The sequence below is a fragment of the Dipteris shenzhenensis genome, chromosome 13 (genome assembly GCF_047967505.1).
Source record: "Dipteris shenzhenensis isolate YYH24624 ecotype China chromosome 13, Dip_SZ_1.0, whole genome shotgun sequence".
In the NCBI taxonomy this organism is placed as follows: domain Eukaryota; kingdom Viridiplantae; phylum Streptophyta; class Polypodiopsida; order Gleicheniales; family Dipteridaceae; genus Dipteris; species Dipteris shenzhenensis.
The window spans coordinates 47,706,880-47,843,980 of NC_141608.1; the positions used below are offsets into that span (position 1 = coordinate 47,706,880).

Below are 137,101 nucleotides of genomic sequence, written 5' to 3' on the forward strand. Positions count from 1 at the left end.
ACACAGCAGATCAAGAAAACACGAAGTGTATCTAACAGGCAGAGAACCATTAACGTTTGGGAACTGGTAACACTTTCAGAGATACAAATAAAGCACCACAAAACATTGGTATCGTCCCTTTTTATCAGATTGGTATGCGACATTTAGCTGTAGGTGCGGGACAGATCTCAGATTTGAGAGAACCTTAATGCAACAACTATTTTGAAAAAGAAGATGAGAGGGAAGAACTCAAGGAGCTGCTACAACCGGTGACTAATCATCCATGGATACCATCACAAAGAAGGCCACTAGGTCTATAAAGAGAACTTGAGCTGCTACAACCGGTGACTAATCATCCATGGATACCATCACAAAGAAGGCCACTAGGTCTATAAAGAGAACTTGGAGAAGGAGCCACCGTGGCTCTGATACCACATGTTGAGGATAGAAGACTAAGAAGCTGGTCATGCGAGAGGCGTCCACCGTGTCCAACTGGTTGGCTGCTTGAGCCCCTCCTCTTGCCAGCAGAAAAACCAAGTTTTCCCTCCAAATCAACCCAAATTCAAATTGTTAGTTTGCCACTCCCCCCTTCGAGTGAACAGGCTCTAAGGACGATCAAAGATGAACATCATGACGAGGGAAGAGATTCAGATTTCATTAGAAGATGCCTCCTTAAATAGCCAAAGTACATCATCTCTTCATCCACAAAGGCACATATGTCACCATCTAGTTGATGCAATCCATAACCTCCAACCATATATTTTCTCTTGTATAGCACTTTTCAACCCCTCTCTAGTCCATCATCATGTGCTCTTCATTTTCTCAATACTTTGACACTCACATAGTGTCCATTGAGACAACTTCCTTGATCTTTCCAAAACATTGAATACATCCTCTGCCCTCAACCATCCCATCCTCTTAGTGTGTAGACCTGGCAGTCGACCTTCTTTTCTCTTACATAGCTACTTCATAACTATTACAGTGTCACATAGCGATGCATTAGTTTAGACACATGGTAGACACCTTGTAAATCCTAAGGCACCACAAAGGACGACACGTGACATTAGACTATCATGTCAAAACTATCCTCATCCATAGGGACATGTGGCACACCACATCATACTACCTAAGCACTATGCCAAGTCAACAATCCACATCAACACTCATACATGGTAAATCTACCACATCATCTCAATTGCAACCTCAATAGTGCCACATGGCACACATGCCATGTCATCTCATGGTAGTCAATTGCTTCTCTCTCTCTCTCTCTCTCTCTATATATATATATATATATATTATATTGGGAAGTGGTGGGAGAGAAGATAAATTTTTTTCCCCCAAAAATGAGGGTTTATATTAATATGTCAATTGTGTATATACATCTGTCTCTAGTAGCTTTTAGCAAGAACACCTTCTCAGAGGAAGAAAACTACTGTCATACAAAAATCCTCTGGTCATCAAAAAACGGAAAGACATGGCCAGGAACAGTAGGAACGGGTGAAGAAGGAACAACAGTGGCACGAGTAAGAACCGGATCACCCAGAAATTATCAACACAGTAGGCAGTAGAAGAAACATCAACAACATAAGTAAGATAACTCCGGATCACCCATAATTTTATCCACAGAAGCAGGTATTGCAAGAACGGTAGCATCAGGAACCGGACAAACAAGAACAAGTTCTTTGCCTTAGAATGGTTCATCTTTAACTATAGGAGCGGGGATACTAGGAGTTGGAGGAGAAGCAAAAGGATTGTGCAGATGCTCCATGAATTCTTTTGCACAAACAATGATTCGCGATGGACTTTATAAGATACATTGGATGGGTCCGCTCGTGAAACAGACCTCTTGAAGGGGCTGGTGTAAGGGGGAGTAATCAATTGTGTGGCCACAGGTGCCAAGAGATGGTGGACGGCGGCTAGGCCCATAGAGGATATATGTACTGAAGAAGGGGGAACCGGGAGAGGTGCAAGCGGATCCAGAGTGACAGTAGGGGCTGGGGTGTGACTGCTCCAGAATAATTCTTCTTTTTCTACTTCCACAAGTTCTGTCAGAGCCATAGCTTGATCAACAGAGTGGTTTCTTCATTTGCAAATCTCTCCTTAGCAATCCTGGAATTAGTAGTGGAGCCGACCGAGCTTTTTGTCATTAGCTCTTCATTCTTGTAGTCAAGCATAAGGATTCAAATAAACTTTTAGTATCCATTAGAACATTATTGAACACCTTATTACATCTTTGAATCCAGATTGACCAGAGAGCTATGGATCTGATGGCGTTCTAGTTCTAAGGGGCCCTCTTAGAAGAGTCCCCAAGCGAGTAGCTAAGGGGAAAGGGGAAAGGTCCCAGAGGTCTCTAGAGAAGACACAATTGAGAAAAGATGTGAAATGTCCTCCCACACTCTGTTGCACTAAGCCTTCCCATAGGGTCAGAATGGCCTCTAGAATGTGTTTGCCTTGAATGAAGCCTTTTTGTTCTTCCCTTATCCATTCTTTCCTTTTGAATTTGAGTCTGATAGCTAGCACTTTGACGAAAATTTTGTAGCTGGTATTGAGCATAGTAAGTGGTCTCCAATTCTTTAAAACTTCCTTGGTTCCACCTTTGGGGATAAGTTTGATCATGCCTGTGTTGATCCGTGGGTCAAGGAACCCCTTTGCTTTGAATTCCTGCCAGAGGGGAAGAAGACCAGGGCCAACTATGTCCCAAAAAAATTGGTAAAATTCAATTGGGAGACCATCTTCGCTAGGGGTTTTGCCTTTTGCCATAGAGGAGACTACGCCTTTCAATTCCTCAAGGGAGAGATCCTTGTCCAAGAAAATGGAGTCGAAATGTTGAACCATCCTCCTCCTAACCATCCTGAATTTTTCCCTCACTTTGCTTTTTTCTATAGTAAGGATCTCTGGGTCCCAAATTATTCTCTGAAAGTGCTCTACGATAATCTACCCTGTCTCTTTCGAATCATAAACTAGGCGGTCCTCATGTCAGAGAGTCTCAATCCATTCCTGAGCCTGTTTTTCCTAAGGTAGTAAAACATATCTTCATTGGTCCTATCGCCTTTTCTTGCCCGCCATTCTTTCGTGTAGATTTTGGATTGTGCTGCCTCAATGACAGCTTCTACTCTCAACTTGTCTCTGAAAGCTTTGAGCCTTTCTCAATGACAACTTCTACTCTCAACTTGTCTCTGAAAGCTTTGAGCCTTTCTTGACCCTGGGATGACTCATCCTCCTCTAGGTGCTTGATGTGTTCTTCAAGTCATTTGCGTCTATCAGATCTAGCAATATCTGCATGCTTTTTGATGGCTTTGAGAAAAATGCATGTTCTTTCTGTAGCCCTGATCCACTTTTTGGTAACACTGGCTGTGCCCTCAAAAGGTTTTTCCCAAATTTCGATTATCTTTTGTTGCACGTATGGTAAGCGAAAGAAGAATGGGTTAGCTTTGAACCAAGACTTTCTTCTCTTGCCCTGACTTTTATCCAAAGAAATCAGGATTGGTTTATGGTCAGAGAAGGGAAGAGAAACAAGGGCTTCGCTCTTGTAGCATAAAGCTGAATCTGCAATGTCTCTTGAGAAGTAAGCCCTATCTATCCTTGCTTTCATGTGGAGATGTCCAAATTGGTTGTTAGTCCAAGTGAAGGGCATGTCTGTAGAGATATCAATAAGCACAACAAAATCTTTGAGAGCATTCCAAGAAGACAATCCCCTGCCCCTTATAATGCTTCTTATTCTGTTCCATTTGTCTCACTGCAAGATTCTACCATGTTAAAGTCTCCTAGAAGAATAGTATTGTTTTGGAGGGCCTTGTCATCCCAAAGAAGAGCCCTTTCCCTTGCAAAGTTTGGGGCGTAGATCGAAAAAAATTGACAATTCAAATGAGGATGACAAAAGTCAACTCCTATCCTGAATGTTTCAAAAATGTGTAGAGGGCACGTGATTTCCTAAGTGAGATGAGCTGCTAGTGTCTCCTAGGTATTGTGGACCATTCACAATACTTAAGAGGATTAGAGAACTTGCTTACAAATTAGCCTTACTTGAGGGATGTAGAGTACATCCAGTTTTTCATGTTAGTAGGCTTAAAAGAAAATTAGGAGATAATGATAATCTCATTGGAAATGAAGTCCTAGTTGAACTAATTGAACCCGCATCTTTACCACATGAACCAAAAAGAATTTTAGATAGACAAGAAAAGAGAACATGACACACAATATGGCAAGAATGTCTGGTTAAGTGGAAAGATAGACCTGAAGAGAGTTCAACATGGGAAAGGGTAAGCAATATTCAAAGGAGGTTTCCCAATTTTGTTTTCGAGGATGTAAACCATTCTTAAGGGGAAGGGAATGTTATGTCAGCCGCAATCCAGGTATTGTCTAGTGTGGTTATGGTGAAGCGGGAAACAAGGGGGCTCGACAGTGCTTGCATCAATATGGAGTGCAATATTAAGGTCTAAAGGGCACTAAAGTTCTAAGGTTCTTTATGGACATGTGGCACTCAATTGGGCTCCAAGTGACAAGCATTGGGTTCAGGGGAGATTCTAGAGAGAGGCTCCAGAAAAGGAAGAAAAAGGAGGGAGCTCAGAGAGTTCACGTACATAGAAAGAGGAGAGCACTCTGGAATCATGGCTAGGTGGAAGAATCTTTGATGAGCCCTTTTTGTGGGGACGTTTCACATCCCCATGCCCTCAATGCACAAGGGCCCGAAAGGGAAGACCGTGTCGAAGTTGCCAAAAAGCACATATGCTGGTGTTGTTAGCGGAGGAGGCAGAATCCTTTTCAAGGCCCCAGCGATGCCGAAACAGTCAGCTTAGGAACATCTTACCTTATGATCCAAGAGAATATTTGACGATCTCGCATCCACCACAAGCGCAGAGCTAGCAAAGCTCTCTCCCTTCTCTGATCCAAATAGTACAAAGGATTCATAGCCTAGCAAAGGTAAGCTCCCGATAGTTAAGGTCCATAACGGGTTGTGTTACGAAACGACAAAGTGGCTTCGTTCATGTGATGTAGTAGGCTACATTCAGAGTCCCAGACCACCTGCACTATTCCTTGATGGATGGGCTCACAACTTTTGGTCCCGCAAAGGTCTAATAGTCATGACCATCCATTTTCTCAGAAATAGTTATATTGTTTTCATTTTTGAAAAGCTTGAGATGGCTACAGAAGTGGTCCAGAAAGGAACCTGGACGTTTAGGAATCAACCATTGTCAGTTCAGCTCTCAGAACCTTTTTTTAGTCCAGACTCTCCTCCGTCCAAAGGCGTTATCTGGATTGAGTTCCCTGACCTTTCGCTTTCTCTTTTTCCTCAAATTGAGATCGGTTGTTCTCCGCTGGGTCAATTCCTTGGAGTAGAATCAGAGGAGTTTATCAGCCCGAGTAGCAACTCCCAATCTTGTGTCCTGATGGACCTTGCCTCTGACCCTCCTAGTGCTATCCGTATCCTTGATGGAGATGGCTCTGAACTGATTCAAAAGTCTTCTTCAAAAACCTTCCTAATTCTTGCTTCCTCTGTGGCATGGGAGGCCACTTCATCAAAGATTTCTCTGCCAGAAATAATCGCACGAAGGAAAGACCAGAGTCCTTTTAACAGGAACCGCAAGAATCTAAGGAACTCATGGCCCCAACTAAACAACCTGATTTCGTCTCTTCCAAAGAACGTAATGGGGAACAAAGCAAAGAAACCTCCAAACCCATTGAGACCAGAGGAGGTGAAGTAGAAGGAAAAGGTAAAGAGATCACGATTGACATAGAAGAAAGGATGGATGATAGCTCGGGAGAAGAAGAAAATGTTGTTGCCACCCAAGATTTTGAGGTGCAACTGGAACAGATAGAACATGAAACAATTGATAAGGAAGTTCCTCCTTTTACAATTGTTAAAGGTAGAAAAGCTAACAGGGTGGGAAAAGCCAAGGCACAAGTTGAGGAGGTAAATGTCAGAGGAAGTGAGTTTAGCTCAATAGAAAGAGAGAAAAGAAGGATGTCGAGAGGTTTTGCATTATCTATGCAAAACAGCCCAGTCAGTTTTAAGAAGAAAAGAAATAAAAACACTTCCCAATGATGCAAGACAACTTCTCCTTCTTGAGTACTAATGTCCAGGGCTTAACAAATGACCTCAAACTTGCTATTTTTAAAAGGTGGCTAGGTTCAAAAAGCCTTAGACCGGATTTTATGGCCTTACAGGAGGTTAAAGTTTCAGGGGCTAAGCTTTGCTGGCAGCTCAGTCAGATAGATGACAAAAGACAGTGGTTCTGCACCATCCATGAAGAAGGGAGAGGTGGAGCATTCCTGGGTAGACTTTCTCATTTACTTCAAACTCCAACTTTCTACGATGGGGGTTTGCATAACTTTGTGCTCTATCTTGAGCTCTTCTTATGCTATCTTTAGCTAACTTAAGCATTTGATTCATATCTTCAAGAAAGTCTTTGGCCGCTTGAACCTTCTCTTTTTCAAGTCCCACTATCATTGGGGCTCTTGGTTGAAATCCATACATCATCATGAATGGACTAAAACCTTTAGCTGAATGTTTGGCATTGTTAAATGCAAATTCTAATATGGGCAGATACTCTTTCCAATTAGTTTGCCATTTACTTACATATGCTCAAAGCATATCCTCAATGATCTGATTGACCCTTTCAGTTTGACCATCACTCTGTGGATGATCCGCAGTGCTCATATTCAATGAAGTTTCTAACCTCTTAAACACATCCCTCCAAAAATGGCTGTTAAATTTGCTATCCCGGTCACTAACAATACCGGCTGGTAGCCCATATAGTCTATAGATACGCTCCACAAATAGCCTAGCTAATTCTAGAGTTTTAACATCTTCACTGACAGGAATAAAATGAGCCATCTTGGTCAACCAATCCACAATTACCCACACAAAGTTGTGCCCCCTCTGTGTCCTAGGTAACCCCACAATGAAATCCATGGAGATGCTTTCCCATTTGCTAGATGGAATCTCCAATGGGTGTAGGAGACCTCCTATCTTAAGGCATTCACCCTTATTGACCTGGCATTTTTTGCACTTCAATACATAATCTTGGACATCCTTATCTATTCCAGGTCAAAACAATTGTCTTTTCAAAAGCACATATGTCTTCTGAATTCCCGGGTGTCCAGCATTCGGACTATCATGACATTTAAAAAGGATTTGGCGTCCAATGTCATTATCATCCGGGACACACACTCTACCCTTGTAGAGTAGGTAGCCATCTTCAATATTATATTTTTTCCACTTGAGTCCTTTATCACCACCTGTGATGTGCCGCCATTTCCATGCGACTCCTCAGTGAAAGCCTCTCTATTAGTCGGATCCCTATTTTTAATTTCTTTCCATATTTCAGAGAAGTGAGGATCAAACTCACATTTAATCATTGTGAAATTGAGTAAAACTCAATTCATTAACAATTGGCATTCGACTAAGAGAGTTTGCTGCCACATTGAACTTCCCTGTCCTATATGTCAATTGTATATCAAACTCTTGCATTAACTCAGCCCATCTAGCTTTTCTACCTTTAAGCTCTGGCTTATTACAAGTCCACTTAATCCTCTCTTGATCAAAGACGATCTCAAATTTTGCACCATATAAATAGTGCCTCCACTTTTTGAAAGCATAGACTATAGCATATAGCTCCTTCTCATCGGCCGAGTAATTTTGTTTGGCACGATCTAATTTTTTGCTTTCAAAAGCCACTGGTCGACCTTTATGTATAAGTATTGCCCCAACAGCAAAATCACTGGCATTTGTCTCAACCACGAATGGTTCATTGGGACCCACTACTTTTAAGACAGGAGCTGCCGCTATAGCTACCTTTAATTTTTCAAAACTTCTCTTTTAAGGTTCATCCCATATGAAGGTGCTTCCCTTCCCCTTAAGCTGGTCCGTTATCGGAACAATAATCCTAGCGTAATCTTGGATGAATCTCCTATAGAATCCCATATCTGTAATTCTTCTAGATTTGTAGGATGTGGCCATTCCAATATGGCCCTTACTTTGTCAGGGTCCATACGAACCCCTTCTTGGGATATTATATATCCCGATTATTTCACTTCTTTTGCAAAGAATTCACATTTGGATTCTTTAGCAAAGAGTGAATTATCTCTAAGCAATTGAAATACTTTTCGCAAATGTTCCAAACGCTTTTTCCTAGTTTTACTATAAATAAGGATATCGTCTAGAAATACTACAGCAAATTTCCCCAGATATGGCCTTAAGACACTATTCATAAGTGTCGTGAAAGTTGTTAGAGCATCTGTTAATCCAAATGGCATTATTTTAAATTGATAATTTCCATACCTAGTACAAAATGATGTCTTAGCGACATCCTCTTCCCTAATTCGTACTTGGTGATATCCTGATCTTAAATTAATTTTAGTAAAGTATTTTTCCCCTTGTAATTGATCAAAGAGCTCATCAATGCGAGGCATAGGATACTTATTTTCTATGGTGATTTTATTTAATGCTCGGTAATCTATGCATAAACGCATAGTACCATCCTTTTTCTTTACCAGTAAAACTAGTGTAGACCAAGGTGAGCTACTTGTTTGGATTTGGCCCTTCCTAAAATATTTTGTTAATTGTCTTTCGACCTCACGTTCCTCCATTTGACTAAGCCTATACGAGGGTTTACAAACAGGGGTAGATCCAGGAATTAAATCTATTTAATGATCTACTTCTCTCTCAAGAGGTAAACCATCAGGTAAATCAAACAGAAAAACATCTTTAAATTCAAACATTAAATCATTGAAAGAAGATTTTTACTTTTTAACATTATCAAAAACATTACTTCTTTCCGATGCAGAAGACATAAAATCACCAATAAAAGTAAGTTCACAAAGATATACCTCGCATTCTTCTTGGTGCAGTAGTCGTTCCAATTCCATCGAACAAATAAGAGGAGAGTTAGGCACATCATGTTCTCCTTGAATCTGGAAGACTCTACCCTCTTTTTCAAACATAATGGAGTTATTAAGATAACTCCTTTGTAAGCGATCACCAAGACTATACAGCCATTCTCGACTAAGCACTACATCTGTTCGGTCGAGATGCATGATTTGGAAATCCAAGGCATCTTGATAACCTTGAATATCCACCTCTACACCATATATCATGGTGTCCCAAACTTTTTTATCACTGCCCTTCGCCAAAGAGACTACATATTTATGGGCACTGGGACTCTCAGGCAATTTTAATTTCTTAACTAACGAGTAGTTCAAGAAATTATGTGTTGCACTATCATCGACCACTCTTACTCTTTGCCCCTTAATTTTTCCATGCATCCTCATCAAATCATAAGGACCAAAGGTGGGTTGCCACATTGCTGATGATAGACAGCACATGTGGGTGCTATCCTCATGATAGACCTCTACCTCAGTGTACTTTTCAGTACCATTAAGTGGTAACACTTGCACCGCATGTACTTGTCTTTGTGGGGGTCTATTTGGGGCTTTAGCTCCCGCTGGTTTATTTTTAGGTAGTTCTAAGCACAATGGTCTTTGCCCAAACATTTGAAGCAAAGATTTTCTTGCCTGGCCCTTTCATAATCCTCTTTCTTCAAGAGAGGATAATTTTGTGTTTGAGGTTTCTTAGGTGGTGCCTGAAGAACCTCCTTCTTAAAGTGCCCCTTCCTTTTCAAATTGGGAAATTTATTGAACTTTAGAACAAAACCTGTTTGCTCTGAAGTTCCAACTTTGAATTCTCAAACTCATTCCAATACCTAGGAATTCTATCACTCTCCCTGAGGCTCATCCACCATTTATAGGCTTTATTTCCAAGGGAAAGACTTGCTTCCACGACTTGATTTTCAAGAGGTATATTCCTAAGTCGGTGGAAGTCTTGCCATTTTTGCAAGAACGTATTAATCGCATCTTTATTATGCTCCTTTTTTTCCCCATTGAAAATTGGAGGTTTTAAGTCCTTAAGGATGTTCGAGGTTTCTCTAAGTCGAGAGGTGGACCTCTAAACTTGATTAGGAGGAATTGGTGATTTTTCAATAATAGACACCGATTGAGAATCGGCTATCTTAGTTATAGCTTCAGCTAGGATTTTAAGTGTTTCACTGATAACTCCTAGCTATGTTTCTATATTTTGCGTTCGAGTTTCAAGTTTAGTGAATTCCGTACACGGAATTCCATAGTCACCGTAATCAATATCCTCCATTTCCACATTATCCTCTTGATTTTTAATTTGTACCTCCTCATGTGTTTCCTCTCCAACTATTGCTTTTCCCTTTCTAACCCTTTCCTCGGCCTCCCTAATTATATTATCCCTTTCTGGAGTTGTCATTTTGAAGACGTGTATTTTTCCAAAAATTATAAAGCATAACGCTTTATGTCAGAGAGAAAAAATGTAATGCCCACTTCCTTGATATTTGTTCGAGGCATTGGATTTATCTTCAAAGTGGATGTGTCCTCTCATGCTTTTAATTCTTGATCTCTCTCCCCGATCCCGCTCTTCTTTATACTCTTTACTTTAAACTTTTCGACCCGTCCTTCAATCTTCTCCTTCGAGTTTGGCGAGGCTGAGTTTGGAAAGAAGAATGGGATGAAAAGACTTTGAAGAGAGAGGGGGGAGCTTTAGACTTTAGAGAGAGGTAGAAATGCTCTGATGAGGTGGCTTTTTTTTCAAAGGTCTAGAGATCTTAGATAATGTGGCTTCCCTTTGTGTTTTGGTAGGTCGATGGCTTCTCCTCTGACGAATTGTGCAACGATTTGCAAGCTATCGATCTTTATCAAACGACTGTCCTCTGAGGCTCTGAGACTTAGTAGTAGGCCACTAGGCTGCGCCGTTCAGTAGAGCTGACACCCTGAGGCTTCCTGACAGTCATAGTCTCGCACGACCCTGGCACCCCGCAATAGAAACGATGCCTAGCCAAAAATATCTTGAGCTAGTACCATCATGCGCCGTAGACTATGGCAATCTTTGGCTCTGCTCGAATGCTTGAGTTTGGGATTCGTTCTCACACTTTGCCCTTTACAACAGCCTGTTATTGCCCGATGCCCAGCATATCTCAAAAGCATATTCAGCTCCCATGCTCCATGTGATCAAATAGTTGACGACCCATGCACCTACACTCTTTTAGGGGATTCAACCGCTATTGCATCCATTAACTGCTTGTGCAATCTAGAAACGGTCGAACGAAATGCCAATGTCGTGAAGCATTAATTCCATGCTGCCAGCCGCCCGCACTTGCATAATTATGTAAGCCTTGTAAGAGATTAGAGTAGCCTCAGACATTCAAACAAATATACGAGGTTCAAAGTACTACGAACTCAACATCAATTCACAACAAAAGCGAGCGCCCAACTATTCTGATTGTTATCAGTCCCTCCAGCTCTGATACCAATGAAACGTCCCCACAAAAAGGACTCATCAAAGATTCTTCCACCAAGCCATGATTCCAAAGTGCTCCTCTCTTTCTGTGTACGTGAACTCTCTGAGTTCCCTTCTTTTTCTTCCTTTTCTAGAGCCTCTCTCTAGAATCTCCCCTGAACCCAGTGCTTGCCACTTGGAGCCCAATTGAGTGCCACATGTCCATAAAGAACCTTAGAACCTTAGTGCCTTTTAAACCTTAATATTGCACTCCATATTGATGCAAGCTTCTTTTTTCCTTTTGCTTTAACCTATTAAGCATTAGAAGAGCAACAAGAGCTAGCCATTTTGAGTAAACATAACTAACTGAAAGTTTATTGATAGTAAATCATCCTCAACACTCTTTCAAGCTTGCATCAAGCATCCAATCACCAAAATTGTCCAAAACTGTAGTGTAAAAGCAAAAAAAAGTAGAGACCTCAATTCAAACACCCTGAAGCAAATTTGAGAGTGCTTTTGAAGCCAAAGTGAAGCTTATATACCAACCTAGGGCCACCAGCAAGAACAGGTGCAAAATGGTGCAATGTTACCTAGGGGAGCTTAAGCTAGCCCGATTGGTTTTTTTGTCAATTTCTCCTCATCCACTAGAGCATTGGTGCTCAAAATTCATCAACATCTTCCTCAAAGGATCACCCAACTGCTAGAGGGCTGGGCGAAATTTGTCTCCCAACAAGGAGAATTTGGATGAGGTCACCTAGCAAAGTAAGTGTCAGCATGGGCAACAGAGAGGATATTTCTCTAATTCCTCTAAGCCAGAGGTGTGTCCTATCAAGAAAAAACTACAATTAAAAGAGCTCAAAAAATTGTGCAAAAACGAGAGAACAAACTTAACCAAAAATCAAGATAGAAGAGGGAATAAATTATGAAGGAGAGATGTGAAGATGATGATGTGGCAACTAGAGTTCTGATGCCACATGTTGGAAAGTAGTGGGAGAGGAGACGCATCATGGCAAGAGTTGAGAACATAAGAAGAATTCAAAAGTGTGTTCTATTAATTGTGAGAAAGAAGCCTCTCATTTAGAGTGAGAGAGAGGATGGCCTACATCACATGCACCTCTCCTACATCAAAGGCAATCAACCCTACATCATAGGGACTTCCTAAATAATTAGCACAGCCTGAAGAGACGCCTTCTACCGCATCATCACTTGTGTCATGATCCTAGATAGCATTAAGTGTGCTTCACTACACACACACACACACACAAACATGTGAGTGCTACTAGATACGCACATGCACCTTAGAGAAAGCCCTTGATCACAAATGTCCCCACACACACACACACACACACACATCATTGTGTACATGCATGTGTGTTGAGAAACTCAACACAATAAGAAAATGCTCAAAGTTTTTTTTATCAATCCGTTTCTAATTTTACACAATAAGGCTAAAATTTTAACATAAAGATTATAATTTTACCAATGGCATTAGGAAAATTTATGTGCATTCATGCACATGCATGCACAAGAGCTCCATAATATCTCTATGCCTTATGTGCTCAAGGTCGACAATCAATGATCTTGGGTTGGGTTGTCAAGTGCTTGCTACCCTAAGCTAGTTACCTACATCCAGTAACTGAAGCCAAAGAAATCTCTCTCTCTCTCTCTCTCTCTCTCTCTCTCTCTCTCTCTCCCCCCCCCCCCTCTCTCTCTCTCTCTCTCTTGTAGACACACATTGAACTGGCAACATACACTTATGAAGAATTTTTATTTTTTTGCCGAAAAAACAGTGCTAATTATATTACTTCGAGAACAAAATACAAGAGGTCAGCTTATAGCTGACGGGCTGCGTTCACAAACCGGACGCAGCCCTAAAAGGTAGCAAAATAAATCATACTCTCACGGAGGAATATGCTGAGTGTGAATGAACAGCCATCGGGGTGGTGAGTAGTGCCACCGAAGGCCCTGCGTAGTCTGCTCGAAGAAGAGGCTCTGTGTGTCCCAAGCCTGGAGGAAGCGTCTCCGCTTCTCCTGCCCAGCCCGGGAGTCTCCCTGAATCTGGTCCCACTGGCCTCTGAGGGTATGAATAATCTCACTCCAAATCTCCGCCATGATCTGGGCAGTCGATAAGGAGGTGCCACCGAGGATCTGCGCGCAGCGCGAGGTCCAGATGTGCCATCCTGTAATGCTGCTGATAATCTCCCAGACTGGCTGCCTCTCCCGAACTCCTGTATCAGCCTCTGCTAGGTGCTGTGGGATACCCTCGAGCGGCCCCCACGTCCCCTGTGTGATAAGGAAGGTGGGGTCCTGCTCTGGCATGCCTCGAACAAGTGATGAAGACCAGGTGCAGTGCTGCACCAACAGAACGCGCCCCAAGTGATCACTCCTAACTCTGGTGCTGCGCGAGTAAGAAGCCCGAAGGTCCACCTCCACACTTCCTGGGCGCGCGTGCAGCTTCACAGGCAGTGTTTTGGTGACTCCTCATCCGCATGGCAAATCTGACAGCAACCGTCCTGGCCTATCTGCCTCAACCAGCTCCCCACTGGAAGACCTTTGTGGGCAAGAAGCCACAGGAAGTATGAGATCTTCCGCGGCCGCCAGCTCTCCCACAAGGCCTTCCAGAATGCCTGCAAAAAGAACCTGAAAATACCCTGTGCGTACCAGCTAGGTCGCTGGGTGGGGGGGCGGCTCTGCATCCTCCCTAGAACTCGCCTGCCCAGAGTCGTGCTGTAAGCGAAGAAGGAAGTCGGCCCCTGTCCTGTCACAATCTCTGGCCACCACCACTCTCCTGGGTCCCACTCAAGCTCTGACAAGGCCCGCCCCTCCCAGAGCCAAAGACGCCAAAGCTGCAACTGGTCCTGCTCGATACTAGGGTCGGTACGCCAGACCTTCCCCAGAAGGCCTACGACCCTAACCCTCTGCCACGGGAGTAGGGGGTCGATAAGCGCATCCTCTCTCCTGAGTCGTCCATCCCCTGAAACCGCGAAGAAGGCGATAGAGGAGTCATCCAAACGTCCTGCGACCACCAGTGGGATGCCACGGGGGGTGAACTGTCCCAGCCAACGGGTGTCTCCAGGCATGAGGACCTGAGGCTCAGGTGGAGCCAACCAAGCGGCTGGGATCGCTCCGTCAATCTCCGTGCGTCTCGCCTGGACTCCGCGTGCACCTCCAGCTGCGACTGCAAGATCAGTCATCTCCAGATGTCTGTACGTATCCCTCCAAACTCGAAGGGACCGGGCTGGCCCCCTCATCCAGCCGTCCCACCTGATATGTGATCTCTCCCCCAACTGAAGGTCCTCGGCGTCTCTGACCTGCCCATTCCAGACGAGCGGCTGGCGATCGATCTCCTCCTGACAGCTGGGCTGGGACTGAATGAGACTGAGACGGAGCCGCCTCCAAACCATGAGGAGGCTACGAACGAGTGGAGAACGGGGCTGAGTGAGCGGGGCAGAAGTGAAGATCCACCTGAGGGACGGTAGCCACTCTCCACCTCGGCGCGGGACACAAGAGCCTACTCCCTGCTGAAGTAACATCTTCCACGTCTGCCCCCCCGGGGTCAAACCGCGGATGACAAGCTTGCCTAACAAGGCCTGACTCTGAAGCTCTGGATCGATAACCCCCAGGCCACCCTCAGCCTGCGGAAGAATGATTGTCTGCCAAGCAACCCTGGCTCTGGTATCTCTAAGACCATCCTCCCCAGACCAAAGGAAGTTCCGAACCAACCTCCTGAGCTGTGCCACGCTGGATCTCGAGAAGCACCAGCAGGAAGCCACATACCAAGCCGTGGCTAGAAGGACCTGGTTAACTACCAGGGCACGACCTGCAAGAGACAGCTTAGCAGTGCTCCAGAAAGCCAGCTTCCGTCGGATGGAGTCTAGCACCGGGAGAAACTGCTGAGCTGGCGTGATGTCTAGGCCAACCTGGAAGCCAAGGTATCTAGCTGTCTGTCCCCGTGGAATCCATCTGAAACCCAGAAATCGCCCCCACTGAGAACACGCCCCAGGGTCTGTGAGAAAACCAACTGACTTATTCCAGTTGATTTTCGCACCAGCGGCCGAGCAGAAGACCTCCAAGGCCATCCGCACCCTCTCTAGCATCCTCTCATCGTCCTGGACATAAAGGGCTGTATCATCTGCGTACTCCGAGTCCAGAAGCTCCGTGTCCTCCCGAAGTGGAAGGCGAACCCCCCGGATCCCAGTAGACCTCGCCCGAAGGTAGTAAGTCATGGCCTCGGCGAAGAAAAGAAACAGATAAGGAGCAAGGGGGCAACCCTGACGCACTGATCTCTCCAAGCTAAAGCGCTCACCCATCCTGCCTCCAATGATGACCCTGCTAGACGCTGTCCTGTACAAAGCTGAGATACCCTGAATCCATCCTGCCGGGAAACCTAGCCGCTCCAAAGTCCCCTCCAAAAAGGACCAATCCACGCGATCGTAGGCCTTCTCAAAGTCGAGAAGTAGAATGGCAAGGTGTGATCCACTGTGCTGAGCCCACTCCGCCGCCTCTGAAAAGGTGAAGACATTATCCGCGATACTGCGATCCTGGACAAAGCCTGTCTGAGTGTCATGAATGAGGTCTGGGAGTAGAGGCCGAACTCTGGCACTGATCATCTTGGCGAGGATTTTGTAGGCGGTAGTAAGGAGAGTGATCGGACGCCACTGGCGGATCTCCTGTCTATCTCCTCCCTTCGGGATGAGGCAAATCAGTCTCGAAGAGAGGCTCTCTGGCATCAAACCGCTGCTGAAAATCCCCTGCAGAGCTGCAAGGAGGGGCTGATGGATCTGGTCCCAGAAGGAGGTGAAGAATGCTCGGGGAAGCTCATCCTCTCCTGGGCATTTCTGTCCGTCGATAGCCATCAAGGCCTCCAGCATCTCATCCGAGGTAAACGGCGCCAACAACATCGCCTGCATGCTAGGCTGGACCAGGGATGGAATGTGCCTCCACACCTCCTCACGGGCACGACTAGCACGAGGGGCAAGCGGCTCCTGCTGGAAGAGGGTCCTGTAGAAGTCAGTGGCCAACCCCAGGACCTCCCCCGAATCCGTAACGATGTGACCATCCGCTGTCCTGAGACTCCGAAGCTGATCACCTGCAGCTCTCTGGCCATGCGTCCTGAAGAACTCCCTGCACATCCGATCACCCTTCCGGGCCCAGAAGGAGAGAGAGGTGTGATAGGAAAACTCTGAGCGGCGCTGGAGTGTCCTCCAGGAGGGCTCTGGCTCGAAGGGCCTGGATCCGAAGCTCCTCCGAGCCCGGGGAAGCCTGTTGGAGTCGCTGAATGGAGGCGAGGTCCCTCCGAAGAGCTCTCTCTCTACTCCACCACTCCTGTCGAACCTGTAGGGCTGCTAGCTGGCAGATCTGGCTGGACTCCTGCAGAGCCTGCGCAACTGAGTCCACCAAATCCATGCACTCCCCCCAATATCTGTCCCAAAGACTGCAAATACTGCTACGCACGTCCTCCCTCGAGAAAATAGAATCGGGAATCGTGCATGACCGGGGGGGAAGGGTCTGGGCTGCCGAATCTAATGAAAGGAGTACCGGCGCATGGTCGAAAAGTGTCGTCCCTAGAACTATACCCGCCTGACCGCCTCTACTGATGGCCCAATCACTGACATAGAATCTATCAAGCCTCTCCAGGAGTCTGCCTCCTTCCCTGCGGAAGCCCCAAGAGAAGTCCAGGCTCCCGTGCCAACGTCGGAAGGACGGGTCTCTCCAACTGTCCCTACCTCCTGTCGCGAAGATGAAGGAGTCCCAAGCTGACTGCTCTGCCTGAGCCATACCTGTGAACCCCGGACCTCTGCCCTGCTGGTCCTCCAATGTCTCCAGATTGTTGAAGTCACCTCCAACAATCCAGGAATCCATGTCTAGAAGAATCCCTGTAAGTGTCCTCCAGAAAGTGGCTCTGCATCGGAGGTTTGTAGGAGCGTAAATGTTGAGTATTCCAATTTTGGATCCCTCCAAATCCAGGCCTACCCAAAGGGCTCGGCCTGGGATCAACGTGCCATGACCGAAAACTCCCTGGGCTAACTGCTCGCACACGGAGGTACAGACACCCCCACTCCTCCCCTGTGCGCCGATCGAGGGCTCCCAGTAAGTGTAGGAACGTCCAGGAAGAACCTTCCCGCAGCTACGGGAATGAGCCGCAGAGAGCTTGTGCTCCTTGAGCAGTACATCCAAACGACCAATCACTGCAGGCTGAAGTTCCTGTCGCAAAATGAGCTTCCTGGGACCACGGGTGCCAGAAGAGTGAAACCCGTTCACATTCCAGGATACGAGGTGTAGGCTCATGGCGAGGGATGGGGAGCTGCGAACAACTGTCTGCTCGCGGTCGAAGTCGATGAAGAATCAGGCATGTCGGAATGGAGGCGCTACCGCTTATGAGAAGGTTTGGAGGGGGAGACGGGATCGTCATGCCCGTCCTTCAACACCTTCAACAAAGGCGAGAGGCCTTTGGTGCCATGAACAAATGCTTTCTCGAGCCAGCTCGAGATCTCTGAAGTGGTCATCCCATAGAAGGTTCGGAGTTTCTGATGGGACCAAGCTCTGACATCCTGGGGGAGAGGCCATGACAGGGTAGGTCTGAGGATCACAATCAGTCGGAAGCGTTTGGCGGCGCAACGCCACCGCAGGCGCACATCGCCCTCGAACCACTGAGTCTCGAGAAGCTGCCCATCGGACGGGCCTATCCAGAAACAGACCTGGGCGTGTGTCTGCTCTCTGAGCGCCTCCCAAACCGAGTCGTCTATCCAGGTCTCGGTGCCATCGCTGAGGAACGTGAAGGCGAAGCTAGGGCCATCCCTAGGGGCCAAGGCGACAATCTTCCCATCCCGGAGCAGGAAGATGCTGATGTCGAGATACGCCGGGAAGGTCCCAAGGTCGACCACGTCCAAGTAGTCCCAAGAGCCAGATCTGTAAAAGTCTCGAGGAAGCGCTCTCTCCTGAGGCTGAGACCCATCAGAGTCTGCCACTGAGGGGCTAGCGGCCATGGAAGCCTGCTCCGATGGTGGTGTAGACTCCGGGTGTCCTGCCAACGGGGTGGGAGGGGGAGGACACTGAGGGGTAGGCGACTCGAGCTCCACGGAGGCGACTGGCGGAGCAAGTGGAGGAGACGGAGCAGGGGCTGCCCTCGGCTGGGGAGCCGAAGGTGCAGCTAACACTGTAGAGGAGTCGAGGGGAGCGGAGGGAGGGGGAGATGGGGACGCCTCTGGAGCTGGGGCTGAGAGGGAGGAGGAGGAGACTGAGGAGGAAGAGACGAGGACTGAGGCTGCGGGTCGGGCGAAGGGAGGAAAAACTGGGGAAGGGGCTGGGACTGAGTGGAAAGGGACGGGGGAGCGGGAGAGAGGGGGATCTGAGGCTGTGAAGGACGGGCTGCCGTCGACGAAGAAGCTCTCCCAGGTCCCTGGGACGACTGCCTGTCAGGTCTCTGGGGTGCTGCTGCCGGAAGGGTAACCTCTGCCTCCTTGCCTTTATCCGAGATCTTATTGTTCTTTCCTCTTTTCCTTCTAACCTCGGTCCAGCCACCCACTAACTCTGGACCGGGCTCCGCCTGCCTCGGCTCCTCCTGACGTGACTGTCCGGGGGGGGAGCGGGAGCGGAGGAGACGGGGACGGGAGGGATCGAGATGAGCTGACGAAGCGTGGACACGCAACCGCCAAGTGCCCAAAGCCGTGGCATCTCAAGCACTGACCTGGCTGTCCGGTGACTATCATGCTCTGGGTGATGCTGTCGGCATCTGTCACAATCTCGATCACTGCAGGGAGGGTCGCAGGATCTGCCACAGCCACTCGGACTCGGGGGGCTCCTGTCGTGGTCACCGCATCGGCGAAATTGTCGTGCATAACCCATCCAAAATGGGAGCCCAAGTCCCTGACAATCGACCGCAGCTCAGCAGCAAGCCCTGGAAAAACTAGTGTCACTGGGTGACGAGGTATACGGAACCGAATATCAAAATCTGCTGCGCTGAATCCACGGTACCACGGGACTATCATGATAATCTTTCCATCCACCGATATGGGAGAACCGGCAATCAGGTTGCTCGCAGCTTTCTCATTGGAGAGTTTGAGCCAGAAGATGCCCCTTCCCATAAGGGCCACCTCCTCAATATGGCCATCCTCTAGCAGGAGAGTGGACTGGAGCCAGTCCCTGATGGCTGCTCTGGAGGAAGAGTGTCAAATGACTACTGTAAACAGAGGTACGGGCAAAGTCAATGGCAACCTCCTGCACACGAGATGATTGTTGCTCTGTCAAGATAACGCGGTAGGCATCTGGAGAGGGAGGGTCCGACTGGGCCTCCGGATCCGGGCAGGGAGCCGCCATACCGCCAAGACTAACTGCAAGCTTCCGATGAAGAACAGGTTGCCACCCCAAAAGGGGAGACGAAGCAGGAGGGTGGCACTTGGGTGTGGAAGGGATGGTGGCGGAGGCGGAGGGTGGAGACGGGGTAGGGAAGTGAAGCAGAAGGACGGGCGAAGCGAAGTGGGTGAGCGGGGGGGAGTCGGGGCGAGGCGGGGTGAAGGGTACGGGACAGGCGGGTGGCGCGGGAGGACGAGGGGGAGCGGGGTTGGTGTGGCGAGGACGGAGGGGTGAAACGGAGGGCGGGGGAGCGGAGTGGAGGCGGGGGGGCGAAATGGGCGAGTGGAGCGGAAGGAAGCGGGGGGGAGCGGAATGGAGGCGAGGAGGGACGGAATGACGGAATGGCGGAGAGGCGGGTGAGGGCGCGGGGGATGGGGGGGAGTGGGATGGAAGGCGAGAGAGCGAGGGGGTCGGGTGGGGTGAGCGAGGCGAGTGAGCGAGGGGGCGGGTCGGGTGAGCGAGGGGGGCGGGTGAGCGAGGGCGGGCGGGGGAGCGAGGGCGGAGAGGCAGGGGGCGGGGGATGGGAGGCGGGCGAGCGAGGCGGGGGGATGGGAGGCGGGTGAGCGAGGCGGCGGGTGAGGGGAATAGCGAGCGAGAGGCGAGGGCGGAGAGACAGGGGGCGGGGGTGGTCGCGGCCGGGGAGGGAGGGGGCTAGGGAGTGGAGGTAGCTTAGCGATGGGGGAGAGGGAAGCTCGCAGGAGCTACACTTATGAAGAATAGAATTTAACATACATTTTTAACATATACATGTGTATCGTTCAATATCTAAATTGGGAGGTTACTTGGTAGGGAACGAAGAGCTTGATGAATTGAAAGAGAGATTTTTTTTAATCAATATCCTTTAGAAAATAGTCTATTTTATTCTCTTTAGCTTTCTAGCAAAGCTTTGATGCTCTAATGCAACAAATCATGAAAATTGACTTGGGGGATGGTTGATAGATTGTATAACACTTGGCTCAATTATGTCCTTTTATACTTTGATTTGAGGTACAATGATGCTCCGAATGAAATGTATTGCTGGAAAATTAATACATTTGGCCTTCATGTATTTCATGAAACCTAATGTATTAGAGGCTTATAACAAAGGCCCTTTAACAAGAACTTAAGGAAGCAGGGAACCTTGTAATATTAATCTCAATTAACGCAAAAGACTGCTTGAGGATAATCTGCTCTCGTTCCAATGCTTGAAAATTGATTGCTTAGAATGCATCATGAGGTAGCAACACCTCTCAATAGAATTGCAGCTAAGTGACTAAGGGATCATTTATTTTGATTGTAACCCAAGGAGTTCAATCGAGACAGCCTCTTTAATGGCATTGAAGTCAACATCTGTATATCTCCCCCTGTGCAACGAAAACAAATAAAAAATTCAGGTTATATGTCATTACTCAGTATGCAGAGCAGACATTTATTGGCATATGTGAGGAGAGACTACCAGAAGTGGTTCCTTGACCAGGTTGAAGACGGATAGGCAGGAGTTGAAAGCCCATGGAAAATTCTTGCAATAGCCCTGCTTGTAAAGCTTGTACCTGAATTGGTCTGCAAGAAAACCTGCAAACAGTAATAATACAAATGGCCCTCAGAAAATATAAGAAGAATCAACATAAATTACTAGTATTACCGACAAAGAAGCAGCTACAATAGAGGTGAAGTACCTTGATGTCTGCTTTTAAGAAGGGACTGCAATTGAGAATACCACATTAACAACAGTCAATTTCTTGCCATTCAAAATTATGATAGCGTAAGAACCAAATAGAAGGTTTAAACCTTGTGCACCACATTCCAGTATCACCTGCTAGGTTTCACAATGCTTGGTGGATTGCAAGGCAAACACATTCCTTCTGAGTGAAAGTAAAGTTCAATTCTCTTTTGCAAACAGCGTTGTCTTGTTGAAGTTGCGTTCTCCATTTTAGCCAATGATATAGCGGTTTCAAACATGTAGTCCAGTTTTTTAACCTGGCAGAACAGAAGTATTCAGAAAACTTTCCTCTCATGCTTGTGAAATGTGAGCAATACTTACAAAAAGGCTCCATTACCTAGGCGTTCATCAAACTGTATTCAATCAAACCTGGAACAGCAACTCTTCAATAACACCAACACCATTCTCAAACATATTAAATGAAAGTTTGACATCAGGAAGAGCTTCCAGTTAAGAAAAGCCAAATGGTGAGAATCACAAAATAGTCATGTAAGACGAGGAAATAATCTCCTTGTTTCTCCCACAACTGAATTGTTCAATTGGGACCACAGACGGGAAGTTGGTCTGGCTGTTTTCCCTGCGTTGCTTATATTTATACCTTTTTAAAGGAGTTTTACCAGTCTCCTGGAAACAAGAATAGAGACCTAAGGCTGCCTTTATGATCTCTCCTTGGAACGTGGATATCTTAGCATTGGACAATGCTTTTTTGCTATAGTGGAGACATGGAATCATGGAGGAAAAGGAGTATGCTGCATGGGTTTATCAAGCATCCCATCGAGTAGGTCCCTTGTCTATACCACTGAGTGGAGACATGGAATCATAAAAGGAGTATGCTACATGGGTTTATCAAGCATCCCATCTAATGGGTCCCTTGTCTATACCATTGAGACTGTCTCAAAGAACCTTCTGTTACTTCGGTCTAAAGACAGTTTATTCTCATTATGATCATCCCTTCGTCACCAGGATTTCTCTTTTTCCATTTGGAAAAAGATCTTGCAAAAATCTCTCCTGGTTGATGAATCCCAACGCTAGTAGCCAAAGCAATCTAAAGATATGTAAACCTCATAGGCCAAAGCAATCTATAGGTAGCTCAAAACCATGGATCAAAGAAACACTATAGAGAAATATGAAAATCAATGTAGAGAACAACTAGGACCAGCAAATAATGCTGATAGATACATCTGAAGAAGGAACTCTTGACTCCGAAGTCTACATGATAGATCAATACTACACTCGTTCTCAGTCCAAAATCTACAACGTCCTTGTGGCCTTGCTTAGCCACCACTCAGACTTGTTAAAATGAGTCAAGAACGTCGGGTTAAATTTAGCTTGAGCTAACAATTTGCACTCGAAAGCCAAAGTCCCCATATGGATATGTTTTTTCGGTGTTTCTTTGGAATACAACCCTTGCACTCTTAATACATCTCCACCACTTTGGTGTTCTCCTCTCGTTCCCATTCCCAAGGAATATATATCCTCTACAAAGGAAGCTAACCCTAATACTATTGCTTCATTCTTGGCCCGATACATAGTCTTAAAAACCTCCCATGCACGCTGCAAATTCTTGCATAAACCGGTGTGAGGAATGATGGATCTCTTGACTGACATAGAGATCATGGCTAGGGCCCGAGCATCACGTAAATGCCACCTCCTTTGCTGTAGGCTAGACTCGAGTGGCTATACATATAAGCCACTATACGGAGGTATAGCAACAACACAGGTTGCGTCAAAGCAAGTCGCGCACAATGCCAAGGTGGTTGCGGGCCGCAAGGACAAATAGAAGGGGTAGAAAGCGCACAGGTCGCAAGGAAGAAGTAGGAAACGGTGGCTCGCGAGAGGAGATTGGTTGTGCGATGGATGATTAGTGACGGCTACGAGCTCTGCCTGGTGAATAGAGGTTGCCAAGCTCATGGATTATGTTTTCTTTCGAGTCTAGAGGGGTCACAAGGACAATAGCTCCTCATACAATATTGAGATGACGACACACGGGCTGCAAAACAAAACAAAGAGCGGCACCTCTTGAGGAGGTCGTCATTCGATGCAACAAATAGAGTGATGGTGTATGATCTTTAGCAAGCAAGAAGAGGTTGCGGACCTCACAGAACGTGTTTCCTTCTGAATTCTTTGCACAATACTGAGACGATGGCACTTAGCTTGCGAGGCTTATACGTTGTACATGGTTGTTATTTGCAAGCAGATTTTGGGGCTTCTGTCAATTTCAATTATATTTCTCTGTAAAATTTCAGGCTTTCACCTAAAATATGCTTTTTGCAGGCAAACAAGTTGATATTTGCAAGAACCTGCAAAGAATCGGAGTCTTACATATTCTTTTGCAATCATTTTGGGACTAAAGCTAGGGTTGCAGCTTTCTGAGTCTGGTGTAGACATAGGGCAACTTTTGCATATATCTAGGTCAATGATTCCAATATAGATTATAAGCATTTCTAAATTTTTGTTTGCAAAATAATGGATCAACAAGGGGCACAAAAGAGCAAGTTGGATGGCACCAACTATTCCTTGTGGAGTCTTATGGTCATAAATATTTTGGTCACACTTTAGCTGGCGAAAAGAAATCGCGGTTATCACATGTCGTGTTTTCTTTGGAGCACGAACAAATGTGGTTGTATTAACAACTAGAAGCCACTTCGACCCTTACTTCATCCCATACCAGGCTAGTATTCGTTAAGCATTTATCCTTGAAAGGCAAATGCTTTGCTAGAGGACCTTCTTTTGAGGCAAGACTAGCTTGATCTAGTAGAGGAATACGGCTCTGATACCAAATCTTGGGAATGGGGATAAGAGGAGAACACCAAAATGTTGAGATGTATTAAGAATGCAAGAGTTGTATTCCAAAGAAAAACCAAAATGAGGAATATATCCGGAAAAAAACTTCCTAACTGAAGGGAAAAGTGCCCCAAGGATGTGTTCACACCTTACTACTCATACTATCACGAGGACGTGAATTTATGGGAATTTTTATTTGCGATTCCCGTACATATCCAAGGATTGTCCAAAGTGAAAAGAGGAATGGCTGATGCAGATAAGAGTGACCAAAAGGAAAAGGAATCGAAGACCATGGATAGTTTGATGCCAGATGTAATCAGTGAACATCTCCAAGGTGAAGCAACAGAGTTATGCAGGGCTTGGGGTAAAGATTCGGGATCAAACAACTCTCATCCTCTTTGATCCTGGCACGAAGGCCAATTTTATCTCTCCAGATATGGCAACCAGATTGGGTATCCATGCAAATAAGATGGGGCCGAGTTGTGAAGCTAGCATGGCAAATCCAAAGTTTAGCACTCTTGTCACTCCCATTATAGGGAAGCTTCGCTTACATATTCAGTCTTTGGTGGACAACAAAGACTTCTATATCATGCCTCTCTCCAGTTGTGATGTTTGCTGGGAATTCCATGGATGTAGTGATAGAAGACAAAAAGAGAAAAATTGCAGTTTCTCATAAAGGGAAGACACATGTAATTGATGCTAAATTGAAAGGGGAATCTATCCCAGTTGTAACGACTTCTGCCACTAATTACATAATAAAAGGTCATATTTCAGCGTACATGGTTTTTGCGAGGGAGGTTTCTCCAGTGAATGAAGAGTATATTGTTTCTCGTATGGATATGGGATTGATATTGTTCCTGGCAGTAGTCTGCCTAATAAACCACCCTACGGGTCAGTGTGGCGCACGGTGCAGCAAGAGGAGATAATGAGTCAGGTTAATGAACTTTTGAAAAAGGGGCTATTTCAGCCAAGTTCGTACCTTATTGTTCTCCAATCCTGTTAGTGCAGAAGAAGGATGGTTCCTGGCATAGGTGTTTGACTACCGCACCTTGAACAAGATCACTATTAAGAATCGCTTCCCAATACCCAGGATAGATGATATTCTAGATAGGTTGAAGGGGGAGCTGTATTATCCTGCATTGATTTAAAGAGTGGGTGCCACCAGGTTCGCATCTTCCCAAAAGATGTACATAAGACGGCGTTCAGCACTTCTTTTGGGTTGTATGAGTTCTTGGTCATGCCTTTCGGACTCACTAATGCTCCTGCGACATTTAATTGCATGATGGACAAGATCTTTCAAAATCACAGAGCCTTTGTTGGTACGTTCTTTGATGACATGATTGTGTTTTTGAAAGATGAAGGGGAGCGTCGGGAGCATCTAGCAATTGTATTTGCAGAGCTAAGGAAATAGAGGCTGTTTATTAACCCCAAGAAGAGTCAGTTTTTTATGCCTGAAATCCATTTTCTAAGGCATATTGTTTCCAAGGAAGGGGTCCGGATGGATCCGGCTAAAGTGGAAGCAATAAAGAGGTGACCACAACCGAAGAACTTGCATGAAGTTTGTAGTTTCTTAGGCTTGTGTTCATACTACCGCCGCTTTATCCGTCATTTTTCAAATATTACAGCTCCTATGCATGCATTGTCAAAGAAAGACAGAGAATTCCTATGGACAAAAGAGGTGAATGACTCTTTTGAGGAGCTGAAACAAAAGCTTGTAATAGATCCGGTGCTGATTTTCCTTGATTTGCGAAAATCTTTTCATATGCACGCGGATGCATGTGGTAAGAATGGTATTGGAGCTGTTTTGACAAAGGTGGGTCACCCTGTAGCCTATGAGAGTCGCATATTACAGCCAGCTGAAAAGCATTTACAAATTTAAGAGAAGGAGATGTTAGTTGTACTTCATGCCTTGACAACTTGGAAACATTATCTTTTGGGAGCTGATTTCACGGTACAGACGAATCATCAGTCTTTGCGTTACTTTCTGACGAAATCCAAGCTATCCGAGAAGCACATGAGGTGGGCAGACTTCTTGTGTTTCATTTTCAGAGTGTACATGTTGAAGGCAAGAAGAATGTGATTGCAAATGCCTTGTCTCGAAAGCTGCAAGTTTCAGTTGTGACAATTGCCTATCACAATGAGCTTGATGCCATGAAAGATCAGTACTCAAATGATGAGCGATTTGCTAGAATTTATGACAATCTTGTGAATGGGCAGAGACATGAGCATTATGTGCTCAAGGATAGTTATATGATGATGCATGGCAGGCTCTGTGTCACTAAGCGGTTGAGGTGAGTGAATGTCATGATCCACCATATGCAAGACATCGTGGTATTGATGCTACAGTTGAGGCAGTGGAGCATTTCTTTCATTGGCCTACACTGCGTCATGATTTTGAAGAGTATGTTTATACATGCATGATCTGCCAGAAGGTAAAGTATGATCGTCGGGAGACTCTTTAATTGTTACATCCTTTGCCCATCCCAAAAAGACCGTGGGAAAGCATAGCCATGGACTTCATTTTTTATTTGTACTACAGGACCCCTACAAGTAATGATGGAATATAGACAATCATTTATCGATTTAGCAAGCAAGCACATTTCATTCCTGTACGAAAGAAAATTGGGGCAGATCGTATGGCGAGCAAGTTTATGCATAATATTTTTAAATATCATTGCATGCCTAAGTCTATCGTGAGTGATAGAAACCCTTGCATGACCAGCTTGTTTTGGTGGGGACTTTTTGAGAATATGGACACTAGTCTTCAATTTTCTTATGCTTTTCATCCACAGACACATGGGCAATCGGAGGAGGCTAATTCCACAGCGTTGAATTTGCTTAAATGCTATGTTTCGGAGCACCAGTCACAGTGGGAGAAATTTTTATCGTTGGTTGAGTATGCATATAATAACACGGTACATTCTTCTACAGGTAAAGCTCCATTTGAGATGGCGTAAGGCAGCCGTAAGATTCCACCCATCTTGCAGACAAAAGATAAGATTTTTTAGGCTGATAAGTATGTGGAAAGCTTGGATATAGCTTATCAAAAGGTAAAGCAAGCACTTCAGCAGTCACAGGATAAACAAAAGAGGGCAGCAGACAAACACCGTCGTGAAGTTGATATTAAAGGTGATTATGTCTTGCTGGGTTTTCAAAAGGCAAGGCTGAAAAGTACACGGGGTCGTACTGGGCTTTTTCCTAAGTAGAGTCTGAGAGGATCAATGATGTAGCATTCTGGTTACAATTACCTAATCATTGGAGGATTCACAATGCTTTCCATGTGAGTCTTCTCAAGCCTTTTCAGGGAGATGTGCCTGAGAATATGCCCTGGGAGATGCAACCAAAGGTGGAAGAATTAGATGGAATTCTTGTACCTGAGCAAATTCTAGCACATAAGGAAAGGAAGGTAAAAGCTAAAGTTACCCGACGCTACTTGGTGAAATTTTTTAATTATTCATCATTGCATGCTAAGTGGTTGGAGGAGGAGGAACTGGCAAATACTCCTTAGGTGTTGCAACTTTACCTTGAGGCTTTCCAGTTGGAGCCAACTTTAGTTGGCACTTCTTTAGGTTCAACAGAGCGACAGGCGCCTGTAGCATTGCCTGATGCTCAAGGGGGGGTTAGCATCTCCACTCTCTCTATGCAAACACACTCGAGTATCTAGAGGTCGCTATACTAGTTGTTGACTGTATTTTTTCCGCAGAGCCTCTATGATTGGTGTACTAGTCACTTGATTATGATGCAACTGATGTGCAATGCTATATGTATTTGTTATCCATGGCTCTACAAATATGTGTACATTGTTGGTTGATCTATTGGCAGCATGGTTGGCTGTCCTTTCAAATTTGGTTGGTATGGTGGTTAGCTACCCTTTTAGACTTGGTTGATCTGTTGGCAGCATTGCTGGCTCTCCTTTCAGATTTGGCTTTTATTTTTGCTATTTTCTTTTTCTTTTCTGTTGTTTTTGTTTGCAAGCAATCGTGGACGTTTGCCTTCTTTCAAGAGGGGGGTTATGTCACAAGGACATGAATTTATGGGAATTTTGATTTGCGACTCCCGTAATTTGCATGTGACTCCCTTGGGCCTCTAGGGCACGGAAGTCTGGCCAAGTGTGCAAGACTTGGGGAATTAAAAAACCATGTCAAGATTAAAAGTTTGCAAGTGGCAAGGAATGAGGGCCGAACAAACTTCTACCTCTAGAGTCTAAGAGAAGAAAGAGCAGTTAGACAATTCTCAGTCAATATTTGACGAGAAAGTAACACCGAACAATGAACACTCCTTTTTCAAATCTTGGTACAAACTGTCCTTTCCCTATAAGAGCGGCAATATTAAGCTGAAAGCAAGCAATAATCAACACTCCAAGTCACACTAATGTCTGTTTTGCTCATGGGATAAGCAATCATGAAGCCCTACAAGTGCCCACAAACTCGGTAGGTTCACCCCCTAAGATACCCATGGCAAGAGATTCGGCCTAGAGGAGTGCCAAGGTCATCCAATATAAGATCAAGAGATTGGATTGGCAACAAACCTCATTGTGAATTCAAGGGGAAACTTGGGAAAGCCTTGTGCATATCCTGGACCAAGCTCCTAAAAGATTGGCAATGACTTATGAACCTGGTTGTACAATGATGTCAGTGAATTACTCACCAGGAGCCACAATGCCAAACGTCTCCTCTAGATTACAATTATGTTCCAAAAAGCATGCCCAAGGTGCAACTTGCATTAAACAACACCAATTCTTTAGATCTATCAAAGCTTAGCCCCGATAAATGAAGCTAAGGGTTGACAAAAAATGAACGATATTAGATCTCAAAAAGAGCGAATGTTGCTTGGCTTTTGATTTTGAAGCTTTTAAGCCCAAGAATTCATTTCAATTGGGTGACCTCACAATTTATAAGAGGTGTTTTCTTGGTCCATCTTACTGTGACGTAGAGACAAAAAGGATAGGAGATAAAGGACATCCTTGTTTTATCCCAATGGTGCTCCTTGCCTCCTCTGACAATCCTTGTGTAGTGCACCACAAATCAACAATATACTCTTTTTTGCCATGTCAATTTGTATATGATCGCTTTGAGGGGTGTGGTCCAATGTGGATCAATCTCATATGAAACATGCATGTCCAAGAATCCAAACAAGTGCTCTTTCTTAGTACTCAAAGGAGTTCTCCTAGGTCACATTGTCTCTACAAACGGCATGGCTACCGAACCCTCCAAGGTAGAGTTGATTTTCAATCTTCCCGTCCCACGCATACCAAGAGAAAGTCCAGCCCTTCTTAGGGCATGTCAGATATTATAGAAGGCTTATCCATTCCTATGCCAATGTCCCCATAGCACTCACAAAGGTCCTTTGCCAAGAGCAGTCATTCATTTGGATAGAGGAGCCCCTTCGGTGATTTCAAGGGACTTTTGGTAAGGACAACCATTCTTTGTCAACTCAATTGGGATGTTATATTTTAATGTTCATGTAGACGAGGCCCGGATTAGTATTCTAAATGTGTAGGCTCCCGCTTGCAGACATCATCGTTCCGCTTTCTGGCGGCGCCTCACAGATTGCCTACCAGAGGTGGACTCGTGGATTTTTTTAGGTGACTTCAACAACCTAGAGTTCATGGATGATAAGTGCCTCTTTCGCAGAGATGCCAACGAGGGAGAGGAGCACCTGGGAGCAGTTCATTTTTGCAATCAGCGGTAGGGATCCATTGTAGTGTTTTTTGTTGTCAAATCATAGGAATAGCTAGCTTGGATGATTGCTAAACTTTGTGTGGTGATTTTACCAGGCTTCCGGACAGTTGCAGTTCTCCTTTGGATAGCGGCATCCTAACGGGCTGTTGGAGCGCCTCACAAATTCTACATAGGGGATTGGGCTTTACTTCGAGGCGGCCCCACTAGCATTCTACATAGGGGATTGGGCTTTACTTCGAGGCGGCCCCACTGGCATTCTAGTAGGAACCACGATGTCGCACCACTCTCCCGCGATCCTGCATTTGGAATAACCCCGTCGAGGACTCCCCCAAAAGGGGATCCGTATTCCGGATCATCTCCTACAAGAGGTGGAGCTACAACAGGCAATAGTAGAGCTTTGGAGACAGACCTAGCGAGAGGTGGGCGGTTCGGGATCCCTCGGAGCATTCAAGAGCTCTAGTGACAGGCTCTTAGATGGAGAGCTACTCTTCAAGAGCATGAGAGAGCAATTTGTCGTGACCTGATATCTATAGAGCACTCAGGGAGCAGGACCCGAGTCCCAATGGCCCAGAGACCGCCTGGAGTGTGCACAACACGAGCTACATGACTTGGTGATTTGTAGAGCGGAACCACTCTTCCAAGGCCAGATGGGTTTAGCAGAGCGATAGGATGACCAGACAGTTCTTCCAGACCACAGGTCCACGGCCGACAAAGATCCAGCTACAGCGACTTAGGGACTCAGAGGGACATATGCACACTGACCCGCAGGAGATCCTCGAGATGCCCACGGATTTCAACGTCAACTCGCAGACTTCGCCCGCCACTCTTCTGGCTAGAGAGATGGTATGGGAGAAGCTTCCAGCAATGGTTTCGCAGAGCCTTGGCAGATTTTTGGAGGCTCCCTTCATTGATGAGGAGCTTTGGAAGGCCTTACAGGCTCCTCTAACCCACAAGTGCCTTGGAGAGGACAGCTTCACTCCGAGCTTCTTCCGATACTTCTAGGAGTATATCTCCACTCCTTTCAAGTTAGCCTGTCAGGAGATCTTCGACTCTAGATCCCTCCCACATTCCTTGAGCAGGGGCTGGATATGCCTCATTCCAAAGGGGGGAGATAGGTCAAATATTCGCCAGTGGAGACGATTCACTCTTCTTGACATGGCTTACAAGATCTTGGCCAAAGTCTTGGGCATGCATCTGAAACCCCATTTACCAGACATCATTCACGAGACGCAGACTGGTTTTGTCTAGGAGCATAGCATGATGCATCCTGGATAATATCTTCACTTTCTAGGAGGCAGTGGAGTGGTCCATGGTAGAGTCACAACCTTTAGCCATTCTTCTTCTTGATTTCGAGAAGGCATATGATAGGGCGGAATGGTCCTTCTTGGAGGATACGATGCAGAGACTTGGTTTCTCGAAGAGATGGATCAGAGGAGTTTCAGCTCTTTATGCTCCAACCAAGTGATAATTGGGGGTCACACAAGAGAGGATTTTCCTCTTTCCCAGTCAGTGAGAGGAGGTTGTCCTTTGCCCCCTATCTATTCCTCTTTGTAGCGGAGACCTTAGGTTATTTTCTACGCTCTCAGGCACTTGGCCTTTTGGGAATGAGGCTTCCAATCGAACAAGAGGAGGAGCTCCTAGACTCAAACTTTGGAGATGATACAGCTCTTTGTATGGACAGCTTAGCATCCAGTCTAGACAGGGTCAAAGGACCCCTTGTCCATTTGTTGCGAGGCTTCCGGAGCTCGCATAAATTGGACCAAATCTGTTGGCTTCTTCACAAGCCCAGAGGAGATCCAAGAAGTTCAAGATTGGGGAGCTGATTTTGCCTTTCGGTGGATCTCGAGAGGGGAGACGACGAGGTACTCGAGCTGCCAAGTCGGCATAGACATATCGGCACAGCGACAGTTCAGCCAAATCCTAGAGAGTGTTCGGCGTAAGCTATTGTACTGGAGCTCCGCCAAACTCTCGCTTGCAAGTCAAGCTTTAGTGGTTAACTGTCAAACTCTCGCTTAGTGGTTAACCATGTACTCCTTCCCACGGTCTGGTACATTGCCTCTTGTCCGTGTTTCCATTGGGGCTGCATGGGTAAGCTGCGGCACTTGGTGCGGAACTTCCTATAGTTAGGATCGGATGGAACGCGTAACACCAGAGCCAAGGTGACCATGCAGACTGATTTCTTGCCCTAGGTGCAAGGTAGATGCAGAGCAAAGCCCTCTTGGGCAAGCTAAAAGTGAGAGGCCTCACCCTAGAAGCGGAACCCTGGAAGCTCCTCCTCCAATGGGGGATTCTTGGGAACACCCCTCGCACAGGGGGCTAGTGGCAACACTCCTACAGGTGGATCTTCTCCTATGCTCCTTTGACAAGGAAGGGGTCTCCATTAATGAGGAGTCTTTATAAAGTGTGGCAAAGATTGGCACGAGGACTCATTCGAGCTAGGCCGTCATGTAGGGAGGAGTTTGAGAGACAGCCACTCATATGGCACCCGAGGTCAGAGATTCAGAGGGGTGCATACTTGGGCAGGGGACTCACATTTGATGGTCACAGTGGGACAGTGGACGAGCTAGAACCTTTGGGGCATGGAGACGGCTTGGTTGATAAGACTATGATGGGATTGATGTACCAAGGCCTGCCCAAGAGGCCCACTATCCTGACTCTCTGCCACTCTAGGTCCTCCAGGTCCGCCTCTGCCTCATCATCCATCTTTGGCTCTGCCTCAGTGAGCCTCCAGATCCCACCCTATAAAATCGAGACTGTCAAAAATCGAGAGACTCACGAAAGAAGGGTATCCTGAGCGGTACCCCTGTCCTTGATAACTGTCCAGACTTGCAGTGGGGGGTCAATGGACTCTGCAATCATCCCAACATGCATGTGGGATTGCCTTCTCAATCTCCACCATCTTGGTACCTGCTCCTCGGGGATGAGAGAGGGCCTATCTGCTGGCCTCCATCTCCCCTACCTGCATCTGTTCCAGCTTGGGGCCAATGGGGATGCCCCCACGAGCCATTAGCCAGAAGAAATAGGAGATCTCGCGCGGGCGCAAGCTCATCCAAAGGCGTGGCTAGAATCTCTTGGGAAATCTTGCTCTAGCAAATGGCGTTCTCTCGAGGGGGACCATGGTTTGCTGCCTCAAGCTGTAAGCGACGCCTGATACGAGTCGTGTAGGACAAGAAAGAGACCTCCACCCGGTCCGATTGCCCTATGTGGGCTGGCCAGAACCCCTCTCTTGGATCCCACTGAAGGTCACATAAGGGTCTCCATAGGTGCCCATGAGTATCCAGATGTTCGTCAGTCAGGGTATTCAGATGGACCGACTCTCCTCCTTTTAGAACAGCTTGGATGCGCCGGACCCCTTGGTCCCACGAGATGAGATCAATCATATCATATGATTAGATCTACTCTAGCTCTACATGCTATGGACTTTTTTTTTTGGGGGGCGGGGGAGATCCAGTTCTATCACAAACACTTTTTGAGAGTATCAAAGGATCGAGTAATCATCAAACCCCAATAGCTGGAGGACATAAGAGTATGGCATGATTTGAGGATTGTCATAAGATAGATGTGAATCTCATCCCATCAATTGAGGATTGAGATAGAGACAATTGCAAGCACACCTAGAGAGCATTGGATTTGTAGACTATGCAGGCTGGATGACAATTTTATGATGATAAATGACTACTATTCCAGGTGTAACAGTATCTTGTTAAGGATTGTCAGATTTCCCGCATGACTGAGCACTAGGTTACAAAGTCTGGAATGGGTGGGAAGACATTGATTTATAAGTTTTAGCTTCATAGAAAATCCTGTCATTTCCCTTTAGTCATGCACCTTTTAGGTCAAAGAAAGTTTCATGTGTGTAATACTCATTACAGAGTCAAACCAAGGCTCCACACAAGGTTACTATACTGGGTCGAAAAACTGCAGACACTCTCAACAAAAACTAAGGTCTAGCATAGCATGTCTGGAAATGTAAGCCTAACATACCTTCTGGTTAAATAGTTAAAAATTAAGGGGCACAAAAATTACCCTTTGATGATTGATGATGTACCTTAAGGTCTTCCAAAAGAGCAAAGCGTTGTGCAATTAAAGATGCCAGCGAGCTTAAGTCTTCTGGAAGTCTCAGAACGTGAAAGCAAAAGGCCAGATTCTTAAGAGTAAATGAAACTTCTCCTGCCACCTACACAAGTAACGACTCCAATAAATAGGCTGCAATTTTCATACATGTTACATGTATATCTATTTCCTTTTTTATAGCTTTTTTTTTAATGTACACATGCATCCATCCAGACATATATTTGTGTGTGTACACACCATGCTCTCTCTCTCTCTCTCTCTCTCTCTCTCTCTCTCTCTGACTGCACATCCATCCAAACGTAAGCCTGCACACACTGTGCATGCTTACATACACGGCTGCCGTGTGTGTATAAACGCATCGCATAACATGAGAAAGCACTACACACATCCTCCAGTAAGTTATTGGAATCAACACTCGTTACAGTGGATGTAAGCAAAAGCAGAATAGTATTTGATTTGGCAATACTTTACGAGTGAAACTTGCCCTTAAAATTTCAGAACAAACAGGTAACGGTCTCTTTTTCTGTACTCCATGCTGAAAGAGACGGCTTCGAGTGAATGGCTATATAGAAAAACCTGAAGTTCTTTGAGTTGATGTTGAAATTCTGACAGATTGACACCCATGAAACTTGCAACAGAGGGCAACTCGAAAATATACTTCCCATCCTTCTCTCGGCTCCTGCAAAGTTTTCAAAAGGCATTGATGTTCATTTTTGAAAGATAATCTGTTAGAATGGCGAATGGAAGAAATCAAAGTTGTAATCATGGAGGACATACCTTTTAAGAACTGCGTCTACTAAGAGGTTTTTCCTTGCCAAAAGAGCAGGGCAGCCCTGGAATGAAAAAGATAAAAGGAGTTTGCTCCACATAGAATTTAATCCTACAAATGCAATAATATTCACATACACAAACAGAAAAGAGACACTACTAACCTTGTGAAATTGCAGTGTACATGTAGTTTTGAGTTGTGAAAGAACAGTCACATAATGCACATCTCCAACCTCTAGATACGAGAGAGCCGTAGCCAGCACCTTGAGAGGATTTGCTTGATAAGAAACTCAAATTTAAACAGGGGCTTGCCCGCAACATTCATTGAGCTTGCAAGATCCACTGACTTAAAAGCCAATTCTAGCAGACAAACAACCTACAAATAAAACATCAATGACTAAATTTGTCCTTTTCTGGTCAGCAATTGAATCTAAAGTTGAATTTCCTTAAAACTAAAAAAGCAAATAAACATGGTCATATGAAGGCATTGAGCACATACTACCAGGTCTAAATTACCCATGAAGTTGAGATTTTGCAAATGGCTTTTTTGTTTGTTTTTCCCCCTTTCTGTGAAGTCGACTTCTATTAAGAATGAAAGAAACCAAGAAACAGCCAAGAGAAGAAACTCAAGACATCATACATAGCGTGAAAATCTGGTGTTTAAAGACCACTCACGGAACAAATGGAGAAACAGGACCGTGGCTGGAAATGCCACATCAAGCCTCTGATAGTCTTAAAAAAGAAAGGACAGCCTCTCCACTCTCTAAGAAAAACTGTCCTTCTGGTTGACAAACCCTGCATCCTAGACCAAATAGCCATGAGATTGTGTACAATATCTTCCCTATGCAAGCCAAGGTATGAGCTGCATAGTACATCTAGGTCTCCAAATGTGCCATGCAGCGATGCTCACTGCAATCTCCCAACACCAAACTCGCACTTTTTCCAATCTTTTTTTCTCCTTTCCACCTCGTTCACAACAGGCACTGTGTAACATTCGCCATACATCAAACTCATGAGCACGTTTAAGCAGCAGAAAGAAATTTTAAAGCCTTGACATCTCCTAGCTTTCAGCTTTCATCTTCAAATATCCCTTTGTAACTGATTGGATTCTACTTTCAATGATCTCATTATAAAATCTTGTCACCATGCATATGGCATTCATCCTCAAGCCTTCAAAGGATGATTCATACTCTCAAATATTATGACCCATCGATCAAAATTCTTGGAGGTTGCTAAATATACAATCACTTCATAAATGAGCACAAAATGAGTATTCGTCCTTCCAAGTGTTGAGCTGCAACACTATGAGAACTCGTTGCTTTGAGACTAGCTTTGTATGTATGAGCTTACTGGTTTAACTTGCCTACAAACCTCTTGTGCCACAATACGTATATGGATCCAAGCTTATCAACAACATAAATCTGAAGCAACTCGTAAGCTCTTGCTCCGGCAAGAGTTTCTAAGGACCATGCCCCACACAAGTGGTCAAGGGCAACGATTTGACTGTTCGATCTTCATCGAGGCCTCTCTCAGAGGGAAGGGGCCGCCACTAATGCAAAGCTTGGTGAGAGTGTGACGGCATCTCTCAAGCAGCCTCATATGAGCCAGCCCTTAGGGTAGAGATGATTTTAAGTGACAGCTCCTGATCTAGCACCTAGAACCAGAAGGGTCACATGCTAGGGCAGCACACGCCATAGGGATGGCATAATGGGACAGCGGTCCGGCGAGATCCTAGGGACATGGAGACAGCTCTCCCAACAGCCCAAGGAGCTGAGTGAGCTCGCTCAGCTGAAAGAGGCCAATATCAAGATTCAAAAATTTGAGAAGGCCATCTCAAAGGCTTCTCCAGCATGGAAGTAAATTGCTGCCAAGGAGAGAGACCCACATCAACTCGGCAGCCCAAGTATCTGACTGGAACACCCCTCCGAATCCAAGTAAAACCAAAATCAACGCCCCCAATCTGGAGTGTCGTCATCGCTTCTTCAGAAGCCATTGGATTTATTCCAACTGATATGTGTACATGCTGTAGAATAAAATAAATACAAGGCTGCCCTAAAAGAAGTGGGAGTTTGTGGAGTGGAATCCTAAAAACACAATGTCAACAGCGAGCTTATTGTCCAAGATCTCCTCATCCTGTCTTAGGGGAAGTCTCAGCCTAATAATGTCAACTTGAGATCTCAAAAAGATGCTCATTGCTTCAGCAACAAGCAAATATAGGGAAGGGCAAGAGGACATCCCTGTTGGATTGATCTACAAATCTGAAATGTCTCTCCCCTGTCCCCTCTCATAAGCACTTGGCTATGGGCTGATCTGTACAAAGAAGATATCCCTCTAGTCCAAGAATCTGAAAATCAAACCTTAGAAATACCAATCTACTCTATTGTAAGCTTTTTCAAATCCAAGAGTAGAATTACTAGTCTTTGGCCACTCTGCATAGCCCAAACCGAGGCAAATTGAAAAGAAATTATCAGAAATGCTTTGGCCATGCACAAAGCCCATTTGGATATCATGGATAAGATCAAGAAGAATGGACTGCAAACGCAAAAAGATAGCTTTGGCCAAGATCTTGTAAAAGATGCCCAAAAGAGTGATTGGCCTCCGTTGGGAAGTCAAATTTCTGTAACCCCCCCGTGGGATAAGATTATGAGACCCTCTATGAGTGAATCAAGCATAGCACCGGAGTTCCAAACACCCTGTAGGAGTGAGGTAACATGGTTCCCAACCATGTCCCAAAAACTAATGAAAACAGAGGGTGTCAACCCATCTAATCCCGGACACTTGTCCTTGCAAAGGACAAGAAGTAGGGCAGGCCAAAAATTAGTATCATGTATGACAAGCATCCACATGGCTGTCCTGAATATAAGCCTCACATAATGGAAAGTGGCAAGGACAAAAGTACGATTAGGAAATGAGGCCCAAAGCCACTAACTTTTTTAGATCCTTGGTATACCGCTCCTCTACTTCTCGAGCCTCGAATCTGATTGACCCTTGTGCCTTTAGAAGTTCCTCCAAATAAAGGAGATCTACTTTATTTAGTTGGAATGTCCATTCTTAAGGCTGGTGACATTCCCCTCAGCTTCTAAATTCAGTTACCCTCAACTGAAAAGCTTGTTAGTAACTTCATCTTTGATCTTTCTTTCTCAGCAAGTGCATGCCCTTTGTTTCTTGGCAAATCCTTGCCCTTGCCCTTGGCAAATGCATGCCCTTTTCTTTGGCGCCCTTTGTGACGTCTTGCTTTGTAGAGGACTGGGCAGCCACACGTCCCCTTTTTCTTTGGCCACTTGTGACCTTTTCTTGCTCCACAGAGCACTAGGCAGCCACAAGCCCCTCTTTTCTTTGGTTACTTGTGACCTTTCTTGCTTCTCTAAGCATTGAGCAATCACATAGCCCTCTTTTACTTTTGGCCACTCGTGACATTCCTACTTCTCAAAGCACTAAGCAGTCACATAGCCCTCTTTTACTTGCCATGGCTGAAGCTGCTATCTTCCAAGGGCTCTTATGTTCCACTCGGCTTCTTTAGTAGGAAGATTTTCCTTTTGCTTGTTCATAAGTTGTCATGCATGACAAAATGTTTTCCTAAAACACATCCAAGAAAACAATTATTCTTCCTTGCATTACCATAAAAGGGTTAGGTCTTCAAATAAACGTAAGGCAAACTTTATCAACATAAAAGACATACTTAACCTTAGATTTTTAAAATTTTGTTTCTTGGAATCTTGCTATGTCTTCTTCCCTTGTCAGATCTTCTATATTTCTTTCTTGAGATACCTCTCAAGTCTTCTTGAATCATCTCCATACAGATACTCTTTCAAGCAATGTTAATCTTATCTTGGAATTGCTTTGAGAAGAAGCAGTTCTGGAAAGAATTGCTGAATTAATCTCTCTTTCCATTAGATGTTCTCTATAAACTTTCTTTGTCCAAGGGTATATCACTGCGAGGTAACTTTGTAAGACTGTATCACTTTAAAAATATCTATCCATGAGAGGCCACAGGAGTTTTGATATATCCTATTAACAAGTCTCAATAAACGAACCGTAGAACGATAAAATCCTGATGAGAATTCTTGGCCATTGATGACCATATAAAGTACTTGTCATATACGTAGCTGGTATTGAGCATATCATACTCTAGAATAAACGGTATATCTGGCATGTTCCTCTAGATATACGCTTTTGCCATATTAGGAGACATGCGAATTTCACCTTGTGAAGTTTTCATCCATGTTGCCACCTACTGCTATTGCGATAATTCTTTCTATCTTGAGTGGTTTGTTGCCCTATCAGCTAGATTTAGATGCTCGTCTGGGAGGGACTGAAATGAAATCGTTTAGTCTTCACAAGTAGTTGTAGCTTGAAGGGAGAGATTTTGAACTACTTTCTAATCAGCCATCTCCTTTAGTGCTAGCCTTTGTCATGGCTGAGTCTGCACTTTGCCTCTGGAGTGCCAACAGAAACTCACTCAACTATGTGTAGGTGTGTGGATTTGTATGTGTGAGGACATATGTTTATACTATTGTCTACACCCACTATTGGGTGCTGAGATGATGTCGATGGCGATGTCATAGTAGCTAGTACCTGCTATGCGTGATGGAGCTTATGGTTTTCAACCTCATGAGTGACAATCATGAGATTGAAGGTACACTATGTTGTGTTTCCTAAGGGCTTTATTACTTTGAGAAAAACTGAATACAAAACTTGCTCTTAGAGCCAATACATGAATGAGCCTTTGTGGGCTTGGTCTTGCCTTTAAATAGTTGATGCACATGAAAATCTTGATAGTTCTCTATAAACTTGGCCCATGGCCTCACTAATAACTTGCTTTTTACAATCTTGGCTAAAAGCTAAAATAATAAACTTATAAAGCTAAATTTATCTTTAAAATCTTTCTAAGGTCTTAAAATAAAGACTGGGCCTAGTTTCCATGGCCCAAAGCCACTGACTTTTCTGGATCCTTGGTATATCACTCATGTACTTCTCGAGCCTTGAACCTTATTGACATTTGTGCCATTAGAACTTCCTCCAATTAAAGGATATCTTCTTTTTTTAGCTAGGATGGCCTTTTAGAAGGCTGGTGACATCATCGCTAGTAACAAGAGACATGGGATTCTTCAAAGGGAGATTGGCCTCATATAGGATTTAGCAGTCGTGCAAAGGGAAGAGCTAAATCAGCCTATAGATGCTTGGATTTAGAGTGCCTTGCTTATCAAGGGCTTATTAGTAGGTTCATTTGGATTAGAGAGCAGAGTGTCTTTCATGCACGAGAGTTATTTTGGACACGGATGGGAGGTAGAGTCAATAAACACTTCTTCTCTACTCTTGGTCCGAGATATGTAGAGAAAGTGTTTCTCAACATATTGGGTTTTACAGTCAGATCTTGATGTTGTCTTACATATAACTGCATATTTGTATGCATCCCTTCTTTTAGCAGATCCTGGCACGCTTGCCAGAGATGATGCCGGATACAGTGTTTGGTAGGGTATTCCAACATTGGTGAAACCAGATATGAGAACAACCCGAAAAACAAATGGTGGAAATTTTCTTTTTTTGGTTTTTCGGGTTGTTCGAAATTCCCATTGGCTGCTCCCAATGTTGGTAGAGAGTATTGATGATTTTGGGTCCCCTTCGATGACTTTTGGGCCATTCGATTTACTGCTCTCTGCACACTCCTAATCTCCTTCTTTCTTTTCACCTTCATCATCCCTTCCTAAATTTGGGGCCTCCAATTTAATGCTCGCTTTGCACATTTCACTTAGGGAGAGCCATGGAACCTAGGCCGAGTCTTTATTTTAAAGAGAGTGGTTAAAAGGTCTAAAGACCTTAGAACAGATTTTTAAGATAAATTTATAAGCTTATTATTATGGCTTTTAGCCAAGATTGTAAAAAGCAAGTTATTATTGAGGCCATGGGCTAGTTTATAGAAAACTAGAGTTAAAGCAAGCTTTTCATGTGTATCAAGCCTATTTAAAGGCAAGACCAAGCCCACAAAGGCTCATTCATGTATTGGCTCTCAGAGCAAGTTTTGTATTGTGTTTTGCCCAAAGTAATAAAGCCATTGGGAGGGGGGTCAGTTCTTGTTCCTAGCCCCTAATTGTGGTGTGTGAGAGAGGAATTGAGAGAGTTCTTCCAGTTTCCTTGCTATTTTTATGTGTTGATAAATTAGAGATGCCAAAATTTGTGACAGATGAAGTGATAAAGTTCACTAATACAAAGAGGGCTACTGCAGTATGTGAAGGAGATGAGTGAGGCATTTGTACAAATGGGTTTAACATTGTTATATGTTCATATATACATGGTCATCGATTTTCCTTACTGTCAAATCTACAATACACCCTCTGCAAGGCTCTCCTCTGCACACAAGCATCTAGGATCTTGATACTGATAGAGTGGCATCTCAATCTAGGCTCACAAATCATGAAACCATCGAAAGTGACCCGAGGTGGAAACCCCTAGTGAAATTCATACCGAGCCAGCTCTATCTAATGCCCAATCATCCACATAAAATCTATCAACCCGTGCAAGGATGGGCATTTGTCATCTCTTGTTCAACCATGAGAACAAGAGTGAATGAGACAGGCCTAGAAGGCCTCATCTATCCAAAGAAATTTACCCAACTTGTGTTTCTGTATTAAGAGAATGTCAATAGAACCCCTAGTAACACTTGAATGAAGTTGAGTACAAATCTCTTGCCTTTGACAGCGATGAGACACATCACCAAGGCCTTGAATATTTAAGCTAAAAATCCTCATCAGCGACACAAGTATGCTGAAAAAACTTACTCCACCTAGTGGCGGAAACACCTCCCTCCTATATAGAAGATCACCTAGAGTAATGGAGAGAGGGGAAAGCCAAGAACCCCCACACTTGTAAAAGAAGATCCTTTGACGATAGAAAACCCGAGAACCACATCACCAACAAAGGTAGAGGCCACAAACTCTACCTGTCCAAAATCAACCAGCGAAGAAAAAGAGTTCCTCTGAACCAAACTTGACACCTGAGTCCATAAAATCCCTGATCTGTAAAAGAGCTGCGGAGGAAAGAGCCACATCCTTCCCTCAATCGATGAAGATTGTCTAAAGGACTGATAGCTGCTCGGAGGGGAAACTAGTACACTAACCTTGACCAAATCTCGGTTAGGGGCATCACCCCAACCCCGCAACGTGAACTTGGTCAAGAGCATCACTAGCTACAATCAGAACCTTGATTTCACTGGCCCTAACCAGACTCCAGAGCAAGGTCCAAGTCATTCTGATGTTTTGAATAAAGTTCATGCTTCTTTTTCCTCATCCTTCTTCCATCTCCTCTCTCCTCACTCTAAAGCTTAGTGTACCCACATGAGAGTCATTTCTAGATCTGTTTTAAGGGTATTCTCTACTCCCCTGGGCGACCTCAATTTGCCATGTATCTTGGAAGCTACTTCTCTGCTGAAGGAGATCGTTGCCCTTTCCATAATTACAATCATCTTTTCAAGATCTATCTATTGATGTATTCAGATATTTTTTCCATTTAGTAGAATAAAAGTTATTGTTGTCTGAGTGGTCGGGTCTGTTGTTTGGAGCAGTTTTGAGAACCTTTCGTAAAACCATCATAACTTTCTGTTCCAAGCTCCGTTTTAAATGAAACTGATATCAGAATCTTCGTCTTTTCGAGATCTATGTTTCGTCCCAACCGTCCCATTCAGCCAAATCAGCCCTATCAATTCACGTCTTTCACATCAGTTCACATTGTGTTGAGTCAAAAGATGTTCTTCCAACAACGGCTCGCCCTTACTTTTGGGGCTGACCGATTAGCTCAAATCAATGCTTCCCCTCGGCCTTTCTTATTTCCAATGCTAGAGTACAACCTCACCTTTGACGTCTATATCTTTGTTTTGATCTGAGAAGATAGAGAGTGAGTGTCTCTTTAAGCTTTATCTAATGCCCAAATCTCTTCTCTCTTCTTCAATTTGTGGATTGAGACGTGACCAAAACCAAACCCCCAGTTTTGTGTCACACCACCACAACAATATAGTCATATCCACCTTGCGTCACAAGCAAACAACAATAAAATTCATAGTAATTCTCTCCCATCTGCCGAATGCTATCTCCAAGGGCTGCAAAAGGCCAAGTGGCTTTACCCACTCTACCTTACTCACTTAACACAAAAACACCGTGTCATATTCATGAATATGCTTTTTGCCAAAAGAAAGCTCGCTTCATGATCATATATCTTCTCGATACCTGGATGTCCCGCAAATAGGCTATCATGGCATTGTCAAATGACCCTCTACCTGAGATCATCTTGACTAGGTATAATTACTTTGCTATTATGTTTCATCGTACATCATCTATGGTATGTATTGCATAAGGAAAAGAAGGTTGTCGATGTGTTGTCAAGCATTATGCATAATATGAGTTTCAAATATTAGAGAGTGCTTTAATGACTTGAGATAAGGGAGACTCAAAAAGTGGACGAGTTGTCCAAAGTCTTGGGCCTAAGGCTATTGCGATTAAACCCGAGGTAATAAATGACCTAGCATCTAGAAAAGGCCAAACGAATCTTCATATTAAACTCTTGCATGAGCTCTTCTGTAATAGCTTGGCAATCCCTCAACTTAGGCTTTTTATAAAAATACTTCATAGTATCAAGGTCACATCCACGTAAAACTCTGAACCATTTAAATAATGCCTCCATGCTTTTAAAGCGTGAATAACAGCATACAACTCTTGTTTGTGAGTTGTTCAATTACACGGAGAGGGAGATTGCTTCTTGCTTTCAAAGGAGACTGGCCTTCCATATCGCTCCTACCGCAATGCCTCTTGCAACTAAGTTTTTGGAACCAACACTTATTAACACTGAATCTGAGGACATTTTTTTCTTTATAGAGTCAAAACTCTCATGTTGATTCTGTCCCCACACAAAAGGTACTTATCTCATGTTAGCTTAGTCAAAGGCAATACTATCTCGGAATATCCTTTAATATGCCTTCAATCAAAATGAACAAATCCAACATGGTCACATTCTAAGGATTGGCCATACTAACATCGTAGCTACCTTCTTTGTATCCATTTCAACCCTATCATGAGTAACAATGAGCTCCAAATACTCAAGTTTAACCATGCACAACATGGTTGTCTTTCAAGAAACAAATAAACTGCCTATTGAACACTTTAACTAAGTGTCCATGATGCTCAATGATACATTTGTTGTAAGTAAGAATATCGTCAATAAAGTGTACTACGACTTTCCAATATACGGGTGTAGTAAGTCATTCATCAGCATGACGAACATAGTTGGAGAATTGGAAGTCCAATCTCTACTCCTAAAAGTAATTTTATGCACATCCTCGGCTCTCATCTATATCTGATAATATCTATGTAGCTAAAGATTATGGCTCCATGTAATGCGTCTAGCAAATCATCAATCCGAGCCATCAGATACACATGCTTATTAGTGATATTATTCAATCCTCTGTAATCTAATACAAAGAGAAGTAAAAGGTGAGAAATTGGACTGAATCTATCTCAGCTTGAGGTATTCTTCCAGTTGTTTTCACACCCGAGCTTCTTCAACAAAGCTTAACCTATAGGGTGACCTATTACTAGGTTCCGTCCACGGGATAAGTTCAATCTTATGTTGAACGTTCCACTCTAGATGTAACCAAATAAGGCAACTCATCCTTTAAACAATTAGAAAACTCCTCTACGATCTGATTAGCAAACTTACCCATTTTCCATAAACAAAGAAAAACTGTACTTGAGGTAAATCCTTTTCGCGTCATAGCATGTACTACACATCGTTCACCTTGAACTGATAAATGTGCTTCTTTCAATCAATGGTTGGATTCTTCATAGAATGCCATGCCTTTCCCAAAGCTATATCTATGTGAGCAAGTGTGATCAATTCAAAGTTAAGCCTCTCTACAGAGTCCTAAATACAAAGTTCTAATTGGGTAACTCTTTGGTCCCATACTTAGTAGCACTTCCATCTGTCAATCTGATTGTATACACTCAGATGGGCTGGTTTTTAGTTTCAATCTCTTCACGAGCTTGGAGTTAATTACATTGTGTATTGATGTCGAATCAAACAACCCAAGACATCATGATTGACTACTTCTTAGATAAAACATTATTACTAGCTTAGCAACGGATACACACAATGACACCTGATACTAACCTCTAAGAAGATCCTACTAGCTAAATCTACATCTGATTGGCTCTAGGACTTCCCTTCATCTCCACATTGCATTCTGAGAATACCATCTAAGCCATCCGATGTTCCTTATTACATGAACAATCCTTCTACTAGTGATGTTGAACGCATCCAAAGCATAGGCTGAAGAAACATGGTGGAGAGGGAGATGGAGAGAGAGAGAGAGAGAGAGAGAGGATAGGCTGGGAGAGAGAAGATAATACTCAAATAGAAACATAATGAAAGTGAACAGAAATGAAAATGAGCAATAGACCAAAATGGAAAGACTCGCATTGATACAACTTGATGTAGACTCCTTGATGTGTGTAGATGTGACACACAAGTACAATCATATATAGGATAGGATACACACTAGAATACCAAAGTGTATAGGGATATCTCTCAATATGACACGTGACACTCACACAAAAGACTCTATTAGAACTCCTAGTATTACCACTAAAACACCCTCAATTTGACTTCATGTTCTAACATCCTCCCATGAAGGAAAGGTGAGGGATTACTAGAATGGAGCCAAGAATAGAACATGACAATGATGAACTACTAATCTGTGCATCCCATGTAACTCACAAGCTAAAGTCTGAGCGTGTTCAGAGGTTTGATCCAAGCACTCTCATGGCTTGATACTCAACATGACTCAGAGGCTCACGTCTCAGCATGGCTACATGACCAACTCATAAGTCTAAGAATACACCAACATCCTGGTACTCGGCCAGGCCTGATAAAGAGACCCTATCAAAGCCAATACATGGCTCCCACAATACATCCCCCTCCTGTCTCCAAAACAAGGTGACATCGAGCCACACACCATAGATAGCAAAACTTAATGCTTATTTGAATCATATGGAATCCCTCATTACCCGACTTGCTGCCTTGAAGGCCCCTGTTGGGAAAGATGATCAGGTGGCTGTCCTCCTTTCCAACATAAAGGATATTTCTCAGTTTCGTGATATCATACCAACACTTCGAGATTCACGAGATATGTCCTTTGATGGAATGGTTGCAATGCGTCTTGATCATGAACGAAGACACAAAGATGTCCATGAGGAGCAAGCATTATATTCCAAGGGTAGGAAGCCATCCAAAGCTTTCAAATATACATACTGTAGGAAGCTTGGCCATACAGAGAACCGTTGTTTTCATAAGCTTGCCAAACGACAAGCCAAGGAGCATGCTAACTTAGATGCAACTACCACTAGTAAAGAAGAAGAAGATGACGCTCTGATACACATGAAGGAACATGGTGGAGAGGAAGAGGGAGAGGGCAGGCTAGGGAGAGAGAAGATAATACTCAAATGGAAACATAATGAAAGTGAAAAGGAATGGAAATGAGCAATAGACCAAAATGGAAAGACTCACATTGATACGACTTGATGTAGACTCCTTGATGTGTGTAGATGTGACACACAAGTACAATCATATATAGGATAGGACACACTACAATACCAAAGTGTATATTGGATGTCTCCCAATATGACACGCGGCACTTACACATAAGACTCTACTAGAACTCCTAGTAGAACACACTAAAACACACTCAACTTGACTTCATATTCCAACATAGGCCTTCTCTCCTTCTAACATAGACCTTCTCTCCTTGATTCTTTTTATGTTTCAGGGGCTGCCATTGGAGTTACTTTCCTTTTCAATCCAAGGGTGTTCCTTGGTTTTGTAGGGTTCTTGGTTGGCTTCACTTGCTTGGCTTGGCCACTGGGCTGTGGGGCACCAAACTTTCTAATCAACTCCTCTTTTAAAACTCACTCTTGTTCGGGTATCCTACTGAGTCCCTATCTGTACAAACCCACTCTTCTTGCCTCTAGAATCTTCATAGTTCAAGGCTATATGTATTGCTTCCTCCAATGTATTCGAATACTTATCCTGAACTTCCATTTCACTCTAGTCATTTAGTCCAAAGATATAATCTTTAACTTGCACCAACTGAGGAAAAGGTTCGATATCTTATTAAACATTTTCCTAAACTTACCAGTGTACTCATCTACTGGCAAATTCCTATGACAAAGATACCTATACTCATCCCACGCTCGAGTCCCTGCTATTCCAACCAATCGTTTTGTGCTAGGCCCCACTACCATAAGACTGGCTGCTAACTCACATTATAATATACCAATCAAACACAAGAAAGTTGGTGAACCTTGTAAGCGTTATCTGTCACACGCAACATGAAGAGATTGATGAAGTGTTTTTCTTGGAGAAATTGGCAAGCTTGCTACTGCAAAGCGGAAAGATTTTGACTAGCAAATCAACGAATCTTTGTAGATCACCTCTCCAGGTGAGCTTGATTCTCATGGCAAAGGAGCAATGAAATCGCCAAACCCTCGCAACAATAAAGTACTGCACAGAGAAACATATTGCAAACATGAGATTAAACAAGTAGTGTGGCATCCACAACTTCATGAATATGCAGTAATTAATTGCTCCACTCAAGTCACACATGTCGCTCTTCCAGCCTGATTCTCTGCAAATGGCTGCAACACATTCTCACAAAAAATGCCTGCAACCCAGTGACCTCCTATCTATCGCTTCAATTAGCAACCAGCTACTAACCTTAAACACTCTGATACCAAATTGATACAATCAATCAAACCTTATAACTATTTGCAGTATTCCTAAAAAACTCACATGCAGTGGCACAACAATTTTCCTCCCAGCCATCCCTTGTAGCACAAACTACATGTACAATTGCAAGAACCCAAATCCCTAGATGAATCTAGATGACATGTCCAATAATTATGCCTTTCTTTCATGCACTCATTCATCCCATCTTGTGATACATTTAATCCATTTGCCCCTCAGCACATTTGCACGATTCCATGCACCAAGGTCCTTGGCCTTAGATCCATCTTGTCTATGGCAATCACCCTCATCGCATTAAAACCTTTTGACCCTATGCACAAAGCGCAACACGAATATATGAGGTCCTCTAAAGCTTAAAGCCGACTAACCCTTATCTTGAGTTGAGCATTACAGCAGCTTAAGCATGTGATGAGGGGATTGTCTAGGCAAGTGGAGGTTCCTTTGAAGAGGAGCACTAATCCCATAAGCCCTATTAAAAATTGTCTAGCAAATGCGGGGTTGAGCTGCTCTTTAGATGATGAAGACAAACTTAAGTAAGGTGATTGGGTTAGTTGAGCTTCTCAAGGTGATCCTTCCAAAAATGCCCTCTTAGGTATCCTAGATGACATGGTCAAGCTCAATTGGAAGGTGCCCATAAAGAAATTGACCTTGACCTCAAAAGCATTTGGCATGAAAGATGCTGACCATGAACTAAGCTCTACTTGCAAATTCTTGGAAGTAAAGGTGGTAGCCACAAGAATAGGCTGAGGTCTAGAAATAAAAGCTCAAAAACCTCATGTCCGAGGCTCTACGGTGGATCACTCTTGCATATATACAAGAAGCTCACTTATTCCATTTTCTCACCATCTTCTATGTGAATCTCACTGGCCACAGTGATGGAAGGTTCTTTTGATGTACTGCAAATAATTCTCTGAATCAGTAAAAAGGGAGCCCCTTATTCATAATCTAGGTGACATAGTTGTCTACAGAAAACATTGTATAAACCATTGGCATATATTCAGTTCCGACTTTGCCCATACGATGCCTTATGTCTCACGCACTAGGATTCTTTTGGATACAGAGTGTCACAAAAGAAAACATATCCACAGAGAAATTTCATCATCTGAACACAAACTGAGTTATACCTCCTCTTTTAGATCTAGATCTTTTGATGTGGACTCAACGGGCAGTGAGTCTATATGCCAAGGTCGGTTCTGGAAAGAGGACCCATTAAAAATTCTGGATAAGAAGTTCGTAATTGCATCAACATCAACATTGTCACTGCACAAAGCACACAGAAAATAATGCATAGTAGTTCTTAGTAATACTCCTCCTTGTACATAGCATAAGCCATTACAAAAATCAGAAACCGGATGTAAGGAGCACATTAAAAAACCTGTAAGCTAAGCCCCGAAGTTTCAGATAGTTTGAGTTGTCAAGGAGCATGTGACAATGAGCAGGATTATCATCCCGTCCAGCACGGCCTGTTTCCTGTATGATAAAACATAGCTTTACAAAATTTGACCCAAAACATCACCAAGAGGTAAATAAAACTTGGCTATATGGCACTCTTCACAAAGAGACAAAGGACATCACAGTTAATTCTCTTGAAATAAAAAACAGGCATACAAAATTTCAAACAAGTCCACAACACTGGACATTTCACTAGCTCTAAGTTTAGCTCCAATGTACCCAGCTAAGACTGTATTCCCCTCCATCTACATAGTGGAGACATTGAATTGAAGTATCCTTCATCAAGTTATTCATGAGTGATAGCTTTTAAAGTAGGCAGTATAAATGTAAGTAATTTAAGTGATGATTCCCAACCAGCTTATTCTTTGCTTTATCCTCTTATCATATTTGAAATGGTCTCTAACTAATTTTCCATCAAGTTTGATCAAGTCCTAGTATTGAATTTCATAATCTCGTATTTCAAGAACTCATCGCCTCACTTGGTGACACGCCATCAATATGGTTGTGTTTGTCTACTCCCCTTTCCCCCTTCCTCTCTTGCTCAACACACACTCTCCCTTTTTCCTTACGCACTGATATACGTGCTTTTCATGATGAAAATAGAAAAACTTTCCTTCTTCCCCAAGGTGAAAGAGATTATTTTCTTTATGGATAGAGAGTAATTCAAAAAGGGAGATGATGGATAAATGCCCCTCATTTTGTTAACGAATTTGGCGAGTTGACTTCAAATGCCAATCTCTTATGTTGCTGTGGCATGCTCTATAAACCAATTTTCAACTCCAAAATGCTTGTCCTTGCTCCCACTATTGAAGAGTCCAAGAGGTAGAAAATGAGAAAAAGTTTGGATGGTATGGCTTCAAGCCAATTTTACAGCACTCCTTTCACTTTTTTATGGGTGCGTTCACTTGCTACAAGCTTCCGAAAACTCACTGATTATGCTGTTTTAAAGCTATACATGAACTGTTGGGCGTTAATACCAATTTCACATCAACCTACAATGCATGCTTTGCTTGGATTCACCTCCCAACCATGGAGTCCCTTAGCTCTCTTCCTTTTCCTCAGCCTAATGAGCTCTACCTTTGCATTTCTTCCCTGAGACTCCTTTCCACGTTGACCTTTCTCTGGAACCCTGCCACCTAGCCCACTACTTGCCACTTCGCTTCCTAGTTTGGTGCAATGTATCATACATAAGATCTTGCCCTCCTTTTAGCCTTCCATTTGCACCACCTGACTACTGCCTAGACCTAATCGTGTCTCCATAGCCTAGCCCTCCATTTATGCAAACATTGTCAACCCTCACGGTCTTTACCATGGTCTTTATCCATGACCCGCGTGTTACATTTGACATAGCCATAAGTATCTACAAGAGAGGAAAGGTCTAGAAATCCAACCGTATCTATCAACAACAAGAAGGTTTGATCAGTAGGAACAGCCCCCAAGTCACTTCAAAGGTGGTTGTACAAGGCTTCAAAATATGAGCAAGGACATACACAAACGATTAGATCTAGTTAGTCCAAAACTAGATTTGAAGCAATAACATTCTGTATGGTAGTCTGCTACTAGTTTCACCATTGACAAAATGATAGGGAAATCAGCATTGAGGGAGGAACTATCCCTTATGTTCCTTATTATAAATTGGAAAATCTTAAGCCTATGAGCTGCTTGCAGATTTGACTATTTTGGCACATGGTGTGCAATTAGAAACCCACAACACACCCAAAGACAAAGCATTGGACAAGAGGTTCAAACCATTTAGAGCTACAAAGCCTAGTATATATAAACTCGATCAAGTATTGTGAGTACTACGACACTTGCAAACACTAAAAGATACATGATTTAGGGTTAGGCTTGGCATTGAAGATTTTCGCATTACCTGTACGTAGTGCTCCAAACTGTGAGGCAATCCATAGTGAATGACCTAACAACCATACAAAAACAATGACTGTCATTTCTATCATTATTGCAAAATATCAATTGCATCCACTTAGCAAATATTCAAATTCAACCAATGACCATAGATATACAACAAACTGATTATAATTGGATATTAAATTACTTGACCATGTTTGTTATTAATACACTGAAAATGGCACTCTAAAGTACCAAAAAATCCATCAATAATCTTGCTTAAAAGTTCCTCCTATTCAATTAATGTATGCACAACACTTTTCATATATACGAAATTAAAACCATAGGTTCCATCCAGCAATTGTGAGTGCAAAATAACAAGTTACTGATGCATGCCAATTTGTTGTAAAACTAGGATTGGTCATTCATATAACATAATTTAGCACCACATAACTTTGCAAAATCGAACCTTTATGATGAGTACTTATTGCTAATCAGCTCGATCTATGTCATGACAAGGCACAAAAAAAGAGATTGTAGTGAAGGAACCCAAAAATGAATCACACTTGCCATGCAAATCCATTGCAAGAGTATAATTTATGGTCCTTCACAAAAAAGGTGAGGGGTGAGGGAGTGTCTCCTATTTGCATCACCCTTAATATTTATACAAGAGCATAATTAGTGGTCCTTTTCAGAAAAGACGAGGGGTGAGGGACTCTCGCCTATTTGCACCACCCTTAATGTTTAAAGACCTTGCAGTGATTGCCCCTAGATTTAAGACCCATGCATGCTCAACCTTGTTATATGGCATGATTTACACCATACAAGACTTTTCCTTCTAATTCTTCGCCAATGTTATTGCTTCTGAAACACACAACTTGGTCATTAGCATGACTGCAACTTGGGTTGAGACCACCATTGCTAGTATAGCAACAATGGAAATATTGAGGTGAAAAGGGGATGAGGAGAAAGAGAACCATTGACATAAGGGGATTTAGAGGAGAGGGGAGAATCATTGCAAGAAGGGGAGCAAACAAGTACTAATGGGGAAAGAACCACCTTTGATGGCACCAAGGTGCCATTGAGGGGGATGCCCAAACAAATTAAAGTCTCTTAGACTCCCACAAGGTGAAGCAAGAAAGGTTCACTAGACAATTATAACTGTTGATAGGCAGATTTCGAGGACCCTGATTATGAGCTGCTAGTGATAGGAACTAGGTGGAACTAATACTATTACACATCTTAGGTCATGTTTTGCATGACCTAAGATGTATGCTGTTATACATCTTAGGTCATGTTTTGCATGCTAGGACTCGAAGTTTATTTGCGTGAAGATAGAAACTAAGTGTTGATTGTGGAACTAATGGTAGCGGCGGCGTGGTAAAGAGCATGCAATTAAAAAAAGCAATTGCATCTTCCCAAAAAAAGTTGCAGTCACTATTTTTGCGATAACTTTCGATCCGTAATTCGGTTTTAGGAGTTTCTATTATCGACGTGAAGTGAGAGCGAGATTTATGACTTTCTAGAAGAAGTCAAGGTTGAAATCAAAAGAAGAGAGGGTCAAAAACTCAGAATACGATAGGCGACTTGTTTGTTGAAAAAGGTGTAGAAAAGCTGATGTTTTTTAGGAGTAGAGGAAGTTTGTGTCTTGGAATTGAAAGAAGGGTGGTGCTCTTAGTTTGCGCCATACCGGAGTCCCCCTTGTGTATGAGAGCCTCTTTTGAGCGCTGTTCTTGTTTGCAAAAGCGAAAATTAAAAGTGTGGGTTATAGAGGTCATGGTTGCTAAAAGGTGTGCTGATGAAATATATGAGTTGCCGACTCTTTTCTAGTGTTTGGTGTATGTTTGTGTGTTAGAGGCCTAGCATAAAGGTCACCAATGGTCTTCTGGTTTCTCTCATCACCGTATTTAGAGTTTTTCTTCAAGAACGCAATTCTTATACACATAAGACCATGCACGCCTTGGTTGCACAAATCTTGACCCCAATGAGTCAAAGCAACCTGGGTAAGAAGAAATACAACATATTACGTAGAGCAAAGAATCGCCTGAGCGTGTTCCCAAGCACTCCAAAATGCATTCACTTGGAACTTGGCAATCCACTTCACGACAATCCGGTGGACTTGGTAAAATCTCCCGCGCCACGGCATTTTGGCATTGGTTTTCAACCTAACGAGGACTCAGACAGTGATGCGACAGAGGATGCTCTTGAGTATGAGGATGATGATGAGGCCCAAGACCAAGGTGATGATGAGGCTCAACTGGATGAGAGAGAGGCCTCTATCTCTATGCCACCTTCATGTCATTAGGCTGACTTTTCTTTTTCTATATACCATGTACTTAAGTGAGTCTAGAGTCCTATTTTTATTGACGAGTAGACCCAAGGCTGCAAGCTTGAAGCATGGGCTACTTTTATTGTATTTTGCAAATCATATGCTCTCTTATCTATAATCTTTTGCACTTCTATGGCATTATGAGAATTGAAAACATCTTCACGCTGTCAATTTCGATTTTCTGTGGATTTTTGTGTGTTCTTAAAAAGTTTAAAGCTGAAATGGAAAGTTTAGAGCTGCTAAAAGTATTCTTTTCATATTTTGGTATATTCTCATGTGATTTGATGAGGTGTCATATGGAGTAGTGGTCTCGTTCTCGTCCCTGCATTCCACTTCGCCTTTCCCATAATGTTCTTGTTCCCTAGTGAGTATGTCGGCTGAGCCCAACAAGAGCACGATCATGAATTTTTTCTTCGGTGACCCGACCCAAGGACAACAAGGCACCACACACAACAAATAGCCAAAAAGCACAACTTGACAAATCCTACCATGCGTGGACACTCACATGAGGACCACAATTCTACTTCAATATGGGGAGACAAACCACTAGAGTGACGGTAGGACTTGTCTGACGATAGGCTATCTCATTGAGACTACAAACAAGGAGGGATGGGCTTGGATAGGCCAAGCGCCAGAAGCAATCTCCTCGATGCCAACCCTCACCGAATTTGAGCCGCTGTCAGACGAGCTCATCTCGTCTCTTCTTAGTCATATGATGGACTTTGTCCCACTGACAACATACACAGATCCAACCACTCGAATGGACACTTCACCAATTGGTACATTGCCAAGTGATTCCTCCTTGGTGTATTCCCATTTTGGATTTCCCCTGCAACAGCAACAAGGTGTACTAGTTTTTCTTCATCATAGACATCAACCTTGGGTAGGGGTGCCTGTTGAGTGGCCCTATCCTTAGCTTTCGGTTTTTTTCAATCTCATAGACCCTTTGGTCTCTCATAGATGTTAATAAACTCTCTCTCTCTCTCTCTCTCTCTCTCTCTCTCTCTCTAAAAGCTAGCTAATGGAAAAGTTCTAGACACACAAGGGCTAGTAGCTGAAATGTTGACATGGGGAGGTAAGAAGAGAAAAAAAAATCTTATCAGGGTTACGGATATAACTCTAGAGGAAGGGTTTTCTTCGAAATGGCACCGTAATAGGATCGTACCGATCCATAAGGGGGGAGATAGCAAAGATGGCACAGAATTATCAAACAATCATGGTGAGCAGACTAATGGCAAAGCTATATGGCACTATCCTTGAGCTAAAAATCAGCAAATGGTCACACGAACAAGGAGTCAAAGCACCATCCCAAGCAGGGTTTTGTCCCAAACACTCAATGGTGGATCATCAGATTAAGGGCTGCAACAGAAGGAGCCAAGCATAAGAAAGAGTTTATCTATTTTAGCTTTGTAGATGTCAAGAAAGCCTTCGACACAGTTCCACATAAGAAGTTGTGGGAAGGCTAGAAAAACTTCAAATCCCTCTATAACTCAAAGAAGCCACACACCAACTCTATGATAGAGTTTAACCAAAGTTACCACATCCGTTAGTAGATGGATCATGCTCCAAGAGAAAAGCTGTCATAACAGTGATATAGAGGTGAAGCAAGGCTGCCCCCTCTCACCAACACTTTTTGGCCTCTTTAGTGATGATTTAGAAGAGTGGATGAGAATACATAGCACGGAGGTGTTAGTACATGAAGTCAAGTTGAGTGTGTTTTATAATGTTCTACTAGGAGTTCTAGTAGAGTCTTATGTGTGAGTGCCACATGTCATATTGGGAGATATCCCACACACTTTGGTATTCTAGTGTACGTCTATCCTATATATGATTGTACTTGTGTGTCACATCAACACACATCATGGAGTCTACATCAAGCTTTATCAATGTGAGTCTTTCCGTTTTGGTCTATTGCTCATTTCCATTTCCTTTCACTTTCATTATGTTTCCATTTGAGTACTATCTTCTCTCGCCCTCCCTCTCCACCATGTTCCTTCATGTGGTATCAGAGCCATCCTCCCTCCTCCCTTTCTTTCTTCCTCCATCCTTCCTTCTCATAGTCCTTTCCCTCTTGCTCCTTGCTCTTCCAAGGGATTGAGGTGAGGGAGGCCCAGAAAGAGGAGCTACTCTCCCTCTTTCCTCTTGGAAGGCGGTCCTTCTTCCTTCACCCTTAGCCTCTCCATGAGCTGCCGATCTACATCGACTTTGGAGCTATTTTCGTAGAGTTGATTCGTGCAGCTGCTCATGATTTACTGCGGATTTCTGTCTCAAATTTGCTGCAGATTTGTGCTTAGATTTAGAGCAACTTGTCTACCATTCTCATGGGCATTAGTGGACATCTTCGTAGAGGAAAAGACAGGTCGTTTTTCTCTTAAAAGCAGCCCGTTTTTGCTGAAAGACAACTCGTTTTTGCTATTTTTGGGGCGTTTTTGTTAAGGAAATAGTTGCTTACTGTTGTGGAGACATTTCTACTACTGTTCACCCTAAAAATGACCTCATTTGGAGCCATTTTTGAAGAAACGCCCTACTTGAAGAGTGTTGATGCTGCTGCTATTCATGCCTCAAGAATGCCACGATCTGCTCTGACTGCAACATGAGCCGCTGCCTACGCTATTCTAGCTGATCCGATACCTTTTCTTGGTCGTTTTCCGCCCCGACTGCAAGCTAAGCTGCTGCTACGGCCCAGATTATTATAGCCTTTGCTTCAAGCTCGCACTTCAGCCCGTACTGCTGCAACATTCGTAGCAGACATGGAGTATTCCAAAGCGGGAATTGTCATTGAAAAGTTTTCTAGTAAGAACTTTCCAACTTGGCAAACCAAGCTGAGGCTTCTGCTTATGAAGGAAGGTGTGTGGCAAGTGGTTAGTGGCAAAGGTGTAACTGGATGATAGGAGTTAGATTCCTGGATTAGGCGATAGTGTTGAGAGGCATGGGCAAAGAGGCATGGCAAGGAATATGGATTAGCGTGGATTTCTAGAAAGGTATGGAGGATAGTATTGGAGTTAGGTAGGGATGTGAGTAGATCAGAACAAAGAGTGGCAAGATAGGGGAGACTAGATTGAAGGTAGACAACATATTCCTCCCACAGATCCCTATCACTTCTGGTAGGCATTGACAACTTTAATTTTGGATTTTTAGAAAGGACTCAATGTGAACCTTTAAGCTTGAGAAATGAGGAATTTCACAAAATCCAGGGGTGGGTGATAATAAAAGAGAGGTTCAATGCTTCAATGCCCTGAGAAGCATGCTTGGTTTAAAACCAAGCTTTATATCTTTTTTTCGAGTGCGGCGCGTACCGGCGCATCCCTCAGAATTTGTATATAGCTGTTATATACCTCATCGGGGGGAACACAAGGATAGCATGCGGATGGCCAATATTGCTTTTTGGGGCTGGTTCCTATCTCGCTATCGGGGAGTGGCACATCCCTCATTAAGAGCTATAATTGGTATATGGCTTTTATATACCTCGACATGCTTTACGTCGCCGGTTTCGTCGACAAGCTGGCGACACAAACTTAGAGGCCGCCATGCCCTTCACTCCAAAAGCTGACGCACTCGCTGATGAGTGAAGGAAAAGCCCGCATGCCGTCCGCTAGGCCCTCAACCACGTGGATATGGGTAGCCAAATGCTATGCTTGTGATACAGAGCTCAACACAGCACTCACCCTTGACATAACCAAATGACTACTACATAGTCAAATCAATTTCCATTAGACCCGGAACGGGGGGGAGTAGGGCATACGAAGACAAGACGAGCCTAGCCATCTGTACAAAAAGATCTCAGGATACGAGGTGTGGATCTCATAATCCGAATTCAAAAGGGACTCATTTCAAGTGCTATATCCAAAACGTACAAAATTTTGGAAATATGGGGAAGGTGAGTGGAAAGGTTGCAAAAAAGGATTGAGTTATATGTCAAGGTTTACTCATATGTCATTGAAGGAAGTTATATGGATGTCTAATAAGAATATATTATGAAAGCTTGCAGCTAAATATGAATTAAAACAAATGCTCCATAAAGCCATTGTTAAGATATAATACCTTCTGGTCAGGTGCGAAACAAAAAACAAGTCGCCTAAGTTGCCAAGAAATAGTTCATTTACATGAGTAAGAAAACGGCATATTTCCACCGGTCGCTTTCATTTCGTATATTAGTTATCTTGTATGTCTCATGTAGTTCCCCGCGAATTAGCATCAAATGGTTCTTCCATAGGCATAAATAAGTCACGTTGGTAGCTGGTCGGCTTTGCAAGTCCCGAGAGGCTCTATATACTACAGAGGTTGGTTCACACTTTACAGCATTGCTGAAGAGGCTTTAGATCCTTTCGGGTGGCCCTTGCAGGTCACCCTCCCTTCTTGGTTGGCTGGTTCTGGCTCTTCCCTGACCTAACAAAAATGTTCAATATTACTCGAAAACAAATAGGTTGGACTGGAGAAGATTTTTGCCTCAGGGGAGGGGCTTAATCCCCCCCCCCCCCGTTTCACCTTCAAGAATTAGATTCCCGAAATGAATCACGTCCCACACAATTCTTACCATTTTTCCTCCTCTACTGTCGTCTCAAAGCCTGCAAGCATTAAGGGTGTGAAGGGCCTTGTACCTTCTCCCCAATGTAAAATTTAGCAAGAAATCTGCAGCCGAAAACAGCAAAAAGAGAGCGCCTGAACGGCTCAACATGGCCAAAGGAGAAAGAAAGAAAGTTTATTAAAAGTCTTTAGAAGACCAAAGGGTCAATGAGACTAAAAGAAACCTGATACAATGATCTGAGGGGTGGAGTTACTAAACAAGTATTAACACCCATGATGAGTGCAAAAAAAAACATTATCATGATCATAACCAAAAACATCACTATAACGGCATCAGTATAGAGAGAGGAAAGCTCTCCGAGGCAAGACGTCAATCCTGAGAAGGGGCGCCACTGTATGAGGCTGCTATGGTGGCATAAAACCTATGATGGAGTGTTGGCACCTATCGGCATGCATCACCTCCTAGCTAGGGCTTTGCCGCGAACAAGCACCACAATCACCCCTTTAGGTTGTGTCTCTTTTCTAGTAAAAGAGGGGAGGTCCCCTAATGTGATCTGCCTCAGCCCATTGGCAGTCTATCATATCTCTGGCTCAGGTCCTCGGGTCCTCGTCTCTGTAAGTCCTGCTGATCGTTGCTATTTGGTCGAAAGAACTCATTGATCAAGCTTTGGGAGGAGTCTGACTAGGTACCCTGATCACACTACATGGCCCAAGGAGGAGGAGAAGCCAAGAAATTAGCAACCCAGATAGCAATAGAAAGGACAACAGCAGAGACCACGGGTGTAATCAACGCCCAGACGACACGCAACAGTCTTCAGACAAATAGCACCGTTGTACATAGACCTACAACCGCAACAACCTCAACATCACTCGTTGATGACTCCCTGGATCCTAAGGCCTCTCAAACAGTGCCCCCCCCAAAAAAAGAAAAACAAAGCGGAATGAATGGGGTCTCAAGACTATATTGAAGCGGTGGTAGGCATCTATTTGTAGTCCCATGCCTACAAACCTACTTGCTCGAGCATACCAGCTCCTCTGTTATAGATGAAGTCATGCCCAGCAAGGTTCTGATCCTTAGTAAGGTCGTCCGACCCGCCCTGCTGCCCCTATGCCACACTCTGGCACCCCCAAGGTGGAGGTCATAACGATGGTGGCATTTGATACGGAAAACCTAGTGCGTGGGACCCCATGAACATTGATGTTCAGAACATTATTGGCTCTCTGCTGCTGCTCAAGTATAAGGTGGCTGAAATGGTTGCCTTTGCAGGCCAGCGTTTCATGACATCCACATCAATTGCAGGTCCCTCAACGACGGTCTGGATAGTGGCGATTGCTCCTCTATCTCGAGGCCATTCGTTGGGCCTATCTCTACCCGGAGCTGGGGGTCCTCTATCTCCTTCCGGAGATCAAACTCTACTTGGGCTTTGATGGTGTCACGCTTGAGAGTGTTTATCTATTGCTGTTTCTCCAGCTGTCTGGCCCAGAGGTGATGCATCTTCATAAAGAGCTACTGCAAGATGTTCAGGGGGACAATGGGATGCTATGATCGATAGGCGTGTAGCATAGAGGAGGTGGGCAGAGTATAAGCTGGAGAGAAACCAGCCATCATCTGGTATGACATAGGTACGGGGGGGGGGGGGGGGGGGGGGGGAGAGGATGCACTGTGTGAGTGGAAGGGGGGAGATATAGATATATATTAACGTCTCTAAAAGGCCAAACGGCCTATGAGACTAAAACAGTTGATACATCTGCTAGTGTTGTCTCATCAAAGAGAACAACAAAATAAATAAGCTGAAGGCTGAGAGCTACTAAAGGTACTTACAGTCGGCGGAGGGACTGCAAGTGACCCAAAACTAATGAAATACCAAGCAAGTATTTACTAAAAGTACCAATTGATCAGCATAGGCAGAAAGCTAATTGATAAAAGAGTTGCACTCTTCTTATGTCAAAAATCCCAATCATGGGCAGCTCTAGGATCTCATAACTCGGTGCCACACGTTTCCTGTGTTTGGCAATGATGGCACGGATCCGATGAAGATATGGGTGCCGGGGACGGGGTCTTGGGAGCCTGAGCCTCCGCGACTTGGATATGGCGATGGCTCGGTCCAAAATCACACCACTAGAGTGTGGCAATCTGCCTGTGTGTGATAAGGTGGTGGTGGCGTCAGGGGTTTCTGATGGCGGGGAGGGCATAAAACTAGCTGAGGTGATGGCAGTGAAGAAGTCTCTGAGTGTACTTTGCCTGGGTGGGGCTGGTCTCGACTGTCTGTCTCCCAACAAAGTCTCTCTATGTCGCTTGAGCTCTGATAAAAACAAACCCAAGCATTTTTTATCTTCGTACTCCATCACCCTACGGAGTGGGCCAAATCCTTTTCTGAATAGACACTGGTATCTTCCTCGGATTTCATAATATACCGTGCATCTACATACGTAATGCTCCTCGTAGAGAGAGTGGGAGACTGGTTGGAAGACGGACCACGGGAGTAGCAGTGGCCCTTGTCAAACAATGAGCTTCCTCTCGAAGGCTACAATTGCTTGGGAGGTAATTTAAAAAGACCGTAGAGATCAAGAAACTTCAAGTTATGGATATCAAACTTAGTTATAATGTATTCATCATTGCTGTAATGGAGTGGAATGTGAGCTTAATCCTCCACAATCATTCTCATGCATAACTTGGAAATCCTCTCTTATCAGTTTGTGTTCTCATGTTCTTCCATTGTCTTTCATCTTTTGTTGCATTAGCCCTTTATTGCCATCAATTCTTTCTGGGATCTATCCATTCCCCCTTTTCTAACCATTAGGACCCCTCTTTGTACCATCCCCTCGTTACCTCTAGAGCTCTTCAAGGTAGCCTATGCCGGTCCATCCTTTCAATTTGCTTGTGTAGTTAATAATAAGTTGGCAAATCGCTTCGCATTCTAGAGGGGCAAGAGTCTAAATGTTGTTCAGACAGCACAATCAATCTAGACAACTCACTTAGGCTAAGGACAAGGCCTCTAGTTAGGGAACGAAAACCGGTTTTTTTTTTTTTTTTTTGGGGGGGGGGGGGGGATTTGTTAGAGCCAGTCAGGGTTCACATGAAAAGTAATGCTCTCTTAATGTCGTGGAGAAACCCAACAGGATATGGGACTAACTGGATGAAACTAAGAAGTATGATTGCTTGCTGCAGCTCTTCTAGCTTAGAGCTTTCCAATGTTTCTTTGTTATGCCCATATGTCTCCATGATACACCCACCAATTTGCTTGGGAGGTGATTCAAAATGACCATAGAGATCAGAAGGCTTCAAGTTATGGATGTCAAACTCAGTTCTAACGTACTCACGATTCCTGTAATAGAATGGGCGTGAGCTTAATCCTCCACCATCATTCGCTTTCCCTATACATCATCCATATTCGCTATTCAAAGTATGTCTTGTTTCCATAAACAATCATGGTGTTTAAATCTTTTCTATATAAGGCCATCTTCGCTTTCCATACAGCTTACATGTTATTATCATCTTTTGTTGCAGTAGTCCTTTTATTGCCATCAATTTTTTTGGGATGTCCTCTATATCTGTTCCCCAATTTCCACACAATTTGACCTCTCTTCGTACCACTCTTTCCTCTCGTTACCTCTACAGTTTTCACAGTAGCCTATGCTGGTATATTTTTTCAATTTGCTCATGTAATCTCGTTCTAGAGAGACAAGAGGCTGGATGCACTTCAAACAACACAAGCAATCTAGACAACTCGTTTAGAAAGGACCCGTTTAGGACGGGGAAAGGAGCCCGCAGACGTGAAAGGGGGGGTTCAGTGGGACGAAAGAGAAGAGGGATAGGGAAAGACCAGTAGGAGGTGGAAGAAGGGGTGCTAAGGTGAGAAACGGTGTACCGTGGGGAAGGCAGCAGCTGATGCATAAAAGTCATTTGCTTGGTTCCAAACAATCCAGTAACAAGGGTATATACACATTATAAGCCTTAAAAGGTAATGGATACTGAAAGAAATAATGTGAAGAAAACTTACTGCACGCACATCACTCTTGTCAAGCCCCAGTCCAAAAGCTACTGTTGCTACTACCTGCAGCCAAAACACATGACAAAATTTAGCTTATATATAAAAGAACCATGAATTGTATCCTCTTTTTAACCAGATCAAAAGGAATCTTGTCTACCAGCCCTCTTGTACAGCTTCCACTCTCTTTTTCTGTTGTTTTAATGGGAAAAAGGAGGATGATAAAGCCATCATTTGCAGACTGGGGAGGGGTCACCAATAGCCAAAAGGAAGTCCTAGGGAAAAAGGCATGTAAGTAAGGGTACAATTAGCTTTTTATGTGGACATAAATACAATTACATCTGAATGAATGCAGAATAGTTTAACTAAAGAAGTTTAGCAAAATAAAGCAGCAGACTAAACAGGAAGCATTCCTACAAATGGCTCTCAAAACACCCAATTTAACCATTTTACATTGGCAGTTACAATGCTTGCTCCTCAATCTCCTTTTGGAACAAGGATTATCGAGGTAGCTGCACATAATTCCCCTTCCTTTCTTTTTCTGTTTTCATTTCATCTTTTTCCTAATTTTCATTTTTCCCCATGCAGAGAAAGAGGGGGCCCGAGGTGGGATGAAGTGTGCATGCGAGACCGATCAATAACCAATAGAGAATACATGGCCTCTCCTCACAGCTCTTTAATAAGCTTGAATGGGCACAATCAAGGTACACGTCTCAAAGAAACACCTTAAAATTATGCATTTTGTAAACTCTATCAGCCATGATACAAGCTATCCTAGACTAAGTTATTGAACCTCTGCCATACCATGGGGTTACTTGGGGTTTTACCTGCCCGATTAATCTAGAGACGGTTGCAACTTGGATCATTCTCCTAAGTTGGCCAGTGCAAGACAATGCCATTTCTTGGAAAACACCTTCCTTAATTCCTCACACCTCTTAAGGAGTTCCTTGAGTGGAAGCAGACCATTAACCGTGTGCCATTCTTGGAGCAAATTTACCAAATTTAAAGGGATGTGACTCAAAAATGGAGGTGTTTAAGGACGAGACATGAAGGTACCCAAAGAATATAAGTAAATCAGGAAGTGTGCACATGTTTATAAGGCCAAGATCCTACCAAAACCCCTCTAAAAATGGCTATAGATCCCCATAGCAAACAACTCCCCATCCCCCCCAAAAAAAGCACCAAACCCCACACAACATAACCAAGTCCACACAAACCTAACCCAAACATTACTCAACCAACACCTAGCCCAAGCCCACTTAGGTGCCAACCATAGAAAGCCTAAGAGAGGTTGCATGACAACCAAGATCACACAAGGAGGGTGTAATTGTGGTCACACAAGGAGGGTGCAACACAATTAAGGAGAGTCAAGAGAGGATGCCAAGAGAGACACTGAGGTGGACAAAAGGAGGGAGAGAGGTGGAGGCGAAGGCCGTACACAAGAGAGAAGCCCAACTAGAGCAGCAACTACGGCGCACAAGTGAGGGACAACAAGCAACAGGGAGAGGTAAGAGGTAGAGCAGAGCAATGAACAGAGCAGGGGAGAAGGGATGGGAAGAAACCTACTCCCCCCCAGGGCCCGAACACGCACCTCTTTTTTTTTTAACCCACGACAAACCCTTATTGGATTAAGGTAAAGCTTCGAGGGGTCGGCATTGGACATGTGGCACTAACTCATCCAGCTTTGTAGGAGAGCCAAGTTAAAAATATATATGCAGATTCAACTTGTTCGGCCTTTCAACTCTATGATCTATCATCCCTTTCAACTCTATGAACAATCATCTTGGTTCATAAAATCGACAGCAAATGGTGGCTGGGATCTCGCCTTTCCATCCATGGCAATAAAAGACCTCTATATAGTCCATTTGACAGTTATCAATGTGTGTGTGTGCAACGTGTGCATGCATGTACAAGATTGGTCCGCCTACAAAATGGTCATAGTATGAGTCTTTGAATACAAACCATTTTCACACTTGTACTATCCATTATCTTCTCCTTGTTGCATACTTTTGTCATGTAGGTACTTTTAACTCTCTGAAAATGGCTCTCGACTCCCAGTCATGCCATTGGCTATTGTAGAGCTATTCTAAGAGAGTCCGGGAAGGGGAAACAGGGAAAAAGTGAGAAAATTATGATTTCTATTTTATGGCACCTTCCTCCTACCAGAAACCCCCTTTAAAAGTGGTTGAAGAACTTGAATTTGAGGATCTGCATCCATTTTCAGAATATTCATAAAAATATATAGGTATTTGTTGAAGGGTGGATTGAGACACTTGTAGAAGTATTACCACTAGCCTAGGCCGCCTATGTAAGGACGAGGTCTCTTGAGATCTACAGAGTCTATGAAAACACTTCAAACAATTCAAATAGAAGTTTGTGCGATGATGTGCACAAGACCACAAGGCAGAGGCAAATGTGAGGCAGACACATGGTGAGCATGAGGCAGGTACGTGAAGCAAATACAATGAGAAAGGTACAATTTGCTGAAGAGAAGAAAAGAACTAACAAATGTAGAGTAAACAAAGTGAAGAGATATTCCAACAAGTCCCAACAGAGACTTTCCTTATGCGAGAATATTACACTTGAGTACAAGGTAGCCGAGACCATAGCTCAGGTCGCTTGGCTCCTTCTCCAAACTCAATCGTTCTTCCCACTCTTTGCTCCCACAATTATGTCGCTCCCCATGGTCACACTTCCCTTGCCCGGTTGCAAGGGCCACTTGTCACTGCCAGCTGCTCCTAATTGCCACTCTACTGCATAGTTTAGATGTTGCAAGGCCTCCCATGTCCCATATGCCTTCCCTTAGTCCACCTATCTTGGCAGATACCCTACTTCAGTCTGTTGCCTGCACTGCTTTACCATCAAGCCACCTGACAAGCACCATGCTTTTGTCCACTCCTATACCACCTAGTGTTTGCATCTTATCTACCCACAAGTGACCTTGCTTCGAGCTCTCTTGCCCCTTGTCTCCAATCAAATCCATTGACTGGCCTGACTTGTCTGTACTGCCACTGTCACAAAGATCTCATGTTTGCCCTATGACAACAGCATAAAATTGGTAAAATTCATGAGTTGTAATACTTTGATTTTCGCCTTGACAATGAGCAGAGTTCAAGAGCCACATCTAGCTTGGCATCAATCAAGTGGTGCTCATCAACAACCTCTAGCTACCCATGTCTGAGATCATGTGTAGGAGGAATCTCTTAGTGGACCATACCATGAACATTCAAGAGCAACATAGCCCCAAATCTCCCATATCTACTAGAGTGACTACCACCACATTTGCAAGGGCCACATCATGAACCACTACATCTTGAGAGTGATCCATCATATCAATATATGCAAGTGGTTTAGTAGTGTCCTCTACTTCAAATACCATGGGCATAGTCTCAGTCTGAGGAGGAAGCAGCATTCCAATGGCCTTTACTCCCAAGGTCGCAATGTGACAGCTGCCTTTTGCATCTGCATCTAGCACTAGCACAATTGACGGTGGCATCAGCTCCGCACAACAATAAAGGAAGAAATATGTAAGTAGTCATCTGTACAAGCAGAAATACAGGATTGTTCCCAATAGCATACTCTGGCTGTCACAGAAGATCAGAGTTGTGTTACCATCCTGAGCATGATGCAAGTCATGCAGAAGCTTCCTTAACCACATACATTTCATAGTGGCTGAATTTGCAGCTTTGTATTCTGCTTCACTAGAGGAGAGAGACACGTGGTCTTGCTTCTTATTGAGCCATGAGATGCACGCTGAGCCCAATGAGAAGCAATAGCCGGAAGTGGACATGCGATCATCGATGTTCCTTGACCAATCTGAGTCAATGAAGCCACTCAAAGAAATGTCACCATCTGGAGCATAATGCAGCTCATAGGAAAGTGTACCCTGTACATATCTGAGAACCCTCTTCGTTGCATTCCAATGCGTGATTGTGGGACAATGCATGAACTGGCTAAGAAGCCTTGTGGCATAGGCAATGTCTGGCCGTGTGGAGCATAAGTAGATCAAACTGCCAACCAAATTGATCCAAGTCAATGAGAGTGTCGATGAAGTTACTTGCTGTGGCTACTGCTCCAATGGGCTCACTTTGTGCTCACCTTGAGGACTTCGCGAACTTTCGTCGCACGTAATGCCTCTTGTACCGAGTTTGGTCTGCCAGAAGTCTTTTCTCCACTCTCCTCAAGTACCTCCTAGTTCTCTCACTAGTCCCTTCAAACGTTTCAGAACTACTCGACATAAGACCTCTCCCTACAACCCTAGAACATCACTTCACTTGTGCTACTCAACACCAGTAGTGTCCCACCGTGATTGCCATAAACTGTCTGAGGAGGGGGGGGGGAGGGGGGTCTAACACTTCCGAAAGTGTTACCGGAGGCCTAGGGCCACTCGTGCGAGGAGCAAGTAGGGGAGTGTCCCTAGTATCACCAATGGTGCATGCAGAACGATGTTGTCAACGACGTAACGCATGAGGACAATGGTGTCACCGAAGGTGCGAGTGAGTGCAAGAGTGATACAAGCCTAGCAAAATGAAGTTACAAGAGCCATCCTTCAACATGAACACAAGAGAACTCAAGCCACATGACACAGGGACCATTATACCAAGTGAAGGGGGATGAAGAGGAGAATACACGGGGTGAAGGAGACCTACATTTGCGAACAGAGATGGAGGGAAGCATAGTATTCAGAGTAGAAGAGAAGTACACCAGTAGGACACCACAACGTTACACTAGGAGAGCTCCTGACCTCCTTGTCACTCTCCTGTTCCCCTTACAATCATACAATGCCCCCCCTCTCCTTTACCCACCCCCTTCATCCCCTCCGCTCCCATGGAGGGTCCCTTTCTCTAGCTGAGAATCTTATCCCCTTCTTCCCATTGGTGGTGACTCTGTGTCTCTTAGCCATTCCACCCCTTGGACTCTTCATGGCTTCAACCACTTCTGACTCACCAGCCTCCTCCTAGTTGGTGATATGATTACCTCATGTGCACCTCTCTATGCGCCGCTTAGCCCTCTGACTCCTTTTGTGTGCATTAATATTCTCCATGTGAGCTAGTTGTCACTTGGTCAGCTCGCTGACATAGTTGTCACCTAGTCAGAATGGCTTGAACTTGAATGCTTGAACTCAAATATCTGCAACAGCATTGTATTGATTTGTATCTAGATGCAATACAAGTTTAAAAGGGGCCAAATAAAATGAACCCAATTCATGCCAAGGTAGATTTGGACAAGATGGCTAAGGCCTGGTAGGGTGATAGGAATTGACCTAGAGCCAGAAGATAGCGCTTCAAATAACATCCTAACCGTCCCATCAAACATCGCACTGTCCATTTCATCGGGGATCTCAACCTTAAGTTCATATTTGGTACACGGTCTCACACACACAGAGTCCTTAAGTTCACAGGATGCCATGAGCTTTGATGTCAAAATGGGAAAAACCCCAAATCTTGGGGCTACGGTGGCTTCTAATTCTAGCTTTACTAGACCCCAATCCCCCACACCTTCAACCATAGCCTTTTGATGACTGAGGGAGATCCAACCAACCTAGGGGTCATTGAGAGCATCAACCCCACAGACATCAAATATTTCGTAGATCATTTCAATTCCATAAGATATGTGTATGCTTCTGTCTGAACATTGCAACGCTACGTACCGACTTTACTATGCGACAGGACATGCTCTTCAAATGAACGAACATACAAAAGGAGGCTTTTAAGCTTTAGAAGGGTATGCTAGTCTAGTTAATGCAACCATCCTTTGGCAACCCAGTTGAGACTTGATCTTACATGTGTACAGTGATGTTATTGCTTATGCAATCAAGGAAATTTCAGCTCAGTCAGATGAAGACACAAAGACGGACGTGCTTATTCATTTTGCTATTTGTGCTAGCTCAACTACGCTTAGAGAAACTATAATATCACAAAGTGGGAAGGATTGGCTATGTTGTATGCCATGACAAATTTCATTATTTATTTGGGAGTAAGTTCATCGTCACTGATTGTCAAGCATTGTAAGATATGCTCAACAAGCCTCATTTGTGTGAGATAGTCACCAGGGGGCTACTCCTGTTCTAGGAGTTTAAATTTGAGGCATTCGTTCGCTCTGAGAGGCTCCAGCCGGCAGATCAGTCGTTCAAACTGGAGAGGTGGCCACTTGGGCGAAGGATGAACTCCTAGATGCATCTTCGTTTGACCTGGGGATACTGGGTGCATGCCTCTTTGTAGTAGAGGCTATTCCACCTTCGTACGCAGGCTTGGTTCAACAACTGTATCCTGAGAACTTTCAATGGGCTTGACCCTTTCTATGAAAAGAAGGTGGATCCTTCAAGCAACCTCCTCAAACTCATTGCAAGCCAACTCTACAAACTCGAAAGAGATGATATTCTTAGAAGGTGCATTCTACTTGACACTTGGTGCTAGTGCAATTGGTATTGGTGCGGTTGATACAGTAGGGATGCGGGGCCATATCCAAGATCCGTCTCAAACAAAGCTCTTAGCGTTCTACTTTGACGTCATAACCCATTTTGACTGCTAGCCATGATATACATGCATTGACAAGTTGGTCCAAGGGAACTATCAGTTTTGGAAGCTCTACAAATGGGCTTTACAAGGATTACAGTTCTCTTGTGCCTCTCATGTGAGAGTCCATAAGCCCACATCAGAGAGCCACCAATAAGCTAACTCAAAAGCCAACTAGACTTCTACCAACTGATTAGGGCTCCTAATCCACATTGACACGTCTATCTCTAATCAAACTACACTTTGAGGAGGCTTTAAGTGAGAAATCCAAATATGATTCTCCAAGTCCATCTACATTCCAACCATGATTCTCCAAGACTCAACGGTTTCTCGCCTCATTGAACAACTATGGCATATCACACTTTTCTGCACAAGGAAGCGTGAGCCTCAACAATCTCCAAAACCAAAACTTCTTGTCAAGAAGTCACAGCCATTCATCATTGCAACCTTCGTCAAGACCCTTAGGAATGATCAAGTATTTGTTGGAGGTCAAAGCTCGACCCTCTAGGCTCCGTTAGACTTCACTATAGCTTAGTTGCTCACCTCTTGCATGAACTATTCTTGGTGAAATTTAGCTTTCGGTATGCATCACATGCATGGTGAATTCTCCCATAGTATTCCCTCAAAAGCTACAAAAGGCAAGCCATATGATCAATGGAATGCCAGACAGCTCATCCTGGCCAAAAGTCCTTTATATAATAGACAATGATTGCTTTACTCTTGCAAGAAGGAATGATGCAAGCCCACCTTGTGGTCAAGGGCTTATGCACCCTAGGATCTACACATTGTTTATGTTGTCCCCTCGGTAAGAAGAGTCCCAAGGAGCAAACATTCCTTTGGCATATGCCTTATTTGAAATAGAGAGGGTTTATAATGAGAGCTGGCTAATTTAGGCTAAATATGGGCCTCAAGAGCTTGACACAGATACTTTCATGAGACTAAAAAGCTGTACGCCAAAGAAAAGCTGCACGGGCTGGAGCAATGCACGAGCCGGAGCAAAGTGCATGGGCCAGAGAATAGGCTGCAACTGTACAAACGGGCAGGTACAAAATGTGTGGATGAGATGTATGGCTGAGCAAGCATGGGATATACGGACAAACGTACAGTAACTATATGGATTTCCTGACAAATAATCCGGGCTGGAGCTGAGCATCAACACCAGACAGGAGTAGGAAGCAGGATGGAAGCAGAAGCAACACACTGACGCCGAAGAACTTGCTTGGTGATGGGAAGCAAGACAAGAACAGAAAGCTAGTGAGTGTGGCTCTGATACCACATGTAGGAGCAAATGGAGAAAGGTTGTGAACAAAAGTGACCAAGAAGTGGTCACACAAAAACTCCAATAGAATGTTCAATGAAAATGAAGTACAAGTATTTGGTATATATAGTACCCAAGTACTACACACCAAAATAGACTTAGTCCTAGTCTACAGCCAATCATACAAGAGAACGCCAAAACATTTAATAAGATACCTTTAGATCAACTAAATCCTAATCATGGATATGGTCTAATTGGGGGACAATGGGTCCCACATGCAAATCCTATGCAAAATCCCCCCAAAAGAAAAAATAAAGGGCTATAAGAGCAGTTATCTATCATGCACTCCTATGTGTCAATGACATTTATGAATAAAATCAGAACTATGAGCCTGTGAACTTGCCAAGTAAATCGAGCCTCCATACTTATTTTTCTTAAATTTCAGCCCTTGACATCAATCGCCCTTTTTCGCATATTGGAAACTGCAATTCTTTACTCCCTCCCCTTAGCTTCCCCCTCCTTCCCATTGACTTTAAATTCTCATATTTTTGCTATTATTAATCAAAGTTGAGTTGTTTTACTTTTAAGACTACCCCTGTCTCACCTTTATCTTTACAACCTTTCTACAGCTATGCAGCTCAACTCCATCGGAGAACAAAGCCAAATCTGCTCGGTGAAGGTCCCAAGACATACAAATGCATGCACCACAAAAATTCGTAACACAACTAATAAATACAAAGTGATAAAGTCCTTTCTTTAAACTAGGGTAGGTTCTACTTACCAGCCTCAATTTGTTGCTACAAAAAAGCTCTTGTATTTGCCTTCTATCCATTGAACTCATTCCTCCATGATAGCTCTGTTCCACCATTATCATTGCATCATGAAGCAGTAAGAAAATAGCAATTGAGGAGCCATTTCGCTTACTTATGAGACGTGCACAACACAAACAACCAAGGAGCCTACAGTAAACACAAAGATTGGCATTACATACCTTTGCTTCAATGCCATTGTCACGCAAAATAAGGCTAACATTGTCTGCTTCAAGCTGCAAAGATCTTAACAGTCTTAAATTCATGTTGAAGTGAAAAAATACAAGTTTTTCTCAGTACTGTAGGCTTGCCTTATAGTTCACATACATTTTTATCACCAAAAACATTTTACTTCATCTCACAAGCATCTTGATAAAATGCGGGTAAGAACACCCAATGAAGGTCTTACTCTTGAATACAGTAGATGGAAAGAAACTTTGAAAAGGATGCTGCTCAAGAAATGTCATCCACCTGCCAACCAGCTCTACCCTTCTAGAAGCATCCCAACGGACTAATTATAGGCCAAAATACCAAATGCATGGCCAGTAAATGACAACAAAAAGATATAAGAGCCCAAAAACAGCAGCTCTCATCACAGGCATGCAGTAGCTTTGCACCAGTGCAGCTACCAAATACAATGATGCCAAGCAAAAAAGAAGGAGGTATGCATGCTTGTTAAGCATAATGCGAGGGTCTTTGTTCCCCAATCATAGCTCAGCTCATAAACTAATAGGGTTTCTTTTTTTCCCCGAAGAAAAGAACCATCTCTAAAAGTGAAGAAAACAATACAATGTCGGGTATCTGCAAGGAATTGAAAGCAAGGCCAGCTGTAATAAAATGCAGTCCAGCTCCCCAACAATCCAGCGCACTGCAATCATATCCTAGGAGTAGATGCCATTAACTGGCATGGTGGCCAATGGATTTCTCAATCCGTGAAAGTGCCTACAAACGAAACCTTGCAGAAACCCATCAGATACCCATACAATGCTGAATATTTTCCTCCAATCTGCATGCCTTGCTCCAACATCGCTAGCAAGGTGTCCTGATGTTGACGAGAGTGGGCGCAGGTTAGATCTGATGCCCTCAAGGAAAAAATCAAGTAGCAAAACTTATAAGGGAGGTCCAAGTCTCCAAATCAGCTCGAAGAATGGATCCCTAAGTGAAAGAACCATTTCACCTTCCACTCAAGGCATGATGGAAGCAACATCACACATTTGTAATATTATACCCACATTTAGTGGAGAAAATTAAAAAGGTTTTTTGCATCAATCATACACCCAATTAAGGCACCACTCTTTGCACATAAGGTCACTAAGAATGCAGAATTATAATATTTTGAGTGATTGCCGTCAATGTGAGAGGCCAAAACCCTCAACCATTGGGAAGCCCAACAAAATTGCAAAAAAGGAATGTACCCAAGTATGTGTGCAAACATAAGATGTACAGGGGCAGCATAGGTATAACCAAAGAGGAATTATTGGAATGCATGACAAGGGGGGGTGAAATGACTCTCTTCTCAAGGCATGCCAATGTCGTAGGTAGCAAGATACCATGTGCTAATCCATACACAACAAAAGATGCCCAATTTGGCTCCTGAAGTAATGCTATGATAGGCGAGTTGAATATTTAAAAAACACTCCCAAGCCATCATGGACAGCATAAAAGAAGCAGTCCCTTGCACATAGAATGTATAAAATGAGAAATACTGGCACAACTAAGATATTCAAGAGGGTAAAGCTATCCAATGAGGATGAGCAAGAGAATGCACCACAAATAAGTGATGTCACTCTTGAACATATGGACGACTCACATGTCAGCCATGACTCAAAATCAAGCAATCATTGCAAAATCTAGGTGGCACCATTTTCAGAGTGTGCATACACGACACCCTTGGGATGACAAGAGTAAGAAGTTTATGTTTCTGCCCACTAGTAAGCTAGCAAGCACCCAACGACAAACTTGAAGGCCAAGGTTACAAGCACCATGAGGTTGTACTCCAACCACAAAGGAGGACGATGATGTACCATGAGGTTGTACTCTAACCACAAAGAATGACAATGATAACACCTCCTATGAGAAGCAACAATTGCATTGGGATGTACAAGTTGGATTCATTCCAAATCCCAAGATGCTTCGATGAAAGCAAGAAATGCTCAAGAATGTACGATCAAAAATAAATAAATGGTTGGACTAGGTTAATCTTGGTAAATAGTAAAAAGCTCAATATCCATAGCTTAGACTACTCGTCTATACGTTATCTATGGCCTTGGACATTTGATCTAGTCATGGCTTTTGATCAACTCAATGAAGTTGCATGCTAAAACTCTTCATTCACACATAAAGGCATTTTAATGGTTTTGCAAGCCTTAAAAGACCTTCATATGCATATGATTACAGCTAAACAAAATGGCTAAAAATTTTGGATATCCTTTTTTTAAAGTGATATGTGGTACATCTTCAAAAATAAAACAAAAGGATAAGAGTGTTAGGAAATGGAGTCAAGTTGAGTCAGTTTTGCTGTGTTCTAATGAGTCCTCGTGTGAGTTTTACAGTACTAGGTGTCTAGGAGTGCCACGTGTCATATTGGGAGTTATCCCATATACATTTGGTACTTAGTGTGTGTGTGCCTATCCTATAAAGGCATTGTACTTGTCACTTGTCAAATTACTCAACTCATTCAAGTACAATCTACTTTGGTCTACATGTGAGTACTTGTTCATTGCTTTCATTTCCTTTCCATTTTATTTCCATTTCATTATGTTTGCGTCCTTTCCTTTCCATTCCTAGTGTTAGCTATGTTCCTTCATGTGGTATTAGAGCCATGTTCCTAGCCTTGTCTCTCCTTCCCTTTGCAAGAGATTGAGGTGAGCCAGGCCAATGAAGCTACCCGAGCCTCTTCCTCCTCGGAAGGCCCTCTTCTCTCTTGAGCTCCTCTACTTCTACTCCCCAGCCTCGCCTTGAGCTGCTCATCTTCAACTTTGAGCTGGAACTGATCCGCGACTTGCTACTGCACATGTTCAAGCTGGCGTTGTTCTTTGACCTGCTTGTTGGGCAGCGACTCAGCCTGTTTGGATCTTCATAACAGCTCGTGAGCTGGTTCTTGCTGCTCGTGAACTGTTTCTTGCTGCAGCAACCAGCAGAGAGTGGTTTTCCAGCCCGCCATTGCCGCCATTAGTCTCCTCGTCACTATTGAAGCTGCCCGTGACAAAATCATCAAAGAAGAAGAATCACAACCTTTACCATGTCTCTGCAGGCCAAACGGCATCGAATTTGAAGTCGAACAAGAGGAGTAAAATGTAGATATCGTTGAGAGCTACATTTTTGTTTTTTACAGCTTGTCAATCCAACATCTCTACACAAAGATATGAGTACTTGAAGATCTGCCTGCCCAAGCTGTCTTAATTTTGATTTTTCAAATTTCCGTCCAATATCTCAAAAAAAAAATTTGGGGCTTTTGGGATTTTTGGCCTGAGCTGCAATTGGGGTTACAACTCTGCACATTTCAATCAGTTTTTTGCCAAACCCTAATTTTTGACAGAAACCCTAATTGCTGCAGAAACCTTACTTTCCAAAATTTAGGGCTTTTCTGACTTTTGCAGTCCTTTGGCATAATTGAAGCCTCTGACATGTAAATTTTTTGGGGATTTCTCAAAATTCATGTAATTTCATTATTATTATGTACATTCATTTGGGCATTTTGCCTCCTTTGGGAAAAATTGCTCAAATTTGAGGCTCTACTCCGATCTTGGTGACTCACATCGCGACATTTTGAAAGTCACCATGAGATTGCTCCTTGTAGCTGCTCCCATAGTACTCTGCCCTGGGTAGTCACCCAAAATGAATGCAATAATGGTTTTCTTGAGTCAATAAAGGTTCTCTGCCTTGGATAGTCCTCCTAAAATGATGTATTCATTTGTTTATTTTCTTATGTGTAGCTCCCCTCATTAGTCCCTGGAGCCAAGGGGGTTTTGAGGGAACCTACTCTGTTTTGGTCTCAGATGGGTCTATCTATCAAGCCTAACATTTGAGTTCCAGGATGTTGGTGCTGTGGTTTCCTAGACCTCTGAGTTGGTCATGCATCCATACTAAGACATGAGCCTCTGTTTGGGACGTAAAGCCATGAGAGTTCTCATTCCGACCTCTGAACCATGCTTAGGTTTAGCCTTTGAGATTGCATGTGAGCCATGTCTAGTTCTGACATTGCACAGTTCAATGACCATCATAGATCTTGTTCTGGGTTCCATTCCACTAGTCCCTCACCTTTCCTCCATGGGGGTGTGTTAGGAAATTGAGTCAAGTTGAGTCAGTTTTGGTGTGTTCTAGTGAGTCCTAGTATGAGTTTTATAGTACTAGGTATCTAAGAGTGCCACGTGTCATATTGGGAGTTATCCCATATACATTTGGTACTTAGTATGTGTGTACCTATCCTATCAAGGCATTGTACTTGTCACTTGTCAAATTACTCAACTCATTCAAGTACAAGCTACTTTGGTCAACACGTGAGTACTTGTTCATTGCTTTCATTTCATTTCCATTATATTTCCATTTCATTATGTTTGCTACCTTTCCTTTCCATTCCTAGTGTTAGCTTGCTTCTCTCCCTACCAATATGTTCCTTCAAAGAGAACATCAAATAATTTGTATCTAGTCTACTCCCAATATATCTGCATCAAGGAAGTAAAAGTCTACCCAATTAGGACATTTTTTATTAAAAAAGAAAACACAGCAAGTGAAAAACCAGCAACAATTATTTTGACCCTCGAAAGAGCCACCTTATTTCATACTCTCCAAGCTGAAAGGAAATGCCAAAACACCACAGTCTGAGGGAAGTGCTTAGATAAGAATGAAGTAGCGTAAGACTATGCATAGTCACCCAAAAAAAATGCCACAATCTCAACTCTTCAGGTAAGGCTTTGATGTGGCTTCCACAGCCTAAGAAAACTTCATGCATCGATTACAATTACTCCTCATAACTTCATTACAGGTATGATTGGACTCATTCTAGTCTTACAAAGGTATATATATATCTTGTCAAGTATAGGAAAAACTCTCTATCCTCCAATGATTTATCCTATAACATGCTCACCAAATCCTCAACATAAGCTAGAGATAATTTCCCACAACAAACCATCTGCAAAATCAAACAGAGACAAGCATGCTCAACATGGAGGATGAAGAATGTCTGTGAAATACTGAGTGCACGATTGTGGAGAAGTTGATTAAAAACGGCTTCATCGTATAAAGCAATGATTGAGGAGCTTTGAAGACACATAATGCACGTCTCTAGTGAAACAACCGTTATCCTCAAGATGAATCAAAAATTTGCGAAACCAAGTGTGTTTAGGCTGAGTGCAAGCCCAAACACAATGCTTTACACTCCTTGAACTAAAGAGCAAAGCTGACATACTTGAGAAAAGCCCATCCTCTATATGTTATAGATGAATGGGATGGGTGCTGAGGTGAATCCTCCCTACATTGCCATCCCCTTTGCTTAATATGCTGTTTTAATTCATATTTTCTAGGGCTTCCAAATCCCAAGTTTAGGACTTTTGCTTTCTAAAACAAGCCCAAAATTTTTGAAAATCATATTTAGGGCATTTGTTGTAAGGGATTAGACAATGACATCGGAATCATTCATTTTTAAGACCTCCTTGAATTTTTTATTTGCTCGATACAACAGCAATAGATACCGCATTCCTAGCTTGGCAAACTCATATACAACTCATACTAATGCGACAAAGAAAGAAAGCCTATTATCATCCATGGGGGACCAACGGGTCTATGGAACAACAAAACAACCATCTGCTTAGGGAGCGCCCATGGCAGCCCCCAAGGAGTCCAAAAAAGTGACTCCAATTATTTAGATTTCCTACATAATAGTCTGAAAAGATAATCAGCCATACATCAATTTAAGACCGAGTCTTTTGTTTTGGATTTAAACTCTTTAATGATTGCTATGCCTTCACAATATAGTGCCCATTTTTCGTCTTGCCTTAACAGCCTTGACTTTGGCTAATTCCATTGCCTTATTCCTCAATTGAGCTCACGTGAGTTCCTCAACCATCCATACCTTGGTCCCTTTTAACTTGTAGGATTATGCCCTAGGTAGTCCCCTAAAATGAAGGTATTTAAGCCTTTTGTATGAGAGTCTTAGTTCTAGGTTTTGGGATATACTTAATACCCAATTAGGAGCTTGGGGGGTGACTGAGTCATAGTCTCAACTGCCAGTTGTGAGCTGATTGAGGGGATAACTGCAGCACGGGAGGTGTGCACAGTGAGGCCACCTCTTTGCAGTATTGCCGTGGAGTTTGAGATTGGTCATCTCTTTACGTGCTAGGTCTCACCACCTTTTCTCCGAAGACAATTTGTTGGAATTTATTGGAGCCAAGTGTGAGAACTAGGCCTCTAATTTATGTGTGAGTGAGAAAGGGGGTTTGAGCTAATGATTTATGTGAGTTTGAATGGTCACTTGACTTTTGGGAGTAGATTATATTTTGATTGTGTGAAATCATCTCACTGACATCATTAGTGAGGTATGTATGTGTGGAAGAGAAGGCTACCTCAGCCTATGAAAGAGGCACCTTGTACTTGCTATCTAACATTTCAATCTATGAGTGCTTGCCTTAGTCTCCTATCTCCATCATGTGATCCTCACTCTCTCTCCCTTTCGCCAAGATTGTCAACAGAGCTTTTATATACAACAGCTCAAAGGTTCTATCTGGCCAAGAGCACATGGTATGCAAGCTCAACAAAGCTCTCTAAGGAGTGAAGCAAGCACTCTTAAATGATACCAAAGGTACATTACCTTTTCTAAAATCCAAAGAAATTTACACTCTATTAATAAACTCCTTACTACACGGACATCAAGGAAAATACAATTCCCCAATCAAGGATACAATCAAAAAAATGCAAGGATATACCCGTTGTTGCTGGCTGCCCTATGGAGGAATCTCATACAAAGAGCTGAACAAATAGCCACTCTAGAGGTTTAAAATGCCATATTATACCATTGCCTGTGAAATGAAGGAAAGGTTATGGCTCCCATTTACTAGTACAAGCCTCCCTCCTTCGCCTAGCACGATCCGAACCACCTAGGAGCCTATCCCGTCCACTCTCAGACTATGAATGTTATCTAGCCAAATGTTGGCCAGTGTCTCCAAGGCTAATGTGGTCTGCTGCTCTATGGTTTGCCTACCTAGCTGTCCATATGTATCAAGCAATGATAATCACTATCAGCTCTCATCTAAGTGTCTACATCGTCTTAACGAAGCCCAAAATATGGATGAAGGTCAGCTCCTTCCCTACTAATATAAGGACGAACTTCTCTAAATGTCCTCCTGACCATTAGCAAGTCCTTTGTCATCAGTAACCCAAGCCACTACTCCCAAGTCACCAGAATCTCATCCTGAATTCCAGTGAAGACCATCCTCAAAGCTCTCCTCCAAACATACAATGCCTTTGCGAAACCACATCGTGAGCATGCAACTGGAAAATGACCAAACCCAAGCCACATGCCCACTACAAGGGCTCTGTCTACCAACAGACAGAGGAAATCTTTCTTCGCTGTAACTGCTCGAGAGCCTGTGCCAAAAAACCTCATGAAACCTCTGCGAGAGTCCCTATCTGTGCCAGGAGATGTTGCACAAGCTCATTCATATTTACGATATGAGACGATGGCAAGATGCAGAGACAAGAGGTTAGGATGGAAGACTTTGAAGGATGTATGCCTCAAAGAGTTAGAACAGCAGCTCAGTATCAAACGAGGTCAGGATGGAGGAATTAGAAGGATGTATGCCTCAAAAAGTCAAAATAGCAGCTCATATCAAACAAGGTGGTCCAGATTCATGCATAGAATTTGAATTTTGAGTATGGGAGAGGAGACTCTTACAAAGGACCTTGGAGAGTGGTTTTGGAGAGACCCTTTCATTCAGGATGCCCCCGATATGCTTTTTTCATCTATTAAGTCAGATTTGACAAGAGGATATATTACCTTCCTTGTCTAGGGGCTTTGTGAATGCTCCCAGTGAGCCTGATCCACATGTTTTGCAAGAGGGGAAAGCTTGGATTATGCTCATCCTTTATGTGGATGATATCATACTCACTGCATAAATGAGCAGAAAATTGCAGATGTGAAAACTGGATATCAAGTACATTTGACTTGGTAGGTTGGGCTTACTGAAAGATTGTTCAGGCATTGAGTTTTGCAAACATCTTACAGTATTCACATGTCTCAAACAAACTATGATAGAGGTCACTTGCATAAATTCAAAACGCAAGATCAAAAACCGGTAGCAACTCCACTTGGAAAGGTTATTAAGCTTCATAAGCCTGATACCCTAGGAAGTTTCATGACAGCCTTTACAGACAAGCGGAGAGGCAAAAGAATGCCATAACAGAAGAAATCTCTCTATAACATTCCGCAACCACAAACCAGCGTGCCACTCTTAGAAGGGGGGGCTTATTAATATCTCGCTATAGTTGTCAAAATGAAATCAGATAAACCCTCTAGCAAGGCAATGGGAGGTGACCAACCACAAGGGTTTGTACAAGGCCAGAATTGAATGGATGGACTATTGGGGGATAGGAGGAAGGTGGCCCTCTGGAAAAGAGACATCTGCCAATAATGATATATGGGTGGTGGGAATGTCTCAACGAATGCATGTCGCTATGCATGAGACGACTAATGTGCTAACTACAACCAACTCTCATGAACTTGAAGTGGAAACCGGACAATGGAAAGAAGTACCAAAGAGCGCAAAGACTGCAAAATATGCCCACTCGAAGACATTGAAGATGTATTACCATATAATTCTTGTATGCTGAACATTAGTAAAAAACACTGCATATAACTTTCGTATACTAATTTTGCACAGCCACTTTGGCAAGTCAACCGAAATAGCACAACCTACTTTAAAGAACACAGTTACATCTTGGATGCCCAGCAAGATTGATCATGAGCACAAACAAGTGAGATAATATAATGTTGGCAGCTATGTGCAAAGCTGCAACTTACAAGCTTTGGTATAGGACCATCCTTTTTCCCCTTGATCATTATTGATCTCGTGGACATTAACAAAATCATCTCCCTCTCCAGTAAACTCACGCTTGCTATTATCTGGCCCCTTACATCATTCTCATTCCCAATAAACCATAATGCAGTGCCGCAAGCATTGTTTTCAGTTAATAAAAAAGGACTGCTTTATGCACCCCTCACGCCCCAAAAATACAAAAAGAGGTGAGTTGGCACCTGAAAATTGCAATACACAATGATACTTTTAGCCTCTACAAAAGGAGATGACTGCAGTAAGGTCAGCAAATCCTTACACCTGTAAAACCCTTGAAGACATTAAAGATCCAATATATACAAAGGGAGAATAATTACAACTCAACAATATTAGATGCCCACCTATTATTACTGACCGATGCACTGCAAATAAGGTTTCTCCTCACAGGAGAGGATTCCACCAAGCCCGCATGGGAAATAGAAAGTGACTGCATAACTGAGTCCAAAGTCATCTTGGTAGTGGTGGCGGTCATAGCAAGCACACAATCCAAGTTGAGCTTCTGTCGTAGGATGGCTCCCAGCCTAAAATAAGATGGTCTGAAGTTGTGTGACCTGACAAAGACATTTCTGAAAGTTGTTAATCATATTCCAAGAAAATTTCCTGTCAAACAATTCATTTGAAAACAAGCCCTACCATTCTAACTTTAATAATAACAGTAGCAAGAATGTAGAGGTCTTATCTGAGCATACCACTCAGAAAGGCAATGTGCTTCATCTACAACAGCCAATGAGATAGAAGGAAGGCCTTCCAAAAACACCAGGAAATCACCACACAGGAATCGTTCTGGGGAAACAAATAATACCTGGAGTGAAAAAATTCCATTCAGCAGGCTTTCAAAAACTACTTCCCAGCCTTCCTTAGCATTTCAAATTTTTTTGTGCTCATGATGTTCTTAATTTCCCATGTAGCCAGCTTAAAAAAGGTCATAGAAAAGAAAGCTCACACATGATCACTGCCCTCTATCATAGGACCATAACTACAAAATGAAAATGACAGTATAGGAGGGGACCTGAGGAAAGTAGATTTGCATTCCCCATGCAACCTCTAGAGCATTTTACATGCAATCAAATTTGAAAAATAATCAAACCTAGCCATGGGACCAAAGAAAGATGTCTCATAAATGACCTTTAGCTCACCGAGACGCAGTCTGTCCACGATTGAAAAGTACTCCTTCGATGTCTGGACAAAGCAATTCAGCTTGTAAACAAGTGCATCTACAGTTCTATCAACACATATATGTCAACAGGTCAATACTCCTTAGACACACAAAATAAGCAGTTTAGCTTTTATACAAGTGCATCTACAGTTCTATCAACAAAAATAGGTCAAGTACTTGTTCTGCACTGATGGATAAGCACACTTATGATTATCATCTCATTCGCCTGTTAAGTATTTGAAAACATGCAGAGTTTATATACAAACAGACTTAAGGATAACATGTCGCTCATTCATTCAGTATTTGAAAACATGCAAGCAAAACACAGTGACGAACCTCAAACTCCACCACCACCCCCGCCCCCCCAAAAAAAAAGAGAGACCTTGTACAGTATTCCAGACTATCCATGTAATAAAGGAGAAAGTGAGCTAAGTTAGCAAGGGGTTAGCACTATAGGTACTAGGGGGTGTTTTAGCACAAGATGGCTAAAATAATACCTTAGGAGGGAAATATAAAAGTCATCCCTCATGGCATTGTACCCATGATATTTAAATAAGGCCACAAAGAGGAAGACAAGTAACATCAAAGGCCATGAAGAGGTGACATTGGAGGCCACAAAGATGATGTGACATGGAAGGCCATGAGAGACATTTCAGGTCCCAAAGTCATGCAGACATAAGAGATGGAAGTACTATAACAAACAAGGGGGCTAACTTACTCTCTCTCTCTCTCTGCCCAAATCCCTCCCTAGTAGCTTGAAGGAAATGTCCCGACTCCTGCCAAAGAGGGAAATTCTTGTGAGGTCGAGAGAGAGAGAGGGTCTGGCTAAGAGGAAGGTGAGGGGGGGCGGGGGGGAGGGGGCGTGTACCCATGCGTGCAAGCGTGCATGTGTCTGTGATTCCTTCTCTCATAACTGTGGATGGGTTGAGGGAAATGAAATCTCAGAGATCAGCGAACCAAAGCTTTTTCTGACAGTGGAGGGCAAGCTTATGTTTTCCTGCAACTCTTTGTGTTTTACTAAGCCTTCAAACTCCTTCCTTCTCACCGTATCTTCCTTCGACAGACTGTGGCTCGCTCTCTCTCTCTCTCTCTCTCTCTCTCTCTCTCCTCTCTCTCTCTCTCTCTCTCTCTCTCTCAGATTGCCATCACGAGACTTCTCAGATTAGTGGCACCTGTGAAGCAAAGTGACTTGCGGTCGTTGGCTGGCCGACTTGGAAGCTGGTTCGGATCGCTCCTGTTCTCCTGGCGCTTCTCCTTGGGTCTTTGGTAGCTCATTTCAATCTTGTTAAGCGAATGTTTCTCTTCATTCCTGCCCTTGTGCAAAGGCGGTTACACCAAAGGCGACGGTTTGGGAGGGGAGATCGTCGGGACTTTTGATCTGGTGTACACAGTCTTCTCTGCCGTAAGAGTAATCCCTCAGCGACGACTCTCTCTATGGTTGAGGTCGGTGTTTGCCTTTGCTTTGCACCTGCTGGAGTTTATGCTCTCTCTTTCTCTCTGGCTCTGGAAACATACATCGCTGCTCTTAATGAAGGGGATGCCACACTAGAGATCGCAAATGAGGCTGAATTTCACACACCGGGAAAGACACAAAAAATCCCCAAGTTTTGTATCCCGAAAGGCAGAGAATGGACGCTCTCTCCAAGCTCAAAGAGTTCATCTTATTGGCCAGGTTCAAATGCTCTTACATACTGGAACCCGAAAGGAGGTGCTAGTACAGTTGATTATTTGATGGGGTTGCCGTCTCTAATTCCACAGATCCGTGATTTCAGTGTATCTAGCAGACCCATTGGAGTGGCTGCGGACCATGCTATATTGAGGTTTATTGTGTCAGGAGGACGCTGGAGGGGGGCAGTCAGGCCTTAATTTCAGAGACAACCTAGATACCAATTCATGGAGTAGACTCCTACAGTGTATTGAGATGCAGTGTGGGACAAAATTATGGTGCTACACCCTCATGGTCCCCTGGAGGAGATCACTCGTGGTTAAACAGAGGTATTACATGTATCAGCACAGTATGCATTCCCACATACAACAATATCATCCACCCCTCCTTGCAACACTGCCCCACAAAATAGTTGGTATGACGATGAGTGTCGTATGATGCGCAGACAATTACAGCAGGAGGTTGCTACAAACACTCGGACACACAAGCAAGCCAAGGCCATCTTCTCACGCCTAATACGGAAGAAGAAACGGGCCTATTTAGCTAGATTGGAGCAGAGATCTACCAATTATTCTTGGGACAGAACAACAAGAAGGCATGGAGGATGTTTCAGGAGAGACAGCCTGGTACACCGATTGTAGCACCAGAAGCTTGGGCCGACTATGCGCAGTCAATATATGATATACCAGGACAGCCACCGATTCCGTACCCACAGGATGCGAGGCCTACATATTGCTCCTTCTTCAAATTGCATCTAGTCAATGATGCCATTGACAAATTGGAACATGGAAAGGCTTTGGATCATGATGGATTAGCGAGAGAGCACTTCATGTATGCAGGGGACATTGTGGCACCGCTTCTTCTGCATGTGTTTAATAGAGCAGTTTGTGAAGGATTTCCCCCTAGTTGGACAGAGCATATCATTGTACCGCTATTTCAGAGTGGAGATCCGATGATGCCCACCAATTATAGGACTATCATGATTGGCCACTGCTTGGCCAAGATATATGGATCCATCTTGGAAAAGGAGTTCAGCAGATGGGCAGCAATGCATGGACACAGAGCAGTAGGACATGGAGGTTTCAGGCGAGGTTATACCACTTTGGATCACATCCTGACTCTCCGGGCACTCATAGAGGAAGGCAAACATCATCATAGGTCTGCTAGATACACTGAAATCACGGATCTGTGGAATTAGAGACGGCAACCCCATCAAATAATCAACTGTACTAGCACCTCCTTTCGGGTTCTAGCATGTAAGAGCATCTGAACCTGGCCAATAAGACAGACCATTGAAGACAATTAATCCATGGGCACTCCCTAAAGCTAAGAAATGTGTACCATATTGTGTCACGTCCCCCAAGTCCTGTGCCGACCTATACAAACCAACCTCCTCTGCATTGATCTCTCTGTAGATGGCATCACTCGAGTCATATATTGATGTCTGCCTCAAGTGTGTACGGGCATTTAAGTCCCCCACTAGCAATATCTCGCCCATGTTCGCATATCTCATAATGTCCACATACAATGGCAAGTACGACGACTCGCCCTCAGGTGCATACCTCGAGTAGGCAGGTGGAAAGTAGCATGCAGCTACATATAAATCCCTGAGTTCCATCTTTCCACTCGGATCCACATGTATCTGGCTTTTGCATCTCTATGAACGACATGTACTATGTCTCGCAAATCCTCTCTGTACAATACTGCTACTCCCCCAGAGCCTCTAGTCCCTCCTGCCATCCGTGGCTGTGGTCGGCATACTGATTCCCATCTAAAACCTCTGACATCTGGCAGTTTCCTCCCCTTGCACTGGTGTGTCTCTATGTAAATAGCGATATCCGCATGCCTAAAGGAATCCTCAAAATAGCCTGCATCTAGCCTCCGAGAACCATTACAGTTCCATATATTGAACCTTAAAGTCTCCGAGGTCCCATACCATCATGTGGATCTCCTCTCTGTGATGATAACTCTCCCATCTCTGTACATGGCTCACTTGCCGTGTTCCCGGGCTTCAAGCACCTTTGGCATGCATTCCTTCCTATGTGCCACTTGTGCAAGAGTGAGGTCCTCGTCTAAGTAGATCTTCTGACCTTTGAGGGCTGTCCTTTTGGACAAAAATGCCTTTTTTCCCCCCATGTCCTCAAATCGTAAAATCAAGGCCTTGGGCCAGGTGTCATCTTTTGCTACCCGCCATGCAACAGCAATAGGTACACTTTCCGCCCCTATCTCCCCTATCTTCAATGCTAGTGCCTTCGCATCTTTAGTGGCATCCTCTTTTTGTTCCCATCCCACAATTCTAACATGCAAGATCCGAGCCTTTCTCCTTGCCTCTTCCTCTAATGTGGCATTCATGACCTCTATTTTATTAGTTGTTACTCCTCTGTTTTTCTTGACCACTTCAATCCATGGTGCGTTTTCTTTCATCTCATTGCCCACTTCTTGTGCTTGTTTTTTTGCATCTTTAGCCACCTCGGCCCAAGTATGCACCTCTTTTTCAACATTTGCTTTCACTTTAACAACACTTGCCTCCACGGCTGCAATTGCCTCCCTACTTTTCTGAGACTCTTTGTCCATGGCCATAGATACATCATTTTTACACGCCTCAAGTTGCGATTTCAATTCTGCCATTTCCTTATCTTTTACCGATTCCATGGCCCTTGTCTCAGCATTTACATAATCTTTCATAATCTTATGCATATCCTTTTGTAGCAATACTTGGTGTACTTCCACTTCAGCCCGCAATCTGGATTGCATTTCACACAGTAAATGTGCTTGCATGTTCGCTTTCAGTTCTTGCATTTCAACCTTGAGCTGCTTTTCCATTTCCTTCTTGGCTTTGCATACTTCGGTTTCCATCTGCTTCTTTATTTGCTCATACATTACTTTTGCTTGTGTCTGGACTTCTTGCATAATTTCCTTCCGCATGGTGCTCATCTCTGCTCTTACCAATTTGTACATCTCGTTATATACTACTTCATCAATCATCTTGGGGGTTTTTCCCAATCTCTTTGAGCTTGGAGAGAGCGTCCATTCTCTGCCTTTCTGGATACAAAACTTGGGGATTTTTTGTGTCTTTCCCGGTGTGTGAAATTCAGCCTCATTTGCAATCTCTGCAATGTGGCAGCAATCGCGGCTCTCAATGAAAATTGTGGACCAGAAACCCGAGGTACTTCCACTTCAGGCCACAATCTGGATTGCATTTCACACAGTAACAGTGCTTGCATGTTCGCTTTCGGTTCTTGCATTTCAACCTTTAGCTGCTTTTCCATTTCCTTCTTGGCTTTGCATACTTCGGTTTCCATCTGCTTCTTTATTTGCTAAAACATTACTTTTGCTTGTGTCTAGACTTCTTGCATAATTTCTTCCCGCATGGTGCTCATCTCTGCTCTTACCAATTTGTACATCTCGTTATATACTACTTCATCAATCATATTGGGGGTTTTTCCCAATCTCTTTGAGCTTGGAGAGAGCATCCATTCTCTGCCTTTCCGGATACGAAACTTGGAGATTTTTTGTGTCTTTCCTGGTGTGTGAAATTCAGCCTCATTTGCAATCTCTGGTGTGGCATCCCCTTCATTAGGAGCCGCCATGTATGTTTCCACAGCCAGAGAGAAAGAGAGAGCATAAACTCCAGCAAGTGCAAAGCAAAGGCAAACACCGACCTCAACCAGATAGATAGATAGATAGATATATATTAACGTCTCTAAAAGGCCAAACGGCCTATTAGACTAAAACAGTTGATACATCTGCTAGTGTTGTCTCATCAAAGAGAACAACAAAATAAATAAGCTGAAGGCTGAGAGCTACTACACGTACTTACACTCAGAGGGACTGCAAATGAACCAAAACTAATGAAATACAAACCAAGTATTTACTAAAAGTACCAATTGATCAGCATAGGTAGAAAGCTAATCAATAAAAAGGTTGCACTCTTCTTATGTCAAAAATCCCAATCATGGGCAGCTCTAAGCTGTCTCCTCCACCTGCTGGCATAACTGACATATCCGATCCTGATGGGCTGTGTGGGTGTATCTCCCTGTCTCTATTCTCAACTGATGTGATGCGGTTCGAATTTGGCCAATAATACTACGTAGCCCGTGAGATAGGTGTGCGTCCATGTATGCTGGCCTAGCTATAAGTTCATCTTGAGATAAATGAAGAAAATGGTTCTGGTAGTGTGCCATCTTCTTCCCTAGGGGCTCACGTCGTCTAGTCCAGGTTCTCTCAGTCTCCAACTTGACAATATCAGCTCTAATGATCTTGTTTCGGTCATGGCGAGACAGGTCTAACTTGGGAAGATCCAAACTGTATTGAAAGGGTGGGAGTGCATCCATTGTCAACTCATGCTCTACAAACCATCTCTGTAGCTGAGCATACCAGCACCATGTTCGACCCTCCTCTGCTAGCTGCCTCGATGATATCATAGCCAACCGTGCATATCTGGAGCCAGGTAGATCCCACAATCTATGTATGCAAGTTACTGCCTGGAACAGAGCCTCAGTCACTAGTGCGGCAGCTGCTAATTCAGCTCGTGTTATCAGATGTGGTACAAATGGCTTGCTCCGGATCATGCTAGCAGTCAATGTCACTAATGGCCTTTCCAATCTCCTCCACTCAGTTGCACCCCCTACACTGGGGCCCCATATAGCTGCACTATAAAATAATGTGGGCACCACCAATGTCTCAAACAACCATAATTTTGTGCGTGGCTCTTCAAACTGTACATGTGCAAACTATCTCTCTAGTGCCCCCAAAGCTGCATAGCCTCTATCCAATCTGGCATCAATCGCAGCTCTCAGTGAAAATTGTGGCTCAGAAAAGATCATCCCGAGGTACACATAAGATCGTACCTGCTCTACTGTCTCACCTTTGAAAGTGAACTGTTGTGGTAAGCGCGTCACCCAAGCCTGTGTAGTATTAAATATCATCACCTTGGTTTTCCCAAGGTTTACTGTTAGATCCCTGTCCTCACAAAAAGCTTGTAGCGCATCTAAATGTTTTTGTAATCCTTCCGGGGAATATGCAATCAAAACTACATCATCTGCATAGAGCAGTATGGGTATCAACACTCCTGCTACGCTAGCTCCGGATCCTCCTATCATGTTGATATACTCTGAGAGCTCATCAATGTATATGCCAAATAGTGTGGGAGAAATAGGGCACCCATGCTTCACACCAATAGTACGCAGAACTGCATCTCACAGCCCTTTAGGCGCTTTAACTCGGCCCATCATCATCTCATACAAGGCATATATCCCCCACTGCATCTCATGTGGTACTCCAATATCATGTAGTCTTTCCATCAGCTTGGTCCGTGGGATTGTGTAAAAGGCTTTGCGGAAGTCTACAAAGCAACAATATATTCTTTTATGATGATGTTTGCCTTCCTCTATGAGTGCCCGGAGAGTCAGGATGTGATCCAAAGTGGTATAACCTCGCCTAAAACCTGCCTGTCCTACCGCTCTGTGTCCATGCATTGCTCCCCATCTGCTCAACTCCTTTTCCAAGATAGATCCATATATCTTGGCCAAGCAGTGGCCAATCATGATAGTCCTATAATTGTTGGGCATCATCGGATCTCCACTCTTAAATAGCGGTACAATGATATGCTCTGTCCAACTAGGGGGAAATCCTTCACAAACTGCTCTATTAAACACATGCACAAGAAGCGGTGCCACAATGTCCCCTGCGTACATGAAGTGCTCTCCCGCTAATCCATCATGATCCAAAGCCTTTCCATGTCCCAATCTATCAATGGCATCATTGACCATATTCAATTTGAAGAAGGAGCAATATGTAGGCCTCGCATCCTGTGGGTACGGAATCGGTGGCTGTCCTGGTATATCATATAATCTGCGCATAGTCGTCCCAAGCTTTTGGTGCTACAATCGGTGTACCAGGCTGTCTCTCCTGAAACATCCTCCATGCCTTCTTACTGTTCTGTCCCAAGAATAATTGGTAGATCTCTGCCTCCAATCTAGCTAAGTAGGCCCGTTTCTTCTTCCGTATTAGGCGTGAGAAGATGGCCTTGGCTTGCTTGTGTGTCCAAGTGTTTGTAGCAACCTCCCGCTGTAATTGTCTGCGCATCATACGACACTCATCGTCATACCAACTATTTTGTGGGGCAGTGTTGCAAGGAGGGGTGGATGATATTGTTGTATGTGGGAATGCATACTGTACTGACACATGTAATACCTCTGTCAAACCACGGGTAATCTCCTCCAGAGGACCATGAGGGTCTAGCACCATAATTTTGTCCCACACTGCATCTCCATACACTGTAGCAGTCTCCTCCATGAATTGGTATCTAGGTTGTCTCTGAAACGAAGCCCTGACTGCCCCCCTCCAGCATCCTCCTGACACAATAAACCTCAATATAGCATGGTCCGCAGCCACTCCAATGGGTCTGCTAGATACACTGAAATCACGGATCTGTGGAATTAGAGACGGCAACCCCATCAAATAATCAACTGTACTAGCACCTCCTTTCGGGTTCCAGCACGTAAGAGCATCTGAACCTGGCCAATAAGACAGACCATTGAAGATAATCAATCCATGGGCACTCCCTAATGCTAAGAAATGTGTACCATATTGTGTCACGTCTCCCAAGTCATGTGCCGACCTATACAAACCAACCTCCTCTGCATTGATCTCTCTGTAGATGGCATCACTTGAGTCATATATTGATGTCTGCCTCAAGTGTGTACGGGCATTAAAGTCCCCCACTAGCAATATCTCCCCCATGTTCGCATATCTCATAATGTCCTCATACAATGGCAAGTATGGCGACTCACCCTCAGGTGCATACCTCGAGTAGGCAGGTGGAAAGTAGCATGCAGCTACATATAAATCCCTGGGGTCCATCTTTCCACTCGGATCCACATGTATCTGGCTTTTGCATCTCTATGAACGACATGTACTATGTCTCACAAATCCTCTCTGTACAATACTGCTACTCCCCCAGAGCCTCTAGTCCCTCCTGCCATCTGTGGCTGTGGTCGGCATACTGATTCCCACCTAAAACCTCTAACATCTGGAAGTTTCCTCCCCTTGCACTGGTGTGTCTCTATGTAAATAGCGATATCCGCATGCCTAAAGGAATCCTCAAAATAGCTTGCATCTAGCCTCAGAGAACCATTACAGTTGCATATATTGAATCTTAAATATCCGCATGCCTAAAGGAATCCTCAAAATAGCTTGCATCTAGCCTCAAAGAACCATTACAGTTCCATATATTGAACCTTAAAGTCTCCGAGGCCGCATCCCGTCATGTGGATCTCCTCTCTGTGATGATAACTCTCCCATCTCTGTACACGGCCCACTTGCCCTGTTCCCGAGCTTCAAGCACCTTTGGCATGCATTCCTTCCTATGTGCCACTTGTGCAGGAGTGAGGTTCTCGTCTAAGTAGATCTTCTGACCTTTGAGGGCTGTGTCCTTTTGGACAAAAATGTCTTTTTTCCCCCCATGTCCTCAAATCATAAAATCAAGGCCTTGGGCCGGGTGTCATCTTTTCCTACCCGCCATGCAACAGCAATAGGTACACTTTCCGCCCCTATCTTCAATGCTAGTGCCTTCGCATCTTAAGTGGCATCCTCTTTTTGTTCCCATCCCACAATTCTAACATGCAAGATCCGAGCCTTTCTCCTTGCCTCTTCCTCTAGTGTGGCATTCATCACCTCTATTTTATTAGCTGTTAATCCTCTGTTTTTCTTGACCACTTCAATCCATGGTGTGTTTTCTTTCATCTCATTGCCCACTTCTTGTGCTTGTTTTTTTTGCATCTTTAGCCACCTCGGCCTAAGTATGCACCTCTTTTTCAACATTGGCTTTCACTTTAACAACACTTGCCTCCACAGCTGCAATTGCCTCCCTGCTTTTCTGAGACTCTTTGTCCATGGCCGCAGATACATCATTTTTACACGCCTCAAGTTGCGATTTCAATTCTGCCATTTCCTTATCTTTTACCGATTCCATGGCCCTTGTCTCAGTATTTATTCATAATCTTATGCATATCCTTTTGTAGCAATACTTGGTGTACTTCCACTTCAGCCCGCAATCTGGATTGCATTTCACACAGTAACTGTGCTTGCATGTTCGCTTTCAGTTCTTGCATTTCAACCTTGAGCTGCTTTTCCATTTCCTTCTTGGCTTTGCATACTTCCGTTTCCATCTGCTTCTTTATTTGCTCATACATTACTTTTGCTTGTGTCTCGACTTCTTGCATAATTTCCTCCCGCATGGTGCGCATCTCTGCTCTTACCAATTTGTACATCTCGTTATATACTACTTCATCCATCATCTTGGGGGTTTTTCCCAATCTCTTTGAGCCTTGAGAGAGCGTCCATTCTCTACCTTTCCGGATACAAAACTTGGGTATTTCTTGTGTCTTTCCCGGTGTGTGAAATTCAGCCTCATTTGTGATCTCTGGTGTGGCATCTCCTTCATTAAGAGCAGCCATGTATGTTTCCACAGCCAGAGAGAAAGAGAGAGCATAAACTCCAGCAGGTGCAAAGCAAAGGCAAACACGGACCTCAACCAGAGAGAAAGAGACGTCGCTGAGGGATTACTCTTACGGCAAAGAAGACTGTGTAAACCAGAACAAAAGTCCCGACGATCTCCGCTCCCAAACCGTCGCCTCTTCGGTTGAGTCTGCTGGTGGTCGTCGTGGTCGTGGACGTCGTCTTAGTCGACGTGCGGAGGGGAAACAGTTTTTGGTAGGATTGGAGCGATTTTGCGAACCGGACTGGGAGCTCAGATTTCCAAACTCAGAAGGCAAAACTTTGGGAAACCTCTGGCTCGACCTATGCAAGAAGAAACGCCTCTTGCGCTTGCTCCCTGGTGGCCTTCTTCAAGAGATGGAGCAAGAACCCGCCTTGTCCGCTTTCCATAGCCAGGCCTGCGTCTCTTGACCTTAGAAGGAACTACTGATGAAACACTCAATGATGGAACACTCATAAACTTTTAAGTTTTCCTGAATAGGGGAGGGGCTGAGGGATTACTCTTACGGCAGAGAAGACTGATAGAGGGGAAGAGTATGTGTCAAATGCTTTCGTGCATATCTGGAAAGCGCGCACGCACACGCATGCAGAGGACACTTATGGAAATGACCAAGTGCATGCTCAAACACAAGCATTTCTCAAAAGCTTTTTGGGGGGAGGCTGTAATTATAGCCGTATATATCACCAATAGATGCCCCATAAAGGTATTGGTGAATATTACTCCACTTCAGGCATTTAATGTATATAAGGGGCATGTCATGGAGGGAAAAAAGAGGGAAAATAGATATTTCACTTATGATATGAAAAATGCATCCCAGGAAATAAAGGGAAAAAAGAGGGAAAATAGATATCTCCCTTATGATGTGGAAAATGCAACACAGGAAATAATATGGGAAATACAAAGGAAATAAAGGGGACCAAGGGAAATAGCACACCATGCTCTGAAGCTCCTAGTGCTATTTCCCCTAACACTTGAGAACCATTGACGTGACTCTTCTCTAGAGCTCACTCTCATTGACGTGACATTTCTTTATAGTCCTCCTCATGCTCCCTTGGACATAATGTCATGCACCAAGGGAAATAGTTCAGTTTAATGCTCTCCCAAGGAAAAGAAATGAATTTTCTCAGAATAGACATTCAGCAACAATTTATTGCCAGCAGTGTTTTGTTGCTAGTGGCTGTTATCACCTTCTGCTAATGCTTAGTGGTTACCAATCGCCTGAAGTTTTTGTTAATAAGGGGTTGATTGAAGAAGGCCATCAGTTGCCAAAAGGTGGGTTTTTCATCCTGCTGTTCAACATCTCCAACCAGCTGAAATTCAGTCACGGTTCCCATCTCTCAAAAGCATAATTACCAAGAAGTCTTTAGGATGCAGTTGCCCGTCACATTTTCTCAAAGAACAAGTCTAGGAGGTTTGTTGTACTCCCTCTGCATCTCCTTTGGTTCTTTCATTGAGAGACAGTTTTAAATGGCGCAGGGTGCTGTCTTCTTGCCAGTTATACTACGAGGCGAAGTCCGCGACAGCTCTTACACTACTTTCAAAGGTTTTCTCAGTCTTTGGCTAAACTTTTTGCTAAGGTTGTAGAGGTGGTTGCACATATTGAAACACAGCGGATATTTTTTTAACCTTGTGTTTCTTTGCAAGGTTCCTATATGCTGTTCAAACAATAGGTTGACTTTCCAACCTTTGACAGTATTATAATTGTTCTTGCCATAATGTATTGGTGAAAGGGAGCTGCTTAATAGCCACATATTGTCTGTATTTTTCTTTTTGTTCCTTCGGTTTCAATGGCCCAAGGGCAAGACATTTATTCCAACCTCTTGATAATCAAGAGTTTGTTGCCATATATTTGTGGGAGACATCCAATCCGGAGAGTACATTTGAATTAGAGGAAGATGAGTGTGCTCACGCTATTATTTGCTTCACCTAGATAACGTGCCCATATAACTTTGACAAGATCTCAAAAAGCAGAAACAAAATTGGATAAATTGGAGAAGTCGCTACTCTAGTAGTGATTTATTTTGTTGATTCTGTTTAAGCTTGTATCCTCATTTTCTATGGCAATAGCATGCATATAATTTTTCTACATTTGTTATGGAGTAGATACTGCCCTTGACCTTCATATGAGGCACATGTTAAGACCCTCCCTTTTTTTATACATTCACCATAATTTACTGGAATGCACTCATTTGCCCAATGGAGGGGATGTTTTCGTATGGAAGGAAGATACTGCACTGCAACAGAATGGAGAAAATAATGTATGGAGGGAAAAAATCCCTCCTGTAGAGGACTACAAGCTGGTGGAGAAAAGGGGCTGCGATGAAGCCGCCCTGCTGCTGCTGTCAGGCACTGATGCATGGATCCTATCTGTAGACCTATAGGGAACATAGGATGGGAGCTGATCTGATGCTGCCCTGTCCTGGCCTGACCCGAGATGATCTGCTACTGCTAGCTGAGGAAAGAACCGCCCCAACTCCAACCTTTGATGTGAATGATGAATGAGAGCCTAAGGGCTGCCTTTTCTAGGCCCCCAGGGCCCTGGAAATGAACCGATCAGGCCAGGAAACCGTCCACGACCCAAGTTCAGTTCTGTTTATCTGTCTGTCATCCAACCCTGCCATTTGGCAGCTGACTACCCCATGGCACCTTGCCACGTGGCGATTGTCTGATGCAGCAGCTGTCTAGGCTGTCGCTGCACCTGTCTGCAGCATGCCGTGGACTGCAGATGCCCGCCACATCCCTGCTGCTGAGATTAGAACTAGGTTAGGTCAAAAGCCTCCTTACATGACTGCGTACAAGCGGTGACAGTTGCCTGTACCTTTTTTGAAGCAATGAAGTAGAATCTGTCCAGGCTCGACCACCTCTATCTCGCCAACAATCTCAGTCTGCTTCACGTCTGGAACCACTGTTGATACCGGACCCATATATGGCTTGAGCCACAACACATGGAATAGTAGATGCATGGTTCATTCGTAGGTAATTGTAACTTTGTAAATACATCATTGATCACCCGGATGATTGGAAAGGGACCAAAGCTTCGATATGAGAGCTTCGGGCACTTCCTCCCAACCTGCTTAGGCTGCTTCTTCATGATGCCCCTCTTGGTAGCCCACATCACGACTGCAGGGCTGTTCCGATGGAAGAACACAACGGTTCTGTCTACGCTGCTCGTTTTCTTGCTGCTACTCAAGTTCAACGAACATCTGCTGCCAGTTTGCAGTCAACCTACCAGCACTAGCTAGCTCAGCTCGACGGGCCATTGTCTCCGAAGAAGTCAATCTGTCGCAAGTTCTACGGGCGCACAAACTAGCTGCCATTTTGGTTGCTTGCTTAGGGCTGCTACCCACCTCAACAACTCGACTTACAAGCCAGACGAAGTCAGCGGGCTGCTTTGACAGAAAGCCCGCTTTGACAGAAGAACACTGACAGAACACAACGGAAATGTGACAGAATCTGACGCTGATCTTTTGACAGAAACATAGAGTTGACGGAATTTTTCAATATGACCAAACCAAAGGTGAAGTCATTCGCACAAGCACTCAGTTCCTCTACAGGGGCCTCCCCGGTCGCAACTCAAACAAGGATGGGTGAATTCAAGCACACTTTGAGTCCACAAGAACATATCGAGAAGCTCCAAAGGAAGAACCGTGAGCTGAAAATGCAGATGGATAGTGTACTCAAGCGACTAGCTACACTGGAGACTCAACTAGAGAAGCAATCTAGCCAAGAACACATTCAAGAAGCTGTACACCAGTGTTTGAGTGATCCCCCTTCACATGTTATTTCCAAGCTTGACGATTTGATTTCCCATGAGGTCGAATCAAAACTCAACAATAAACATGTGGATTTAGCATTTAAGGAAGAGAAAGCTAGGGAGTAGCTTGCACTTAATGTGCGGATTGGGGGTTTGCCAGAGAATTGGCGAAGCGAGAATTTAGAGTTCTTTTACCATTTGAGCAATGCTTTGATAACATAACGAAAGCCATGCCCATGATCAATTGGGACATTGAAGTACTTGAGGCATTCCAACGCGCACCACAAAATCATGCCATCATAACATTTAAGACTCAAGAGGATAGGTTGGCAATCGCAGAAGATCTTACCCCTCAACAACTCAAGATGAAGGCTAGTGAACTCCAAAAAGTACGAGAAGCTCGAAAGAATGGCAAGTGGACAATATGTTGTGAAGGCATTGCTCTCATTAAAGATTTTAAATCAGCTAAGATACCAACATAGATGCACGGAGACGCTCAATCCATATCTGATGTAATAAATAAGTCTTTTACGACATTAGGATGGACTTGTAGTCCTTAATTGACATCTTGGTTTTGATGGACTCTCAGTCCTTAACTAATTCTGGTTTTGTTTAGTCTCATAGACCTTTCGGTCTTACGTAGACAATAATACACTTTCTTTCTTTCTTTGGCAATGTGGTCTTTTACGGATTCCATGATCTGCTCGTATGACACTGTGATCCAATAGCCTCGTACACAATTGCTTCCGTCAAACGAGCGAAGTCTGAAATTGCTTTTGGAGTAAAGTGAATGGGCTGCTTCTTAGTCTTTAACCCTTGGAGTAAATTGGTAATGGGAACCACAACCTTGCCAAGTCCTTGATGTGCTTCCTATAGGCTTGACAAATACCCATGAACATACAGACCTCTTAGGCTGTAGACTGTAGTAGGCACCTCCCACTCTATGATGTCCTTTACTTTGGCTGGGCCCAATCAAACATCTATAGGAGAGATGAATCATGATGTAGCCCAAATAGTGTAGGGTGTACGTCCTCCAAAAAGAAGCTGCTCTTCTTGTCATTGATGTACAACTGATTGTCCTTCAAGAGCTGCAGAACCTATTGGGCATGCACAACATGCTATGCGGGATCTTTGGAAAAAATGAGAATGTCATCAAGAAAGACAAAACATTGTTACCAATGAGAGGCTTGAAGATCCACAACATTGTGCGATGAAGGTCATTGGTGCCCCTATGAAATCAAAGGGCATAACAACAAACTCATACTGTGCCTTCTCTGTGCCAAAGGCTGACTTCAGATTTGATGGTATCCACGTTTCAGATTAATTTTGGAGAACATCTTAGCCTCATTCAGGCATTTCAAAATGTAATCAATCCCTGGCATGGGAAACCGGCTCTTCATTATCAACTTGCTAAGTGCACGGTAATCCACAAACATCCTGGAAGTGCTATCCTTCTTCTTGACAAAGAGAATTGGGGCTGCATGCTGAGAATTACTAGGGCATATGAAACACCTCCGCAACATCTGCTATTCAACCCCATCTTCTTGCTAAGAAGGTATGGATACTTGCTCGAGGGTGATCAGCCAAGAATGAGCTCAATCCAATGATCCTCTAGTCAAATTGGTGGTGAGGATGGAGGGGAGACTCGATGTGAGCAATCTATCCAAAACTGCTATAATAATGCTTCCTCCTTTGCAATCATAACTGGAGTGGATGCGATCAAGTTGACGTAAACCATGTATACTCTGCCACCTCGGTTTCTCTCTCGAGACATCTCTACTGCTGAAATCAATGGTCGAGGAACAATATCCCAAAGCCAAGGAATGAACTTACCTCCATGGCTTGGGATGTTGAGATCCAAGCCCTTGTTCTAGTAGTCAAGATCAAACCTCAAATTGATGCCACCATCGTGCTCCCAAAATGATATCCACTACTTGTATTGGTGCAACCCTAAGTGGTCGGCTGTCTTCCCACCTTGAGATCTTGGGATCTCGTGGATTGCATCATGGTCGTCCTTCTACCACCATATAACCAAGGATACACCTCCCCTTGTCTTTCGTCGGCACAACTAAGAAATGACTCTCAAGCTGATTGAGCCAAGAAATCGACACTTTGGGTTCAGTCTAAACCTCTGGGCTCCTTATATAGACTCGGGCCCAATGCGCCAAAAATAGCGATGATCTCTAACTGGTTCATACCCTTGCTGCTCAACCTGAGAATCAAGCCTGCCTAGCCCTAAGCCTCCCCAGGCTACCTAAGCTACTCTTGTGTACCCCGGTACACGTCAGATACCAATCCGTGCACATGACATACTTCCCCTCCTCTAAGAACGCACTCCTGAGTTTGCTAAAAAAACCCGGGTATGTCCTCTGGAGGTTCGACAATGTCTCCCATGTTGCATCCTCCTCAACACGATCCTTCCACTTGATCTTGTATTCTGTGATAGTTCTATTACGAATCTGTCTTTCACGAAATTCAAGAATACTCTCAGGCTCGTGTGGAATAAAAGTCAAATCTGTAACTTCTATTATTACTTAAGGAGAAACAAATTGATCATCCGCACCCGTACATAAGCATAAAAGGACTGTAACCAGTACTTGGATGCTTTGCACAGTTATAAGCAAGTTCTATCATGGGGAGATAATCTTTCCATGAAGACTCTCTCTTAGAAACATATGCCCGAAGCATATCATCAACCAATTGGTTGATCTTCTCTGCACTGCCATCAGATTGTGCATGATCTAAGGAACTCATACTTAGAGTAGTTTGCAACTTCTCAAAAACAAGTGTCCAGAAGTTACTTGTAAACTTAGAGTCCCTGTCACTGACTATGTCGGAAGGCAAACCATATAGCCTAAACATTTGGCCCACAAACTCGTGAGCTAATTGAACAGCTGATATAGTCGATCTAGTAGACAAGAATCTAGCATCTTTGTCAGACGGTCCACTATGACCCAAATGGAGTCATGCCCCTTGCATATTCTAGGCAAACCAGTAATGAAATCCATGGAAATACTTTACTCGGGTTTTACAATGGCTGTAATAAACCCGCGCTTCTAAGGCGTTCTGCCTTAGTAACCTGACAAACCCAGCAACCTACCACATAGTTTTCAATAAATGCACGCATCTTAGGCTAATAAAAGGTATGTTTCACAAGAGACATAGTCCGATGTATACCTGGATGTCCAGCACTAGGAGCATCATGACACTCCTAGAGAATCTTGGATCGAAGATCCGAAAAATCTGACACACATCTTTCCATTCCGAAATAGCAAGTCATCCACTGACTTCCTACTGCCTGTACCGTAAGTGGCACAATCCCTGAGTCCTAGTCAACCATAGAGCTCCCATCCTAGACTTTCTGCCAATAAGAGCTGAAATGACTATTAGTTGCACAAAGCCCCCTCAAGTATTGAAATAGGTCTGAGGAGATTTCCGTAAATGACATCGCATTTACAAACTTAACTCAACTTAAGGCATCCACCACATTATTCATGGAACCCTTTCGATAACATATTTCAAAATCAAAATCTTGCATTAACTCTACCCATCTAGCCTTTCAACCCCTCAATTCAGACCCGTCACATATACTTGATTGACTAATGACCTTGGAATAAAGCTGCCCCAATCGTAAAATCACTCGCATCGGTCTCTAAAACATAAGGCCGGGTAGGATTGGGTAATGCAAGAACAGGAGCTTCCTTGATAGGTAGCTTCAAGGTTTCAAAAGCCTTGTTCAATGCATCATTCCAAGAGATCGACTGGGTAGACCTGCGTCCACAACCTTTCAATATGTTGGTCAAGGGTGCCGTGATGGTCGAATAACCACACACAAACTTCCGTAGAAAAACCGTGAATCCTAGGAAAGAACGAAGTTGTTTCACTGTCTGAGGGATGGGCCATTCCAAAACCTTCTAGATACGATCTAGATGAATGCTAATACCTTCAGAAGAAATCTTGTGTTCTAAGTAAATGATCTCCTTCATAAAGAAGTCACAATTACATCTTGGCATAGAGCCTATGCTGTCTTAGAATCACTAAGACAATCCTGAGGTGTCCAATGTGATCCTCGAGCGTTTGGCTATACACCAAGATGTCATCTAAGAACATGACAATGAATTTGCCCAAAAAATCTCGGAAGAAATCATTCATCATTTGCTGGACGGTAGCAAGAGCATTGATCAGACCAAAAGGTAATACGAGAAACTTGAAGAGATCTAGTAGCTAGCTAGGAACGGAATGGAAATGTAGAAAGCATAATGAAAAGCAAAATGAAAAGGCAATGGCTGTCTTGAATTCGATGCTCCCAAAGTTCCCAATGGACTGCGCACTTTATTATAATGCAAGGCCTTGCAGAACAAGTGCTAGGCAATGATAAACAAAATACTCACATGTAGATAGCTTGATGTTGACTGATATCAAAAGACTCAAGACAAGTACAATACTATATAGTGTGACACTAGACTCTAGAAAGCCATAGTGTATATGGGATGACTCCCAATATCACACGTGGCATGTCTAGGACTCACTATACTATAAAACACCCCCTAGATACCTAGTACACTCATTTTTAACTCACTTTGGCTTCATATTCCAACACCCCCCCATGAAGGCAAGATGAGAGACTACTGGAATGCAACCAAGAATAGAACATGACAATGACAGTCATCAGAACTATGCATGCCGGTCTAGAACTAGACATGGTTTCCACACAATCTCAGAGGCAAGTAAGCATTGCTCAAAGGCTAGTGAGCATAACATAGAAATCTCATCTAGCATGGCTCAGAGGCTCATCATGTATGGATGCACGACCAACTCAGAGGTCTAGGAGACCAATGCACCAACATCCTAGAACTCTCAAGCCAAGCCTGATAAACAAATAGACCTATCAAAGCCAATACATATGGCTCCCATAGTACATCCCCCCTTGGCTTCATAACAGGACATGTTAGGAAGCCACACACCAAAAAAATAGAAAAACCAATACATCTTTTTAGGAGGAATATCCAAGGCAGAGAACCTTTAGACTCAATGAAAACCAAACACTCAATACATATCATTTTAAGGGGGCTACCCAAGGCAAAGGACCCCAAAAATACATCAAGCATGTAGTAATAAATAAAAATATCTCTTTGTGAAAGAGATGCCCTCCAAGTAGCTAATGCACATGTGTGCATATCCTTGCGAGTCGATGATCTACTAATAGATTGAGCCCCAGGTACTAAATCTATGCGATGATCTACTGCCTGTTCTGGAGATAAACCTTCCGACAGTTAAGCAGGGAATACATCCATGAAATCATCTAACAACGTTCTCAATTCACGGTGTTCAAACACGCTTAAATCATTTTTGTTATTAACAAAGATAACAAATGAAGAAAGCGGAATCAAAACACACTGATACACATCATAATGAGAAGATACAATAGGTCCCTAAGAAGAGGAAAAATTATCACATTGAATACAAAATTGGCTGTCCTTGTCTAAAAAAGAGAGTGTATGCTCTTTTCATCCAATCCGAATATCGTGGGTTTTAAACCACTCTATTCCGATTAACAAGTCCACATGTTCCAAGTGCATGACATAGCACGTAAGAGTAGCTGTGTAGTCTTGAATCCAGATAGAAAGTGTGTCGACCTTGCGATCCCAAAACTGCTAGTTACATCTCGTAGGTGTGATCACTAGGTGTCGTGGACAGTCCCATCATCTGCACAAGTTTGTAGTTCACAAAATTGTGAGAGTTGCCTGGGTCAAAGAGAATGTGAACTCTTTGGTCCCTTACTTTTCCATAAACTCGAAAAAGGTCATGGGCCCAAATAACGATTTATTAAAAGTGCAATTACAAGAAAGTGGACAGGTAATTACATTTACAGAAATACCTGTCATCGAGCATGGTTAGCTCCCTTAGCTTTGATACCTTGTCCCACATGGAGCTTTGGTCCCGACACTTGCATCTAGTTCTTGCGCTTAGGACAATCATTCCAAGTGTGGCCCCGCTCCTCGCATATAAAGCAACATCCTTATTTCTTTAACTTCAACGTGCGTAGGAAACGGGCTCGACCATTCTTCATCTAGGTCGAGTTCTTCTTAGAGACGTTGTCAATTGACTTCGACTCCCCGGTACCAGTTGTTAACTGGAAGAACTTCCTCTTGTTCTTCCTACTCATGTCGCAGTAGTGGTTCCCTTTGTGTTGGCCATGGTATCATCATAGATGCGTGCATAGTTCATGGCCTCTTGCAAAGTAGTATAATTTTTATTCTTGATCTGTAGCTTGTACGAGTCAAGCAAACCATCCACAAAGAAACCTAACAAGGTGACAAGATCCATCTTTGTAACTCTAATCTGCAAATCATGAAACCTCTGAACATAGACTTTAAAAGTCAAATTCAACTTGGACATATCGAGGGCCTTGAGCTTGCCTATGATATCATAATCTTCCTCCTTCTTCGGAAACTCTTTCCTAAAGACCTCTTCAAATTCAATCCATGTTGCAAGCTTCGGTCGGAGTTCCTTTCACCACAATAAAGCCTTCCCTGACATATACCCTGCTGCAAGCTGCATCTTCTTTTCATCGGGGAATGGAAGTGTACTTGCCACTTGTGCAACCAAGTGTCAACCACCTCCTTGGTTTTGGATTTCTCATCTCCGAGATAAGGATCTGGAGTGATATTTGGACCCAACACTAAAGCCAAAGCATCCACATGCATGAGCGCTTGCACAGTGCTAGTCAAAAGCGAGATTGAAGTCTAAATCCCTTGGAGTTGCTGTGTCAACCCCGTTTGATGCGCATTAACCTACACAAACTTTTCATCAAGAGCAGTGGTGAATTCACTGAAAGCAGTCTTCGTAATCAAATCATCGTAGAGGCCCTAGTCATCCTCTGCGTGGTAATTCATATCTTGATCACCCATAGCAAGCCCGGAATCTACTGAATCGGCCCTAGCTGAAACCGGATTTGATGAAGAGAGTAGACTAGAGAAGAGAAACAAGAGGTGGGCTCGGAGCTAGGAGACTGGAATGGAGTGAAAGCTGGTCACGAGGATAGGAGATAACGAAGGAAGAGCAAGGCTAGCTGAGGGAAAGAGAGGCTGATCCCAAACTGACGATCAACCAAACTGACGAACAATAGAATCTCCCTCTGAATTTTGACTGGCGAAGCTCACAGTGATGGCGCTGTTCCGTACAGTCGTCTGCAACAATACCACGTGACGGGATCCAAACCAAATGGCGTGGAGGGGCTTCACACACGCGCTGTCCATGGGTTGGAGTAGTGAAGCGAACCGGCCAGCTATAAGGTGGGTGAGCCAGGCTTTTAGAAAGCCCTACTTTTGAAAAGCCACCCTCCTATTTTGGAGGGGATGGTGCTTTTCTTAGCCTCCAGACCCCCTCGAATACTGCTCGACCCTGATCGCGTCCCTGCTCCAGTCCATCGCGCACCTCTATGCACTCTCCTTCTTCACACCCACACGCCGTCTACGCAACCAATCCCGTGCACAAGGTCTTCTGGGGTTCCGCCTCAGACCTGCGCCTACCTAGCAGCTCCTTCTACACCTCTCCCCCCGGACCTCACTGCTCCCTCCTAACTGCACCTCTCTCTCACTCTCACAGTCCTTCACATCTTGCACCCTACTCTCTCTCTCTCTCCTTCCTTCTTTCCCAATCCAGGCAAGCACAACCCTAAAACGATGAAGCGACAAGCACTTGCAAGGCATGAACATGAATTTCGAATTTGAGGCATACCTGCAGAAAATCACGTCCAAATTTACTCGTAACAGAGATTCCTACCTTAGGAGTTGGCTCTGATACCAACTGACACGACCCCAGCACTCTTGAAATCTTCGATCTACAAGCAAAACACAAGAACACACCAAACGTGAGGAATCTGAGCAGGCTCTGCTCACCACCCAACCATGACATCTACAAAATGCGATCCCGAATCAGGAGAGGTCCCCTCCGAGCTACGAGCTGAGCTACTGGCATAAACTCCCAACCAGATCCTGACCAGCCGGGTGTCCCATACCACCAGGTGGCACCTAGAGGCCTTGGATTTGCCGCTAAGATGCAAACGCACGTCTGCAACTCAATCCAAGATAAGACCTAGCACTTGGGAACGAGACTTGCTCCCATCGACTCTCTAAGAACTGAACCTCTGGGCCCCTTATATAGACTCGGGCTCAATGTGCCAAAAATAGCAAAGACCACTAGCTGGTTCGTACCCTTGCCACTCAACCTGAGAATCAAACTTGCCTAGCCCTAAGCCTCCCCAGGCTACATGAGCTAGTCTTGTGTACCCCAATACATATCATATACCAATCCGTGCACATGACACTCCGGCAGCCTGCTCACAACCCTCTCACATCTCTTGGAGCTGAAGCATGCATGCCAAGAGGCCTTTTGATTGTTGTGTTTGCATCTACATCATGACTACCATGGCGGTGTTGGAATATGAAGCCAAAGTGAGTCTAAAATGAGTGTTCTAGGTGGTCTAGGTGTGGTTTTATAGTCTAGTGAGTCCTAGACATGCCACGTGTCATATTGGGAGATATCCCATAGACATTGTAACTTTCTAGAGTCTAGTGGCACACTATATAGTGTTGTACTCATCTATTGTCTATCACATCAGTCAACATCAAGCTCTTTGGTATCATGTGAGTACTTGTCTATTGCTTTCATTTCCTTTTCATTTCGTTTCCATTATGCTTGTCATCATTCCTTTCCATTCCTAGTGTTAGCTTGCTTCTCTCCCTACCACTATGATCTTTCATGTGGTATCAGAGCCATGTTCCTAGCCCTGCTCTCTTTCCCATTCCCTTCCAAAAGGTTGAGATGAGGAAAGCCAATGAAGCTACTCTACCTCTTCCTTCTTGGAAGACTGCCCTCTTCTCTCCTTCCTTGAGCTCTCTTCTCCACGCCATGATCTGCCACCTCTCTTCTCCTTCCTTCAGCTACATCTTTCTGTGACCTGCGGATGATGTGACGCTTCTATCCGGATCTAGAAGCAGAATCATGGCTTTGTGTCTTCAGCAAAGTTGTAGAGGACCTTGAGTACTACAAATTTCGTTTTTACATCATTGCAATCCGAGTTTTCTGTAAAAAGTTACAGCCCTTGCAAGAAGTGATGAAATTCGTTTCTGCGCGCGAATTTTGTTTTGGAGCTCAATGAATTGACAACCCAAGCATGATGCAGCCAACTCAACATGGAGCTGTTCATCCTCTTCATCGTTGACCTCTGCTCCAGCCCACCATTTGCTCATTTTTGCCCAACATTCTCTTGGAGCTGTTGCCCGCAAGTTGATGCCCGTATTCTTGCCCGTACCCGAGGTGAATCTCCACTTCTACTATTGCATTGGAAGTGAAGATGCTTCCAGCATGATGTAAGCACTCCGACACTACTTCGACACACTATACTATAGTTACTTCTCCGATTGGTACATTGTTTCGAGCTTGGTGCGAGTCCCGATTACTCCTTGACTTCTTCGATCACCTCTCTGAGTGCTCGTGGTACCTGTGGTATACATTGATTGGCTCCTCGAAGTGCTCGTGACACCTCTGGCCTCTACTTCGACATCGGTGACTCTCCCTTAGCCATTTTGAGAGTCACTATGTGAGTGCTCCATCTAGCTACCCCATGGACTTCACCGACACATCTTTTGGGACGTTCCTGCCTAGCGCTTCTTCAACATCGTCATGTCTCGCAAGAATGTGTACACGTGTGCAATGGCTACTTGGAAGACATCTCTTACTCCTAAGAGATCTATTTTTATTATTCCTACAGCTTGATGTATTTTGGGGTCCTCTGCCCTGGGTAGTCCCCCTAAAATGATATGTATTGAGTGTTTGGATTTCATTGAGTCTAAAGGTCCCTTGGATATAGTCCTCCTAAAAAGATGTATTGGTTTTCATATTTTGGTGTGTGGCTGCCTAACATGTCTTGTTATGAAGCCAAGGGGGGATGTACTGTGGGAACCATATGTATTGGCTTTGATAGGTCTTGTTATCAAGCCTGGCCGAGTTCCAGGATGTTGGTGTATTCCTAGACCTATGAGCTGGTCATGTAACCATGCTATAACGTGAGCCTCTGAGCATGTTGAGTCTCAAGCCATGAGAGTGCTTGGATCAACCTCTGAACACACTCAGATTTTAGCCTCTGAGTTACATGGGATGCACAGTTTGATGACTGTCATTGTCATGTTCTATTCTTGGTTCCATTCCAATAGTCTCTCACCTTGCCTTCATGGGAGGTGTTGGAATATGAAGCCAAAGTGAGTCTAAAATGAGTGTTCTAGGTGGTCTAGGTGAGGTTTTTTAGTATAGTGAGTCCTAGACATGCCACGTGTCATGTTGGGAGATATCCCATAGACATGGTGACTTTCTAGAGTCTAGTGGCACACTATATAGTGTTGTACTACTTGTCTATTGTCTATCACATCAGTCAACATCAAGCTCTTTGGTATCATGTGAGTACTTGTCTATTGCTTTCATTTCCTTTCCATTTCATTTCCATTATGCTTGTTATCATTCCTTTCCATTCCTAGTGTTAGCTTGCTTCTCTCCCTACCACTATGATCTTTCAGGCGGAACTTGGAAGCTGTCACCGGGGCCTCTGCAACTAGGGTGTTGGCGGTACAGGGAATGTGGATATTGTGTTCTCCACACCGAGGTTGGATGTGCCACTGCCACTCATGGTGTCTCTCTTGGATGGCTGTCCGTGACTGAACCTCACTATCTCAGGAAAAAAAAACTAAAGCTTTGGTACCAACGTAGCAAGGAGAAGACTAAATCTCTCTCCTACAAGCTACTGACTGAATGTAGAGATAGAACTGAGAGAAGATGCACTCATAAACAAGTTGGAGTGGTGGGTGAATCCAAGAACAAAGGGGGAATATTAGGGACCTCCGAAAATATATGTATTTATGGTTGCCCAAAGGGCTGAGTACAACTGTAAAAAAAAGGGGGAATAAGTACTGTATGGAAGGAAGATCATTCACTAAGAATGGAGAAAATACTATATGGAGGGAACTGATCCCTACTGTAGAAGATTGCAAGCTGATGGAGACAAGGGGCTGCAATGCCCTGCTGCTGCTGTCAAGTGTTGATGCCTGGATCTTGTCTGGAGACCTATAGGGAACACCGGATGGGAGCTGATTGATGCTGCCCTGTCCTGGCGCAACCCACGACGATCTGCTGCTGCTGGCTAAGGAGAGAACTACCCCAACTCCAACCTCTAATGTGGATGAAGAATGAGGGCCTGAGGGCTGCCTTTTATAGGCCCCTATGGCCTTGGGAATGAGCCAACCAAGACAGGGAAGTGTCCCGACCCAGGGTCAGGTCTGTCTGTCTATCAGCCAACCCTACCACGTGGCAACTGACTGCCACATGGCATTTGTCTAGGCTGTTGCCACACCTGTCTGCAACATGCCACGGGCTGCGAACACACGTGACATGTTCTTTAATCAATACACTACTCTAGTTATGTAGTCTGTTGTTCACTTAATATCATGTCTCTTAGTAATCCAAAACCTTGTAATAAGCCTGATTGATAAAGGCTTCTCCAATTCTTATTATATCACCTAATCTAGCGCAATACTCCTCCCCCGTTTCGCATTGAGGGAGGGTGTTGAGATTTTATCATCAGGATAATTGAAGGTTCATATCTTGGATAGACTTGGTTGCCTATTTAATAAATGAAACCTTGGTGTATTGTGTGGAGCACCTAGGAGCATTATCATTATAAGGCTGATGCTCAATACCATCTTCATCTCTTCCATCTTCTCCTTCTCCCACGTGAACTTTCTTCTATTGAGCACTCTCTTCTCCTTTTTTAAAAAGTTAACTATACATGGTCGCCTCCTGGTTGTAGCATTGAGCCTCATACATATCAAGGTGCAAAAGCTCATCCATTACCATAGAACACCATGGAACCTGAAATGAGATCCATTCATAAGAATGCCACTCGGGCTTTGGTTTGATCCACCCATTGGAAAAAATATTGTGGGCACTAAATGGATCTATAAAGTAAAGTATCATTCAAATGGGACATTGGAAAAGTTTAAGCCCATCTTGTTGCCAACGGGTATGCACAAGGAGAGGGAATTGATTATGAGGATACCTTTTCTCTCGTGGCAAAGATGACTACAATCCATTGTCATTTCCTTAACTGTATTTTATGGATGGTAAATGTACGATGACTACAATCCATTCTGTCATTTCCTTAACTGCACTTTATGGATGGTCAATTTATCAAAAGGATGTTAAGACTGCCTTCTTAAATAGCAATCTCAAAGAAGAGATTTATGTACTATACCGTCTAGAGTGTCAGGTGCTGCTCGGGAGAGTACTTCAGGGAGTACCTGGCTTGTTATTACCGCAGGCAACATCAGGAGGAGATTCAACCAGGGTACGTATTCTGTCTATCTTCTTGGAATTTTGGTTGCATGCTTTGGGCAAGATGTTTGTCCAAATGTTCTCCCTGTTTGGAAGGAGGAGGATGAACGTGCTCCGGATAAACAAGGGGCAGCTCTCATTGCAAAAACCTTAGGTGCTTGCGAGTTACTCAGAGGTAGCTGATTTGGAGGAATTTCGACGGAGGCTCAATTGCAGGTCGTGCAAGCAATGTGTCTGTGCAACCCTGTTTAATTAAACAAAGAGCTAGTTTCACAACTGCCTGAGGAAAGCCAGGCAAGACTTCAAGAGCCATAGTAGGAGCACAATCTGTTCATTTGGTTAATAATTGTTAGCACAGAGCTCTGCAGGATATCAACAAAACCAAAAGATAAGGAGTGAGATGAGAAAATCTCATAGCAAAATCAACTTTTGTTTTGATTTAAAGCTCAGTCTTGTTTTGCTGCCTCAGCTTCCTTTTCCTGGAGGTACACGTTTTGCACTCAGGAGTATGGACAGGAAAACCAGCATGTAAACTTAACAGAAAGAACATGAATGGGTGGCATAGAAGTACAGGAGACCAAAATCTTGCTAGGAATACAAGGGAAAAACAGCTTTAATGACAGCATCGTATTCAGACTACTCCAGAGCAAATGTAAGCATTTCCCAGGAAGAAAAAAAGAATGACCCAGTACCTGGCTAGAGCTCAGAACAGCTCCAGGAAGAAGTGGAGGAAGATGCTGAAGCTGATCTACCATCAAGGCTATCAAGGGGCTGATGACCAATGTTATCCCAGGAAGAAGAAATGCTGGCAGCTGTACACAGTTATTTGATGCTTGTTATTTAGTAGCCAGCAGCAAAAAACATGATCTTGACTACATTGGGCTAGAGCTGTTTAAGGGGAACCTGATAACATAATGACTTTCCAGAGCCTGTTGGCAGAACGAGCATGGTAGACTGCCGGCCCAAGATCTGTTGAATTGTTTCAAGTTGGCCCGGTCGAAAAGACTTATATCCAAATACTGAATGGAGAACCTCAAGTAGGTTCTGTTCTGTGGGATTACGAAGCACTTCTGCAGCATCAAATGCAATAGATACGTGATCAAAGGCACCTCCACAAACTTCTACCTGGTTGGACTCTGGCTGTCCTGAGGTTTTCCTGTGGAGGTCATCTTTGCCTGGCTGGTCAAAAAGGTTGTCAATTTCTGATCCATCTCCAGCATACATTTCGCCTTCATCTTGAGCATCCACACACACTTTTTTTTTTTGCTTCTTTTTACTGTAAGACCTGAACCTACGTCCACAAGCTCCTTGCTTTCTCTTGAATGCTGAATTCACAAATTTATGAGACCCATTGCCCCTCTTTCCAAGGTTTAACTTTACAAAATTCCCTCTATCACCAGTTTTCTTAGTCTGACAATTGGGCGTTACTGAGTGCCAGTTTATATATTTAGTCCTTTTAGAAGCCAAAAAGTCTGGCTGGAATATATTAATCCCATTCTTTCTTCTCAGGGTCTGCCTCATGGCTCTTTGCGGTGCAACACTATCCTGTCCTTCAAGTGGACTCAAAATGCCTTCATCTAAATTACTTTCACAACACGACTTGTTGATTTCCTCATTTGTTGTTTTTCTCTTGCGATTTGATTTAACTGCACCCATTTTTGGTATTTTGAAGTCAGTTGCATCTTTGGCACTCGCATTCGGAACGTTGTTATTCAAGTCAATGTCTGATAGACGTGCGATCAACGCACTTTTATTCCCGGAAACAGAAAGTCCCTTCGATGACAGCAGCTTTTTCAACGTCGCGACAGTCATCTGTTCGAAGGTTTCGCTGCCTGAGTCACCGGTGTTAAACCCATCATCGGCAGCAACAGTGGAAATCGGAGCTTCAGGCAAACCCAGTTCGTCTTGCCGTTGAAAAGCAGTATCACCGATTGCTGATGAATCGCATCTTCGAGAGGATGCTTGAGTTGGGCAGGCAATCAGACCAAGCTTTTTTCCTGAAGGTGGAAGGCCTCGATCTGGAAGCACACTCATCGAATTTGGGGCAGCGCAGCTTACCTTTACCAAATCTGCTGTTAAATCGCCTCTATGCACGTCATTTGCGCCGGTCGACGTGATTGTCGCCGCATTGGCTGACTCCGATGATTTTATGAATTCATTGTGATGGCCAGCATCAATGCTCTGGAGTATCTTAACTTCAGGAGCTCTCGAAACGATCGGGCGGGATCGAGAGATCGTTCCATGCCTAAAGGATGAGATACGATTTACAGAAAAACCGGCAGGGATGTTTTCTATATCGGTATTTTCTCTTTCACGCTCTCCAAATCGCTGCATTTTGATCGTAAAGCCTAGCTTGCGAGTCTCTTGAGAAAAATCCTGCTTCTCAGCGATCACGTTCCCAGCCACGTTTTGTTTCAACCTGCGTGTAGGAGCCTGGACAGTCGCTTGTTGTAAGCCTTCCCTTTGCAAAAGCCTTGTGGACGCTGGGGAATTGCTTGCAATATCACGAAGTACACGAGTGGGCACGTCGAGGACATTAGTGCTAGGTACATGTGTCCAAGCTTTTCGAGCTTCAACTGAGGAGTTTTTCCCTGCATGTCCAGCAGTAGCAAGCGTAGTTGCTTTCTTCCGGGGAGGAGTGGCGGAAACATGAGTACCTTGAGACTCGTCCGAGTAAGATGAGTGTGTCCCGGGACTCCTTGGTTGGTCCGAAATCAAGCTTTGCGAGCCAATGTTCACCGCGCCTTCAGTCGATTTCCCGTCGCACTGCAGGCAAACACAGCCCGCGTTAGCGTTGAACGTTTTCTCATCGCTCCTTACTTCGCAATGAAGAAGAACAACTCACTGTTTCTGAACCCTTGGAAAGTTGCGCTTGCCATCTCAGCTTGAGGCAGGCGTACTCTTTGTAAAGAGCACCTGGACAAAGTATTAGCAAATGAGAAGCACAACCAATCGCCGGGGCAATGCGACAAATCGATAGCGAACGGATTCTCTCGTTTCACAGAATTGCGAGCAAAGCTTTCCAAGCATGCGGAAGCAGAAAATCTCGGATTCCAAAAGAAGCATAAAATCTGTGATTCCAAGAGGAGGAGGCGAGGACGTTGAAAGGGAAGGAGAAACCAAAAAGCAGGGAGGGAAGCGAAATGCAGGGGGACTTACGAATGGAAGGCGATGAGAGGATGTCGGATTTGGAGGGAGATCGGCCATGGAGGCGATGAAAGGTGCGTTCCCAGAGCTTGAGCTCGTGGCGGATGCGGCGGAGGGAAGAAGGGGACGACGGGGAGGGGGAGGGGGAGGAGGAGGAGGCCATCAACGTTCTACGTCTCTGTGTGTTTGTTTGTTTGTTTGTTTGTTGAGGTACCTCTAGAGCTAGAGGATCAAGTTATGTTTTGCGCGGGAAGGTTTTCTCTTGGGAATCGGCTCCGGTTGTCCAAGTTTTCTGGTCGGCGGGGCACGATTCCCGGCCGTCAACAGCGTGGGGCCGGTACGTGTGGCACACGTGCAGCAGTACCAGACCAGCCACTATCCAGGCGACTAATGGACCCTTTTGCGCCCTTTCCCGGCATCCTTGCCTCTACCCACGCATTTTCGGCACTCTACCCTGTGAAGTGTTTCCGGGCAGGTCTAACTTCCTAGTTCCCAATTTTGATCATGACTCTCAAAATCATGCTGATCAAACTTTGGGGCATTGATTACGGTTCTGCAAAGCTGGAGATCTAACAGCCACGATCTCTCCTCCGCCGACCCCAGCCACCGTTGACGGACCCACAGGGGGTTGGAAAATGACACTAGGAAGGTTTTTATTCCTATGTGTGGAAATGGTGGGCTGATTTTGTCTTATTCATAAGGAGGTTAAATTCCCTCTATGAAAGGTCCTCAATCACACAATGGAGATTCATCCTCCACCGCGACTAGGGACCTTGACGGTATTGTGAAGGAGATGGGTGAGGAGGGGTCGAGTCAGGGAGCTTAGCACTTTTGGAGTGCACAGGCAGGTGGCGGATAGAATAAGTCATGGAGGTCGTCCAATGAGATGGAGGGGAGTGGCATGAGCAATTCACAAGAGCCAGCCAACATCAACATCTCTAGTTGAGCTCTACATCCAGCTCACAGGTAACTTCTACATATTCACCCATCCTCATAGCCCTTAGGAACCAGCCAATCATTTCCATTTCATCACATAACCCACGGGATTCTTTGCACCATTTCCCACATTTAGAAAGTCTATAAAATAATGGCTTCATTGTTGGTTTCATCTCTCATACAGTGTGCATAGCTAGCTCACTTACTACTCACATCATCCAGTCTACCTCCATATAGGATAGCTCAATGGCTGCTCTCCTCCCTCCAAGCTTTTTTCGTTGCAAATTTGAAACATTTTCCTTTGCCTGACATGTGGAGGTAGTGGGAGTCACGTCTTCTTTGCATTTCATTTCCAAGGTTATGTGATGAAACTTTTAAGTTCTACTCAATTGCATCAATGCAATGCCTGGAATCCGTCGCTCCGTTCATGACTTCATGCTTGCAAGCCTACTAGATTGTCAAAGCATGTCTCCATTCACACCGCAAGTACCTTTCCTTGTGCACAAATTTACAAGGTTCACACCAACTTTCTAACCAAGTACTTTGTCTTTGTATACATTTGATAGTGTTCAATAAATCCAATCAACAAGATTGTCCGTTGTATATGCAATTTAATATGAAGAATTTGTGGTCCATTTTCTTTGCGTAACAAACTCGTGTATGGAGAAGTCTTTGCATGTACAAGTTTGATGGTTTGCGCATGAAATTCCTTATGAAAAACTGTGGTCGGTTTTTGTGCAGCAAAGAGCTTGTGAATGGAATTGTGTATGTTCAATTTGGTAGGATGCTTTGCATATGGAAATCCATTTTGATGAATTTGGCAATGGCACCAATGGGGTTCTAGCCTATTGGTTGAGGCAGGTGGGGGTGTGTGAGTGTGTGTGCATTCACCACTAGCTAGGCTCCTAAAGGCACCACAATACCCTAAAAAAACTTGGAGATCTTGGCTCAACTTTAAATTGTGGGAATGAACTTCTTCATTTGGGGAGTTGTGTATGTGCGAAAACCTTGTCTATTACAAACCCTTTCCATGCGAGTTAGGAGAAGCGCCTGAGATGGGCTGAGTTGGCTAGTGAGGTTGGAGAGGACTTTCCAATGTCTAGTGAGAAGGAAGGTGTTGTGAAGCAGAGGGGGTCGAGTCGTGAGGGCTTAGATGGGGGATTCTTATGAGGATCCAAGAGCATCCTCGTTATTTAGAAACCCTTACCAAGAGGATCGGGGGTGGCTTCTCTAAAATTGATGATGAAACCACGAAGAAAATGTTGCATGCTGAGGCCAAGAGAAGAGCTAGGAGATTGCAAGCAAGCCATGGTTTGAAAGTGGCAAAAAGCACTCCATGGCTTGCAAAATCAAGTTGCATGATGTCAAACCTAAGCTTACTTGTTTGGCTAAGGAGGGGTTCTACCTTTTTTGCACAAGTAGGATTCCATCGATGGGGGAACTGGAAGAGTTCCTCTCCTACGAATGTGACATCCCTCCCATTAGGTATTCTGCTAGGTTTCTTGGAAATGGCTTTTTCATGCTTGATGTGGTTGGAAGATCCTTTAACTTTGCAGGGGTTGCAATCTTGGTTATTCCCTGGAGTCCTACGTTTAGTATCGATGAGTTTCTTTATCATGAATGCCCATTTGGATCGACTTCTCGAACCTTTCAGCAATCCTCGATGACTTGGTTGAATGTATCGCCTGGTTGTGGGGTCGTGTGCTCTTGGTTCCACCTCCCAAACAAATCGATTGCTTATCTCGAGAGAGCTTGACTATTGTGGGACAAGAGCCATAATATCCCTGACTTTGTGGAGGTTGAGATGTCAAATGGGGAGGTTTGTTTTGGTGCATTCCCTAATGCTTGTCATATTTGTCAGAAGACTTCCCACTTTGCAAGGAATTGCCCTAGGAGAGCGGAGAATACTTGCTTAACTAAGGGGGAAAGGACTACAGAGTCATATTCAGCCTAGAATGAAGGCCCCAAGGAGCCTCTAGCCTTACTAGGCAACATGCAGGAGATGGTCATTCTTAGAATGTCCCTCTCGTTCAGGAGGTAACAAAAGAAACAATGGTTACAAAGAAAGAGGATGGGGAGCCCTAGAGGGTGGTTGCTTGAAAAGGCAAGTCTAAGCTAGCGATGCCTGTGGGGTATGTGGATCCCCCTCCTGTTTCCTCTATGGTTCTGTCAGCTCCTTTGGATGAGAAGGGTAAGTGTGTCTTTGATAGGGTTGAGGTCTCTTCAAGTAGCCATGCGGGTTCACAAAGGACTCCAGCGCATAATCTCAATGGGTCAGAAAGTAGAGTGGACGAGCATAATGTTGTTGACGCGAATTCTAGCCAATGAGACCTGTGGAGGAAGAAATGCATGAAGCCTACCACCGACACAACTATTTAAAGAATATAATGTGAAAGTTCTCTATCTAAATAACTGGAATATAGGTGCTCCTAATGTGCATTCAATTTCAAAAAAGCTCAAGGATGCGGCCAGATCTATGGGTCATGGCAAGGAAAACCGCTTTAACTTTTTTTGGAGATGCTTATAGAGTCTTGGCCAATCAATAATCAGGATGGTATGCCAAAGCTATGGAATGTCAGATCTATGGCAATGTTATCGTGGAATGTGCTAGGGTGTTGCAGCCTGCTTAAGCAACATGCCTATGTCTCGGTGCTACGGAAGATCAATCCTGATATCTATCTATTACAAGGATTGAATATCAATGTTTGTTACAGGAATTGAAATGCACTTTTGCTTTGTCCTTAGTTGAACTTTGGGAGGCATTTTAAAAAATGGAAAGAGATAGGGCCCCTCGTTCTGATGCCCTAATCATCATATATTTTGGAATAGTACGGCAATGACCTCGTTGAGATGGCGAATGCATCAGTTGTCAAAGGCTCATTTTCTCACAAGATATATTGCTTCTTCCGTCATTGCTTCCACTCGAACCAGGAACCTCCTTCCAAACGAGTCAATGGAAGTGGCTCAAACAAACACTCTGATACCAAAGTGCAACTGCACATAGTAGTGGTGCTTGATCCCTTGCACAATCAGCAAGCTACTCAAATGTGCAGATGATTAGAAAAGTTTGATTTCCTACGATGATGTCAGATAGGTTGCATTGCATCTCTTGAATGAATCATGGGGCTATGTGGTGTTAAAACTACATGACTATCTTTTAGTTATGTAGAAATAAAAAAAGAAACCCAAAGTACTCATTGGTTTCATAGAAAAGGGAAAGAAAGGGACCCCAAAGTATTCATTGGTTAATTAAAAGGAATAGGAAATGGGGTCTTGGCTTGTCTGTGTATAAGTTAGAGCTAGTGCAAGCAATTTTTAGTTTTACTCTTCTCTAACTATCACCAAAAAATTCAGACTTTAAAGTAACCAAACATCTTATTGATGAGCATGTTGATAAATTGACTTAGAAGGACTATGAAGAATACTTGTGGTAAGATGAATTTATTGAAATGGACTATGTACTCAAATCTAGATCTAGTCTCATCCTAAAAGGACCCTCAAATGTTAAGGATCCATATCATGGGTGTATTTATATATACTTAGCTAAAGAGCATTTGGATGCACAAGGACATGAGATATATACCATCGTGCAATAAAGGTGTATATAAGAGAAGGGGAATCACTTTTCCATAGGGGTATTTACCTAAGTAAATTGTGCTTCTTGAAATAAAATATAATAGATTAATAGGAAGAAGGCGACGACGGGTAGGAGGCCCCATCAACATTCTATGTCTCTTTATGTTTTTTTGTTAGAGGACCTTCTACAAAAAACTGTATTTTTTGTAGGATGAAATTATGTTTTAGGCGGGAAGCTTTTCTCTTCATATCACATGCATCACACTTTTAGAGTGTCTAGGCTCTTGGCGTCTTCCAATGAGATGAACGGGAGGAAGTCCTTGAAAAATGGCTCACGGCTGAAGGAAAAGTGCCAGGGTTAGACTTTCCCAGGAGGAAAGTCCTCACTTGAAGGGCCCATAGGAGTTAGAAATTGACACTTGAGAAGGTTTTTATTGGTCTGTGTGGAAATGGTGGGCTGATTTTGTCTTATTGAAATAGGGGCCCGTGATCATTGGCATTAGTATTTGTCACGCGATGTGTAAGTGTCGATTAATGTAAGGTGAATAAGTCAATTGATGTGAGTGTCGATTAAGGTGAGTGTTGATTAATGTATTTGAGGGCAATGGCAGGGAACGTGCTGGCTGATTCGAGAACGTCCGTGGGAATTCAAGATGCTGATTCGAGAAAGTTCATGGCTGCCCCAAGCGAGTATCTACGGAGAGGAGGGAGGGGGCTAAGGCAGAGCAAACAAAGAGGGGGGAGGAAAGCCTGGGAAAAGGGGAGAGAGCATGGAAGGAAGAGAGGCAAGGTGAGGGCACCGCGCAGAGGCAAGATGAGGGCAGTGCGTAGAGGGTGAGGAAGAGTCCATGAGGGCAAGGCACAAGGGAAGTGGTGAGGCTAAATTAGATAATAGGAAGATGATAAGACCTTAGCTTAATTGGATTAATAGAGGTGACAAGGACAGGCGAACGGACAAATCAATGGTGGGCTGATTTTGTCTTATTCATAAGGAGGTTAAATTCCCTCTATGAAAGGTCCTCAATCAGATGGTGGAGATTCATCCTCCACCGACCGGGGACCTTTATGATATTGTGTCGAGTTGGGAATCTTGGCACTTTTGGAGTGCACGGACAGATAGAATAAGTCATGGAGGTCATCAAATGAGATGGAGGGGAGTGGCATGAGCACTTTCATCCACTCTGCCTCCATATAGGAAATGGCTGCTCTCCTCCCTCCAAGCTTTTTTCCTTGCAAAATGTTGAAACATTTTCCTTTGGATGATATTTGGAGGTAGAAGGGCCTTCGAAGTCCAACCTCTAGCTCTGTACCTCACTCTTCGATGCCCTCAACAACCACAAGGATAAGGGACACCTTCACCAACTTGATAGGAAGGTTTGGCCGTGAGGAGAAAATCGAATTTAATAAATCCATTAACCAATCTAGATAGGGACAGGGTAGAGCCCCATAGACCCATAGTATCTATCCCGCTAGGGGTGTTGAAAGCAATATTCAGTGACCTAAGTCCCTCAAGGGATAACCTAGATCTACCACTGACACATTTGCTGCATGACAATAGCCAACTTTTGGAACTGAGCTCGACTTTGGCTTCCAAGTGCCAGACCCAAGAGCATAGTGGGGCTACATAGCCTCTAGTAAGACCTTCGCCCCTAGGGGTCCCAACGTTCTCGACTTGGACACAAGGCACGGGAGTAAGGCCCAACCCATGGACTCCAACATATAGGCATGTGCCTATGCCTAACATGACCGTCCCTAGGCCACCACTTGTTTTGCCAATAAAGCCCCTTTGGCCCCAAGTTCCGATGCAAAGGCCTAGTGGGGCAGTGTCCTCCAACCCCACATATGTGCCACAAAATACACGGGCTCATTGGATGGGGCCACTTCGATAATGGGTCAAGCACACACAATCACGTTTGCCCCCACTTGTGCCACAAATGGTCGTAACGGATGAGACAATGAGAATCCAGAGGAAGCGCTAGGGGAGGCCACCGCACCATCAATGTTCCAGGCAAGGGACACATGAGTACATCTATGACAATCTCCAATCTCATCACCAAGTTCTTAGGAGAAGGAGACGCAGTCTCCCATGTAAAGCACTTCAAGCAAATGAAGGAGACTTCCAATAATGTGGGAAACTTAGACAAGGTCAATGCTTTTGGCCTAATAAGCATGGATGGTAAGGCATGATAGTGGTTTAGAGCCTTAAACCCTTAAACCCTCAAGGTAGGATAGTGGTGGAGAGCCTTAAACACTGAAGAGAAGATTAATCGGGATACACTACGTAGGTCATTTATAGTGGGGTTTGCCCCAGGTGGTCCCAAATGGAGCCCAATCAATCAATTGTATGAGGTAAAGCAGAAAGGTACTGAGTCTTTTACGGACTACATTGCTTGAATCAAACACCTAAATTCATGGTGCAAGCCACACGAAAGGATGAATGATGCATAGCTTCTACCATGCTTCCTCATAAGGATATGGGACCCTGAGCTTTACGACTTTATGTTTATGATGAATCCCAGGTCGTTCAAATTGTGAGCAAAATAGCAATACACCTAAGTGATAACATGATAGAGAAGGGCTAGAAGGACAAATCCCCAGGCCCATCTGAGGTGCCACAATTGGAAGAGCTAGCTACTAACCTATCAAATCAATCAAGGCAGCAATTTAAGGGAGCCTCTAAGGAAGCACATATCAAATTGCACTTGTTTCAACACCGAGATAATGTATGGTGTGGAGTATGCATGGGTAACCACCCGTCCCACTTAGGGAATCACAAGACATTCCAGTGTTGATATCCTAAGGTGGTCCCCCAATCCATCAACCAAAGCTGCAATTGGCCTTAGTTGCCCCTCCAAACCAATTGGCCTTACAAGGAGCCCCTCCTACCAAACAAAGGTAATATCAAGCTCAAAACATACACTTACCCCCACTAGTCTTGGGGACTCAAGCCCCACCACCCCGGATTACTCCCATGAATCAAGTGATAATTGAGGAGCTACCCAGTGAGTGGGAGAAACCAGACCACACTCTTTCAGTGAGTGGATCCTCACAATATGGGAGTCCCCCCCACACCAGTACCCACCTACAAAGTCATTATATTATGCAAGATGAACAATATATCTTAGTCTATCAAATGATCCCCAATTCTCAAAAGGCCAGAGATACGAACACCTTAACCCATAGACCACCTATGCAATGCTACACATGTCAAGGCCCCATCAAGCCAATGAGGTTCCTTATGAGATGCCAGCTAATCAATCGGTGGCTTGCTATGAATACCAAGGGCCTCATTTCGTGAGAGACTATCCCTATAAAGATGACCAACCCCCTTCCAATGAACTACCACCAATACGGGGTGCCGTTGTGCTTTGGCTACAAGGTGGACCATCTATAGAAAGATTTTCCAATGCATATGACATCTAGTGTGGTCATCGATTCTAAGACTAGCAACACATTGTTGAGTATCAAAAAGGGCCAAGTTTCTTTGGTATCCCTAAACATAATAACCAGGGCATAGGCCAAATCCTTAAGCAATAAAGTCCACAAGTAGGCCTAGAGGGACAGAATAGGTAGAGCCCAACCTAAGGACAAGAACCATATAGTTGTAGTTAAGGTAGGGAGAGGATCGAATAGAGTAATCATTCAAATCGGGTCTGATGAGGATACAACCACCGTATCCACTTCATCATCTTCCAGACATACCCTTTTGATTCAAAATCCAACCAACCAACTGCCTATGGGCAAGGACAATACAAGGGAGGTGCCGAGTTATAAGAAACACCTAGCTCCCAATGGTCAAGGTGAATACCCGAACCCCATTACCAAGAAATAGCACCCTGTCGAGGCACAACAGCTCATACAGAATTTCCAAGAGAAATTTGAGCAGTGGCTCAAGATCAGCAAGGGCTTGGATATGATCCATTTGAACTATTAGACCTCAAATAGAGCCCTTAAATACTAGGAAAGGTGGAAGAGAAAGGATCAAGTGGCTCATTAGCAATTCGTTCTTTCCTAAGGCATAAAATGTTTGAGGAGGACCCCACATGGCACCAAGCCACATAAGAGGACAAGAGGTCCTTTAATGGCTTCAAAGAGCCACATTCAGTGTGGGACGAGAACCGATTAGACCACCTTGAGATGTGGTCGGCTTAGCCATATTCTTGTCCATGGAGGTTGAAATTCCCATTACCACCTTGCTAAGAGGGAACCCTACCCTTTGGAGGATCTCTTTGATTGGATGAACGAACAAATGGTCACCCGCACTAGTAGGTCCCCCTGAAGTAGTAGAATCCCCTATCGAGGAACCAAATCTTCTCAAGGTATTGATCAATAAGCTATACTTTGAAATTGATGGTGCCAATGCTGCACTCTTGATCACCTACCAAAACATGGATGCCATGGCAGTTTTGGATGGAGGGGCAGGGGTGAGCATAGTCACTAAGTAGTGCTGAGCCACCAAGATGGAAAGTACACTCTTGTGGTCAAGTTAGCTGACGAAGCGATGGCCCAATCGGTAGGAGTACTAAGAGATATTAAGATCAAGAATTTTAGGCTCACCTACTACGTATGGTTTGTGGTCATGGATTTCCATGACCAACTGGATGGCTATGACATGATAATGGGAAGGCCCTTCATGCACACTATAGGATTGGTCCATGATTGGTCCTTGAACCGAATATATCTATGCAAGGACAAGCAAATCACAAGGGTCAACATTCAAACGTGGAAAGCCCATCCCATGTCTAGTAACTCATTCACAGCCGAGTCTGACACTACTTAGTAGACTACTTCCGTGAATGTATTCTAGGCTTGTAGTGAAAAGTATGTAGGAGAGGACCACGGTGAACATTAATATGCTCCCCTATCAAAGCCTGAGTTCTCCCACAATTGGATGCACATTCTTGCAACCATAGACTCACTCAAAAAAAGGGAACACAGATGGTTGCTTGTGATTCCAAGGTGCCAGGGACTATAGTCCCCTTAAACATGATAATATATTATGGGAACTTGTCGAGGAAGGAATAGGGGTGAGGAAGGTGAAGCCCAACTTCCATTGGCTAAGATAGGTCGGTGCTGTACTACGCACTGTGAACTATCCCCCAATTGGGGGAGTTAGCTTAGATAGGCTTGTTGAGACATGGTGCCATGTGCTAAGGAAAGAATTAAAGTAGCCACCATAGGATGTGGACTACAAGATGTAGAGATGTGGATTGAGGATTTCCACAAGGAGAGATGTGGATGAGAGGATCACACAAGTGTTGACTATTCTAAGGGCACTCTCTATATAAGAGGCCTATCATGCATTGTTAAGTAGAGAGACATGCACACTCACTCAAGATTCTGTTTATGAGTCCAAGCTAATCTATCTTGAAACCTAATTGGCTTGAGGTACATGTCATGAGCACTCTCTTCATCATCATGTCTTCACACAAGTTCCATCCACATTAGACCACTCCATAGATCTTGAGGCACACGTGTTTTCACATGGTATCAAAGCTTAGGTCTAGTCTCCTAGATTAGTTGTAGGCTTACCTTAGAAGCACATGTTTTCTCCTAGGTTAGTTTTAGTTTTAGTTTTTAGATTGAAAGAATTCCCTCCATGAAAAGTTGAGATATTTCCGTTCTTGTAAGAGAGAGAGAGAGAGACAAATTCATGTCCATGCCACTTGAGTGATTGTTCATGTTAGAGATTGCTAGAGATCCTTGTGTTTGAGAGAGATTTGAGGGAAAAGCTTGTGAGAGGGAGAGAGAGCCCGAAGCTCTACCAAACCCACACATCCAAGCTTTTCCTACATGCAACCTCGACCTAAATGCAAGCAAAGAGCTCCTGCAACTCTCGCCAACAATAGACACAACGCTCCACCCAAGCTAACATTTAGCTCCTAAGCAGCTACAAGCTCCTCAGCCAAACTCTGCAAATGCACCTCGGGTGCATATAGCCCAGCAAAGCATATCCCTTCAAGCGGTTGAATCTCCAACATTGCCTCCAACACCAGCTGCATGCAACAATGCAGCTCCAGTGCCTTAAGCCCTTCTTTTTAAGCTAGAGAGCCTGGAAGCACTTCACACAGCCCACGACTCTGTAGCATGACCAAGCCATCTACACCTCTCCAACGACCAAAGCGGCATCTCCCTCGACTGCTACAATGCTCATGGCCCAACATTGGCCATCAAGGCAACTCATTCGTTGCGATGAATAACAGCAAGCGGCTGCCCAACTTTGGCACCCTTCAAGTTACCCCTCCATTGAGCTTGCCCGCCATCTGCTAGCTTCAACTCTACAATGCGACAATGCTCTCCAATGACTAGATCCAGCCTCACGGCACATGCATAGCAGCACCCAAAACTCTAACAATGCGGCTCAAATGATCGAAGGCCTACGTGCAGTCTTGAAAAGCCTGGACATCGACCACGACTTGCTACAATAGATTCTGAGGAGCTCGTCCCCCAAGATCTCACAACGTTGTCGATTGCAGCCCTCCACAACTCCAAAGATCCTCAAGGCCTTCAACAAGCTTATAGCAAAGTTGGCTCGTCCATCACACAACGGCTTTTATAGCTCAAAAGAGCTACAAGTGCTTCACCAAAGGCTTCCAACATCCTTCCTTGGCTAGACAAGGAACCAGCGATGGCTCCTACGTGACCCACTAACTCCATCTCCTCTTAGCTTAAGCTTAACATCCGGCAAGCTACTCCCAATGAACGACTCATAGGCTGCTGCATTGCCCCAGCACACGAGAAGCGATGCCATCGACTTGCGCGTGCCTAAGCTATCCACGGTGCATCATCGCATCTGTTGACCATCGCCATCTCTTCCCAAAGAGAGCTCTACCTCTCTCCCCAAGAAAAAAAATCTCTCTAAACCTCTTTCAACCACGTGGCAGATAAGCCATCAGGCCAAGTCTAGGACTTTTTTGACATGTGTCAAGGTTAAAATTTTACCATGGTTAGGTTCAGGGTTGGTCAATATGCCACATCACCATGTGCCACCTAAGGACTATTGTCCCTTCACAAGCACACTTTGTAGAAGCATATGAACTCTTGTGCCACATCATCAAGGCCCCCTCTTCTTCGCATAAATTTTGACAAGCCGTAACTTGCAATCCAGGAGGAATTTGGACACGCTCCAAAAACAAAAAGTGATCATCTTTTTGAGCTCTATGCACCTGTCTGATTAGAATCATTATTAGCAATTAGACATTTCCAATATTGAAAGAAATGAATTGGAAGACCTTTGCAACAAATGGAAAAGCAAAGCATGACTGCACACATCGCTATCACATAAGCATGCCAAAAGCACAAGTGTATGAGATGACCATAGCACAAAGCATGGCATCCACACATAAAGCATTGAGGAACATGGTAGAACAAAGCATCATACATCAAGCTACATTGAGCAAAGTTGGGAACACCATTGACATCAAGCACTGAGAAGCATCAACCTTGCCACCTTTAGCCTACATGTTTGTAAATCAAACTTGACTACCTGAGAGTAGCTATGAAAGTACCCAGGGGAGGTATTGACTTGTAAAAACCATACTTGACCACCTTAAGCAGTAATGCATGCACTAAGGGGAGGTGATGGATTCATAACTCACATCTGACCACCTTGTAGTAGCAAAGGATCATGGCACCAAGGGAAGGTGTTGAAATATGGTGCCATGAGCACATAGATTAAAGGCTAAGGTATGTACTAAGGAAAGAATTAAAGTAGCCACCATAGGATTTGGACTACAAGATGTAGAGATGTGGATTGAGGATATCCATAAGGAGAGATGTGGATGAGAGGATCACACAAGTGTTGACTATTCTAAGGGCACTCTCTATATTAGAGGCCTATCATGTATTGTTGAGTAGAGAGAAATGCACACTCACTCAAGATTCTGTTTATGAGTCCAAGCTAATCTATCTTGGAACCTAATTGACTTGAGGTACATGTCGTGAGCACTCTCTTCATCATGTCTCCACACAGGTTCCATCCACATTAGACTGCTCCATAGATCCTAAGGCACACATGTTTTCACAAGGCTAAAGGACCCAATAGGGTCTGTGAAGGCAGAAGAAGCATCTCTAGAAAAGGCTATGTCCTCATCAAGAGCTAAGACCCTGCTCGAGGACAAGGTCCCAAGGACCAAGAAGTCCCCAAGCACTTTTAGTCCTACACGGTCCAAGATGGCAAAATATTTTGCTAAGAGAACGAAAAAGGAGGAAAGACCAACAAAATTATGACGGTTTGGCTAGTAGACCTTGCATCTAGGGATGAAGACCCTAAACCAATCTACATAGATGATGACCCTACAATCAAACCAGAAGACGCCGAGCCAAAATGAAGCAAGTAGGGCTAATAACAATTTGTAAGGCAGCCATAGAAGGGCTACACCCCTTAAATGAACTGACCATTGCCCCTGCAAGTTGCCAATTAGCTTTCCAGTTTGTAGAAAAATAATCCACTGTGCTAAAGCTTTCGTGGACTTGGGAGCAAGCCACAACCTTATCTCATGGGATGTATGCGGCCAGAGGTAATTCTTAAACCCACTCCTATACATGTACGAGCTATGAATGGTTGAGGCATGCCAACAATTGCATATATGGAGATGCAAGTCTCCGAGGTAAATAACCATGGTGTGGCAAGCCACTTTTATGAGATGCCTTCAGGTGTTATTGATGAACACATGATACTTGGCAAGACTTGGTGTTGGGCTATCGATTGTTAGATTGACTGGCAAGAACGAACAACAACGTTGACAAGTAGCAATCACACGTCTATTTCTCCACTTTGTTTGGGAGTCATGGAGTCCAAGATCGCTCCAACACATAGGGATAACACAACATCCATCCAGATCTACCAAAAGACTAGAAAACTTGCCAACAAGGTTGAGTCTTGATCATCCACCTCCACTCCTTTTGTGCATGCCACTACCCTTACTCCAAGTGGGAAAGCATGTATCACAACAGTGCTTCCATCCTCCGAGGATGACACCACCAAGGCTATTAAGGCTCTAGAAGGAAATCCCATGCCACCACTAGTTATTATAAGCGCAAAATCTAAGGTCTAATCCTCTACTTCATTGAGTCACAAGCACAACTGACAGGAAGGACACCGGTGGATCCTAAAGGGTATTCTCCAAGCCAATGCTATCGAGAATCCATGGAAATGGCCTCAACATGGACCTTGGTCCCACCCGTTTTAACTATGCCACAAATTCAGATCAAGCCCCCAAACAAAATGAAACCCCACATTAGCTCATTTCAAGTTGTTTTTCCCTCATGCATTGCATGATGTACTCCCGCATTTGAGCTTGCTCTCGTGGTTTTCTTTCATATTTAATGAAGTAATTTTCTTGAAAAAAAAAGACCAAGCTAAGACGCCAAACTCAAGTTCACACTATTTCTAGTGCATGCTCATGCAAGGACCACAAAGCTGGCTGAGCCATTCATTCGCAACTCCAATGTGCCATTGCCAAACCTACTTTGCAGGCACTCTCAACACATACATAACTTGGAAAGAGGCAAGGTATCCAACTCACATAGTGCCGAGAACGTTTCGATGATACTTGGCTAGTATCATTCCAGAAGGATTGTGTCAAGAAAGGTATGAAGACAGAAGACCAACTATGGCTGATGGAAAAAGGATCCGTCATTGTGAATACATCAAGCTGTACCCTTAAGGCATGAAGATAATACCAACCAAGTCAGGAGGAATCTATAGTGACCTCATAACCATGAAGGCAGTTATGATAGGTGGAGAGTTAATGAATTGGCTCTTCTAAGTGGTGGACCTGCCTACTCGGGTTTTGGAGCAGAAAATTTTAAGCCTAGCTCCAACATCAAGGTAAAGTTCCAAAATTTCAAAGGCATGAATGATGAAGATCCTTATAGCCACTTGCATAGTTTTTTGCATGTCTGTCACATCAATGGTGTAACAACAAATGAAAAGTATATGAACTATTTCCCATGTACCTTAATAAAAAATGCTCAAAGGTGGTTCAATCAGTTTTCGATTGGTATGCAATGTCTGAAGCTTTCTTGCAAAGGTCCCGATAGGAGATTAACGAGGAGGACATAAGGACAAAGCTGAGTGAATTAAAGCAAGACAAGGGAGAATTTGTCCAAGACTGTGTGCTTAGGATGAAAGCTCTTATTAATCAGTTGAGTACAATTCCATATGACAAGTCTATGCGAGCCTGGTTAATCACATGATGTACCCATATAGATTTGCGCAAGCAAGAGATAGTCAATCTAACTAGAACCTATGAGGAATTACTGAACCTTCCTATCACCTTGGAGAACCTATGAGGAATTACTGAACCTTCCTATCTCTTGCGCAAGCAAGAGATAGTCAATCTAACTAGAACCTATGAGGAATTACTGAACCTTCCTATCACCTTGGAGAAGAGTGAAGGTTCAAAAAACAAGGTGAAGGAGGATGATGCTGACAGTGATACCAAGGAGATGTTAGCAAAGAGAGATAAGTTGAAAATGGAGCTGAAGAAGGCTTTAAAAGAATTGAGCATTTGAGGTAAGCCAGGTAATAATGAGAAGTGGTGTAATAGATGTTCCAAGGATGGACATGTAGAAGAGAAGTGCAAGAATAACTATTGTAATACTTGCACCAAATTTGGCCATGATGAGTCGGATTTATAGTTTAATGGTAAAAATCATTGTGTCAGCAATCCAAGTGGTGACTGATAGTCGAGCACCGAGCAGCAAACCACTGTGTCTCGAGTAGAAAGACAAGGGTAAGAATGTTAATAAGAAAATTGATCCATCTAAAATTGAACTTTTGTCGAACTAATGCAAAATACCCCCATACTATTTTAACTTTTGTCGAACTAATGTAAATACCCCCATATTGTTGTGACTTCTTTGCTTAGCAAATCAAGGAGTCATTGGAGCAACCAAAGGAAGTGCAATCCTTAGCCACTATGCCTATGATTGATACTCCAATAGTTGATGAGGAAGTTCCAGTGATTACTATTAAGATTAAGAAGCAAACTATACTGGGTGTAATAGTGGACGGAGGATCAGGAGTGAATATGATTATTGAAGATATTGCACAAAGGTTGAAGTTCAAATCATATAAGCCATCACCATTTTGAGTGTGCATGGTAGATCAATGACCAGTTGTCCCCAAATGTATGCTGCAAGATGTGGTCATTTCGATAGGTGGCATCTATTATACAGCCAGATTCATTATGATTGCTATAGAACATCTTGCTTACCCAACCTTATTGGGAAGACCTTAACTAAAGAGTGCAAAAGTACTCCATAAATCTAGAGTTATTGTCGATCTAAGAATTTGGAAGTCAAAGATCTATTTCCATAGTATGTTGAGTCTTGGCATTAATGGAGTTGCATGTTTTACCTATTGGTGAGATATATATTTTTCAAATGGTTGGCTACAGACATCAAGCAGAGGTTGATAGATGGTCAGATTGCTAAACAGAAGGATCTCTTTCCAAGTAATTTAATTGAAGACATTAAAGGAGAGAGGGAGATTACTAAAATGCGAGTGACTATCACTTGACTCAAACATGAACCGTTAGTTATAGAACCGACGCAAAAATTGAATCTTGGAACACAAGATCACTCGGCTATGGTAGAGGTGAGCGCCAATCTATCTAATGAGCAACTCGGAATGATAAGAGATTTATTCCTTAGACATAAGGATGTGTTTGCATGGAGTTACATAGATGTAAGGGAGTTCCTCCTGACTTGTGTCAACATAAGATACCTTTAGTGCCAGATCCTAAACCAATATGGCAACAAAGGTATAAAATTAATCCCAACTATGCCAAGAAAGTCAAAGCCGAGTAGATCAACTCTTATGTGCTAGGTTTATATATGCCATTGATTGCAATGACTAGCTTTTTCCTATTGTGGTTGTGCTTAACAAAAATGGCAACTCTAAGTCTTTGTGGACTATAGGAAATTAAATGCCCAGACAGACCTTGTACCATTTCCCATACCCGTTTTATTGATGGAATTTTGGATCAAGTTGCAGGACATGAGATGTACTCATTTACGAATGGTTATAGTGGGTATAACAAGATTAGAGTGGCTCCAATGGATCAATCAAAAACTATTTTCATTATAGAATGGGGTGCCTATGCAACCAAAGTGATGCCTTTTGGGTTAAGAATAGCCCATCAACCTTTTAGAAGTTTATAGTTACACTTTTTGAGATCACCTGACCGAGTTCATTGCTATTTACTTGGATGATTTTTGTGTATATTCCTCATATATTGATCGCCTAGGATACATGGATAATGTATCTCTTTAAATCCAACTAAGAGTGTGTTCATTGTCCGAGTTGGTATTCTACTCGACTATGTTAAGCTTAATAGACCCACCAAAGAAACGTGAATCAATATTATTTGCAGGATGAGAGCTTTAGAATAAATCTAGCTCCTTGAGGTCAACTCAAACACTTGGGTGCAATCGGACACTGAAAACATAGATTTCATTTGTGAGCACCTTAAGAACGTGTTGTCAAGAACTATGCATTCAGATGATAGCGTGATACGTGCAAGACATAGATGCCAGTTTGCAAGACAAGGTGTAGTCACAGGTCTTGATCACCAGAGCTTGGAAGCTCCTCTTACTCTTGGTGAACTTAAGGAAGCGATGCTAGTCATGAAAGACGGCAAAACCCCAGGAGAAGATAGCCTAGCTATTGCATTTTACAAGGTCTTCTGGAATTGGATATAGGCCCCAGACTTTTGGAGGTGTGGCAGGAAAGTATCTCCACTTCTTGTCTGCATGATCACCTGAATATTGGAATAATGAAGCTTATTCCCAAAGAAGGATGAAAGGATCTAATTAAAAATTGGAGACCTTTAAAAATGCTTAACTGCAATTACAAACTTATTCATCCTATTAGGCTAAGAGGTGGAAGAATTACCCAATACTGTCTCCAGCTTTCTGTCAGGAACCCTACTCAACTAAGGGAAGTGATCTGTGGAAATCCCTATGGAGGGCACTTGAATCTATCAAAACTCAGCTGCGCTTTTCCGAAAAAGGCGCTTTTATGATGTTGGACTCCATTTGGGCTTCAACAATTCACATGAATGCTTTACTTAGCAATATAGATTTTAATAGAGCCTGCCTCCTTTTCAACAAGGGCCTTTAATCTTGGGGACAACTGTAGCAAAGGGACCAATTCAAATGGAAGACTTTGCTGGAAATTAGAAGAGAATTCAAACTTACCAATCAGGATGCGATGTTTGTCACTGATAGAATAGCTCTTTGGGAAGGTGACACATAGTAGAAGAGGGGCTCTGTGCTCAACTATGCCTTAGAGTTTAGTTGGATACTCTCCCCTCATTTGCTTCATGTGCCGACACCATATGACTCTATTGAAGACGTGATCCTTGTTTTAAATTCTCGGTGGAACACCTCTGACTCCACGCTTTGCTGGAATTGGAGATTTTGACTTATTTGGTCTAAAGCTATTCCAAAGAAGATGTCAACCTTGCTATGGCTTGTGATGCTGAGGCTGTCTAGACAAATGCAAGGGGGGTTAAGATTGGAAAAGGTGATGGCAAGTGCCGACGGTGTCTGGGAGCTCAAGAAGATGTTTTTCACCTATTCATAGCATGGTTGTCAGCTAGGAAGGTATGGAAGAAAGTGTAGATACAATTAGGAGAGCTAGTCAATTAGAAAGCAATTCTTCTTGGGGATGCATCTAAATTCAAGCACACACGATGGGCACGTGCACTGTGGTTTGTGTGGATTTCCAAGAATGATTTTCAATTTAACGCTAAGCATACTAATGCATTATATATATTTTCTGAATGGCTAGCAAGCATCGCGGATCTATGATAGCGACCTCGAGCAATTCTTTGTGGAGATCAAGAACCATGAACTTACTTTCAACCAAGAATGCCATTTCAAGGGATCCATGGATCTGCTATGAGATTGACTCACAGTGACTTAGTTACAGAGTATTATATGGATGACTCACAATGTGCAGATCTGTTGATACTAAAATTATTTTGGGGGGGAGCATAAATGTATATCTTATGAACTGCTTATAATATAAAACTTTTTTTCTCCAAAAAAAAAAAAAAGTTGGTAGTGAAGGAGGACACATAATGTTGCAACTATGAGACCAATCAATAAATGATGCTTCATTTTTTTGGGAGGAAAAAAAACTATGACAATATTATTGCTAAATGATGTTTTAATAATTAGACATATGAATGATCACTTTTTTATGTGAGTTTCAAAATAGGCAATTTTGTCATGATGAAAGATTTATTTATGTGGATACATAGATTTATTGGCATAACTATAATGCTCTATGTAGAATAACTTATCAATGAGGACAAAATAGTAGTGGAAACCTTTGCCTAATGAATTGGAAGACATTAATACAAACCAACACATACAAAACATAAAATTCTAGTCATCACTTTACCTTCACAACAATATCTACTCCATGGACAGATGAAATTTGGGCTTGATGGCACTTGACCATATGCTTTCGTGTCCACTCTAATATATGGCTAGGCTAGATCCAACTTAATTCCAAGTGTCATGAAGACAAGCATATCAACTTATTGTGAGTTGTATGGTGGGCCATAATCACACTATCCAATGGTGCCAAGTCAACACATAAACTTCTATTCCTTTCTTCTTCTTCTTTTGGTCAAAGGGAGGTAGCATTCCACAACTCTATTCATAATGGGTGTGAGACCCATAAAAATACTCAATTACAAAACAAAGGGCATCCACTCTAAGGTAAAGCTTTCTGCCCAGCAAAATGACCTATTCCCACTGTATTGGTATCCTTAATGGCAACTACAACTGCATCTTTCAAAAATCTTTTAATACATTTGTCCCTAAAATCTATGGTTAAACCTACGATTATTTAGCAAAAATGACAACACCCAAAATGCAAGCTACAAAGACAACCATAGAATAGTAGGCAAACATGATAACCACTTAGATTACCAAAGAACATCCACCTCATTTTACCCATAAAAAGACTCAATTACAAAATAAAGGGCACACACCCCAAGGTAAACATTTCATGAAAGAGATACTATACCATAAATTTATCTACCTAACAAGATCTAAAAAATACCTATTCCCACCATATTCGTAGCCTTCGTGGCAACTGTGTTGCATCTTTAAAAAATCTTTTAATACATCCATTCTCTCTCTCCCATTTAAATTTGTCCCGATAAACATGAGATTATTTAACAACAACTTCTATGAACACAATGCAAACTACACATACCGACATAGAATAGCAAGCAAAGAGGATAATCCTCTTAAATTACCAAAGAGCATCAGCTTCCATTTTCCACACAAGTAGAAGCTATCACAAACAAACTTCACAACCCTATTCCAAACTAATGGAGAACATTAAAATGGGTATACAATGATGGTATGGCAAATACCACACCATGGATAACAATCTCACCTTAAATCTTTTTGCTAGTGTTGCTCTCATGGGTCATATTGCTACAAATTAAAAAAAAAAAAATCCTTCAATGTCCCACATCCTTGTAGCTACTAGATCTTCCCATACCTTATTTTCCACACATTTCTATACATAACCAGCATCCTGTGAATTGGAATGTTTGAAGTGAGCCTCCAACCTCTCAAATTCTCTTTCAAAAGAGCAATAATTGGCCAATAGCTAGCAAAAAGTGCCACCACCATATCCAACATTTGTATGGCTTGTTCCTTCACGCTAATTCTTCACCATTTCATCAAAAAATATCCACCTAGAGGGTCTTTCTATTTCAAATATACCTCCCATGCACAATGCATGTATTATTGAGCCATCTAGCCCTCCTTAAATCCTATAGAGCCAAAGACCATCCATTACTATTCTTGGCCTACCCCATTAGATTCCTTTATCTCAGCTCACATTCTTAGGATTGTCACAATGTGCTTGTCCATATACAATCTATGCTTGTCTTTTTACAAGAAGCAAACAAGCAATTAGTCAAGTTAGACTGACACTTTTCAATGGAAAATGTGGGAATAAAAAATGCATCAAATAGAGTTTATATCTAATCAATCACCTTGTTACGAAGGCTAGAGCCTTGTTTTCCATATTATAAATTCCAATACCCACTTTCTCATTTGTAGATGCTCTAGCTACATGCATCATTTGCTTCCCTTCAACCCATGAAATTACATGAATCCCTCCACTCATCTTCTGCCCACAAGTTACTTCTCCAAATTTTGGCAATATTATTACCAACATACACAATTGCAATCATCAAGGATTGTTTCAGTGCCCCCACCCAAATTCTTATTCTCTCAAACCATCAACTCCCTCTAAGACCCACTCAAACGTAAACTTCATAGAAATACCTACCCAAATTGGGTAGCTGACGGTGCCTAAACATTGCAAAATGCATTCATAGATCCCATCATGCAACCAAACTTTCTATCTTTTGCAACTGATAGCACCATTGTGTCACTCCCAAACATTTGCATACCCACTTGCCTCCTTCAAACTAGGCTCAAACCTTCCACAACACACTTAGCCTACATCTACCTCATTGTATATAGTAATGGCTCTATAGCTATGGCAGCTAAGAGATAAGCAAGTGAGCAACCCGTAGCACAACTTCACAAAAAAAATATCATGTCTACATTTAAAAATACATTCCCTAGTAGAGATCCACCATTTTGCCACACTTCTTAGTTATATGTCTTGTTAAAATCCACTCCACATTTAGAGGTTCTGAAATTCCATAGCCTAGTTATTGGATAAGTTGAAACTTAATACATTTCAAATATATCTCTAGCTTTTGTGAAACCATGGGATTGTCTTGTTGGGCCAAAGGAATTAAATGTCATTTTTCAATTGCTATTGCCTTGGCACCACCTTATGACACAAGTTCAATCCAAGTTTTATGAGAAGATGGTGTCTTTTTTTGAGGTTAATGATGACAAAATGGGATATGACAAATATTGTATATGAATAGCATTTCAGATTCACACTAATATAGGGATGAATTAAGGGTAATTTAATGATTTAGGTTGAATTTATAAAGTAAAATTTGGATAGGTTAATGATTTAAGTTAAATTAAAAGCTTTAAAGATTTGAAGGACAGTTATTAAATGTACATCAAGGTTACACGTCGATCAACAAGAGATGTTGACTATTCAATCATAGGCATTATTTTTTTTATAGTCAAGTGAGAGTGCTCTCAATGGAAGCAAGAATGGAAGAGGGAGAGAGAGAAACAGAGAGCCACACAAGTTTTGGTGGGTGCAGAACACCCTAATCTTCTTTTTCATTCATTTATATATGTGTTTGAGTATTGTACATAACCGGGGTAAAGGCACAGTGACCTTTAACCCCCACAACCTCCCACTTAAAGGACAATGTGCCTTTAAGGGAGAACAACCAGTGAGCATACTATCCAATGCCCATCAATACACGACAATACTCAAACCGCTGACTAGGTAGACTGTTCGTCATCATATCTACAGGGTTATCATCTATATGAACCTTGACAAGCTCTATGCGCTTGTCCTCAAGTACCTCCCTGATGAAATGGTACCTGACCTCAATGTGTTTGGTCTTTGCATGAAAGACCGGATTCTGTGCTAGTTGAATAGCACTCATGGAATCACTATGCAATGTCGGTACACCTGTGTGAATCCCCAAATCTCCCACTAGCCGATCAAGCCGTATAGCCTCCTTGTAACCCTCTGTGGATGCAACATACTCAGCCTCTGTGGTAGACAAAGCAACGCACTTCTGTGCGCGAGACATCCATGACACTGCACCACCTACAAAGGTGAACACATAACTAGAAGTGGATCTCCTACTATCCACATGCCCTCCCTGCATAGTCTGAATCTGTGTACCCAAGTACATGCATGTCTCCTTTACCAAAGTAAATGCACATCTCCTTGGTACCCTTCATGTACCTCATGATGCACTTAACTGCCTCCCAATGCCTCTTTCCTGGATTAGCCATATACCGGCTAAACGACTCCCACTACAAATGCAGTGTCTGGTCTAGTAGCTATCATAGCATACATAAGACTCCCAACTGCTGATGCATAAGGAACCTTGGCCATCATGGCCCTTTCCTCATTTGATTTGGGACTATCTATATGACTCAGTTTCACATATGGAGGCAATGGAGTACTCACAGCCTTCCCCCCCTCCATATTGAAATGCTGCAATACTTTTGTAACATACTCTTTTTGTGAAGGCCAAAGGAGTTTCCTACTCCGATCACGTGTGATGCGCATACCAAGAATATGACCTGCAAATCCCAAATCCTTCATATCAAAGGCCTCATGCAACTTGGCCTTTAATGCATCTAGCTCATAAGTATTCTTGCTAGCCAATAGCATATCATTCACATATAGTGCCAAGATTATCAGGCTATTATCCTTAGCCCTTTTAGTGTAGAGGCAGTGATCAATTTCACTCCTTCTAAAACCCTAGGACCGAATGAAAGCATCAAACTTTTGATACCATTCTTTAGGCGCTTGCTTAAGACCATAAAGACTCTTCTTCAGCTTGCAAACTAAATGCTCTTTGCCCTTTTCTTCAAAGCCTTCCGGCTGCACCATGTAAATTTCCTCATGCAAATCCCCATGCAAGAAAGCTGTCTTGACATCCATCTGCATAAGCTCCATATCCTCTGATGCCACTAGTCCAAGCATGCATCTAAGTGTGGTCATCTTCACAACCGGAGAGAATATCTCATCAAAGTCCACATCCTTCTCTTGCTTGAACCCTTTAGCGACCAAACAGGCCTTGTACCTAGGCATATCATCACCTGTGACCTTCATTTTGTAGACCCATTTACATGGCAATGCTTTCTTTCCATGTGGCAAAGAAACCAAGTCCCAAGTCTTATTCTTCATAAGTGAACTCATCTCTAATTGCATAGCATACTCCCACTTGCATTGATCCTCATGCATCATAGCCTCTCTGTAGCAAGAAGGCTCCCCGCAATCAGTAAGCATCACATAGTCTACCCCTGGAACAAACCTATCAGGTGGTCTAGACACTCTAGATGATAGACACTCTAGATGATCTTCTCAAGGGCATTTCAGCTTGTTGTCCCACCTGCATATCAGCCACATTTGGCTCATCATTTCCACCAATAGATGATCCATCATCTACCCTTGATTGTATACCTATGGGAGTACTTGGTGGTACCATTTCTTGCGCATTTGGTGCATGGACAGCTTGCTGTCTATCAACATATGTAGGTGGATTCACATCCTGGAAAGTGATTCTCCTCATTTCCACATCCCTCATGGGTGCCTTATGCATCTTCTTCTCATTGAAGACTACATCATGGCTGCGTATGATCTTCTTCGCTTTTGGATCCTAGAGACGATAGCCCATCTCTCCACTTTCACCATAACCCAGAAAGATGCATTTCCTAGACTTAGGATCTAGCTTCTTTCGAAGCTCTTTTGGCACATGTGCATATGCCTCACACCCAAATATACGCAAATGAGAGTAAGAGGGCTTCTTGCCACTCCATGCCTCTTCAGGAATACCACCATCCAAACTCTTACTAGGTGATCTATTGATCACATGCGCTGCAGTCTTCATTGCCTCAGCCCAAAAACCACCAGAAAGACTTGCATTTGAAAGCATGCATTGCAACCTTTCTTGAATGGTACGGTTCATCTTTTCTGCAACTGGATTTTGCTCTGGAGTATGAGGGGATGTGAGCTCCCTCTTAATCCCATGTGTATCACATAAATGTTGAAAATCATGAGAGATACTCTCCACCATTGTCAGTTCGTAGGCATTTAAGCATTCTACCTGACTGATTCTCAACCAAGGCCAGCCATTTCTGAAATACTTGGAACACATCACTCTTCCGAGCTATAGCATAAGCCCACACTTTCCTAGTTGCATCATCAATGAATGTCACATAGTATTCAGCCCCGCCTAATGACTGGTGTAGGCATGGGACCACATGCGTCTGAGTGCACCAAATCAAGATTTTCAAACTCTTTCTTTCCCCTTCTTTTATGGGCTGATTTAGTCTGCTTCCCATAGAGACAGTGCTCACAAAATTCAAAATCAGAGAAACTCAAATGCGGTACATAACCCAAACGGCATAAGAGTTTCATTCCATTCTGGCTCGTGTGCCCCAACCTGCAATGCCACAAAGAAGTGCTTGGTTGCTCGGTTATTGCAACAACATGATCAAATACCCCTGATACATGTAAGGGATACAAAGTCCCACACTTGGCACTACTGGCCAAAAGCATAGAGCCCTTTTGAATTTTCCAACTCTGAAAGCCAAAAGTGGTGTGAAAACCAGCATCATCTAGCTGACCCACTAAAATAAGACTCTTGGTCAACTTAGGCACATGTCTCACATGTTTCAAAATAAATGCAGACCCATTTGCAAAAGAAAACTTTATGTCACCTACTCCCACTATGTCACATGCATAGTCATTTCCAAGATGCACACAACCTGTCTTTCCACTGTCATAAGTGGAGAACCATTCCCTATGGGGAGTAACATGGAATGAAGCACCAGAATTCAAAATCCAATCCTGGGAATATGCATCATCTGAAGTGGTAAACAACTCTGCAGATAAACTAGACATGAAGAGAACGTCATTGTCACTATGACGTGTGACTGCATTGATCTTGTTGATCTTCACTTTTCCTTTATCCTCCCTTGGACTCTCTTCCTTTTGATTTGCACCCCAATTTGCATTCTTTTTCTTATTCTTTTGCTCTCTTTTCAACTTGTAGCAATCCTTTTTTATATGCCCCTTCTTGCCACAATGGTAACACTCAATGTTTCATGCCCAGGATTTGCTATGAGACTTCCCTCTTTCTTGGGACTTCCCCCTGAACTGTGATCTGCCACTTTGCACATTTAAGGTTGCATCTTGCTTGTTGCCGTCCATAGACTTCCATCTAATCTCCTCGGCCAACAAGCTACCCACAACATCATCAAATTTCAGTACTCCACCAGGTGCAGAGTTACTGACAGCTGTACGGAAGGTATCCCATGAGGATGGCAATGAACATAAGAGAAATATTGCCTTAGTCTTCGCATCAAAATTCATCTTCTGAGCCTGAAGCTGGTTGAAAATAATATTGAATTCATTCAAGTGAGAAGCAATGGAGACCCTTTCCTTCATCTGCAGCTCAAACAACCTCTTCATGAGGTAAACTTTAATAGAGGCAGTTTTCTTTTCATAAGTGGCACACAGTTTCTTCCACAAATCTTCCGTAGTCTGCTCATTTACTACTGTGAAATAAACTGACTCTGCAAGGTGAAGTCTAATAGTAGATTTTGCTAATGCATCCAACTCATTCCAATCATCCTCAGACATATTTGCAGGCTTAGCTTCAATCCCTGCCAAGGGTTTAATCTGCTTCTTTTGAATAAGCACATCCCTTATTTGTTCTTTCCACAAAGAAAAGTTTGTCCCATCAAACTTTTTAATGCTAAAAAACTCCTTTTCAGACATGGAAGAGGATGCCATGATGCAAATGAAGCAAAAATCCCAAATGCTAGTGCCTATAAGAGAGAATCACACCAAATACCAGGTGCACCCAAATGTGTATGCCACAATAACTTGTGTCAACAAGGTGTCCTCGGCCTCTAAAACTTCATTTGTCATAGAGATGTACAATTATCTATAGCTGGTGTAGACAATCTTATAACAAAGGGAGTAACAGAGTATCGAAGTCGAATCTGCTCTAGACTATGTTGAGAATGCATGAGTGTCTTGATGGCATATCACACAAAGATCTAGCACAATTATGGCTATTTTCTCTCAGGTGCTCTCCACACTGCAACGCTACCCATGTTATTTGCAAGCTAATAATAGTTCTTCTCTGTGGAGATGCTCAACAACTTTTGAATTTTGGTTACTAAAACAATAGAAACCTTGGAAAGATATGGAGTCAGGGATGACATAAGCATCCTAAGAGCCTTGATCACAAAAGTAACAAATTGATGTGCAATTGTCTCAGGATAGTTTAGAGACACCCACCATGAAGTATCGTGGAAGTATCCACCTGAACTGGAAATAATTATGGATAGCGGATCAACATAGACAAATGCTACTAGAGAAGGAGAAGGTGCTCAGTCACAAGCCGAGTGCCTGCATGATTGCATTACACAAAGATGCACACTTTTGCATAGGGTCAGCATGTTGTTATTATTGTAGAAACAACAACAACAACAACCTATAGAAACACCATTTGATCTTCAAGAACATAATGCAGGTTGTTGCAAAAACACCATTTTATATTCAAGAAGATAACATAGATTGTTGTCGAAGATCAAACGTTGTTGCAAAAACACCATTTGATCTTTCAGAAGATAAGCAGGTTCTCACAATGATGATGCATCTTTTCACAACAATCAAGAACTGTCAATCTAAGAATCATTTGTAGGTGTACTTGCTCAATTGTAGTCCATGAACGTTAAGTACAAGGATTTAAAAAACAACTATCTCATCTGATTATAAAAACAATGTCGCTTAGCTACAAATCAAGTCTCTTATGGCATAAGTGAATCAAACAACCAACTGCCTGCTGATAGAGAGTGACATCACATGCACCACTGCCATCCTTAGGGCATTTGAGTGTACACGTGGCAACTCAAGGAGGTGGATCAAGGTTAGAGGCTTGAAGGTGGTATGCAAGGTCAATATGCACTCAAGCTCCCAAACCACCTCCTACTCAAGCTTTACATTCAAGCACATGCTATCACTTCCCACTCAAGTAAAGCTTGAGGGTAGCAAGGCATTTGAGAATACACATGGCAA

The 137,101-nt window shown here is 43.5% G+C and overlaps 1 protein-coding gene and 3 pseudogenes across 1 annotated transcript; all 4 read right to left on the bottom strand.

Moving 5' to 3' along the window:
• Positions 1 to 20,561: 20,561 nt before the first annotated feature.
• LOC147895505 (DEAD/DEAH box RNA helicase family protein) lies at positions 20,562 to 109,978 on the bottom strand. The gene is made up of 22 exons (XM_087383475.1): positions 109,828 to 109,978; positions 109,514 to 109,584; positions 107,572 to 109,434; positions 107,361 to 107,480; positions 80,334 to 80,387; positions 79,898 to 80,010; positions 79,550 to 79,759; positions 79,391 to 79,469; positions 70,326 to 70,379; positions 70,116 to 70,190; positions 61,574 to 61,627; positions 50,745 to 50,789; positions 48,795 to 48,889; positions 48,544 to 48,679; positions 34,801 to 34,899; positions 34,646 to 34,701; positions 34,445 to 34,547; positions 33,843 to 33,971; positions 21,423 to 21,586; positions 21,286 to 21,310; positions 21,066 to 21,181; positions 20,562 to 20,973 (listed from the first exon to the last, which is right to left on the bottom strand). Exons 1-22 carry the CDS (start codon positions 109,976 to 109,978, stop codon positions 20,895 to 20,897), a joined length of 3,891 nt encoding a protein of 1,296 aa, XP_087239601.1. The 3' UTR covers positions 20,562 to 20,894.
• Positions 83,969 to 84,988, bottom strand: LOC147895506 (uncharacterized; annotated as a pseudogene).
• On the bottom strand, positions 86,764 to 89,297 carry LOC147895507 (uncharacterized; annotated as a pseudogene).
• Positions 89,298 to 89,812, bottom strand: LOC147895508 (uncharacterized; annotated as a pseudogene).
• Positions 109,979 to 137,101: the final 27,123 nt, after the last annotated feature.

Coding starts and splice junctions, on each gene's coding strand:
- LOC147895505 (XM_087383475.1), bottom strand. CDS start 109,978: ATGGCCTCCTCCTCCTCCCCCTCCCCCTCCCCGTCGTCCCCTTCTTCC. Junction 61,628..70,115: donor GTAGCAACAAATTGAGGCTG/GTAAGTAGAACC, acceptor TTTTGGCTGCAG/GTAGTAGCAACAGTAGCTTT. Junction 34,900..48,543: donor ATCTAGATCTAAAAGAGGAG/GTATAACTCAGT, acceptor AATCCTCTCAAG/GTGCTGGCTACGGCTCTCTC.